This window comes from Hibiscus syriacus, unplaced genomic scaffold (assembly GCF_006381635.1).
Source record: "Hibiscus syriacus cultivar Baekdansim isolate YM2019G1 unplaced genomic scaffold, ASM638163v2 tig00112285_pilon, whole genome shotgun sequence".
NCBI classification, from domain to species: Eukaryota; Viridiplantae; Streptophyta; class Magnoliopsida; order Malvales; family Malvaceae; genus Hibiscus; species Hibiscus syriacus.
Genome location: NW_024063293.1, coordinates 3,658,235 through 3,802,413, shown reverse-complemented (window position 1 = coordinate 3,802,413; position 144,179 = coordinate 3,658,235). Strand labels below are relative to the sequence as shown.

The 144,179-nt window shown below is 35.3% G+C and overlaps 8 protein-coding genes, 1 long non-coding RNA gene and 3 pseudogenes across 12 annotated transcripts; 4 read left to right on the top strand and 8 right to left on the bottom strand.

Annotated features, from left to right (window-relative positions):
* Positions 1-19,351: 19,351 nt before the first annotated feature.
* Positions 19,352-20,540, bottom strand: LOC120177319 (transcription factor MYB56-like). The gene is made up of 3 exons (XM_039183504.1): positions 20,180-20,540; positions 19,729-20,085; positions 19,352-19,648 (listed from the first exon to the last, which is right to left on the bottom strand). Exons 1-3 carry the CDS (start codon positions 20,538-20,540, stop codon positions 19,431-19,433), a joined length of 936 nt encoding a protein of 311 aa, XP_039039435.1. The 3' UTR covers positions 19,352-19,430.
* An 8,330-nt stretch (positions 20,541-28,870) lies between these two features.
* On the bottom strand, positions 28,871-34,688 carry LOC120177380 (probable ADP-ribosylation factor GTPase-activating protein AGD14). The gene is made up of 12 exons (XM_039183556.1): positions 34,381-34,688; positions 33,978-34,039; positions 32,982-33,069; positions 32,832-32,893; positions 32,640-32,736; positions 31,702-32,154; positions 30,659-31,171; positions 30,449-30,559; positions 30,255-30,371; positions 30,089-30,175; positions 29,511-29,632; positions 28,871-29,384 (listed from the first exon to the last, which is right to left on the bottom strand). Exons 1-12 carry the CDS (start codon positions 34,474-34,476, stop codon positions 29,330-29,332), a joined length of 1,863 nt encoding a protein of 620 aa, XP_039039487.1. The 5' UTR covers positions 34,477-34,688; the 3' UTR covers positions 28,871-29,329.
* Positions 34,689-37,493: 2,805 nt separating this feature from the next.
* LOC120177133 lies at positions 37,494-40,386 on the bottom strand (annotated as a pseudogene).
* Positions 40,387-42,322: 1,936 nt separating this feature from the next.
* LOC120177318 lies at positions 42,323-49,717 on the bottom strand (annotated as a pseudogene).
* A 599-nt stretch (positions 49,718-50,316) lies between these two features.
* On the bottom strand, positions 50,317-58,651 carry LOC120177317 (annotated as a pseudogene).
* Positions 58,652-71,732: 13,081 nt separating this feature from the next.
* Positions 71,733-71,997, bottom strand: LOC120177166. Its single transcript, XR_005521385.1, has 2 exons — positions 71,965-71,997; positions 71,733-71,824 (listed from the first exon to the last, which is right to left on the bottom strand). It is a non-coding gene; the product is annotated as an uncharacterized LOC120177166 (long non-coding RNA).
* Positions 71,998-89,786: 17,789 nt separating this feature from the next.
* On the top strand, positions 89,787-93,078 carry LOC120177329. Of its 2 annotated transcripts, none has more exons than XM_039183513.1 (3): positions 89,787-90,079; positions 91,402-92,069; positions 92,219-93,078. In XM_039183513.1, exons 2-3 carry the CDS (start codon positions 91,447-91,449, stop codon positions 92,871-92,873), a joined length of 1,278 nt encoding a protein of 425 aa, XP_039039444.1. In that variant the 5' UTR covers positions 89,787-90,079; positions 91,402-91,446; the 3' UTR covers positions 92,874-93,078. The 2 variants fall into 2 exon arrangements, with proteins under 2 accessions (XP_039039444.1, XP_039039445.1); XM_039183514.1 differs by lacking the exon at positions 89,787-90,079 and adding an exon at positions 91,069-91,293 and having other exon boundaries at positions 91,357-92,069.
* A 689-nt stretch (positions 93,079-93,767) lies between these two features.
* Positions 93,768-95,660, bottom strand: LOC120177328 (tubulin-folding cofactor A-like). Its single transcript, XM_039183512.1, has 4 exons — positions 95,579-95,660; positions 95,165-95,300; positions 94,819-94,921; positions 93,768-93,897 (listed from the first exon to the last, which is right to left on the bottom strand). The coding sequence occupies exons 2-4, from the start codon at positions 95,290-95,292 to the stop codon at positions 93,796-93,798; spliced, it is 333 nt and encodes a 110-aa protein (XP_039039443.1). The 5' UTR covers positions 95,293-95,300; positions 95,579-95,660; the 3' UTR covers positions 93,768-93,795.
* A 17,636-nt stretch (positions 95,661-113,296) lies between these two features.
* Positions 113,297-114,997, bottom strand: LOC120177351 (cytochrome P450 89A2-like). The gene has a single exon (XM_039183531.1). It carries the CDS (start codon positions 114,916-114,918, stop codon positions 113,404-113,406), a length of 1,515 nt encoding a protein of 504 aa, XP_039039462.1. The 5' UTR covers positions 114,919-114,997; the 3' UTR covers positions 113,297-113,403.
* Positions 114,998-115,898: 901 nt separating this feature from the next.
* On the top strand, positions 115,899-119,457 carry LOC120177202. Of its 3 annotated transcripts, none has more exons than XM_039183421.1 (6): positions 115,899-116,228; positions 116,650-116,738; positions 117,608-118,410; positions 118,941-119,055; positions 119,145-119,238; positions 119,320-119,457. In XM_039183421.1, exons 3-6 carry the CDS (start codon positions 117,643-117,645, stop codon positions 119,330-119,332), a joined length of 990 nt encoding a protein of 329 aa, XP_039039352.1. In that variant the 5' UTR covers positions 115,899-116,228; positions 116,650-116,738; positions 117,608-117,642; the 3' UTR covers positions 119,333-119,457. The 3 variants fall into 3 exon arrangements, with proteins under 3 accessions (XP_039039352.1, XP_039039353.1, XP_039039354.1); XM_039183422.1 differs by having other exon boundaries at positions 117,600-118,410; XM_039183423.1 differs by having other exon boundaries at positions 116,633-116,738.
* LOC120177199 lies at positions 119,330-121,266 on the top strand. Its single transcript, XM_039183420.1, has 4 exons — positions 119,330-119,628; positions 119,706-120,203; positions 120,353-121,001; positions 121,144-121,266. The coding sequence occupies exons 1-3, from the start codon at positions 119,574-119,576 to the stop codon at positions 120,997-120,999; spliced, it is 1,200 nt and encodes a 399-aa protein (XP_039039351.1). The 5' UTR covers positions 119,330-119,573; the 3' UTR covers positions 121,000-121,001; positions 121,144-121,266.
* On the top strand, positions 121,144-125,503 carry LOC120177198. Its single transcript, XM_039183419.1, has 4 exons — positions 121,144-121,374; positions 121,508-121,629; positions 123,431-123,816; positions 124,149-125,503. Exons 2-4 carry the CDS (start codon positions 121,524-121,526, stop codon positions 124,983-124,985), a joined length of 1,329 nt encoding a protein of 442 aa, XP_039039350.1. The 5' UTR covers positions 121,144-121,374; positions 121,508-121,523; the 3' UTR covers positions 124,986-125,503.
* Positions 125,504-144,179: the final 18,676 nt, after the last annotated feature.

The window sequence follows — 144,179 nt, the reverse complement described above, 5'->3', positions numbered from 1 at the left end:
ATAAATAATCCTTATTTCGACAAAAATGTTTTATCTTGTAAGAGATATAAAAACAATCAAATGTACATTCAGACTAAATCCTCTAGACCCCGAACAGCTTCTAGTAGGTTGACAAGTCTTATGTTTTCATCTGTCACTGGTTGTATGCCTTGTTGGACCACTCCAGCTTCCCTTGCCAGGCCGTGTAGATGGTGAGCTGCCTTCTGTACTTGATCCAAGAAATCTCGGATTACTGCGTCTCTGGCCTTCACCCTTTGTTGTGCTTGCTCCCAACAGAAACGCCACTGCAAACCCCCGTCGAATGGCACTATCTGAAGCTCACTCGCTTGCTTTTTGAAGCTATTGTTTTACCATCTTTCTCATGTTGTTTCTCCATATCAGCCATTTGGATTCTCAGGCGTTGGATTCTCAGGAGTTATCCTTGACTTTAATCTTGGTACCCATTTCTCAAGTCTTCAAGCTCAAAATAGACTCTTTTCTGCTCCCTTTCTAGTTTGTCTGCTCTGTCTTTCTGAGAATCGACATCTAGTTTCCCTTGATAACATTCAGCTTCAAGTTCCTTAACTCTCTGTTTCAGCTCATTATTCACAGCTTCAAACTCTGCCTTGACTATCTCAAGTTCAGAAGGGACAGGCTTGAGATGTTCCTCCATGGTCCGGGTGTCTTCACAGTCTGGCATCGGGATGCTATCATTCTTTCTCAATCTTCGCCACTCCATATAATCCGGAGTAAGCATATCTTTGGCAGCCACGACATCCATCCGGGATACTTTCTTCCATGACTCAGCTGCCTCTTTGATCCTCTTCTTATAACTGTCACCGTGATACACAAACTCTGATGTAGATAATCCATATGTTGTTGAGATAAACTGACGTGCCCCATACTGTCTAAGTGCCAACAACGGAGCATACCCAACTGCACCCCAAAGTCCAAGTAAGGTCATAGTATCAAAATCCCCAAATCGGAAAAGAACGTCACTGAGGAACAACCAGGGGGCTCTCCAAGTAATATCCCGGTCCTGAAGATAAGTGAAAACCTTCATCCATTCTTCCTTCGAAGCGCCTTCATGTCATTTCATAGTGATGAACTCTCCCAATGGTGAATAGGTAGTGCTGAATCAGCGGTAGGCAACCCCGTTAGTCTTCCAGAAGTGGCTGTGAATCCAGACTTGAAGAAGCTGAACACATCCAATGAACCTTCCTCCACCAGTTCTTCTGTAATGATTAAGAGACCGAAAGGTCTCAGCTAAGATGGTCAGCGCTGGGTTGACTCGCCTTGGAAGTTGTTCAAATAGTTCTACAACGGCTGCGTCGATGCACCCCAAGGTCTTCAGAAAGATAATCAAACCGTATAGACCCAGTGCAAAAAGATCTATAGTCTTCCATTCATCAGGGTGGTTCTTCATTAGTTGCTTTATATGGATCCACTCGATTTTGATATATGCCTTCTCTAGTCTTCCTTTGTGTCGGAGTCGATCAGTCACCCACTTTTCATCAACCCCTGCAATCTTGGCCAGTCCGTTCTTAAAAGGCTGACCCTTGATTTTGATATATGCCTTCTCTAGTCTGATGCTTTCGCAGTGCAGTAGTGTGGTATACTCTTCGATAGTGGGCACCATGTCCTCCCGGTTAAAGGTGAAGTAACTATATCCCGGGTTCCAGAATTGAATCAGTGCTCGGAGCAAGGGCTCATCAGTCTTGACATGAAGTAAGAGGGCAATATCACCATATCGTTGGTTGAACTTCTGCTTTCTGTCATTCTTCCAACTGTCCCAAATGTTTCGCAACTCTTGGACATCATTTTGTTTCAGGCTGACAGAGGCATAGCTAACCAGCTTTGACACGTAGTTCCCATGAAGATTGTCTCCCTTCTCTTTCTGAGTCATCACGGACCACAGTCGTGCCTCGGCGTTCTTAATCTCTTGTATTACAACACCTTTATCCATTAATTCAGATTATTTTTTGTGTAACAAACACTTTTTAAGGATCAATAGCCTCTTGTTATGATGCAAATGCTAAAAAAAACACAAAGGCAGAAATGTTAGTAAAATAAATAAATAAATAAATAAATAAATGACGAAAGTAAAAAACAAAGACATGGTTAAGGTAAAAATATCCTAGGTTTTGGAAATGTGGTTTCGGGGTAGGCTCTAATTCTCCATGGTCTCCCAGTTTAGGTTCTAAAAACGGTACCCGAGTTCTCCTTGCCGGTGCCCCCTTGGGCTTGCTGGTGCCCCCTTGGGCTAGCCAGACCCTTAGTCCTAAACCCATCACAAGCTTGTGTGGACTAAGTTAAACTCGAGGGGACACATTCCCTTATGCCCGCACGGTGAATAAATTTACACGAAGACATAAGGTATATGAATCCCGAAGGCTACTTGCTAGGCTCACACGGTGAATAAATTTACACGAAGGCGTCGCTTTCACCCCCACTTAAAGCAGGGTTTGGAGCTCGGGTTTAGAGCCTTAGATGAAAAATCTTTAAGGGCTGAAATCATTAAAAAACGGTCAGTACAACTATTTACTCAAAAATATAATCAAAAGTAAGTAATAAGGATCGAAATGTTACCTTAAAATTTAAACTTACCCTTTTCATTAAAAAGACAACTGGAAATTACCTTAGCCTGACTCACTTACTTGTGGAGTCGCCAAGCTATCGGAACCGTCTTTCGATTGGGCCCCGAAATTGGGCTTCGACTTGAAAAATGTGGATTGGAGTCACCACCGATCATTTATTTAAAACAAATAGGTTGATCGAATACCCTATTTTTTACCTGATCTGCGTCTTTCCAAAGATGTGTCGGGTTCGGGAGTCGGTTACGGTCAAAGAAGGATTAACACCCTTGAACCGTCCTTTTGGTACTACGTAATTTCCAGTTGTCTTTGATTAAGAAAATTGCAAGTTAAATTAAAAGGTAAAATTTGATCCGAATTACTTACCCTTAATGAGTTTACGGAAATACCCTTAAAAAATAAGATTTTAAAAGAAAATAATAATAATAAAAGAAAGTAACAAAACTAAAGAGTAAACCAAGGAAATAAATGAAACCAATAATAATAAACATAAAATAATTGGATGAAAAAAAATGAAATTGAATAAAATAAAAATAAATGAAGATAAAATATATATATATAAAAAGAATAAAAAAGGTAAAGTGTTTTTTTTAAAAAGAAAAATAATAATAAGAGCAAAGAAACTAAAAATATAATGAAAATAAATAAATAGTATAAATAAAATAATAAAAAATATATATATATAAAAATATAAAAATGTATGTATAATATAAAAAAAATACTAAATAGTAATAATAATAAATAAATGAATGAAAAATAAATATACATATAATATTAACTAAAAAAATAGTAATCATAGAAATATAAAATAAAATAAAGTAAGAATATATATATATAACGTTAGGAAAATATAGTAAAAAAACATAGTAAATAAGTAAACATAGATAAAAATAATAATAATATAATATATATATATATATATATATATATAATAATAGGAAAATAAAATAATATAACGTAAAGAAAAATGAAAAAAATTATAATAAAAAATAAATAAAATATAATAAAAATATATACATATATACATATAAATAATAAGGGTTAAATTAAAATAAAAAAATGAATTAGGGGTCAAAATTAAAAGTCAATCGAAGAAAAAAACGACAAAACACGTGGATCCACACGACCCGTTTATAAAAATCTGAATAGTTTTTCAAAAACACAAGCCTCGGGGACTAGATCTACAAAAATAGATCTCGAAAACGCCTCTGTTCATCGGCCAAAAACACTTCTCTAAGTTTTCTTTCGAAATCAAAACACAATAAGGGTAAGGAAAAATAACATGTGAAGGTATGAACTTTACCTTTCAAAATATAAATGCTTCGAAAAATGGCTACGAGTTGCTTGTAATTTTTTGCTTGGTATTTCGTATATCCTCCTCCGAATGTGTTACAATAGTGAGTTACAATGACTATTTATAATGCTTGTGGATCCTATCTTTAGGAGTTTAAATAATAGTATAACCCTATCATATTTTTAGGAGTTTGAATCCTAGCAAAATTCTATCCTATTTTTAGGAGTTTGAATCCTAGTAGGACGAAAATGTGTGTTGACAACTGCCCCTCTTTGCGTAGACGAACACGCATTCAAGTAATATTTATTTCGTTCAGGTACTGACATATCATTAAATTTGATCGGCTTACTTAAGCTGTGTTCCATAACTTTTTAAAGGTAGTCCAATACCTATGCTTATTTGGATTCCTTAATTAATCCAGGGCATTTACTTATAATAGGACACAAGGGTATTTTGGTAATTTTGGTATTCATTTTTATTCCATTTATTTTAGAGCTCGAAGATATCCAATCATTCTTGAGCTTGGTGGTATTCTTGGGTTATTTCAATTACAGGGGTATTTTGGTCATTTTACAGATTCAACGTATTTCAATCATTTTCTTTGTCCGATCTTACTATTAAATTCAATCTTATCATTTATTTCAGTCCTTTCGAGCAATTATGACAACATAACACCCCGACAAATTATTCTTCAGGTGTTTACTCATAACTCGGATATTTCTCGGTCAAGTGTCTTCTCAGATTTTACAAATAGAAAATCAGGAATTTTCCTGAACTAAGTCAGGATCTTAATAATCAAATCCGTACTGAATCGAGTTAAGTACAAATCCTCAAAGTATTTTCTCATTCAGGGTTAACTAGGACTATTTTACCTCTCAAGGGCATTTCCGTAATTTCTTAACCAGATAATTTCAATATTAGCTCTTAATGAAAATAATTATAATTTAGAGATCCTATGATCAATTGCTTTACCGAACATTCTCTTATCTTGAAATGATTCCTTAATAGAATTCTAATATCTTGCACAAACCCTCTAGGGGTTAAAAACCGGTTATCCGTATTTCGTAAGCAAAATCTAGCATTTCTTAAGTACATCTGTAGTTTTATCATATCAATATATCCTTTCACAGTTATTAATCAACTTCCAGGGACAATTCTTGACATCTTACAACTTAAGGGTATTTTCGTAATTTTACCCTACCAGAGTATTATTATAATATCCCATCCAAGTACCTTTAACATTTAACCTTTGATGAAATAAACTATAAGTTACAAATCCATGTTGATTTCTTTATCACTAAGCACAGAACTTGTAATTTAATTCTAACAATCCCTCAATTTCTTATAAAAATCATCTGAGCCATAATCAATTACTGAACCCTTTACCGTATTCAGATCGAGTGTAGAAACTAATTAACTACACAAATAGACCAACATTATCTTAATCATGCATTTATCAATATTCACATGTTCCATAAAGCATAAAGAGGTAGTAAAGTATTATCTCAATTTTCGTGCAATGCTGATCGACCATAAAATTTCATTCGAACGCCTTTAATCTTCAATTCAACTTCCAATAATTCCTCAGATACATATCAACATAAATTATATAAAAAACGGAGCTTAATTGCGATAAACGGATCGAATCAGGTGATAAATCAGTGAAAAATAGCTTACCGGGTTCGAATTTGGCGAAACAGACTTCGAAATTGGATTCAAGACATCGAAAGCATAAAATATGACTTTTTGAAAATTTAGAATTTTCGATCAAAATCAAAGTCAACGGGTTTGACTGCCAATATCGAGGCCTTCAGGTTCGAATTTTGAAAAACGAACTGCGGAATCGGATTTGGAACGTCGAAAAATGTCAGGATAGGTATACTAGATCAAATTCAAAGGTCGTTTAATGCCCATTCAAAGCCTGTCAAAGTTTTGGTCAACTGTGGTCAACGCCGGTCAACGGGTCGAGTCGGGTCGGGTTGTGACCGGTCAAACCGATCAAAATAGTTCCAAAACCGGTCAAACCGGTCACTTTTTCCTTCCCCACGCGCAGTGACGGCGCGTGGGGGCGCATGAACAGTGCCCTGATATCGGAAAATTCCTAAAAATTATTTTAAGCGATTTGAGATACTTACAAAGCTCGGTTCACAATTTTGAACGGCGGAGAGCTCGATTTCAATAAATCAGAAACTTTGACCACATCACCTCCTCACGCACCGCCGTCGACAGAGACCAAGGATGACACCGGCAGACTCGGAAAGATGCAAGGAACACGATGGTGCGGGAGGTATCGTAAATGGATGCTTGGATCGTCGTGAATCGACGAAAAACCAATTGATATTGAGTTATTACCGACGATACTTCCGACTGAAATTAACGACGAACGGCGACGATTCACGACAAAAGCTTTGAGGGGTTTTGTTCCTCGCTCGACAACAAACACGATGGTGGTTTCGGCTCGTCGATCGAAGGTCGGACGGCGAGTAGATCGGAGTTGAAAGAAGGGTTGTTGGAGAGGAAAATCTGCAGAAAAACATACGGGAATGGGTGTTATAATTCATCCCAAAAGAAAAATGGTCAAATCATGAATCTAGCCACTGAATTTCCTGCATTTCTTAAAACAGTCTGCCAACTTTACGATTTTACAATTTAATCCACTGTTTCTTTCAAAATACTAAATTAAATCCACCACTTTATAATTTCTTAATTTTAGCCTCTAAATTGGGGTGTTACAATTCTCCCCTCCTTAAAAAGAATTTCGTCCTCGAAATTCATTCATGTCATATAATTGCAGAAATAAAACTTTCATCCGTTCTCTCATATCTTTAAGTAGCTTTTACAAAAGTACGGATCCTCCACTAATCCTTAACCAGCTGAGCATACATTCTTATCATAACTTTTCCTCATTTCAATAAAAGAATCCGAACGAAAATTTCCTTGAGTAATCAATTCAGTCTTTGTCACGAGAATAGGCTCATAGAGCAGTAGCATATCCCAATTTCATTTCCGGAGTCAAGTCAGAATTTTTCAGATAAATAACTCTCACATGGATCGTAAGGTACTTCACAGCGTTTAAACAAATGTTACTGGTATTTTTTTTGTACAAGTATAGCCTTAACATATAGAAACTTTGGTTTACTCGCTATAGATAGGGACTCAGCCCTGGAGTTCCGGCTCAGAGATGTACGATTGTAGTCTAGGGGCATGTACTGATCAGATATATTTTGACATTCGACCGGCCGGTCTATCTTGAAAAATTTGACTCAAACCAAAGCTCTAATACCACTAAATGTAACCCCCTTAGACCGATGCTGATAGCCTGATCTGATCTGGAGTGTCACATTAGGGCCACCGGAGCGATCCACTCTAAAAATAGCGGAAAATTTAAAACTTTTCTTAAACATGTAAAATCATAAATGATTTATTATTATTCAGAAATAAAATAGGTTTTTCAAACTCAAATATAAAACAAAATACAATCCACATGCCCCCTAATCACATGTACCATACTCTGCAAGCAACGCCAGAAGAACTCCCTTACTGATGTTGATAGCTGTACTCATACAATTCTTTTAACCTGCAATGGTGAGTAATAGAGTGAGCTTCGGAAAGCTCAGTAATACAGAACTACCAGATGATGCTACATGACATGCAGATAAATGGGAAGCCATATTGAATCAAACGTATACTAGTTGCAGAATAATCTGGGGTTCTATTAGTAGTTCATCGAGTAGAATCCATGAATCTCAATTTATAAGAAACCTTTCATAGTCACATTTTCATGAGGTCGAATAGGATATCTAGTGTGTTCCATCAGTACGATAAAATCATAATAGGTACACTAATCAAATGATAGTTCAGTAAAATCCCATAAACCATACTGTAGTAGAGCTTTTTAAACTCGTATTTTAAACCATCTTACAAAGAGTTAACCTAAGGGAATATCTTAGGGCCTGAGAGCCTACCCAAGATAGATTTCGGGGCCGTGGAGCCTACCTAAGAACACATCTTAGGGTCGTAGGGCCTACCCGAGAATGATCTCAGGGACGCAAAGCCTACCTAAGAGTCACATTAGGTCTATAAAAATTTTCCAGCTTGATCAGAGCTGTACTTTACAAATTTGTATCTCCAAGATACAGTTTATACAATAATACAAATCTATAAGCCATCACCGTTAAGTCGGTGCATCCATAAAACAGTAACCATAGATTTCAGTGTACCACATGTTAAAACAATAAAACAATTTTTCAAAATATAAGGAACACACTAGAGAATCTAAATATTTTTCAGATGTATTTTGTAGTTATCAATATGGATAACATGAACTTGTGAAAATTTGATCGGATTCCAGTAATAAGATCTTATTGAAGAGAATCGATTTCTAACCGATCTAATCAGACATTTCAGATTGATACTTTAGAATTCCACTAAGTTTCTATGTGCATCAGGAAAACATTCAATAACCTTTATACATAATAATTCTAAATTCAGATTTACTGCGAGTGATTCCATTACCCAAACAATCAAGGGTATTCAAGAATATACTTTGAATTCATAAGATTTCAGCCCAATTGAACCAAATGAGGTATTCTGAATCTTTTCCTTCTGCGTTACTTGCGTTTTCAAACATGACCGAAGTGATTTTAGATGAAAATAAAGAATCAAAGATTCAAGTCATTTACAATCTATGACTATCGACCATATTATCAAACAACTCGAGTTACACAACTCTCAAACTGATGCATGTCAACAAGTCAATTCATTATCCTTCTAGTGTATTCACTCTTTAATACCATAATGCAGATCCATAGATCATCCCCATAATCATCGCTGAATAGATCTCCCAACTGTCTTTATTTCATTTCCATGTTTCAACGATATAAGGAAATACGGACGTACTTGATTCATGGTTCGTAACCCATATAGACAATTTATCATGTAAGTTCAACAGTGTTTCCAAACTCATCCAAATCACTTATTTAATCCTCATTCATTGAGGTTATTTAGTTCATTTAACAATCATGTCTATTCTTGTTACTTTAGATTTTTTCAGAGTAATTCAGACGTTTCAGAATTCCAAATACATATTGTATTTCCATTCAGTTTAATTTGGTCTTCGTGGTTTATTTGTCGAACAAACGTCCAATTCTTAATACTGAATGCGATCTAGAGTTGAGCTGAGCTGAATACTTCCAAAATTATCATCGAACTAAACTTGAGTAGACGAACACACATTCAAGTAATATTTATGCCGTTCAGGTACTGACATATCATTAAAGTTGATCGGCTTACGTGTTCCATAACTTTTTAAAGGTAGTCCAATACCTATGCTTATTTGGATTCCTTAATTAATCCAAGGCATTTACTTATAATAGGACACAAGGGTATTTTGGTAATTTTGGTATTCATTTTTATTCCATTTATTTTAGAGCTCGAAGATATCCAATCATTCTTGAGCTTGGTGGTATTCTTGGGTTATTTCAATTACAGGGGTATTTTGGTCATTTTATAGATTCAGCGTATTTCAATCATTTCCTTCCGTCCGATCTTACTATTAAATTCAATCTTATCATTTATTTCAGTCCTTTCGAGCAATTATGACAACATAACACCCCGACAAATTATTCTTCAGGTGTTTACTCATAACTCGGATATTTCTGGGTCAAGTGTCTTCTCAGATTTTACAAACGGAAAATCAGGAATTTTCCTGAACTAAGTCAGGATCTTAATAATCAAATCCGTACTTAATCGAGTTAAGTACAAATCCTCAAAGTATTTTCTCATTCAGGGTTAACTAGGACTATTTTACCTCTCAAGGGCATTTCCGTAATTTCTTAACCAGATAATTTCAATATTAGCTCTTAACGAAAATAATTATAATTTAGAGATCCTATGATCAATTGCTTTACCGAACATTCTCTAATCTTGAAATGATTCCTTAATAGAATTCTAATATCTTGCACAAACCCTCTAGGGGTTAAAAACCGGTTATTCGTATTTCGTAAGCAAAATCTAGCATTTCTTAAGCACATCTATAGTTTTATCATATCAAATATATCCTTTCAGAGTTATTAATCAACTTCCAGGGATAATTCTTGACATCTTACAACTTAAGGGTATTTTTCGTAATTTTACCCTACCAGGGTATTATTATAATATCCCATCCAAGTACCTTTAACATTTAACCTTTGATGAAATAAACTATAAGTTACAAATCCATGTTGATTTCTTTATCACTAAGCACAGAACTTGTAATTTAATTCTAACAATCCCTCAATTTCTTATAAAAATCATCTGAATCATAATCAATTACTGAACCCTTTTATCATATTCAGATCGAGTGTAAAAACTAATTAACTACACAAATGAGACCAACATTATCTTAATCATGCATTTACCAATATTCACATGTTTCATAAAGCATAAAGAGGTAGTAAAGTATTATCTCGATTTTCATGCAATACTGATCGACCATAAAAATTCCATTCGAACGCCTTTAATCTTCAATTCAACTTCCAATAATTCCTCAGATACATATCAACATAAATTATATAAAAAAACTGAGCTTAATTGCGATAAACAGATCGAATCAGGTAATAAATCAGTGAAAAATAGCTTACAGGGTTCAAATTTGGCGAAACAGACTTCGGATTCGGATTCAGGACGTTGAAAACATAAAATATGACTTTTCGAAAATTTGGAATTTTTTGTCAAAATCAAAGTCAACGGGTTTGACTGCCAATATCGAGGCCTTTGGGTCTGAATTTTGAAAAACAGACTGCGGAATCGGATTTGGAACGTTGAAAATGTCAGGATAGGTATACTCGGTCAAAGTCAAAGGTCGTTTAATGCCCGGTCAAAGTCTGTCAAAGTTTTGGTCAACAGTGGTCAACGCCGGTCAACGGTCAACGGGTCGGGTAGGGTCGGGTTGTGACCGGTCAAAATAGTTCCAAAACCGGTCAAACCGGTCACTTTTTCCTTCTCCACGCGCAGTGGAGGCGCGTGGGGGCGCGTGAACAGTGCCCTGATATCGAAAAATTCCCGGAAAAATTCCTAAAAATTATTTTAAGCAATTTCGAGATACTTACAAAGCTCGGTTCACAGTTTTGAACAGCGGAGAGCTCGATTTCAATTTCGAGATACTTTGACCGCTTCACCTCCTCACGCGCCGCCGTCGACGGAGACCAAGGATGACACCGACAGACTCGGAACGATGCAAGGAACACGATGGTGCGGGAGGTATCGTAAACGGATGCTCGGATCGTCGTGAATCGACGAAAAACCAATTGATATTGAGTTATTACCGACGATTCTTCCGACTGAAATTAACGACGAACGACGACGATTCACGACAAAAGCTTTGAGGGGTTTTGTTCCTCGCTCGACAACGAACACGATGGTGGTTTCGGATCGTCGATCGGAGGTCGGACGGCGAGTAGATCAGAGTTGAAAGAAAGGTTGTTGGAGAGGAAAATCTGAGAAATCTGCAGAAAAACATACGGGAATGAGTGTTATAATTCATCCCAAAAGAAAAATGGTCAAATCATGAATCTAGCCACTAAATTTCCTGTATTTCTTAAAACAATCTACCAACTTTGCGATTTTACAATTTAATCCACTGTTTCTTTCAAAATACCAAATTAAATCCACCACTTTATAATGTCTTAATTTTAACCCCTAAATTGGGGTATTACATTTGGGATGTTACAGTAGCACTTAGAGATAATTTGATGGATAGAGAGTTAAGTAAATTTATATAGTAAAATATTTGATTGTCGTTAATTATACATTCAATCAATTTTGTTTCTAAAGAGAATTAAATCCGAAATTAGAGTACACATATATTATTGCTAGAGAATATTTAACATTTTATAATAAGAAAAATATTTAATAAAACTTAATCACTAAATAAAATTATTATTATTATTATTTCTATTAAAAACACATTTTACTAAAAAAACGTTTTTAAAATATGCAATTGAATAGACGTATCTTTATTGTCCAATCAATTAAATAGTACTATTGTAATTAATAATATATTTTAAATACCAATTTTATAAATAATCTTAAAAATTGTATTTGAATAATTTAGCCTTGGTTGGTAATACTAACAAAAATAAATAAAGCCAGCTGCAACATTCCAGGAAAGAACCAAAAATGTCCAGTTGTTTTCATAAGATTCTATAGCAGAGTTAATTATGGGTGAACTATATCCAAGATCATTTAATTATGAGTTTGATAATAAACACGTCATTTTCTTTTTGAAAAGTTATAAATAAGTCGCTCATTATAAATATTATTATAAATAGATCGCTTTATCGTTAAATATTAGATAAAATTGTGACATGGTTTGGTATAATAATAGTTTTAGTCCTTAGAACTTATATTGTTTATCAATTTGGTCTTAATCTAAAACAATTTCATAAATTTAATCCTTCATATTTAAAAATTCTATCATTTTAGTCTTTGTTCTTCTCTTAAATTACTTATCCTTCTCCCAAAAATGTTATACTACTTTCTTGATAGAATACAACCCAACTATTACTTTAATCCGATGGACTAGTTTGCTTTGACTTTATCGTAAAAAAGACTAAATTGATAAAAATAAATATGAAAGATTAATTTTAGGGACTAAAAATGTTATTATATCATAACACACTAGACATTTGTTTTAATTTTAACGACAAAATAACTTGTTTATAATATTGTGTTAATTGTGAGTTGTTGTTTTTTTGCAATGGTGAATACAAGGTAGTATTTGTTCAAAAACTCTCAATCATTTGACATTGAATGCTCATACGCCCCTGCAAACGTTGTGCTCGTACTCGAGATCTCAAATAATAACAATAATTTGTTAACCACTAAGGTCATATGGTTGGTGCTATTTTTAATACTAAACTTATAATTAAGTAATGTTGAGTGTAATTTACCCTATAATTGTATATTTAGAAGTTGGTGAAAAAGAAATGATATTGCATGGGCAATACGTGGATTATCCCCCATCAAATGGAAGTGATCTCAAAACCCAAAGCCCCGAAATAAAAACAAAGCAACTTGGCCTTCAACACCGACCAATATAACCAATCTGAAGCAGACGAATGTTTGATTTTTCATTTGTTTTCTCTCATTTTCTCGAGAATATACGGCACGTTCATTGAGAAATGCCCCCATGTGAAAATTCTCCAGTTAACAACACTTTTCATTGGCTGCCATGTGAATTATGAGATTTTTGCCTTTGTTGTCTAATTAGATTCTTCTATTTATTTTGCTGAGTAGGAAACAATTAGTCAACTTACTGGGGAATCCAATGGCTGTTTGTTCTTCCTCTCTCTTGGATTTTTCCTAGACATTTTTCTGCACAATTACGTGGATTCAACTTTGTTTCATAATTGATCTTGTTTTCTTATTAATATTTTCTTGGGTTTGTTTAAACCTTGTTTCATTCGACCAGCTTCAAATCCTTTTCAATATTTCCTTTTTTATACCTATGATTTTGTTTTGTCAAGAGTACGAATTTTGTTAACAAATTAGCTATTGTCATAAGATTAGTCCCATCATGCATAAATTCATCTTTCCGTGGAGTTCAAGACCACGAACGCTATCAGGATATCAGTCAAATGAGATAAAATGTAATTAATGAAATAAAATAGATAACATAATCAAAATAAATTAAAATTAGAAGGTCCGAGTAGGTATATATCTATTTTTTAAATAAAAAGGATGATTATCTTATATATTGACGGTGAAATAAAAATCCAAAAACAGAGTTTTATCGATGTTATTTGTGCTATTTAAGATTTAGGGTTATATGCTTTAGAGTTTATGATTCAATGGCTTAGATTCAAAATTAGGGTTTATAGTTTAAGAGATGGGAAATAGAATCATTGAAATATATTAGATGACAATCAAATAATTATATTTGTAGAATTCAATTTCACATAATAAAAAGGCTTAATACACAAATAAGTGCCCAAACTATACATTTTTTTCAAATAGGTGGCTACAATATTTTTTGGATCATCCATGTACCCAACTTTATAAACGTTACCACTTTAAGTGTCCAAGACGTAACAGCCGTTAGTTTTCTCCGTTAAGTGACATATGCACAATCTGATAATTTTGAAATTTATTTTTTTAAAAATGTTATTATATTTATAAAAAAACATAACTTCTTTTAATTACAAAAAAACCTCAAAATCTCTAAAATTCTCAAATCCTAACACTAACCCGCCATTGGCACCCTTTCCGGTCACGACCACCGCCTCCGACGTAGTCCCTGCCATCATTCTAGTTCTACGATGTCGTAGTTGTCACTGATTGACTGTCAGAATCGAGTGAGACCGTAATTTCATTCCTGGGTTTGAGGGGTATAAAACATCGATTCGTCATCGATCGATCACGATTTCATAGGGGTTTTGGTCGTCAGGGGAGGTGGGGTCGGGTTGAGCTTCATCGACGACAAAGGGTGGCGGTCGGTGTAGGTTTAGTAGTTGAAGTGAAGATTTTCAAAGTTTTGGGGTTATTTTGAAATTTATGTGTTTTCTTTTTAAAATATATATAATTTTATTTTTTAAATTTTATATAAAAAATTAAAATTTTCTAATTGTGACACGTGTCACTCAACGGAAGAAATTAACGTCGTTGACGGTCCGAGGACCTAAAGTGATAGCGTTTGTAACGTTTAGCACATGGAAGGTCCAAAAAGTATTGTAGACAACTATTCGGAAAAAAGATATAATTCGAGTCCTTATTTAAGTATTAAGCTTAATAAAAATATCTAAAAACTTCTTGTTAACAAGACTTAAACCCTAAATTTAAATACGTTTACACAAACAACAAGATATTTTTTAATAATAAAAGAATTATTATCCGTACACTAACAGTGAAAAAATATTTCACAAGCATAGTTGTATTGATGTTATTTGTATTATTTAGAGTTTAGGGTTATATGTTTTAGGAGTAAGGTTTAAATTTAGAATTTAGTTTAGAGCTTAAGAATTGATATTTAGAATTATTTAAATACATGAAATGACAGTCGGATAATTATATTTGTAGAATCTAAATTTCACGTAATAAAAACAATTAAAAACTTATTAACTAAATTGAAAACCTAAATTTAAATGTGTACACAAACAATAAGATACTTTTAATAATAAAAGGATTATTATCTCATACACTGATGATGAAAATATATTTTACAAGTAGAGTTGTATTGATGTTATTTGTATTATTGAAAGTTTATACTATATGATTTAGGGTTTAAAAATTAAGGTTTAGGCTTGAGGTTTAGGGTTTACACTTTAGGGGTTAAAATTTAAATTCATTTTAATATATCGAGTGATATTTTTTTGATAAATCTGGGGTGAATATAATGTAGTATATGTTCATAGACTCTCAACCTTTTGACAATGAATGCTCATATCCCCTACATATGCGGTGCTCAAGCTCAGGACCTCAAGGGACGACAACAAATTTCTTAACCACTGAAATCGCATAGTTCGTGCTATCAAGTGGCATTCAAATAAATATGTTCGTAGAATTTAAATTTTATATAAAAGAAAACATCTATAACAACATGTTAACAAGACTGAAAACCCTAAATATAAATGTGTACACAGACCACAAGATAATCAAAATACATAAAATTAAAAAGGAAAAAGTAGTGGTTTCGTTTTTCAGGGTACCATGAGGAAAGCAAGAAAAAGAAAAGGGTTCCACCTGAGTTTGTCATTCATTGGTTGTAGCATGTAAGTACACAATTATCATTTTTTTTCTCCCATGAACCATAATAATCAAGTGATGCACATGCTAGATCTCTTAGTGAATAGTGAAATATAAGTTTTAGTTAACCTATACTTAACTTAAGTTGCCATCGACAACATACATTTAAAAAAAACAAAACTATGACACAATAAACCTTAACATTCTCCTCCATAATGTATTGTTCGTGCACTTTCGAAACCTTGATGCGATTCTCCATGATTTTCTTTGATTAGAGAGCTCTTGTGGGTCATCATAATCATAAATTGTGTTCCCCATGTTGAAAGTGTAACTTTATGCTTCAAATTGTTTAATTAGGTTAACACTCCAATTCATGTGCATCATACTTTGTTTAACTCAAATCATATATAATGTTTGATTCTCTAATCTAGAGATCAATTTATCATCCACAAGATTGGGGGATGCACTTTCAAGTCTCTACGTCTCTAACTTTCTTCTTTTTCACTTCTTCTATGAGAAATCATAATTGATGAGGATTATAGGTATCGATGGATAAATTATGTTATTGAACTTGTGAAATATATTTTTGAATTGGAGGGAAAAAATAAGAAGAAAAGTTGATGGTTTGAAGAAAAAATGGTAAAGATGAAAAGCTAACGGGGAAAAGATATATTTCTAGACATGTTAGTGTAATATGTGTAAAATTGAAGAAGTATGTGTAAAATCAATTTCAATTGTTAGTTAGAGTTAAAAATCTTGTAAGCCTTCATTTGTTAGCCTTCATATGTAAAATTGAAGAAATATATGTAAAGTCAATTTCAGATGTTAGTTAGATAGGTGAAGAATCTAGTAAGCCTTCGTTTGTTTATGAAGAAGATAATTGATCATAACAAAAACAATTAAGAATATTGGTGTTTCTTATTCGTTCTCTTTTCTCTCATCTCTTCTTCTTCTTCTTCTTTGTATTTTCTTGTATCAGAGCCTTAAACTTGACACTCGACATGACTGAAAATATCAAATCATTAGACTTTTAGAAGTTTGAGGAATACATAAGAAAATTCTTAAAGAAAATTATGGCAATATCATATAAGCAAAAAATGATCCTAACAATATTGAAACAAGACCTTTCAGCCCTCAGTTTTCTACAAAATATGAAAAAGTTATTAAGTCTCAAGCAAACATGAATTTCAAGTCACTCTGATGATGAATGTGATATTCTACATTCGACTATAACATTTGGATCAGGTTTAGGATGTTACAGGAGGGATTAGCCATTTGTTGCTCAGATCACTAGGAATTTGTTATGGTCGAATGTATGTTTTATATTTTTTTCTTCCCTCTTTCCTTTTTTTCTTTTCTTTTCTGATTTTATACTTCTTTTCCTTTCACATAGCTCACTATTCCCTTCATCAAATGGTCGTGACTCACGATCAACGTGGATCGTTCTTGATTTTGAGCCAATCGATGGTAAGTGTGTCTCTCCCATATATTTCTTCTTCTATGGTTGTTGGGTCTGATGTAGAGGGTATGGTTTGACTTTCGAGTTAGGGAGAGGATGGTGAGGTTATTACATGAGGGTTGTTGGTTTAAGATGATGCGAAGCATAGGGTAATATTAGGTATGACTCATAAATATACCGGTAAAGAGGACTGATAAGCTTGATTAATGAAAATGGTGACGAGGGGCCGAGAGACTTTCGTGCCTCCCCGATACTTGATTCTTCCTCTCTTTTTTTGTTCTTCCGAATGCTACCCTCCTAATATTTCTTTAGGTTTGGCTTAAACGAGAAATGAGACGCTCAACTAGATGCCAACTATGGTTCAAAGGTGATTAGGTGAAGATGTTAGGAGTAAGGTGTGTGGATACAAATGCAAGGACGTTGGAACAATGCATTCAATGTAGTGTTGAACTTTTATCTTGTATTGTTATTAATGAATTTATCAAGCGACCTCAGTAATAAAAAATAAGTGTTGTTTTCCTTCGAAGTATTGGGTTCGAGCAGTTACGTTTGTAGAGTGTGTGAGTTTTCAATAATTTAGAAAAATTCTAGCAAATATTGTATTGTAATCACTTCAGACTAATCAGAATAATATAATTAACAAAACACACACACACACATATATATATATATATATATATATATATATATATATATATATATATATATATATATATATATATACTATTAATATATTACATAATTCAAGACAAACTCTACCCCATATATTTAATCCCAATTCAATGGATCCAAGCTCAATTTTACCAAAATGGGCCCAAATCCATATTAATCCAATCATTTAAATCATCGTGAAACAAAGCTTATTCCAAGTTGTCACCCTCGTGCTGCTTAGCAAACCAAATTCAGACTATAATATGATGCCTACAGTGCTCTAAATTTCTTTCTATTTATTGAAATATATTTTCATTCGATACATTTTCAAACACATGATAAGGATTTGACCTCTAAAAAGCCTTTAGGTATACGAATAATTGAATATTTCCATATCCAACATTCATACTCGAGTTCGAATATTATAATCTATGACATACTTACCTGATATTTCTGTTTGTGAAGTTTAGCAGGCGTTGCATGGGCAAGAAAAAGGTTATGAGCAGCAATGTGAGGTTCAATGACTTCATTACCAATGTGATTGAAACCGACGCAATTCAAAAATTTAATGATGAAATTGAATTTTTTAAAAATAAATTGAGTGACCAAAACAAAAACACAAATAAAATTGAGTAGACAAAACGAAAGTTTACCCATATAAAATGAATTGGTCATATATGATATGAAAACAACATACATAAAGTAATTAAAACACAAATTTGTAACATAAAAAAAATTATACTCAAATGTACATTCATAAAGGTAAAATATGCTTTAAGTCCTTATACTCTTCTTACATTCAAAATTTAGTCTCTTTACTTTCATTTTGGTCAAAAACTTTTCAAATATGCTTTTAGTCCTTGTACTCTTCAAACATTTGAAATTTATCTAATATGTAATTATATTAATCTTAATTGTTATTATATTTTTAAATTCAAAAATCATATATATACAAATGATATTAGATAAATTTTTTGTTCTATTTTTTATGGTCCAGTCCATAATTTTTTTTTGAGTCCGTCATTGTTTTCAGAACAACCATTTTTGTTACATATCGTTAAAACAAGCTGATGTTATACATTTTATTCTTCCGCTATTTTTTTTCCTTTCTCATTTTTTTCCATGGTCGGATTTTCTTCTTCAATGTCCGACTCTGAACCTACTATCCCTCCTAGCTTAAGCCAGACGAGTTAATAATATTAACTTTATTTTAAGGATTTAACTTGTTTCATATATTTTGTTGGGACTAATTCTATATTCGATCTCGGACAGTCTACTCCTTCAATTTGTTTATATACGAAGTAGAACTCCATGTTCTCCATTTGAATTCATCAAGCAACCTCGGTAGTTTAAGAGTGTTATTTTCTCTTGATGTCCTACTCTCTTAAGGTCTTGAGTTCAAACAATAGTGTCTACAGAGTATATATGCATTATCAATAATTAAAAAAAAAACTAGAGCACATACTAATCTTATAAATATCCTGAACTATTAGAACAAACTCTCTTTTCTCCATTTTTGTTTTGTTAGAAGCTTAGTTATATATTTCTTTAAAAAAAACTATAGCTTTATATATGGAACTAAACAGAATATACAGAACTACATGATATCAACCGCAGAAGCCCAACACTCTTGCCCATTGGACCCAATTTCCCTCTCTTTTAAGCTGGAATTATTTAGTTTTAAACCAAACAAAAAATAATATTATTAAAAAAGAACTCCATAGTTTCTCTTTCAAGAAGCTCCTACTCCAAGGAAATCAATGAAGGATATGTTGTTGATCTTCAAATCTCCATTTGCAGTTGGGGGTTGGTTGGTCCTATTTGTGCCCACTGACTCAGTTGCTGAAACATCTGAGTTAGAATCTGATGAGTTAGCATATTGGTCCACACCCATACCGACTCCCATTGGTCCTTGTTGGTAACACACATTCACTTTTTCACCTGATGAACATGCAAAATCATCATATTCCCTCACATGAACAAATCAAAAACTTGAAAAGCAAGTGATCATGGAAAAAAAATAGACATACCCATTGGACTAAAAGTGGTGAAAAATGAAGAAGGTGTTAGTGCTAGATCAGTGCTAGTAGAGGCTGATGAAATGGTTGATTGGTCACTGCTGGCATTGGCCTGAGTGGTGATGGCTAAAGAAGAAGGCTTCCTCCTATAAATGCTTGATTGCTCTCTATGTTTCCTAGCCATGATCACATGCCAATGGTTCTTGACTGCATTATCAGTTCTACCAGGGAACAGTCTAGCAATCATTGCCCATTTGTTGCCATACACCTTGTTTGCAGCTAAAAGCCTCTCTTCTTCTTCTTCACTGAATGCTCTCCTATTGATCCTTGGATCTAGCTGATTAAACCATCTTAATCTACAACTTTTCCCTGAAAAAACAAAGGAAACCCATTTAGGAGAAAGATCAAACATTTGCAAACTAATGATTATGGTTACCAAGATGGGAACTTTTTTTTAGTAAACCTGATCTCCCGTCAAGTTGTTCAGCTATCAAGTTCCAGTTTTGAGGACCATATTGAGCTACCAGCTCTTTTAGCTTAGCATCTTCTACTGGTCTCCAATGGCCTCTACAACAAAGCTTAGTGTGTCCATTTTTGGTACCACCAGCAACAACAATACCAGAGGCTTTATTATTCCTTCCATTTTCAGCATCTAAATCCAAAGAAAATCCAGCAGAAGCAGCAGCCTGAGTAGTTCCCCTGCTTTGTAATGGCTCAAAGCTCAAACATTTATTGCTTTGTTCCATTAAAGAGGTTGGAATCTGAAACCCCATTTGAGAGTTGGTAGCAGGGCGAGACAAAAAACTCATCTCTTGTAGACTCATTGTTCTCAAAATCCAAGAAATAAAACCAGATGATCAAAGAAGATGAGCTTTTTTTCTCTTTCAAGTCTCAACCATTCAAAGATGAGTATTTGGGAAGAGAGAAAATGAGAAAGGATGGGGTGGAAAAGTTGTTGAGGGAGCTGGTGTCTTTCTAAAACAAATGTGTGAAGAAATCAAAGGGAGAAAACAGATTATTGAGAAGAAGAGAAGAGCGCACACGGTTCTTGATGTTTTTGTTTGCAAACTGTGTTGGTTCTTTGGGTTTAAAAAGGCCATGGAAGATGAGGTTAGGGCAAGGGGGTGAAGGGAACATATTTATTTATTTATTGACTAAACTAAGTATTTAGTCATCCACCTATTCTAATGATTATGTTTTGGTCATTCAACTATTTTTTTAAAATCACATCTAATATTATATCTTAATCACCAACTGTTAAAAAATTAACAGTAGTGCTGATGTGTCACCATAAAGTAATATCATGTTAAATTAAGTATTAAAATGTAATGTTAAATATGATTTAAAAAATAATAAATTGGTGACCAAACCAGAACTATAAGAATAGATGATTGACTAAATATGTAGTTTATCCTTATTTATTTTATTGATAAGCAAAGCCTGGGGCTTTGCATGCAACTCGAGAACCGCTCGTGTGGGTGTTGGGACTGTGTGCCTCTCCTCATTGTTTTTGCTTTAGGTTTTGTTTTGTTTAATCAAATAAATATAATATTAAATGTTACTTATTTATTAATTATTAATAATCAATTAATCTAATAAAATCAGATATTAAATTTTTTAAATAAAGTCATAAAAATATTAAATTTTATTTTGAATTAATAGATTAATATTTTTTTAAATAAAATAGGGAAAAGGATATAAAAAAGAAACACTAATTTTGAGAAAATGGGGTAAATGATGAAAGGGTGTTCACATAGGGGATTGAAGCAGAAAAACCAGAATCTGTTTGTCCTTTTCTCGAACACTTTTGCTTTTATACATCTTTATTCAAAAGGATTTCAGAGTCCCCATTCCAGCTCCCCCCACTACCCTCAATTTATCCTTTCTTAATACCCTCCTTCTTTTCAAATTATAAATTTTTAAAAAATTATAATCTTAAATTTTATATTTAAAATATAATTTAAACTGAATTACTAGTAATTCTAGAATTAAAAAATAATTTTATTGGATAAAAGATCAAAGATTAGGGATAGTTATGGGTTGGATCGAGTCATATTAAATTTTTTGTTGACCTAAATTCGACTTGAGTATTATATCCTCACTCAATACTTAACCCGACTTAGATTTAGAAAGGTTCATCTGATTCGAGTTTTGAGGTAAATCACACTCGATAGGATACACAAATATAAAAAACATTTTTATTCAACAAAAAAGATATCTAATTAAAAAACTTAAAATAATGAGGATAGTATTTGATCAAATGTTTTGAGGTAAAAATCAAATTTTATTATAATAAAAATTGATTATAGACTTAGATTCCATGATAACAAAATTTGATTATTATTATATTTTTTACACTGATTTGGACATTGGAGATTGCTAAACCGTCAAAACTTAAAATAATGAGGATATATGCCCAATAAGGCATGAGGGGAGAGCTTCCCAACACATACATTTTTTTAGCTGACCCTATTCTCATATATAATAGGATAAGGGAGAGGTAGGGTAGTATGCTGCCCTCAATGTTAGGTTGAGAGCAACTTCCGTGAAAGACTTTCGACAATTATGAATTACCTACTGTACGACTCGATCCCACGACCACAAGATTAAGAGCCTTGTGCTCTACCAACACAGACATAGATTTGTCTATTTCAACCATGTGATTTATGAATCAACAATTCTACAATAATATTTAATTTGATTAGTATAGTTATTGATGTAACATATAAAAAAATACATAAATTTGAATATACTTAAATGTGTAATGATTTATGAGAGAATAAATATGAATAATTCAAGTATTATATCAAAAAATACAAAGTCATCTAGTGATAGATATGTATTTTTTCTAAAATTATTTTTTATTTATTAATAAAATAATTAATTACATTTCCCTCACGAAATATAAATTTATTGATCAATGATTAGGCAAATCTTCATTATTTTTATATTATTATAACAATAACAATATCAACCAAGTACAATGCCCTTTAGTTTAATGCATATATAAATGTATATGAACTTTCTTATTTGCCCTTATAAAAGTAGTATAAATCTGAACCCACTAAATAATCTCAATAATAAGAGAAAATGTTATTTTTAGAGATATTGGATTTGAGCGATTGTGTCGTCTACATAGTGTATGTACGTTAAGAAAGTTTTGAACATATATTTCCTTTATAGTAATCCCAGACTATTTACAAAAAAACATTATCATGCTTTGCATGCACATGAAAATGCAATGAACATAAATAAGTGATAATATTATGTTTTAAAAAAATAAAAAAATAGTTTAGCATAAGGAGATGTTAGATTTTTAAGTAAGTGTAAGGGTTTTAATTTTAACATTATGAATTGAAAAAATTGAGACGATGATAGTGGTGAATTCATAAATATTTTTTAGTTTAGCACACCATTATGATATTATGAATTGAAAAAATTGAGACGAGAGTAGTGGCGGATTCATACATATTTTTTAGGTTAGCACACATTCATTAATAGCATAATTTTTGTATGAGGTGGACACAAATAAAATTTTAGGATAGACATAATCAATAAAATAAGTAATTGATCCAAGAACGTTCAGATTTCAGGATGTACATGTGCTCACCCTAAATGGATCCGCCATGGAGTGAGAAATTTCCTTTACAGTATTTGATTTAAATTAATTGACCAATAAACTAAACATAGATCGTTATACTAAAAATAAAAATATTTCAATTTTCGAAACTACCAACATGCATGAAGGGTTTTTTTTTAGTGATTCTCACCACTTGGAACTTTCAACAAACTTGAAAATATATAATCTCTGTTTTGAAAATCGGATCGGACCAGCCGGTTCAACCGGTTCAACCGGGAATCGTTGTTTAGTCCAGTTCAATCTAAACCGGTTGAACTGCTATTAGTGAACCGGTCAGAACCATTGAACCGTTCGAATCGGACCGGCTGAAAACCGGAAAAAAACGGGATTTTTGTTTTTTTAAAAAAAATTAAACCAAACAACGTCGTTTGTTAAACTAGCCAAGTCGAACTCGAGTATTGCAGAGCTCGACTCGAACTTGAAAACTTTAAAAGTAAGCTCAACTCAACTCAAACTCACAAGCTAAAAATTATCAAGTTCAACTCAAACTCGAAATATAATATTGAAACTTGAACTCAAAAAGGCTTGAACTCAAAAAAAATTTAGAAGCTCGATTGAAGCCTAAAATTCGAGCATGATTGAAGTGAAAGAATAATTCACTCAATGCTCACCAAAAGGCTCTATGATTTTAAATGCCAAATTACCTCTATTATTTATAGAAGTTAGTTGTGATGCACTTCTATGTTTCTTAGCAATGTGAGATTGTTTTGTTCTCATTTTTTACTCTTTAGACTTTTGGGATGCTCTTCTATATTTCTTAGCCATGTGAGATTGTTTTTAAAAAAAATTAAACCAAACAATATCATTTTGTTATGATTTTTTAACCCAAAATTTGTTTTTTAATTATAGTTATATAATTATATTTATTATTTAATATGTTTTACCTTAAATATTATGTTGTAGTTAATTTGAATCATTTTGTTTCACTTGATTTTATGGTTTTTAACTTATATATGTTATGACTTGCTTTGAATATGACTTGTAATATAAAAATTATTTTTTATTAAATATTTTTGGTATTTTTATTTAATTTTTTAAATAATTATGACGTCGTCTGATTCTTCCGACCGGTTGGACCGGCTCGACCGGTTGAACCAGTGAATCGGTAGCATGACCGGTTCGCTAACCGATCCGGTTCTGAAAACCATGTATATAATACAAAGTATTTATACTCAGGTGCAATAGATTTGAAGATATTAATTAATTAAGTGATTGGTGGTGATAATTAATTACCAAGTGCTTGACTGGTTTTTCCACAATCAGATATAGTATTCTTTTTTTTAGTTAGGGGAATCTTCAGTTAATATCGTGGAAATTTCTAGTATGATATTGTGTATTTTCATACTTCCTAAATTTCTAGTATAACTTCCTAAATTTCACACTTAGTTAATATAATTTTTAAAATTTTAAAATTATTATTTATATTTTATTATTAGTTTAAATATTAATTAATTTTTTATAATAATTATTTAATATTTTATTTTACAAATAATTTAAAAAAAACATATATTTATATTCAAATATTGAACTCCACATTAAAAATTCAACATTTAACTCTCCTACGATAGTTTTTTAGTGTAAAGTATATAAAATATTGTTTTGTTGAGTCGCCCGACTATTAAAAGTTATAAAATGGTCACCCGACTATTTATTATATTTTAAACTAGTACCTTTTTGTTAAAAAAATTAACGGTGGTCTAAGCTAGACGTTAACCTGCTAACTTCTGATCTCAAATCTCAAACGACTATCATATCTCAATTAGCATGTTAACGTCTCAGCTAAGAAAACCATTAATTTTTAATGGAAAATGATGAGTTTGAAACACAATGAATAGTCGGGTGAACATTTTATAACTTTTAATAGTCGAGGGACTCAACAAAGTAACTCCCTATAATCAAAGGACTATTTTGTACTTTTTAATAGTCGTGTGACTCAACAAAGCAACATCCTATAGTTGAGGGACCATTTGTATATTTTATCTAATTTTTTAATATACCAAAAACTAATAAATAAATGTTTTCTACTTTCATTGTTGGTGGGGGTGAGTCATTCAACTTGCCTTTTCTATCTTTGCTTTTTGAATGATTTTTAGGTTACTTTAATTATTTTGTATACTTTACTAAGGCAAGGTTCCGTTAGCTAACCTATTAAAGATCACAAGTTATAATATATTCTTCTCCTCCTTTTTGACTAATGAAATCATTGCCCCACTTTTTATGCTTTCATAAAATACTCAATATTTTTTCATTATAAATTTATAGTATTTTATATTTACATCCTTAATTTAGTTGCCCATTTATTGGTTTCCACCCTATTATATATATATAAGCATTCAATATGCGTATGATCCTTAACTATTCGGATATATATATGTTAGGGCATCGTACCTTGAAAATTTTAAATTTATATACAATTTAAATCTTTTTTTGCTAATAATATAATTTTACATCTTTAACTTTTTAATATAACTTCTTAAATATTAGATTAAGGTACCCAAAGATCCCTTGACTATACGATATTACTTTGTTAAGTCACCGATTATTAAAAGTTACAAAATGATCCTTTGACTAAGGGAGTTGTTTTGTTAATTCCCTCAACTATTAAAAGTTACAAAATGGCCATCCGACTATTCATTATGTTTCAAACTCGTCATTTTCCGTTAAAAAATTAACGGTCGTATGAGTTGGATGTTAACATGCTGACTGAGATGTGATAGTAATTTGAGATTATGAGATTAGATTTTGTCATATCTCAGTCAACAGGCTAACGTCTAGCTCAGGCTGCTATTAATTTTTTTAACGAAAAAGAAAGAGTTTGGAACATAACGAATAGTCGGGTGATTATTTTGTAACTTTTAATAGTTGATGGACTCAACAAAACATCTCCCTATAGTCAGATCATTTTATAACTTTTAATAGTCGATGAGTCAACAAAACATTATCCTATAGTCAATCTCCCTATAGTCGGACCATTTTATTACTTTTAATAGTCAGTGACTCAACAAAATAATATCATATAGTCAAGGGACAATTTGTGTACTTTGCCCTAAATATTAATATTCCATACATAAAATTTTACGTTATATATAATATGTGTGTGTATATTGTTTGTTCTAGGTATGGATAAAGTATCACACATATCATGCATCCATGAGAAAGCTGTGTCACAATGCCTAAGCAGGTTAGTTTGTAGGGAGACTGTGTTTTGTTTGTTGCAAAAGTAATGATAACCAGCTCCTTTCGTTTAGCTTCTTTGACTGTCGAATCATTCTATTCACTGGACACTGCTACGGTATCCTTTTATTTTAATTTTAAAATACCATTGATTGAATCTCTAAAATATGGTACACATCAAAGACACCCATATATAATGTATATACGTACCTTATAAATACATTCAAGATCTTTAAAAATATATTAACACTCTTTAACCATCGAAACCGCTTAATATATTCAAATCACTGATTATTTTTCGTATTCTTGATATAGATATTTAAATGCATATATAATATTGTGCACATACCTCGAAGGAGGGTACGTTACGGTCGTGAACACATTTATGTATCATTCGAAAAACGAGGCAATGAACAGTTACAACGCACACACGTTGTACTAGTGATCATGTCAACAACCGATACCTCGTTCTTCAAAACAATAACCTAATAAGTCTGTTTTTGCAACGTGACAAGTTTTCTTTTCAAAAAACAAAGTAATACTTTTGTTATTATTATTAAATATACGAGGATCAACTTACATAAATAATGAGTAATTATATCAAAATGAATAAAATATTATAAAATGATCATTAAATTTATCGAGTTATTTTAAAATGATAATTAAAATTTATCAGTTATCAAATTATTACAAAATGATCTTTAAATTTACTGAAGTTTATCACTATTTTATAACGTGCAATGATAAAAAATCATTTCAGCGTAGTTTTAGTGACAAGTGTGTACTTTACACATATATTTTGATACTTGAATTTGACATCAATGTGTAATTTAGTATTTTTTATTGTTCATTTAGCTATCTAAATTTGACTTTAATGTTTAATATGAGATTTCAATTTATTTTCGGTCCGATTAGGTATTTAAGCCTGACTTGTCGATTCAAATTGGTATCCAAATTTTACTTTTTGATCCAGATTGACACTTAAAATAATTTATTTACTTGAATGAAGTCAAGTTCAGGTACCAATTTGAACTTAAAAGCCAAGTTCATATACGTAATTGGACCAACTTTAGATATCAAATTAAACCTTAAAATCAAGTTTAAGTATCCAATTAGGAAAAAAAAAGTAAAATATATACTATCACTGTATTCAACATTCAGTTAAGTAGCACAAACTAAGTAACCTCAATTATTAAAACGATGATTATTATTCCTTGAGACATTAGGTTTGAGCATGATGTTTGTAAGGGTATATGAGCACTCATTATTAAAAGTTTGAGAGTCTTTTAAACATATATTTACTTATAATCACCTCAAATTATTAAAAAAAAAATATCGATTTAACTTTTTTAAGTGATATAAATATAATTTTTATTTAGAATGAATAATCAAATACTATATATATATATTGGTTTAAGTAGGGGGTTTGGCACATGCATGGATTTTGTCCCTTTGTGGAGACCGTTTTAGAAATTTGGAGTATTTAAAGGGGAAGGGAACCTTTAGTGACGAGAGTCCGTTACACGTGCGGGTGGATATTGTCCGAACACGTGTGTGTGCTGAGTGCGTACTGTTTATTTTGTAACGGCAGCCGAAAAGAAAACCATAGTAACGATAACGAGATTTTGGACTCTATGGGCCCATCTCTTTTTCTTTAAAATAATCAACAATAAAATGTCAAAAAAATAATTTAAATCGATAAATATCACTGAATTTTAGTTTCATGTTTAATAAGAGCAATAGGTTGTTAAATCCTCAAGGACGTGATCATCTGATTATTTATTTCTTGTGAACATTAGTCTGTATATGAATTTTATCATTAAATTTCAAAATATTTTACTTTTAGGCACTTAATTCTAGTTTACATATCAATTTAGTCCCCTATTAAAAAAATAGCAACTCTTATAACAGTCATTGTCGATCAATTGTCACCCTTTACTGGCTAACATTCACAATAAGATAAGTACTAAAATATTTGTATTTCACTTTTAATTATATTACTTTTTTAACGGCAAGTAATCAAAATGAAACCAAAAAGTAATGTTAAGTATAATTTTGAAATATAAAATAATTAGATGACCAAAAAGGAACGTGAGTAATAATTGGGGTACTAAACATGTACTTTACCCTAAAAAGTAAGGCAAATGGATGAAAAAAATGAACATCATGACTTGTAGCTGATAGAGACTAAATTACTCCGTTTATTTTTAGAGGATCCAATTTACTCATTAACAAAATTGAGAGGACCCCAAAATTATTTTGACCAAAATTTTGCAGCCTAGTATCAAAAGGGGAAAAAACTAAAAACTACAAATAAGAGAGAAATTACCAGTATAGGGATTGAAGCAAAAACTAGTTCAAGATTTACTGAAGACACTTCTAAATTTGCAAGAAAAACAATCCAAAGAGAAAGCTGCAAACAAATTACAATACCATTCATGTCTTTGCCACCCTAAGAACCATAAAAACCAAAGCCTCTCTCATACAATTCTGTCCCGGTGCATCATTGCTTCCAAGGACTGAATCCCGACGCGACACTAAAAGGAATTTCCGGCCTCGAGAATGGTATTATTTTGTGCAATGAAAAAAAAATTAGAATGACTACACAGTAGAATTAGTTATATTGTACGTACCGAGACATTGACCACGTCATGGTGTACCAGGCAACTACTAGACTGAAAAAAGACTAAAAAGCTACTGCTGGCGGTAGTGTCTACGCGAACGGGTTTCCTCCGATGGAAGCAACAGGCCCTCTACTAGACTGAAAAAAGACTAAAAAGCTACTGCTGGCGGTAGTGTCTACGCGAATGGGTTTCCTCCGATGGAAGCAACAGGCTCTTGGGCCGGGACATTCCTGTTGATATGTATATATATAAAAAATTAACTTCCAAAAGCATGATATATGCACAGTCACTTTCATTTTCTTTTGAAAATTGAGATGACAGTGATGAAATAGACGATAACATGATAAGCAACTTACGGTAATTGTGAACTTGGTGTTGCTGGATTCTGAGGAAGCCACGGTTGAGGTACACCACCGAGAAAGGGAGAAGGCAAGTGAGCATTAGGAAGTGTGGCTTTTATCGAACTTATATCAAAGAACTGCAATAAGCCATAAACCAGTAAGAAATTTTTTAGAATCAATATTACAAGTGCCCTTACCCACAAGAGATATGTTCCAAATCAACGTAAAGCATGGAATACTAAACGGGAAGGACAAAACAAACATTATTGACATCCTCCGGGGAAAAAAGTGTTCTCCAAGCATGCTAAGATAGGTAGGTGAAAGAACTAAAGCAACATGCAGTTTGTTTATAATATGCTGGAGATACCGACAAACAATGACAGATAAAATCACAGTAAATATTCCCTTGGAAGAAATGGTAAGCAAACTGAACCACCCATCCCCATAGAACAGTGCAAAAAGGTTACATGGATAAACAGATGCATTTTATCCTCGAGTAAAGATTAATCACTTTTATAGAAACAACAAAGTATGAAGATATCGAATGATCAACATGCATGATATATTGTCAGGGGAAAAAAACCTTGATATACCATATCGTTTTGTTCCAACTCAGAATCATAAGGAACATCAAATGGGTTGGTTGATTTATGATTGGCAGCATGTGACTCTTTCTCTCCCTGCAAAATAAGTTCAAAACCAAAAACGAATTAAATAAGCGATCGAGAACAAAAGAACCAGTAAGTTAAAAGAACAAACCAAAAGTGGATTCATCGATGGAGCATATGATGGTGCTATTCCGTTCTCTGATGGAACAGTAGCAGCAGCAAAACCAGATTGGGAGTCAGCTTTTTGGATGCCATCATTATCGTGGTTCTGCAGGAACAAACATTTTAAACATAAGTTAAAGAAAAGTTGATATTTTGGCATCATTAGAAATAAAAGTAGCGAACCTCTGAAACTGCTAAGCCCAAATGTTCATCAGTGCTTGCCAAATGATTGTATGTTACTACTTGAGGTCCAACAGGAAGTAATTCAGCAAAATCATTAAAAGCATTCCATGACTGTTCAAAGACAGTGGGTCACTTGACTATATGTTTGACAGGAGATAAACGTTTATATTTCAAACCATAAGCATATGTAGGCCAAGCGAAGTGGCTGACCTGAGTGCCAGTTGCAACAGTGGATGTTTGACCATCATGCCCCTCTTGCCATTGACTAGACATTGTTGACCTATCCCTAAAAGCACTATAATTTTCAACACATAACCACTGCACGGTTGTGTTTAGGGATGATGGTTGGTCAAACTTCACTGACAAATCTTCATCACTGGGCATCAAAGCAGGTAAAAGATTTTTGGTTACTGGATCAGATGCTGCAGGCTGAGGACTATCAAATGTTGCCCATCCTTCATTTTTAGGTACAGGTAACTCGGACGATTTTCCATCGAAACTTGTAGCTGGTTGCTGCTCAACAATCCCAGCAAATAAGTCTATAGATGGAGGAGGTTGGTCTAAATTCCCAGGTGGCGTTGATGAGACTGCAGCAGGTTGTAATAAATCTTTGGAAGAAACTGATGATATTGCAGGTAACTGAAACAAATCTATTGGTAGAGAAGCAGAAGCCTCAGGTGTATTAAAGAGATCCAGGCCACCATAATTCACGGGAACAGATGACTGCGTGATGGTAGATGTTTTAGCATAACGGAACTGATCAGTTTCTTCAGGTTCAGAGACAACATTATGGTCATGCTGACTTGTATTAACATGCTTTTATTAATGACACATTAAACACCTAAGCTAGATTCATATTCCAGCAATCAAAAAGTCAGCAAAAATAACATTACCACTTTCAAGAAACGCTAATGTTATCTCCAAATGAGAATTTAATTATAGGTCTTTGTGCATGCACCATGCATGCCTAGGTAGCAACTGACAATAAAACTATGCATGTGTAATGCCTGAATTTTGAATTAAAAAAGGCAGGCTCGACTAGAATGTTTTTAGATATGTTAAGAGCTACACAATTTATCACGAAGGTTTGAGCTCTTTTCTTGAAGTTTTATAATCACCATAAGGAACTTCCCCAACAAAGTGCAGACATTGCGTTTCAATAATGCTTCAGAAACATCACATGTTTTCAGATGTAGTGAAGGAATTAAAAAGAAATTAATTCTCACTAATTATATGCAAGTGTGAGATATGACCTGGGGTGGTGGAACCCCTCCAGCATCTTTGTGGGAACTTGGGTCCAGAGACGGATTAATCATCTGATGATGTGTATCTTCACTTGAAACATCTATTTGAGATTGAAAAGTTGGGCTTGCAAATCCAACATTCTTCCGGAAATTTGGTGACCCTCTACCAGATGCGAAGGGATCACCTCCACTAGATACAGAGAAGTCTGAAACCCTAGGAGCAGAGCCCTCATTTGCAAACCTATCGTCAAACATTTGGTCACTTAAGTGACCAGGACTGTAAACAAAACTAGAAACTTTCCCCATATAGTGCCCTCGGTCTGAACCAGGCTTCCTAGAAAGTGCAGCAGCAACTTGTTTACCATAACGCCGGTCTTCATATTGATAGTCATATGGTGGACTTTGAGAATAAGAATGATAAGAGCTGGCACGTCTCATTTCATCTTCATGATTTCTATGACTCTGTCAAATTCATTTAAGACTCACACATTTAAATCACTGCTCCAATATCTAGAGAAATGTATTCAAATAAAACTGAGAGAGGAGCATGTAGAAATGCTAATATCAAGAGGTGAGCTTGTCCAGTGTTATCAAGGCCTAGGTGTTGCACCTTAGTGCCAGAAGGCAAAAGTGCCTCAGACCATTTCAAGCAAGTTCATTTTTTTTAAATGACCTTAATAATGGAGAGATCAACTCCACTTTCTATAAAAAGTTTTTTTTTCAAAAAAAAGAAAGAAAGATAAAGCTAAAGTCATTTTAGGAAATATATATATGTAAATTAGGAAGTTCAACCTCGTATGAAATCATCCACAACCGTATTTGTTTCACTTTATAATTAGAATGTATGGTTTTAGGGAAAGATCCAAGCAGCATTAAGGTTTAGCAATAAAAATTAATTTGAAGAATTGAAAGTTTGAGCTATGTATATCATGTACGAAGAAATTAACCTGCATGTCTCTTGGAGGCTTGTCATGCGTTTTTCCTCCAGCGTATTTTCTGTCCACATATACATTCTTTATGAAGTCCCGGATTTTATCAGCATTGCTGCAATGAGAAAGAGTTATTAGAAAATCCCATATCTATCGAGAACGTGCTTAGTACTTTAAGTGAAAAAAGAAAAATAAAAACCTATTCTGCACCTGCTGTCTGGCAATCTTTGCCTCTGCAGGTCCCAATCCTTAAGATAAATATCTCTTGCACGCTAAAAAGAGTAAAACAAAGAACTTTAGCATTACAATAAGCGTCACAATCTTGCCATAGATAACAACAAATGTAACACGTTTACACACCTGATTACCACCATTCTGAAGAGCTTCAACTTCCTGTGAAGTGAACTTTGACATTGATACAGACTTTACACGATGCGTAAACTCACGACTGCAATACAAATTAATATGAACACAAACGAACACCAGCATAAGAAAGAAAAAAATGGTAGAACCGAAAGGCTCAATTCTGCGATGTGGTGTCACTCCACCATAATCATGCAAAGTAAATATAAATAAACAATCATGGACCAAATTGGAAACGAACCATGCATTAAGTCCTTTCAGTTAAGTACACTTAAAACCATCACATGAGCAATAACTGAAGTCGCAAGAAGTTTATCTTTTCAAAAATCATAATGCATGAATCCTATGCTGCACCTACTCTACATTTCTTTAAGTACCCACGTCCGACACGTGGGTATGGGTAAATGGTCATCTGAGCATGACCTACAAAGATCTTCCAAATACGTGGAAAACCTTTGAAAAGCTTGACCATACTAGTGTCAGATACTGGGACGGAACCACATGGGAGGTGAGAAGGGAAATTGCTCCCCCGCCCCCAAACTTTGATGGTTTAATTGGTTTTAGGTCACTAAAATTTTTGAAATCAATGCAATTAAGACATTGCCCCTCCCAAATTTATTGGTTTAATAATATTTCAGGACCCTTTTAGTTTTAAAAATGAAATTTTAACTTCTAGTTTTTTTGGTTTAATTACTCTTTAAGATCCTTCAATTTTAAAATTAGTGAAATTAAACCATAACTCCTTTAACTGTTATGGTTTATTCGATTTTAGAGATCCTATTTATTTGAAAGTTAAATAACTTGCCCCCTCATAGTTCAATCCTGACTCCGCCCCTGGTAGGATACATACCCGTATCCAATAACCACAACCAAGTTCAAGTAACATAGCATTGATGAATTTACATAGTTCCAAAAACCGCCAAGGTTCTCAACGGTGAAATTATTTCTCTTTCAAAATAGTAGATGCTGAAATAACTAAAATAAAATACTCACTGAATCCCACTGCAAGTCATGCAAATGAAAGTCCAGAAATTTGTGCAAACATACTGAGGACCCTGCAACAATAACCTGAAATCTATTAGTTTCAGCAGAATATAGAAAGAAACAACAAAGCAAATCTCAACACTCTTTTCAAACCAGCTGATTTATCATCTTCAAAATCACTATTAATGGATTCATTGCATTCAAGAATCAAGAAAACCCAATTTGGGAAAACCATGTCTAAACCTCAAATCCATCTTCTTTTTCACTAATTACAAACCCAATTACAGAAACCATTTCTTTCCATTTCACCATATTTTTTTTTTTCTGAACACACGACTTAACTACAAAAACACATAAGCCTACAGCTTTTTTTCTCATTAAAAAAAAAGAAGAAAGTTTGAAAAAAAATTACCAAGCTGTTACAGTTAATGCAACGACGATTAGGAGGCAGTTTCATGAGACCTCTTATTATCTTCTCGTTTCGTTCTTCTTCTTTCCTGCTTCCCATTTCTCAAAACAAACAAATATGATATTTCAAAATTAACAAAAACCCTCAAACACTCCCTGAAAGCTTCAAAATTTATCAAAAACCCAGTTGGAATTTACAACTTTTTTGCTCGAAATAAACCTTATACTAAAGCATAAATGGAAGAAAATTTAGAAAATTAGAAGCTTTGGGTTTTGGCCTTTTGGGGATTTTTGGTCACTAGAAAAAGGAAGTCCTTTTTTTCCTTTTTAGTCAGCATGGTGATAGGGACAACAATACATGTGCCTTAGTTTTGAATAACAATAATAAATTAAATTAAATAATTATTTATCTATTTTCAATTATAGATTAATTGATTTTTTATTTAAAAAATCTCAACTAATTAAGTTTTTAATTTATGGTTAAATATTTTTTAGTTTGATAACGTCTAATTAGTTAACATTTAAATAAGATGAACATTTTAAAATTTTAAAAATCTTTAAAAAATGAAATATAAAAAATTTAATAGGAGAGACAAGTTTTTAATTGATTTAAACTCGATTTAAATTGATCTTAGAAATACTTTTATCTATCAAAATTTAATCCAAAAAATTAATTACAAATTCAACTATAATCTGACTTAATTTATATAATTTTTACTTTTTTACATATTTTTTAATAAAATAAAAAATAATTGAATAGAATTGATGAGAAATAAAAAGTTAAACGATTCAATTAAGAAAGTAAGCAAAAAAATTAAAAATAAAAGTAAAAAATTAAAATAATAATGAAGATAAATTGGATATAAAGACGTTTTTTGTTTAATTCTCTAAGAATATCATGCTTTAATTATCTAGACAAGTCAAATATAAGAAAAGATGAATGTTTAATCCACTATATTTGCTGAAATGGATGATTGGAAAACAAGAAATTAAAATACTCATTGCTAAATTTGTGGAGTTTAAAGTGTTTTTCGATTAAACGAACATCAGATAGGCATTACTGATATTGTTTAAAACTCAAACTGTCTGCAGTTAAACCAAGATTGATTCCATCTCTGAATCTGTAATTGTATACCCAACACTGATATTTGTAGCATCTTGGGCAAAATTAAGTCCAGGCGAGGCTGCATCCCTAGGCTGTAAATGAACTGAACGTTCAACGAACCGTTCATGAACCGTGCGGCGGGAAGTTCGTTTATGTGCGTTTATTTATTAAATGAACGAACATGAATAAGATTTTGTGTTCGTTTAATTAAATGAACGAACACGAACATATGTCTCGTTCGTTCATTTACGTTCGTGAATGTTAGGTTATGTTCGTTTATGTTTGTTCGTTTATGTTCGTTCGGTTATGTTCGTTCATTTATGTTTAACCCAATCTTCTTAAATCAATTTTGGTGATCAATTTGTAAGTATCTTAAAAATATTAATTAATCTAATATTCTGATGACCAACCTCATAATTAACCCAATTTTATTTGAAGATTAAATCAAATATGTTAACCCGTGAGGCACCTCGCACCTATATTCATTTTCCTCCTTTTTCCCAAACTCTAGTGTTCACTGGAGAGGGGAGACGATCGATGAAAGCTTCAAAACAATTTATATTATAGTGCAATTTGAAGTTTTACAGGTCTGTTTTCATCTATTTATCTGTTTTATTTGGCTTAATAGTTGATATGTAAAGTTATTGTGGAAGTAATGGGTTTTCCAGGAAGAACCCATTAATAAGTAGAAAATACACTTTGACAATGAACTTTTGTTTTCATAGTTATTGTGTGACCTTTAGTTGTGGAGTAGACTTTAGATACATTAAAATTTTGAATGGTGGTTTAGCAATAATATCAGTTAGATATGTAGCATAAGAGGGATTTCGAATCTATGTTATTGCCTTGTAGTCCAATTTGTACCCTTCAAAATTTTTATGCTGTTAAATTTTCTATTCTGCCAATGAAAATTATCATTATTAACAAATCTCACTAAAGTCTGACATTGAAGTCACCAAACTTTTAACCGGCGAATTTATTAGAATAACGTAGTGGAAAATAATTGTTCATATGTAATCATGGACCACTAAGATAAATGTTATAGCGTTAAATTAAAATCATGTGAATCATTTAACATCTTTAAAAGATCGATCGAAATATCTGATATCTTCAAACATTTCATCACTGCTAATCAGTTCTTACATTATTTATCATTGTAGATTTGGTTAATTTGCATTGTCAACTATTTTTCATAAAAGATCAATGGAAGGCAAGGTCTCCAACTTTTATGTTCGTTTATATTCGTGTTCATTTATGTTTGTGGTCGTTTATTTATTAAATGAACGAACATGAACAAATTTTTTTTTTGTTCGTTTATGTTCGTTTATGTTTGTATTCGTTTATGTTCATTTATTTATTAAATGAATAAACATAAACATACCTCTGTTCGTGTGCGTTCGTTTAAAGGCCTATGCATCCTGTTTAAGCCTCTTAACATAATTGGACTTGCTCCTCTTACCTCCTGTGCATCTGACTTGGCTCAACATACTCTTTTCATGTAGTATTTTTATTTTTATACTATATGATCATATTCTTCGCAAGATTCTCACGTTTTTCCGGTAATAAAAAACCATATCCGACACGAAATCGGATAGACATTCAACAATTTTCATCAAACAAAGATATTCATTAAAGAGAATGCCAAAAACTATTGTAGCTTAGACTAATAGGGTTCCATACAATGCAATTCTAGAAAACAATGCAATATATTGCTGCTAGGTACAAGATACCAAAGGTGGAAAAACCCTACCATTGCAAGCAAATATGCTAAGCAAATTTGAGCACAAAAGATAGATTCCTCCACCACGATACCATGCCAAGCTCCGTGTGTGGTCTACATCGACGAAAGACACAAAAAGGGATAAGTGGGCTTCATCACACTTTATAAGAGAAAAGTTCAATGGTAGTTGTAACGACGTTAAATGTCCGATTCAGACACTATTAATGCTATACATAGAATGAGAGAGAGCTACCACTGTATCAGTCGGCTGGGAACTTGAAAATGAGACAGCACTTGCTATCCAGCTCTATCTTCTGCAACTAATGTAATAGAGTTACAACAATGCATACAAACAAAATGAATGTGACAGCCTTCAGCTTCGTCGATGAGCTAAATAAATACGCCTTGGTGATCAAGATGGAGGGATATACTTAAGATGTTGCTCGTAGAAGTTGATTAACTGAAATGGAAGGAAAAAAGACAAAAAAAAGGTGCTTGAATTGTCAGCTCTTGGAGCCAGTTCTGATTAAGGAAAAGATTGGGCAAGAAGATGAACCGTTACCAGCAGTGGATTGTTAGCTTTAAGATATTGGTTGTCCACCATGACCTCTTTTCCATCAGACCTGTCAAAAACGCGCCAAAAACAAAATTTGAGTACTTTCAAACTATACGATCATATATAATATCAGTAAGGGTCTCTTCTGATTAACATCAAAATGCAAAACCTAGAAATTTGAGTATTCTAACAGTTCATGTCACAAAATTAGTTACTATGTCAGTGGCCACTGGCAATAGAAACATCAACTTAAATATTAATACAGCAGAATATGATAGCTTATGCAAACAAGAACCATACTTCAACCCAATAACACCACCCACCGAGTGCAACGCAACAAGTCACATTAACCAAAACTTCGGAACTTTCATAGGGCAATAAATTGATTATGATCTGAAAGCGCATATACGTTGAAGGATAGAAGTTTCAACATAAAAGGTACTAAACAAAACGTAGATATACAAGACACAATAAATCAGCCAATTAAGGTAACAGTGGCAAGCAATTATACACTTTAGGAAGTTATTTGCAGTCCAATTACTTCTTGATAGAGAAAAGAGAACAGATATAATAAAAGCTTTATTTCATTTATCTGGTAAAAAGATGTCTCACTTTCCACTACAATAGGTTTCAAGGTTTAGAAGACAGAAGCACAGAGAATAATTTCCATATAAAAGGTGGTAACGAACCTGAGTGCCAGAAAGGTTACAGAGACATCTTGATCATTGTCTGATATGGAAGCTGAAAATTCTACAGGCTTGATGATCTTGGTTATGACAGGTACATTTACAGAATTATCAATCAGGGGCCTATGACTCAAACCATCTGCTGTTAAACCAAGATTAACCATTTCCATATCTGCATCTGTAATTGCATAGCCAACATTGATAGCATTTTGAGTCAAATTAGGTCCAGTAGAAGCTGAATCCTGTTTAAACCTCTTAACAGAACTAGGCTTCCTCCTTTTAGCTCCTGTGCGACGATCACTCGGAACTGATTCCCCAACCCTTGGTAGCTCATTGACAGGACCATCACCTTCAGAAGCCTTGCCTTCTTGGAACCGTACTGCAAACTTATCTGCGTTGGTCCCTTTGGAAGATAGTGCACCTTTTAGCTCACTAAGCTTGGTATCATAATCATTTTCATCCTTCTTCCCATCAATTATCTTTGAACCGTTTGCAGAACTGTTTTCCTTAACTCTCTTAGATCTTTTGACAGTGTTGCCATTTCCGTTACATTCTCCCTCACGTAATGACACTGTAACTGTACTTGAAGCAGAAAGATCAGGAATGCCAGAATCATCAATGGGAACCAAGGGAGGCTTATCAATAACACTAACTTCAAGATCAGTTGAATTATATGTAGCAATAGAGGAACTCGTCTGCTTCTTCTTGGAATGTGTATGAAGACCACCATGCTTGCGTTTGCGCTTTCGTCCCTGCTTCCCTGAATGTAAGCTTCAAAGCATAAAGAAACGTAAGCAAATAATTACACGAAAGGACGAATTGATTCCGTACACCTTGTTTGCTAAACAGTTGAAGAGACGAAAAAGGAAATGAAGACCAGAATGTTACTTTCCCAATTTATACAATTTTCCTTACCCTATAAAAGGAAGACACAACTAAACTTGACCAAATAGTTATCACAAACTAAACAAATTCAACCATTTGCCATATATCAAAGGGATCGATAGCACTAATTAGTAACTTAACAATAAAGCCGAATTTGGCTACTCGATCGAAGACTCTCGGTCTAATTAATATGAAACAAAAATAATGAATAAATGCATTCGAATATAGGAAGTCAATGAAATCTTACCTTGCCTCAAATACATCTATAACATCAGAACAAGACTGTAGATTCTCCAATGGCTCCCATGTATTCGCAGCTTCCGGCCATCCACGCCTTAAAAACACAATAACAATCACCCAAAATCAATTACTTAGTTTACCATTTTCTTAAGAGAACAATTCATAATCCAGTCAAGAGAGATGGAATAAGGGTACTCACCATTTGATGAGATACTGAAGCTGGCCCTATCATACACAAACAAACTCATAATTAGATAAAAGCAAAGAAGAGAAACTGAAAACAAGTCAGATTTGAACACAAAAGAACCCTTTCAGCTGGCTGTTTGGTTCAAAAGAAAATTAACCCAAGAAAAAAGGTATTAGCGAAGAATAAAAAAACAACCTTTCGAACCCTTTTACGACGAATAGCTTCAATCTCAAAGAACCCATCATCAAGCTTAGTCTCTCTTCATCTTTCCTCTCACCATTTTCTTCTTCCTTTCCTTCTTCCTCTTCTTCGTCTTCTTCTTCTTCGTTATCATCTTCCTCCTCGTGATCCTCTTCTTCTCCATCTTCCTCCTCCCTTTTCTGCCCAAGTCCATTTTCAACTATTTCATCTCCTGTCCCTCCCCTTTCCTTCTCTTTCTCATCACCCTCTCCTCCACCTCCTCCTCCTCCTTCCTCACTCTGAGATATCCTTTTCCTTCCTTTCATTTCTAAAACCAAAACCCAAGATCACAAATGAAAAAGTTGAACCAATCCCCAAAGTGTTTGTTTTTTGTTTTCCCTCTCTATCTTTTGCAATGAATTTTGAGCTGGAAGCACAGAAACAATTTAGAAATAAAGGTGATTTTTCTTTCGGGTTAATTATTCCATTCATACATAAACTATATTTGATTCTCAATTTTATACATAATGTTTAAAATTTTTTAATTTCATACATTATATTTTTTGTCGTTAACGGATTCACCCACTTCCATCGTGACGTGAACCTTACAACCACTAATAAAATGACACGTGGTACTTAAAAAACATGTTTTTATTTTTTTAAATAAATTACATCATTCATTATTCAATTATCTTTTTACTTTTATTTTAGTCACTAAAATTTTTTTTTTTTTAAATTTTTTTATTAAACTATAGAATTACTCTTATTTTAATAACTTAATTTTATTTTAATAATATTTTTATAACATGGCATCAGTTGGTATTATTTTATTAATATTTTTTATGACATGACATCTATTAGTAATATTTTCTTAATATTGTTATTACATAAAATTAAAATTAAAATTAATCAATTAAAGTCTCTAAATCTTGTACTCAAACCCAAATCACAAACTACCAAATTTCTTTAAAATTCCCTAAATGGATTTAGCAAGTTAAGTTTTTTCGCATCATTTTCCTCCAACCCTAAATCTAATAATCATAAAGAATTGGAAATCTAATAATCATAAAAAATTGGTACATTTCAAAGTTAAATATTCCTACAGATAGAGGTGGGTATACGGGCTACCCGCCCGTTTAGCCTGCGGGTTTTGACGATGCGGGCTTAAACGGAGCGGGCTAAAAAGCCCGCATTCATAAATAGTTTTGAATTTTAAGGCCCGCGGCCCGTCCATTTAACCCGCGGGCTAAACGGGCTTACCCGCGGCCCGTTTAATAAAAATAATTTTAAATTGTTTAAATGCAATAAAAAATAATGTTTTAACTTACTACACATTTAAAAATGATCGAGCAACTTGAAAAGGAATGTAACACCGTCAAAATAATAAATAATATTTAAATTTTATTTTAAATAGCCGGAAATGATTATAAAATAATATATTTTTTAATTTTTTAATCATTAATATATATATATAATGATATAATTACTTAAACTTAAATTAAAAAAACAATATTCACTTATATCACCAAATTGAAAAACAAATAAAACAATAACCACATTATACTTTTATAAAACATGATTATTCAAGGCTATAATATGAAGACACAGAAGTGTCTGAAAGCAGAAATTCAAACATAAAAATTCAACAAAGTCAAACATTATACAAATCTAACAAGAAAGTTGTCAAGTGTTCCTAATAATTGTATTTTATGGATACTTTAGAGAAATACTAAAACATAATATGAAAATATAAATAAAATACTTACAGTATAAGAGTAAATTTGAAAGATATAGTTATACTAAAATTGATAAAATATAAGTAATTAATTTGTTAAAATATATTTATTTTGTAAAAGTCTTTAAAAGTTGAAAAGTATGTTTTCAATTTTTTCTTTTACTTTTATTTCTTATTTTTAATCCAAATATTACGTGTCATGTGATATATTATTAGAATATCACGTGATTTTTTATAATTAAAGAACAAAATGGATAACATACTTCATGAAAAAAATAAAGGTCAAAATTAAATTAAAAAATCTTTAAATACCAAAATGATAATGATGTATATTTAAATGAAAAAAATATCAAGCAACGGTAAAATTATGACAAACGCCCTAATAAATTTAAGAACTACAATAGTTATAAGTAATATCATATTTATAGGTAATTTATTTTCTTTTTCTATAAAATTCTTTAAGTTTATTTTCTCTAAAATTTTATAAATTTTAAATTAAGCAGGCTTTAGCGGGTTTAACGGGTAGCCCGCGGTTATACCCATTAAACCCGCGGTAACGGCCGGGGCTAAAAAGCCCGCAATTTAAACGATCTTCAATTTTTGAGTCCCGAAGCCCGCACGGGTCGTGGGTTAAACGGGTAGCCCGCGGGCCTTAGCCTATATACCCAGCTCTACTTACAAAGCCCACAAACACTCCATCACACCCCAATTGCATCATCAACGCCGCATCAGTCGGCATCGCCACGTTTGTGACAAACTGCACAATCGGCAACCTCCCAAGTTGTTTCATCTGCATAACCAAATCATAGGGAGATTGGATTTTCTTAGCAAATGTAAAAACCTCGTCTTCATCCATGTTCCTAAGAACTTTGATATTACCCATCATGTATCTGACGTGCCTAACGGCTTCGATGATATTCTCGGTCCCGGCTTCACCTTTGGTCCGAATCATAGTAGCTCATTCTCTAATTCTCCGAAGCGCTTCCCCCAAATTTTGACACCCACAAACGAAAGTAATCCAAACATTATGTTTATTAATGTGGTTTTCTTCGTCAACAAGAGTGAGAACCTCGCTCTCTTCCACATAATCGATGCCAATGGCTTTAGGGATTTGGGCCTCGACAAAATAACCGATACGAGCTTTATGTTGAAAAGTCAAAGCATTAAATGGGGCGGCTGAATTTGATTCAAAGTTTGCTGCCAAATTGTTGAAAAATTATGGTACAATTGTCAAACAAAATTATTACGGCAGTTTTTGTTAAAAACAAAAATGATAAAATCATAAACTTTAGTCCCTAGACTTTAGGGTATTTATAAGATTAGTTATTAAGTTTCAACTATAAATACCATAGCTCATTTAGCTTCAAAATCATCCCAAAGCATTCTAGCTTTCTTCCAATACTAGAGAGAATTTAGAGAGTTTCTTAAGAGTTGTTTTCTCTTTTTTATCAAGAAAGAATTATCATTATTTTCTCCTTGGTCGATTGAGAGAAGTTGTAATTCCTATTTTCTCATAGTGAAATTCTTCTACCGTTGCCCGTGGTTTTTACCCTATATTATTTAGGGGTTTTCCACGTAAATTTTGTGTCTTCTTTATCTTCATTTTTATTTTCTCAAATTATCAGTTACGATTTTTCTCTATCCGATAGCCGTCTTCCGCAATAATTGGTATCAGAGCTAGATTAGAGTGTGTAATATCTGCTTATTGTCTTTGTGGTTGCCACCAAAAGGTGGATCCTCCAACATAAGAAAATAAGAAGTTATTACCCATTCTTTGAAGGTTCCAGAGAACTATTCACGATAGTGAAATAGTGGGAGCTATCCGTAAAAGAAGCTATGACAACAAAATTTGATATTGAAAAATTCAATGGGAGAAATTTCTCATTGTGGAAATTGAAGATGAAGGTCATCCTAAGGAAAGACGGTTGTCTAGCAGCTATCAGTGAAAGGTCGGTGGATTTCACAGATGACAACAAATGGATCGAAATGGACGGGAATCCTATGGTAAACTTTCATCTAGCATTAACAGATGAAGTATTGTCAAACATCGAGGAGAAGAAGACAGCTAAGGAGATATGAGATCATCTCACCAAATTGTATGAGGCCACATCGCTGCACAATAAAATTTTCCTTAAGAGGAAATTATACACTCTCCGGATGCCAGAATCTACTTCAGTGACGGAGCACTTAAACACGCTGAACACTTTATTTTCTCAACTTACATCCTTAAACTGTAAAATAGGAGAACAAGAACGTGCTGAACTTCTACTTCAAAGTCTACCGGAATCGTATGATCAACTCATCATCAACTTGACAAATAGTAATGTCACCAGTCTAGTCTTCGATGACGTTGCAGCTGCTGTTCTACAAGAAGAAAATCGGTGCAAGAACAAGGAAGACAGACAAGTAAATCTACAACAAGCAGAAGCATTGACAACGATGAGAGGGAGATCAACAGAACGTGGCCAAAGCAGCAGTCACAAACATAGTAGATCGAAGTCGAGGAGTAAGAAGAATTTAAAGTGTTACAACTGTGGAAAGAATGGTCACTTGAAGAAGGATTGTTGGAGTCTAAATAAAAACTCCAATCCACAAGGCAATACCGCAAACACTTCAGATGATGGAAATGCTCTATGCTGTGAAGCGTCAACCACCGTGGAAGGAAGAAAACGATTTGCAGATATATGGCTCATTGATTCGGGAGCAACATATCACATGACCTCAAGAAGAGAATGGTTCCATCATTATGAACCTGTCTCAGGAGGATCTGTTTATAGTTGCAATGATCATGCCTTAGAGATCGTTGGTGTGGGAACCATCAAATTGAAGATGTATGACGGAACAATTAAAGTTGTTCGAGATGTGCGACACGTGAAAGGCCTGAAGAAAAATTTATTATCCTACGGATTGTTGGATAATAATCCAAGCAAGATTGAAACACAGAAAGGAATCATGAAGGTGTTCCGTGGAGCGCTTGTGGTGCTGAAAGGCGAAAAAATAGCTGCAAACTTGTACATGCTGAAGGGAGAGACTTTGGTAGAAGCAGAAGCCTCTGTTACCTCATGTAGTTTAGATTCGGCAATGCTATGGTATCAGAAACTTGGACACATGTCAGAACAAGGAATGAAAGTCCTTGTGGAGCAAAATCTACTTCCAGGCTTAACAAAGGTATCACTTCCTTTGTGTGAGCATTGCATAACAAGTAAGCAGCACCGGTTGAAATTCAACACATCAAATTCTAGAGGCAAAAGTGTTCTAGAATTGGTTCACTCTGAAGTATGGCAAGCACCAGTTACATCCCTAGGCGGAGCAAAATACTTTGTCTTATTTATTGATGACTACTCCAAGAGATGTTGGGTGTACCCTATTAAGAAGAAGTCAGATATGTTTTCCACTATCAAAAACTTCAAAGCGCGGGTGGAACTTGATTCTGGAAATAAGATCAAGTGTTTCAGAACAGATAATGGAGGAGAATACACAAGCGAAGAATTTGATGACTTTTGTAGAAAAGAAGACATCAAAAGACAGTTCACAGTGGCGAACACTCCTCAACAAAATGGAGTGACAGAGCAGATGAACAGAACCTTGTTAAAAAGAACAAGAGCAATGTTGAAGGATGCAGGCCTAGAAAAATCATTCTGGGCAGAAGCAGTCAATACCGCCTGTTATTTGGTGAATCGAGCTCCATCAACTACAATAGAGCTGAAGACACCAATGGAGACGTGGACTGGTAAACCAGCTGATTATTCAAACCTCCATGTATTTGGAAGTATTGTGTACGTGATGTACAACTCCCAAGAAATCTCAAAGCTGGATCCAAAATCCAGGAAATGCAAATTCTTGGGATATGTTGATAGAGTCAAGGGGTATCGCTTGTGGGATCCCACTGCCCGCAAAGTGATCATCAGCAGGGATGTTATCTTTGTAGAAGATAAACTACAAAGAAAAGAAGACAATGATAGCACTGAAAAGTCAGAGACTACACAGATACATGTGGAAAATGAGGTTGAACAAGGAGATTCTTCTGAAGCATAACCATCACATGATGAACAAGAACCAGAGAGTTCTGAAGCTCCAACAACTTGTCAATCAGATCGTGTGAGAAGGCGTCCCAATTGGCACTCAGATTATGTTATAGAAGGTAATATTGCATACTGCCTTTTAACAGAGGACGGTGAGCCATCAACATATCAGGAGGCAATAAACAGCTCAGATGCTTCACTGTGGATGATGGCGATGCAAGAAGAAATCGAATCCCTTCATAAAAATAATACATGGGACCTTGTGCCACTACCACAAGGAAGGAAGCCAATTGGTAACAAATGGGTCTTCAAAATCAAGCGAAATGGTGATGATCAAGTTGAGAGGTATCGTGCAAGACTGGTGATCAAAGGATATGCTCAAAAAGAAGGTATTGATTTCAATGAAATTTTTTCTCCTGTGGTTCGACTAACAACAGTTCGAGTAGTTTTGGCAATGTGTGCTACATTGAACTTACATCTAGAGCAACTAGATGTTAAAACAGCTTTTCTTCATGGAAATCTTGAAGAAGAGATTTATATGCTCCAGCCTGAAGGTTTTGAAGAAAAAGAAAAGAAGAACTTGGTTTGCAGGTTGAACAAATCTCTGTACGGTCTAAAGCAGGCACCGAGGTGTTGTATAAGAGATTTGATTCCTTCATTATGTGACTTGGATACAACAGACTTAATGCAGACCCTTGTGCTTATTTCAAGAGGTCTGGTGATAACGATTTTGTTATATTGCTGTTGTATGTGGATGACATGTTGGTTGCAGGACCCAACAAAGATCATATTGAAGAATTGAAGGCACAACTGGCTAGGGAATTTGAAATGAAGGACTTGGGATCAGCAAACAAGATTCTAGGGATGCAAATTCACCGAGACAGAAGTAATAGGAAGATTTGGCTTTCACAAAAGAATTACTTGAAGAAGATCTTGTCACGATTCAACATGCAAGATTGTAAGCCAATTTCTACCCCTCTTCCTATTAACTTCAAATTATCCTCCAGTATGAGTCCTAGCAGTGAAGAAGAGATGATGGAGATGTCTCGAGTACCGCATGCATCAGCAGTGGGAAGTTTAATGTTCGCTATGATATGCACAAGACCAGACATTGCACAAGCAGTGGGAGTGGTTAGTTGGTACATGGCGAATCTAGGAAAAGAGCATTGGAATACAGTAAAGAGGATCCTGAGATACATCAAAGGGACCTCAAATATTGCATTATGTTACGGAGGATCAAACTTACTTATCAATGGGTATGTTGATTCTGACTATGCAGGGGATTTGGATAAAAGCAAATCTACTACAGGATATGTGTTCAAAGTTGCTGGTGGAGCTGTTAGCTGGGTTTCAAAATTGCAGTCAGTTGTGGCTACATCCACAACAGAAGCAGAATATGTAGCAGCTACACAAGCCAGTAAAGAAGCAATTTGGTTGAAGATGCTATTGGAGGAGGTTGGGCACAATCAAGAGTATGTCTCTCTGTTTTGTGACAGTCAAAGCACCTTGCATCTAGCAAGGAATCCAACATTTCATTCAAGGACAAAGCACATACGAGTTCAGTACCACTTCATTCGTGAAAAGGTGGAAGAAGGGACAGTAGATATGCAGAAGATGCATACCAAAGACAACGTAGCAGATTTCATGACGAAAGCGATCAACGATGATAAATTTATGTGGTGTCGATCCTCCTGTGTCCTGTCAGAAACGTAAGCAACATGAAGGTACAAGGTAGAAAGAATGGTGTGAAGATATGATTGTTCAAATCAAATCTTCAAGTGGGAGATTGTTGAAAAGTCAAAGCATTAAATGGGGCGGCATAGGGCGGCTGAATTTGATTCAAAGTTTGCTGCCAAATTGTTGAAAAATTATGGTGCAATTGTCAAACAAAATTATTACGGCAGTTTTTGTTGAAAACAAAAATGATAAAATCACAAACTTTAGTCCCTAGACTTTAGTGTATTTATAAGATTAGTTCTTAAGTTTCAACTATAAATACCCTAGCTCATTAGCTTCAAAATCATCCCAAAGCATTCTAGCTTTCTTCCAATACTAGAGAGAATTTAGAGAGTTTCTTGAGAGTTGTTTTCTCCTTTTTATCAAGAGAGAATTATCATTATTTTCTCCTTGGTCGATTGAGAGAAGTTGTAATTCCTATTTTCTCATAGTGAAATTCTTCTACCGTTGCCCGTGGTTTTTACCCTATATTATTTAGGGATTTTCCACGTAAATTTTGTGTCTTCTTTATCTTCATTTTTATTTTCTCAAATTATTAGTTGCGATTTTGATCTATCCGATAGCCGTCTTCCGCAACACTTTAGCCATGATGGGTAGAGGTGGGTATACGGGCTACCCGCCCGTTTAGCCCGCGGGTTTTGACGGTGCAGGCTTAAACGGAGCGGGCTAAAAAGCCCGCATTCATAAACGGTTTTGAATTTTAGGGCCCGCGGCCCGTCCATTTAACCCGCGGGTTAAACGGGCTTACCCGCGGCCCGTTTAATAAAAATAATTTTAAATGCAATAAAAAATAATGTTTTAACTTACTACACCTTTAAAAATGATCGAACAACTTGAAAAGGAATGTAACACCGTCAAAATAATAAATAATATTTAAATTTTATTTTAAATAGCTGAAATGATTATAAAATAATATTTTTTTAATTTTTTAATCATTAATACATATATATATATAATGATATAATTACTTAAACTCAAATTAAAAAATAATATTCACTTATATCACCAAATTGAAAAACAAATAAAACAATAACCACATTATACTTTTATAAAACACGATTATTCAAGGCTATAATATGAAGACACAGAAGTGTCTGAAAGCAGAAATTCAAACATAAAAATTCAACAAAGTCAAACATTATACAAATCTAACAAGAAAGTTGTCAAGTGTTCCTAATAATTGTATTTTATGGATACTTTAGAGAAATACTAAAACATAATATGAAAATATAAATAAAATACTTACAGTATAAGAGTAAATTTGAAAGATACAATAATACAAAAATTGATAAAATATAAGTCATTAATTTGTTAAAATATATTTATTTTGTAAAAGTCTTTAAAAGTTGAAAAGTATGTTTTCAATTTTTTCTTTTACTTTTCTTTCTTATTTTTAATCCAAATATTACGTGTCATGTGATATATTATTAGAATATCACGTGACTTTTTATAAGTAAAGAACAAAATGGATAACATACTTCATGAAAAAAATAAAAGTCAAAATTAAATAAAAAAATCTTTAAATACCAAAATGATAATGATATATATTTAAATGAAAAAAATATCAAGCAACGGTAAAATTATGACAAACGTCTAATAAATTTAAGAACTACAATAGTTATAAGTAACATCATATTTATAGGTAATTTATTTTCTTTTTCTATAAAATTCTTTAAGTTTATTTTCTCTAAAATTTTATAAATTTTAAATTAAGCGGGCTTTAGCGGGTTTAACGGGTAGCCAGCGGTTATACCCATTAAACTCGCGGGTTTAACGGTCCGGGCTAAAAAGCCCGCAATTTAAACGATCTTCAATTTTTGAGGCCCGAAGCCCGCACGGGTCGCGGGTTAAACGGGTAGCCCGCGGGCCTTAGCCCATATACCCAGCTCTATTGATGGGGATAGTCACAGCCTACTTGATTTCCTTGATGAGTTGTGGGTCACTCATCCACACCACATTGCCTTGAGCTTAGATATCGGCGGGGACTCGTTCAAGAGCCATGATGGCGCAAGTTTTGGCTTCTTCGGCAATTCGAGCCTGTTTAACGTTGACGACGTCCATAATCACCCTGCTACAAAGAAGATAGTTGAGCCATGATAGTTTGCTGAAATCTTATATATATTTAATTAAATTAAAAAATTAAACTTTAGTGACTAAATAAGAGTGAGAAGATAGCTGAGCAATGAATGGTGTAATTTACCTAAAAAATAAATAACATATTTTTAATGTGCCACTTGTCGTTCTCGTAGAGTTCCACGTCACTTTCCGTGACGGAAGTGGGTGAACATGTTAACAGAAAAAATATCATATATGAAATCAAGATTTTTTAAATATTATGTATGAAACTGAGAATCGGATATAATTCATGTATCAATGGGGTAATTAACCCTTTTCGTTTTGGGCGAATATGGACCCGAATTGGATAATGAAACCCGGATTCTTTAATCTCTCTCTCTGTAGAATATGGTCTTGAAAAGTACGTTTTCTTATTTGGATATCTGGCCTCTGCCGCCTTCTCTAATTGTTTCCGCTAAAACTTCATTCTTTACTATAAAATTTATCAGAGTAAGAAAAACATGTTTTTTATTTAAATAATATCTTTAAAGATTATAAATTTAAGGATTATTACATTATAATTATATTTTTATTACATCTCAATTATGATCTTTTGTGACATATCTCCTCCCTACTTCTCTTTCGATCCCGATCACCTTATATGACTCTCAACCCTTCGATTGAGCAGTCTTCACTCTCCAACCATCTTAAAGGTTTCGTATTTTCATATCATATTCAAAATTATCCAATTTAATTATGATTAGTGACTACTTAATTTTCTGTTATAATCTCAGCAATGAAAAAAACATGTACGTGGTGCCCGAATTGTATGTTTGATGCATGAAAAAAAAATGTAGAATGTTTCATTGAAAAAAATTTCTTGTTTTCTCAGAACAGCCATTTGTAGGTAAACCTAAGAGGAAAGACTGTGTAACCTTTGGCTAATGGAAAGAAAATGGAGTATCTTATAAACAAAACCATTTGATTCTAAAACTCCAACTATGATGCATATGATAACAAATATTGCTGCAGATGTTTTGTTCTCCTTTTGTTCTTCAACTTCCGGAAGGTGCACAACTCGATTTGCCGGATTCTTTCCCTGCTTACACCCATCGACTCCCCGATTTCTTGCAACGTTTTCATCCTGCCGTCTTCCATTCCAAACCTCCATCAGATCACCTGCCTCTCTCTTGGACTCAAACTGTCCAACACCTTCTCCAGATCCTTCTTCATGAACTCCTTCAGCAAGATATCTTCTGTCGAATCTGCTTCGGGGTCTGCAATTACTTCTTGGACAAGATTTAGCATAGTTCCATCAGATATTGGCAATAAATTGGAATGCAGTAACGATGACAGGTTAATAACGGGAAAAAGAAATGGTAATTGCTGCATATGACATAGACGAACCGATGGTTTAAGATTTTGGTTAATCCCAAACTTCTGGTTGAGCGATCTCGGAGCCTTCGGTGTGAGTAGAACAGCAGTGAGCCTCTTCATGGAGAGCCCTGTTGCCTGTGCAACTTCTTCATTGTTAGGCTGTCTTCCATTTTCACTGTACAGCTGCTTTCGTGCTTCCTTCACTCTATATGTTGCCTCAACCATGTGAAACTGTAAATCATATTAAGGTAATCAGTAGTACGTTATTTATCGTAGACACTAGAAAAGGGCGAGAATTTAGGACCGGAACAGTCTAGAACTTACCGGCAAGCGAATTGTTCTCGACTGATCTGAGAGTTACTTCCGTACAGCTTGCTTAATCCACCAATGGGCATAAGTTGAGAACTTGAATCCTTTCGAAGTAAGGCCTCGACATCCTTCCTGCGAGTGAACCGTACAAAATTTAGACACTAAAATCATGAGCCCAACTTGTTCAGATGCACGAAAGAAATCACAAGCACATACCTGGACAAGATCTTGGAGATTCATTCCGGCTCCTTGATAATTTTTTGCAATCGAAATAACGAGCCGTATATTGCTTTTAACCATTTTGTCCTTGCAAAGTGTGCCGTAATTTAAGCGTTGCCTCAGGGTCCTCCGGTCAACTCCAGCAGCAGCAGCCCACTGTGTAAAGTTGGTGGTCGTCCACATCGCTCTGCAAGTTCCTCCTGGAGGCTTTCCAGTTTCAGGAAGTCCTGAAATCATCGATAAGAGGGCAAATTTACGTACAAAACAAATAAGACTAGCTTTACCTGAAGTTCTCCCTAAGAGTCCTAGTTTACCTATATGCCAGTCGATTCATCATACCTGTATTCCTTCCGACAATTTTATTTCTTCGTTGGCAGTGAGAAGCCTGGAAGTACTAGTAGTCCCTCTCAGGTAGCGCAATGGATCAGAGTGTTGAAAGTATTAAAATAGTTTTTATGTTTGGTAACCAATTTTGAAAAAATGGTTTTCAAAGTTTGGTAAATGTTTCTTTGAAAATGGTTTTCAAAGTTTGGTAAATGTTTCTTTGAAAAATAGTTTTTCAAAGTTTGGTAGATGTTTGTTGAAAAATGATAATGGGATAATCACAATTAATACCTAGGCTTTAGGGTATTTACAAGATTAAGTCCTTAAGTTTCAACTATAAATACCCTAGCTCATTTAGCTTCAAAACCATCCTAAAAATCATTTCATTCTCCCAATACTAGAGAGTTTTCTTGTGAGTAGTGAGTATTTTGTAAACACTTGTAAATTTTCTCTCTTAGTAAAAGATCTGCAGCAGTCCGGAGATGTAAGCACAATTGGCTGAACTCCGTTATCAATTTCGGGTATTATTTTTCCGCTTTTATTTTGCATTCTAACTAATCTGGTTATAGGGAAATTACTTGTACTTGGTTTATTTCTCAACAACTGGTATCAGAGCTTTTGGTTGTGAATTCTGTCAATTTTTGCGGGGTTACTATTCGGTTTACTATTCACATGAATAGTGAATTTCGTGAATAGTGAATTCGGTCGGCGATACGAGTTTGTCGACGGAGGTGTTCTAATACACGGCGTTTCGCGGAAATTGTCAGAAACGATCCAAATGAAGCCAGATTCGAGTGGGAGCGATGGCTGCAGACGAAGGGAAGGTGAAAATTGAAAAGTTCGATGGTGCGGACTTTGGATTTTGGAAGATGCAAATTGAAGATTTTCTATACCAGAAAAATCTATATCAACCCCTCTCAGGAAAACAACCAGAGGGCATGAAGAATGAAGACTGGGCTCTTCTCGACAGACAAGCCCTCGGAGTTATCCGACTGACGTTATCCCGCAATGTTGCTTTCAACATAGCAAATGAAAAGACCACGGCGGGTTTTATGACGGCTCTCTCCAGTATGTATGAGAAGCCATCAACCTTAAACAAAGTTCATTTGATGAGGCGATAATTTAATTTGCGGATGACGGAAGGGGCATCGGTGGCACAACACCTAAATGAACTCAACACAATCACAACCCAGTTGAGTTCAGTGGAAATTGAATTTGATGATGAAGTTCGAGCTTTAATTCTCTTATCATCTTTACCAGATAGTTGGAATGCTACTGTTACAGCAGTCAACAGTTTGTCGGGAAACAACAAATTAAAATTCGACGATGTTCGGGATCTGGTACTGAGCGAAGAAATTCGACGGAGAGAATCGGGTGAAGCATCAACCTCCTCAACCTTGCACGCGGAGTCCAGAGGGAGAACTTCAGAAAGAAATTCAAATCGTGGCAGATCGAAATCCAGAAGGGGAAAATCAAGAGCAGGAAATAAAGATTTTACCTGTTATAATTGTGGCAAGAAGGGCCACTTCAAAAGAGATTGCCGAGCACCGAAGAAAAATACCGGCGCACAGGAATCTGCTAACATGACGGAGGAGACAGGTGATGCTATGATTTTAAGCGTCAACAGTTCGATTGAATCATGGATTTTGGATTCAGGGGCATCTTTCCACTCCACGCCATGCCAAGAAATCATGGAGAACTATGTCAGTGGTGATTTTGGGAAGGTTCATCTTGCTGATGATGAAACCTTGAAGATCGTTGGAAAAGGAGACATCCGACTAAAGCTGCCAAACCAGACCACCTGGAAGCTGACAGGAGTGAGACATATTTCTGGTCTCAAAAGAAATTTGATTTCTGTAGGACAGCTTGATGGAGAAGGATACAATACAACCTTTTCAGGCTGTGAATGGAAGATTACCAAATGAGCACTCGTCATTGCTCGTGGTAAGAAGACTGGTAGTCTCTATGTAACCTCAAATTTAGAGATTATCATTGCAGTAGCAGATGTTGATGGAAAATCAAATCTATGGCACCAAAGGCTTGGCCATATGAGCGAGAAAGAAATGAAGATACTTCTGTCAAAAGGGAAGCTGCCATATCTAAAGAATGTAGATGTCGGACTATGCGAGGATTGCATCTTTGGAAAACAAAAGAAAGTCAGTTTTGCAAAGATTGGCAAGACACCCAAGGCAGAAAGGTTAGAATTGGTTCATACTGATGTATGGGGACCATCCCCAGTTCCATCTCTTGCAGGCTCACTATATTATGTCACCTTCATCGATGATTCAACAAGGAATGTGTGGGTTTATTTTCTGAAGAATAAATCAGAAGTCTTCGATACCTTCAGAAAATGGAAGGCCATGGTGGAAAATGAGTCTGGTTTAAAAGTCAAGCGGTTGAGGTCTGAAAATGGAGGAGAGTACAGAGATAGTAGATTCAGAGATTTCTGCGCAAACAATGGGATCAAGATGGAGACAACAGTTCCCATAACACCGCAGCAGAATGGCGTAGCAGAGCGCATGAACAGAACTCTGAATGAACGTGCCAGAAGCATGAGGATACATGCCGGATTGCCCAAATTTCTATGGGCTGAAGCTATCAACACTGCAGCTTACCTGATCAACCGTGGGCCCTCAGTTCCTTTGGGTGGTGGAATACCAGAGGAAGCTTGGAGCAAGAAAGAAATAAACCTTTCACACTTAAGAGTGTTTGGTTGTATTTTTTATGTACACATAAACTCTGCTGAAAGAAGTAAACTTGATGCCAAGTCCAACAAATGAGTATTTGTTGGTTACGGTGGTGATGAGTTTGGTTACTGGTTTTGGGACTACGAAAATCGGAAGATCATTAGAAGCAGAGACGTCATTTTCAATGAAAATGTGATGTACAAAGACAGGACAACCGCAGAATCAAGTAATACCGAAGCCGAAACAAAGGAATTTGCTGAGCTCGAGGAGATTTCTGGAAATGATGTTCAGATCAGTCCTGAAGCAGTTCAAGAGGAAGAACCAGGCACACCAGAACTAAGACGCTCCTCCAGAATTCCTAAACCAACCCAACGATATTCTCATTCTTTGCATTACTTGTTGCTGTCTGACAATGGTGAACCAGAGTGCTATGATGAAGCAATGCAAGTGGAGGATTCAGTCAAGTGGGAGTCTTCCATGAAAGATGAGATGGACTCGCTTTTATCAAATCAGACGTGGGAATTAGCTGAATTACCACCAGGAAAGAAAGCGCTTCACAACAAGTGGATTTACAGGATCAAAGAAGAGCACGATGGGAGAAAACGCTACAAAGCGAGATTGGTTGTCAAGGTTTTAAGCAAAAAGAAGGTATTGACTACAATGAAATTTTCTCTCCAGTCGTGAAACTGTCTACAATCAGACTGGTGTTAAAAATTGTAGCTGCAGAGAATTTACATCTTGAGCAGTTAGATGTAAAGACAGCTTTCCTTCATGGTGATTTATAGGAAGAAATCTATATGAGGAAGCCAGAAGGCTTCATAGAGGCAGACAAGAAAAACCTGGTATGCATATTGAAGAAGAGCTTGTATGGTTTAAAACAAGCTCCTAGACAGTGGTACAAGAAGTTCGATAGTTTCATGAGTAGCAGTGGTTTTACCATATGCCAAGCAGATCATTGTTGCTACATCAAGAGGTTCAACAATAGCTTCATTATTTTATTGTTGTACGTTGATGACATGCTCGTTGCAGGCTCAGACATGCAAGAGATTATAAACTTGAAGCAAAATTTGTCAAAGCAGTTTGCTATGAAGGATCTGGGCACTGCAAAGCAGATTCTTGGGATGAGGATCAAGAGAGACACAATGTCAGGGACTTTGATATTATCACAGGCTGAGTACATCAACAAAGTACTCTCCAAGTTCAACATGCAAGATGCTAAACCAGTAAGTACACCTTTAGGTGTTCATTTTAGACTCTCCAAAGAACAGTCACCAAAGACGAAGGAAGAACGTGCACACATGGTGAAGGTGCCGTACGCCTCAACAATTGGAAGTCTGATGTATGCCATGGTTTATACCAAACCAGATATTGCTCAAGCAGTGGGACCTGTTAGCAGGTACATGAATAATCCGGGCAAGGTACACTGGGAAGCAGTCAAATGGATCCTCAGATATCTACGGGGTACCACAAACAAAGCACTTTGTTTCAAAGGTGGAGATACGATACTGACAGGCTATGTAGATGCTGACTTAGCTGGAAATGTTGACATCAAAAGAAGCACTACAGGGTATGTCTATACTCTAGGAGGAACCGCAGTGAGTTGGGTTTCTCAACTACAGAAGATAGTTGCTCTCTCCACAACTGAAGCAGAATATGTCGTTGTTACAGAAGCTAGCAAGGAGATGGTTTGGCTCCAAAGTTTCTTGGAAGAGTTAGGCAAGAAACAAGATAACAATGTCTTGTATTGCGACAGTCAAAGTGCTATACATCTAGCAAAGAATCTGTCTTTTCATTCCAGGACAAAGCACATACAATTGCGATATCATTTTATCCGGTCTCTTCTGAAGATGAGATTTTGAAACTTGAAAAGATCAGTGGAGCTCAAAATCCGGCAGACATGTTGACAAAGACGGTGACTACAGACAAACTGAAGTTGTGTTCAACTTCAGTTGGCATGCTAGAGTAACAAGACTAGAAAAGCTGTTGCATTGATCAAGGTGTGAAGACAAATTAAAATCAGTCTTCAAGTGGGAGATTGTTGAAAGTATTAAAATGGTTTTCAAGTTTGGTAACCAACTTTGAAAAAATGGTTTTCAAAGTTTGGTAAATGTTTCTTTGAAAATGGTTTTCAAAGTTTGGTAAATGTTTCTTTGAAAAATAGTTTTTCAAAGTTTGGTAGATGTTTGTTGAAAAATGATAATGGGATAATCACAATTAATACCTAGGCTTTAGGGTATTTACAAGATTAAGTCCTTAAGTTTCAACTATAAATACCCTAGCTCATTTAGCTTCAAAACCATCCCAAAAATCATTTCTTTCTCCCAATACTAGAGAGTTTTCTTGTGAGTAGTGAGTGTTTTGTAAACACCTATAAATTTTCTCTCTTAGTAAAAGATCTGCAGTAGTCCGGAGATGTAAGCACAATTGGCTGAACTCCATTATCAATTTCGGGTATTATTTTTCCGCTTTTATTTTGCATTCTCACTAATCTGGTTATAGGGAAATTACTTGTACTTGGTTTATTTCCTAACACAGAGTAGTCTATATCTTGTAATGCACCACACAATTTTCTATTGGTAGAACCAGACTTCACAGAAACCATGTTGTCGACAGAACCCTTTTATGCTGCTCTTGTTCTTTAGCTTTTCGTTCGGTTTGGTGCATTGACCTCACTGCTATACTACCGGATAATTGTTCCTTAAGAAGTTTAAGTTCATCACTCGTGAACTCTAGCTCATCAGATTCCTTTGTGGAGTTCTGCTCCAATTCTTCTTCTTCCAGTTCAAGTTCTTCTGAGGGAGAATCTCCAACAATACCGGCCATCTCTGCTTCGGTAAACAGAGCCCACTTGGATATCAAACTGTCAGTTGCAGATGACCCTGAAGATTTCATTTCTATTTTTTAACCATAACGGCAACATCCTTAGCAACCTTAGCAGCTGCTCGTGCAAGAGCCACTGCTTTGGCAGCTGCAGCAGCAATTACAGCCTCGTCACTCGTAAGAAGATTTTCAGTTGCTAAAGTTGCCCCAAAGCTTGCCTACAGATAACGAATTGTCTAACTCGTAACTAAAATGCACGATATTCATATATAATATGAAGTTTACTCGAACTTTACAGGCTCGTAGTCTAGCATGATATTCGTATAAAATGGATGATGAATAAAGTTCACCTAGCATAACGAACTAGAGGAACGAAGAAAATATGTCTATTTTAGAAATGCAACGGTAAACACCCCACGATTTTCCGATCCGATTATCAACATCATAACCTCGAAACTAACAAGACTGACCTCAGAGGGTGAACCAGTTGCCCCTATATATGTCCATGGTCTATCTGTCACAACCGAATTGGAATGAGCTTTAAAAGGCAGTAATCTTAGCTTCTGTACATCAAGAACCGCGGTTGTTGTTGTCGATGAAGTGGTCGATACAACACAGTGATCCCGTAAACAAATAGATTCTTTATGTTTTGATGCAGGTTCAGCCAAGAAATCATGAAAAAACAAATAATGCCAGGCGGTACCATAACCAATTAGGACAAAGAGAATACAAGAAACATTCAAAGCCAATGAAGTTCTAACGTTTTATGTTTAATAATTATATGAGTGACTATGCAAAACATTACGAACCACAAAGCTTTATCCAAGGAGCAGTCATGAAGTGAGGCTGATAAAGTTACAAACATATGAATGACAAGCACCAAAGGTAACAAATATCAATCCACTAAACTTCAGAGCACCAGCAAACGCTTCGGTTGGCATAACTTGCGTCCTTACAGAAGTGACAACGCCGCAGTAAACTCTCGCTTGGCTCGGATAAAGAAGGGCGACTACCGTATACGGAAATACACAAAATCTGGTAAATCTGATCTGAATTACAGTAGAAACGAAAGGGCATTTGCCACCAGACCATGTAAACTCATCAGATTAACTACAACACACCCTTCATAGTTGTATGTGACATGAATTCATTGACTTAGTGGCATTGAAATCACAAGAAAAATAAAGAAAACAAATGAACTTGAAACAAATACTACTAAGTGGCATTGAGAAGCCACTAAAAACTATCACAAATAAAACCCATTTTAGTTCTAAATTTGGATAATCTAAAGCTTATAGCTTTCAATCCAGAAGAATACTATTGTTGTACCACCTCCAGATCTTCTCCGGAGATCACAACCCCGCTGTCATATCCTCCACCTAATGAGCCCTGAGGTCTCCAAAGTTCTTCGAAGCCTTTGGAGCTCCACATTCTCCGGACCCGGAATGGCTACAGCCCCTTGACATGACCACTGACTGACCTACATGACATGTCATAATTAAATCTGCCAACTAACAACAGTATCTACAGGCGATTTGACCAAACTGACACCCTTTAACCGAATATCTCCCTTTTTAGCACTGTTTGTTCTATATTTCCCGAAGTGGCACCATTTCGGCTGAGGTGGCGAAAGGCGCATCCCCGGGGACGCGCTTTACCTGGTTTTACGCTGAGTTGGATGCCACGTGTGAAAGGCTCATCCCCGGGGATGCGTTTTTCATTAAATGTCTTAAATGCCCATCCGATTTTTCCCAACTACCCCTCCTCCTCCCCCTATATAAACCCCCTCAACCCCCCTCATTCTTCACACCAAAATCATCTTCTCATTTTTTATATAACTCAAATTCTCCAAATCTTTGAGTTTTAAATTTCTTATTAGTGGTAATAAATTTATTTTTCAGTTATTATTTTTTAAATAGTTATTATATTTTATATTAATATAATTATAAAAATATTATTTTTTTATTAAATAATATTTATATTTATATAATTTATTTAAATTTATTAATTAATTATTTTTTGTGCTAATTATTTTTTTTGTCTACAGTTATAATGGAAAGTGAAATGTTGCTGCGATTGGATGCTGACCATATCTCCAGACATTTTAGCGATATGGTAATATTTTTTTATAATTAATGTTAATATTTATTGTTATGTTTAATTTAAATTTATTATGAATTTATATTAATTTTAATTTTTTATAATGCATATTATTTAAGATATTGATCGTATTTTAGAGACATTTATTAAAAATCCACGTATACTGACACCGGAACGTATTTTGTCATTTTTGGCTTCTGCCTGGTTCGGATATATTGCAATAATTATTGGCGGTTGCAAACTCAAACCTGTCCTAATTTCTGCATTGATTGAGAGGTGGAGGCCCGAGACACACACTTTTCACCTTCCATGTGGAGAGGCTACAATTATATTAGAGGATGTCTCTATGCATTTGGGGCTTCCCGTCGACAAAAATATGATGTGTGGTATGGCGGATGGTGATTGGCAGTCAATGTGCATTGATTATCTTGGAGCTGCTCCGCCAGAGTTTAATGGAGGTAGAATAGCTTTATCTTGGTTGAAAGCTGATTTTGAGGTTTTAAATGAAAATGCTTCAGAGGATCAAGCAAAGGCATGTGCTCGGGCATATATTCTACGAATAATTGGAGGAATATTGATGCCCGACAAATCTCGCAACCAGGTGCATTGTATGTGGTTGTGGCATCTGATCGATTTTGATGAAGCTGGAAGATATAGTTGGGGCGCTGCAGTTTTGGCATTTCTCTTTAGAGAAATGTGTCGGGCGACGAATTATAAGAAAACTGCTATCGGTGGATGTCTCTTGCTTCTGCAATCATGGGCGTGGTTCCGCATGCCTTTCTTATGCCCGATCGTGAATGAACCATACGTATTCCCCTTATTGTTGAGGTAATTATCGAACTAAATTTTGATTTAAATATTTTTAATTAAATAGGGTGATATTTAGTTTATATTATATTTCATAGGTGGTCGATGAAAAGAAAGAACCATAGAAGTATACCTACTGGGTTAGAGGAAATTCGTCTACTTATTGATACAAAAGCTGGGTATGAGGTATGTTTTTACACCTGTTTAAATATTAATATTTTAATTTAAAATGCTAGATATAATTAGAATATTTTATTTATTTGAATTGTATATTTATATTTCAGTTTCAATGAATACCTTATGCGAGCGATGAAGTGAAGGCTTGCATCCCACCCCACCTTGGTGGGTCATTAGAGGTTTGGATATCGGTTATACCTCTTATATGTTATGCTATTATTGAGTGGCATCCAGTTGACCGTGTGCTCCGTCAGTATGGTTGTACGCAATATATTCCTGGAGCACCTAGGAATTTAGACGACGTGCATAACATAGATAGACGAGGAAAGAAATATGTTAACTGGGTGGTGAGACACAAAGATTGGATTACGCTTTGGGAGAACCAGTATGCACAGTTGGCCCCTAAACAATATTACGCTGAAACTGGTCATATGGTTACGGATAACTATATGGAATGGTTTAATGAAAATGGGAAGCCGTTTCTACTTTCGGCGGAAGCACGAGGGGTTAGCATTCCTAGGTGCCGAGAAAGACGTCAACCGTCTCAATATCATCGTCCCCCGACGCATGGACGGAGAGAAGGTGATACCGGTTCTACATCAGTCCCACCACAACATCCTTATCCACCGATGCCACAATGGTACATGCCCATCCCTCCACTTCAGATGCCATCTCCTCAGGGGTATATGTCAAGCCCACTAGTTCATATGTCATCTCCGCAGGGTTATATTCCTAGCCCGCTAGGTTACATGCCTAGCCCGTAGGGTTTTATACCATATGGAGGTGCATATACGGCTATGTTTAATGATCCAGCATATGGTTCATATGCATCTTATTTGGCTGGTGGTGCTTCTCCTCAGACACCTCAATATCCATCTGGATCACAGACATCGATGCCAATGTTTCCACAGTTTTCACAGTTCTTGGGGAGCGGTGGGATGGTTACTAGCACTCCTCCAGGGTTGTTATTTTATACAGGCCCTTCAGCCTCTTCAGCGTCATCTACGCCAAATGAAGAAAATGCCGATGATGATGATAGTGAAGATGAGGAGACTGAAGAACAAGTTCCACGAAGAAATCCTCCGCGAAATAGACAACCACCGCCATGTGGAACTCATTCGAGAAGACGACATCGGTGATCCAGTTGTATTTTAATGTTATTTAAATAGTTATATTTCAGAAATTTATGTAATTTGGTTATGTTATTTAAATGTTTCATGGTTGTTATTGCCAATATTTTTAATGTTATTTTTATTCAAATTTAACATTAAATGTTTAATAAATGTTTTTAAAATACAAATTATAGTATTTGAAATTTAAAATTAAAATACAAATAATATTATTCGAAATTTAAATTTAAAATATAAATTATAGTATTCAAAATTTAACATTAAATTCAAGTTAATATTCCAATTGTATTCGAAATTAAAAGTTATATTTCAATTATAGTTCACATTACTTAAATTGAAATTAAATTTATCCATACATATGATTTTATCATTAACATATATATTAAAACGTATACATTAAAATCAACTTATCACTTCACATTTATTCGTAAAAACATGTTGATGCTCATTCCATACAATTTCAATGTCACAATAAACTTATCACTTCACATTTATTCAATTTATCCATAACATTTTATCTAATTTATTCAAATTTCACATAACGTTTTAATTTAAGTTATGAACTTAAATTTATCTATATGTATAATTTTATCCTTAACTTGCTGAACTTCCAAAAGAAATTAAATTTTGGTTATAATTTACCTGATTTCACCATCCATCTATAGTTCCCCAGGAACGCACTTTAAAGTCCCCTAAGGAATAATAGGTATTGACATGAATAGTTCCCGGGGACATAAGTGACATAATAGGGCAATGATAACATATTCTCTGACAAAATAATGAAAGGCGCGCCCCCGGGAACGCGCCTTCACGGTCCCCTAAGGAATAATATGTATTGACATGAATAGTTCATGGGGGACATAACTGACATAATAGGGTAATGATAACATATTCTCTGACAAAATAATGGAAGGCGCCTTCACGGTCCCCTAAGGAATAATAGGTATTACACGAATAGTTCCCGGGGGACATAAGTGACATAATAGGAAAATGATAACATATTCTCTGACAAAATAATGGAAGGCGCCCCCCTGGGAACGTGCCTTCACGGTCCCCTAAGGAATAATATGTATTGACATGAATAGTTCCTGGGGGACATAAGTGACATAATAGGGCAATGATAATATATTCTCTGACAAAATAATGGAAGGCGCGCCCCCGGGAACACGCCTTCACGGTCCCCTAAGGAATAATAGGTATTGACACGAATAGTTCCCGGGGGACATAAGTGACATAATAGGGCAATGATAACATATTATCTGACAAAATAATAGAAGGCGCGCCCCCGGGAACGCGCCTTCACGGTCCCCTAAGGAATAATATGTATTGACATGAATAGTTCCCGGGGGACATAAGTGACATAATAGGGCAATGATAACATATTCTCTGATAAAATAATGGAAGGCGCGCCCCCGGTAACGCACCTTCACGTGAATAGTACCCCGGATATAGACACTATTATATGCAACGTATTATAAACTTTCAAAACAAACTTCAGTTCACAAGCTTTGAAATTCTCAAACTCTAAATTTCTTAAAAATCTCAATCCTCTATTCTCTGAAAATGAGTCGTCTTTCTGTTGTTGTTTTGTATGATGGAGAAATTAAACAAGCTAAAGAGGGGGTTATTTTTGAGTCAGATCATTATATCCCCTTAACCTTGAAGAGAAACATCACTCTTGAGGAGTTAATCACAAAAAATTCGTTAAAGATTCGTGTAGCAGGCCGAAGAAGACTATCTTCACTTCAGTACAGATTTCCTACTGAACTTTTTTCGCTCACGTATACATCATTTTAGCTTTCAAACGATGATGATGTTTCTATGATGGTTGATGCTCATATGGGAAGTTCACAATCTCTTATTGAAATGTATGCCACTTTTATTGAGGTTCGTGCTTCTTGCGGTCTCCCATATTCCTCTCACTTTGGCATTGTATATCAAGCTGATCAAGTTGATAGCCCGACACAACTAATCTGTAATGATTTCACATCATTAATGGCCGATCCAACACCAGATGCCATACCATCAAGTTCAGTAGGAAGGCATTCATCTGCAGCTGCTTATGATCTCAACCCACGTGGTTTCACCAATAATCCATATGGCAACATCTCTTATACTTCAAGGGGTAAACATTCATCTGCCAATGTTTTCGACTTACATATGGAAATGCCGATGAGACGACAGTCTATTCACATCCCACATGATACAATGGCCTCATGTTCAAGGGGAGGACACACAAGCAGGAACTTATTTGACCTCAACATTGGATTATCGGAGGAACCATCATCTCCACCAGAAGAACCTCTTCGAGAGCCAGGTGCAGATGGTACTGAAATGGGATTATTCGTTGAACCTAACTCATCACAGTTTAACGTACATTCTGATGATGACGAGGATGACGTTCCGATAAATACAACACCAACCGAACTTCCTACACATATGTATGGGCCAGATTATGATGCAATGTATGAGCCTGAATTTTCGGATCTTCCTGATGTTGGCAACTATGGACTTCAATTAATAGTTAATGACGGTGATTTACATATTGGAATGGAGTTCGCATCGAAGGAGGAAGCAATGATGGCAATAAAGAGTTACAATATTCGTAACTCAGTTCAGTCCCGAGTTGATCGATCTAACACAGAGAAATATGTCTGCTACTGCGTCCAACGTGACAACGGATGTCAATGGATGGTTCGTGTATCAAAGAGGAAGAGGAAGAATAACTTATGGGAACTAACCAGATACAACGGTCCTCATACGTGTTGTGCAAGAGGTATAAACCAGGATCATCTCAACTTGGACTCCAATATTATTTGCCAAGCAATCATGCCCATTGTGAAGTAAAGCTCTCATATAGTTGTTGCAGTGTTGATTTCTGCTATACAGTCACAATATGGGTACACCGTCTCATATAAAAAGCTTGGTTGGAAAAATAGAATGCCATTTGCAAACTTCATGGAGAATGGGATTCATCTTACAACGAGCTGCCCAGTTGGTTTCATGTTGTGCAAAGACTCAATCCAGGGATAATTGTTGAGTTTCAAACTCAACATCATTACGTGAATGATCGAGTGGTTTGTGATCGCTGCCAATTCTACCTTGTCTTTTGGACTTACCCTCAGTGTATTAATGCAGTCAAGTACTGTAAACCAGTTGTCCAAATTGATGGTACTTTCTTGTATGGGAAATACAAGCAAGTTTTATTATTGGTTGTGGTCCAAGATGGAAATCGCAATATTCTTCCCGCTACGTTTGCCCTCGTTCAAGGAGAAGACACTGAGTCTTGGGCTTTTTTCCTTAAAAATTTACGTTTACATATTGTCACCAGGGAACGAGTATGCATTATTTCAGACCGAGGAGCCGGGATAAAAGCAACAATGGACTATTTGGGTACAATGTATAGACCTCCACATGTTCAACATCGTTATTGTGTCCTTCATATTGCTGCAAACTATTACGGAAAATACAAGAAGAACGATGAACGTTAATTAGTCGTGCGGATGAGTATGTTACTTTTCCTCATTTTTTCTATCATTTTCGTATTACTTATTTATACTTCATATTAACTATTACATATTCCTAATGGCTTAGGTTACGAACTATTACCTCAAAGGTTTGAGTCAATTCTACAAGAGTTGTTTGACAAAAATAAGAAGGGGTGCGAGTACATTATGGACATCAGCAAAGAAATGTGGACAAATGCGTATGACGGGGGGTATCGCTATGGTCATATGACAACAAACTTGGCTGAAGCAATAAATTCAACCTTAAAGGGGGCGCGTCATTTACCAGTCACGGCATTGGTCAAAACGACTTATTTTTGTTTAGGTCAACTCTTTGCAAAGCTCGGTGGACAAGTTCTTACTTGGATTCAAAACGGTCATATTTACCACCCAAGACTAGTAGCTGATTTACAGAAAAAAGTGGCTGCATCAAATGGGATGTTGGTTTCAAATTTTTCTTGCACCCGTGAATTGTTTCGTGTAACCGAAATGCCACGTCCGTTGCAAGGGATTGAAGCTAACTATTTCAGAGTTAATCTACATGAGAGGTGGTGCGATTGTGGTTTCTTTCAAGCACTCAAATATCCATGCTCTCATGTCATTGCAGCTTGCTCACATTCTCATTTGGATTACAAAAATTGTTTGATCCCGTATACCAACTTTCACAAGTATTCAAGGTATATAATTTGAGTTTCCGCCCATACGAAACAAAAGAGACCCAGATGAGATTCAAACTTGGCTTACAATTGTACCAGATCCATTGCCATTGAGGGACTCAGGTTGTCCAAAACTACTAGAATACATTGTGATATGGATATTCGGGAGAATTCAACAGAACAAAAACGATGTGGGCATTGTAGAAACATCGGACACAATAGAAAAAAAATGTCCAACTCTATTATTATCACATAACCGTTAACCCTTATGTAACATAATATTCTATTTAAATGAATGTTTTTGTTTCTAATATTTAAATGTAATTGCATTTTCTATAATTTCTCAATGTATAATAATAATAACAGATTAAATGTGTAATTATACTAATTTTATAAACTTATGCATCAATATTTTGGTTAAATAATAATAACAGATGACTAGACTGATATTATTTAAATAATTAAGTGATAAAATTAATAGATCGATAATCAAAATAAAAAATAATAATATAACCATACGTGTAATATAATAATTTATACATTTTTCATATAACTACAATAAAATAAAAACCAGTTTTCATCTGTTGTTCTATCCGATTAATGTGGATAATACACTCCACCTTTAACACACATTAAAAAAATACATTCGATAATTATTAAATTATAACTGAAACAATTTACATAATATATTACTAATTTATAATAACAATAAAAATAAAATTTTTATTATTTAAAAAATACCACGTGGCAACTGAATCAGCAAAACCAGGTAAAGCGCATCCCCGGGGATGCACCTTTCATACGTAGCATCCAACTCAGCGTAAAACCATGTAAAGCGCGTCCCCGGGGATGTGCCTTTCACCACTCAGTCGAAAGGGTGCCACTTCGGGAAATATAAACCAAACGGTGCTAAAAAGATAGATATTCGGTTAAAGGGTGTCAGTTTGGTCAAATCGCCATATCTACAAGCTTTGCCGATCTACAAATAAACCTCATAACCCTGGTCCTAACACCAGGGCTAAAGGTCAGTATATAAGTTACTTTGTAAGTTTGTATGGCTGACGATGGTTCTCTCTCGAAATGTCTCTCTTTGAGCTTACTTCACTATTTATCGTTTTATTCATCTCAACAACCATCAACTGGTAATCTGCATTTCCCATTACCAACTACTTTTCGAAATTTTAATTAGAAACTGTTGAGTTTGTAATCAGTTTTTTCTGTTAATAGTTTGTTACAAGTAGTTTTTAGTTAGTTAGACAGTTAGATTGAAAGGTTATATATATGTGTAAACAGATTGTGAATATTGAATGAAAATGAAAGTTATTTTTTCCTACTGTTCTCATATTACACTTTAACATGGTATCAGGCTAACCCAATTTCACTAGGCCTTTCTTCCTTCTCGGGCCTGCTCTTGCTTAATTTCTTTCCTCCTTACTAAAGCATATTACATTTCTTCACCGCCGCATCTGTCACGATGCCACCCACAACAACCCCGATGACCGAATCAACGCTTCTCGATTTTAATCACCCACTGTATCTCCATCCCTCGGATACTCCGGGAACGATTTTGATCTTGCATCAGTTGTGTGGACCAGATAACTACACCGTCTGGAGCCGCTCAATGCGAATCGCACTTCTCGCCAAAAATAAATTAGGGTTCATCGATGGAGGTTGTTACCGCGATGATTTCCAGTCCTCTCTTCAAGCACAATGGGACAGATGCAATGCCCTTGTGTTGTCATGGCTCATCAATTCCGTGAGGAAGGATTTGTCTGCTGGAATTGTTTTTACCTCCAGCACAGCGTTCGTTTGGGCCGATCTTAAGGAGCGATTTGACAATATCGATGGTTCTCGGATATTGTTTCTTCATCATGAGATTACCACGATGGTCCAAGGCGAGCTCTCCATTTTTGCGTATTTCTCGCGGTTGAAGCTTCTGTGGGACGAGTATGATACACTGGTACATTACTCAAGTTGACTTGTGAAAATGCTCAGTCCAGTTCACAATATGTTTCTCAACAGAGGTTGTTCCAGTTTCTCATGGGGCTGAATGACTCGTACACTGCCATTCGAAGTCAATTGCTGTTGATGCAGCCTTTACCTTCAGTCAACAACGCCTATTCCATGATAAGTCAGGAGGAATCTCATCGCCTTCAATTGTCCGGTGTCGTCCCTCTCGTGGACTCTACCTCACTGTACTCCAATGCTTCTGGCAACCGTCGACGGTTTACTGGCATCTGTGATCACTGTAAAGTGAAGGGCCATAAAAAGGAGAATTGTTATCGCCTTATTGGCTTTCATCCTGACTTTAAATTCAACAAGAAGAAGGGTTCTCAAGCTGCTATGGTGACTCCCTCTAATCGTGAGATATTCAATCTAGCTCCACCAGTTTTCACAAATACACAGTATCAGCAGCTTCTGGAACTTCTAAATCGATCTTCAGCTCAAAGTTCCAGTCCAGATTCCTCTTTGAATCTGGAAAGTACCTTATGTTCTCTTACTTACAATTCAATTGAATGGATTTTGGATTCTGGAGCAACTGACCATATTTTATCAGACTTAAAATGCATGCTCGATCCTATGCCCTGTACATCCACGCCTAAATTTGTTCAGTTGCCTACTGGAAAATCTTTTGTTGTCACACATATAGGCTCTGTTAGACTCCCAAATGGTCTTCGATTATCAAATGTTCTTCATGTGCCTCACTTTACTCATAATCTCGTTTCTGTTTCAAAACTGGCTCATGAGTTAAACTGTGCTGTTTTGTTCTATCATGACCTTTGCATATTGCAGGATCTTTGCAATGGCATGATGAGGGTGATTGGTAAAGAATATAGAGGTCTATACATGCTCAGGTTTCCATCAAATTCTGTTTTTTCTGTTTATGCCTTAGAACATTCATTTGATGCATGTACACCTTTTATTAGTTCTGAAACTTTTCTCAATACTTGTAAATCAGTTGATGTAAATAAAACAAGCCTTTGGCATGCTCGTTTAGGACATGTTCCAGCTTCTCAACTAAAAAAATTGCCTATGTTTCATAATGAGAATTTGCATCATGAATTTGTTCAAAATTGTTCTATCTGTCATTTAGCTAGACAATCTAGGCTTCCATTTCCAGTTAGCAATTCCTGAACCACTACTCCCTTTACATTGATTCATATTGATCTGTGGGGCCTTATCAAATCTCTACTCATGCTGGTCAACGTTTTTTTCTTAACCATTGTAGATGACTACACTAGGATGTCTTGGGTGTACTTATTGAGGCTTAAGAATGATGTTGTTTCCTGTCTTCGAACCTTTATCTTAATGGTTCAGAATCAGTTTTCTGTCTCAGTTAAAATTATTCGTAGTGATAATGGCCGTGAATTTTTTAACTTTGTGTGTTCTCCCTTGTTTGCATCATTGGGAATTATCCATCAAAGTACTTGTGTACGCACTCCTCAAAAGAATGGGGTTGCAGAACGTAAACATAGGCATCTTTTAGAAGTTGCTCGGGCTCTTCGTTTTTAGTCACGAGTCCCTTTTAAATTCTGGGGAGAATATGTGTTAGTTGTTTGCTATATTATCAATAGGTTGCCTTCTTCAGTCCTATCTTGGAAAACCCCTTTTGAATTACTGTACCATAAACCTCATTCTTATGAACATTTTAAAGTGTTTGGGTGTCTCTATTTTGCAATAAATCTTACACCTCATGATAAGTTTGATGCTCGAGCCTTTGCTTATGTCTTTTTGGGATATTCTCCAACCCAAAAAGGTTATTTACTGTTTAATCTCGACTCTAAAAAACTATTCATTAGTAGGGATGTTAAGTTTCATGAAAATCAGTTTCCTTTTCATCAATCTTCTTCTTTTTATAATTCTGATCCAACATTCTTCCCATCTACTACCCTTATTCATGATGATGATTTCTTGGTTTTAAATACTCTATGTCCTCAACATTCTAGCTCCCTTCATAATAATCTAACTGAGTTGAATACTACTAATGATGAACACACTTCTCAAAATTCAGTTCAGTCTTCTACTTCAATAAGTGCACATGTTCCTTCTAGGAAGTCCTCTAGAGTATCAAAGCCTCCTACTTGGTTAAATAATTTTGTCTGCTCTTGTCAATCCTCTTCTTCAAATTTCAGTTCTCTTTCTTATTGTCACTTACCACTTCATACTCAAGTGTTCTTGTCTTCCATCTCTCAAATTTCTGAGCCTCAATCTTATTCTGAGGCTGTTCAAGATCCACTTTGGGTTCAAGCTATGAAAGAAGAAATACATGCATTGGAGTCTAATAGAACTTGGTCCCTTGTTCCATTACCACCAGTAAAAGTTCCTATTGGATGTAAGTGGTTTATAGAGTTAAGTATAAAGCATCAGGTGAGGTTGAGAGATATAAAGCTCGCTTGGTTGCTAAAGGCTATAATCAACATGAGGGAATTGATTTTTTTGACACATTTTCTCCTGTGGTAAAAATGGTTACTATTCGAACCATTCTTGCACTTGCTTCTATTTTTCATTGGCCATTATTGCAAATGGATGTATTCAATGCTTTTCTACAAGGAGATCTTTATGAGGAAGTCTATATGTAACTACCTGAGGGTTTTTGCAGTCAGGGGGAGATGATTGTATGTAGACTGCAAAAATCATTGTATGGTCTCAAGCAAGCTTCCAGGCAGTGGAATCTGAAATTAACAGAGGCATTGGTCTCAACTGGTTATGTTCAAAGCAAGTGTGACTACTCATTGTTCATCAAGAGATATCAAAGTAAAATGGCCTTGCTATTAGTATATGTTGATGATTTGGTAATCACATGTGATAGTAGTGAATTGATTGTTGAATTGAAGCAAATGTTGAATATCCATTTTAAGATGAAGGATTTAGGGGAGTTAAAATATTTCTTAGGAATTGAGGTATTGAGGTCAAAAGAAGGCATACTTTTGAATCAAATGAAGTATGCACTCCAGTTAATCAAAGATACAGGTTTGAAGGAAGCAAAGCCTGCTATTACTCCTCTGGAGGAGAATCTGAAGTTGACTACTTTAAATTATGATAAGATTGTGCAGTAGGATAATGAAGATGAACATAGTCTAGTTGAAAAGTCAGTTTATCAAATACTTATTGGGAGGCTAATTTACTTGACATATACAAGACCTGTTATTACATATGCAGTGAATCTTCTTAGTCAATTCATGCAGCAACCTAAGAGGTCTCATATGGAGGCAGCTTTAAGAGTAGTTAAATATGTCAAGAAGGAACCAGGACAGGGAATTTTGTTGAAATCTTCTTCGATTTGTCAACTTTCAGCCTATTGTGATTCAGATTGGGGATCATGTCCAATGACAAGAAAATATATGATAGGTTTTTGCATTAAGATTGGTGATTCATTGGTTTCGTGGAAATCAAAGAAACAAAATGTTGTAGCAAGGTTTTCGGCAGAAGCAAAATATAGAGCTATGGCAGTGGTCACTTCTGAGCTGGTGTGGTTGCAAGGTTTGCTTGCAAAACTTAGTATAAAGGGTCTGGAGCCTGTAAAACTTCACTGTGACAACAGAGTTGCACTTCAAATAGAAGCTAATCCAGCGTATCATGAAAGGACAAAGCACATTGAAATTGATTGCCATTTTGTGAGAGAAAAAATACATGAAGGGATGATTCAAACAGAACATGTGTCAACACATGAACAGCTTGCAGATATCATGACCAAGGCTTTGGGAAGTCAGCAGCATAGTTATTTGTTATCCAAATTAGGGGTTGAAAATGTTTTTCAACATCCAACTTGAGGGGGAGTGTTGAGTTTGTAATCAGTTTTTTCTGTTAATAGTTTGTTACAAGTAGTTTTTAGTTAGTTAGACAGTTAGATTGAAAGGTTATATATATGTGTAAACAGATTGTGAATATTGAATGAAAATGAAAGTTATTTTTTCCTACTGTTCTCATATTACACTTTAACAGAAACAAATGCATCTATAAGTAGGAACACTTCACCAAATTCAAAACCATCACAAAAAGCAAATCAAAGCCAGATTAGTTCAGGTTCAATGAAATTTCCAACTTTCAATCAAGATAAGAACTATATATATGTACATAGCAACTATCCATTTGGATTCCAATTGAAACAAACCCAAATTTGAGTGTGAAAACTTACAATGGTAGGAATGGTGAGTTCTGAATTGGATAGAGAAAGTGTCAGGTTGGCACTTGAATTGTGGCAATAAACAAGACATCCACTCATTCCTGCTAGCAAAAAGAGAAAAAAGAAATATCAAATTTTGTGTTTCTTCTTCAACAGTCCTTTATATGGTTCTTTTGGAGAAAATAGGGTCATCGTTTAATTATCTCCAGGCAGTGCCAAATAATGAAAAAATATGAAGACTTACTGGCTCTCCTTTCGTTCTATAAGGTTAAGTGCTTGACATTCTAAACTTTGAAGAACAATAATTCCAGAGCTGGTAGAGCAAAAGAAAGAAGAAGAATAATATTTTTTTAAGATAAAAGGAATAAAAGAAAGAGACTTTGAAGAAACGGTAATGGCTGTAATGTGATAAAGAAGAGGACAAGGGGAAGCAGAGTTACCTGCCTGAGGTTGAGAGAGAGAAACAGACAGAGACCTTTTTCTTTTTTTTATTACTAGGAGTCATAGTTAAAAATTAGGTCAAATTTTTGAATAAGTAATTACAATATTCATACATTATGAATTTAGTCCCTAAACTAAAATATATTAAGTCAGATTCGATTATTAGTCGTCTTCTAAAAAAATACTATTATGCATAAATTGTATATTTAATTCATATTTTCTAATTTAATCATTTTGATCAATTTATCTATAATTTTGATATCTATTGTTTTCATTATAAAGTTTATATTTTGTTTAAAAGATCATTGTCTTCCCTTTAAGTATCATTAAAATGAGAGGTTAGTGATTGTTTGCATGTATATATGTCTGATCATATGTACATGTTATAGATATAATTTGATATTCATTGAAGCGTATATGCATACATGGATTTCTTACAGGTATGGATAAGGAGTGTTAATAAAGCAGTTATACTCTTTGAAAATTTTAAATTTTCATATATTTTCATTGTATTTTTATTGATAATTAATTTTCAACTTTTAAAATTTTATAATTTTACCTTCTAAAATAGTATAAGATTGCCTCTAACATAATTCTTTTTGAGTATGTCTCTATTTGTGTATAAATCTTTCTTGAAAAAAGAAAGCATCCATTTAAGCATACATTCATATGCATATGTATTATGGGCATGGTCATAGAAAATTAAAACGTGGGAAATTTAAGCTTGTTAAGCACACGGTATGTATGGCATGTAACCCCCACAGACCGATAAGGGTAACCAGATCCGATCCGGGGTATCACATTTGGGTCACCGGAGTGACCCACTGTAAAAATTGCGGAAAATTTAAAATTTTATTGAAACGTGTAACTTATAAAATGATTTATCAGTATACAAAAAATAAAACAGATTTTTAGAATCAAATATTAAAACAAAATACAATTACATACCCCCTAATCACATGTACCATACTCTGCAACAGTGCCGGAAGAACTCCCTTACTGAAGTCGATAGATGCACTGGTACAATTCTTTTAACATGAAAAAGTGAGTAATAGAGTGAGCTTTGGAAAGCTCAGTAATACAAAACTACCAGATGATGTGAACAACGTGCATATACAGATAAACATATTTTCCTTATTGGTTCAGATATTTACAGATCTTTATGTTAAGTTGAGGTTCAATGATATCGCATGTAGTAACAAATAATATTCATTTCAGATGGAAATATTTCGAATGTCTAGGTTCATGAGATCATAACAGGTTTTCTAGTGTGTTCCCGTAAAATCATGTACCTTTTTCAGATTTTTTAAAACATATATATATATACCTCCATCCGTCAAGTCCAAAATGTGTAGGTTCCCCAAAACCATACACCCACCGACAAGTCCAGTATGGCCCTGAGCACACAGCCGAGGAGCCGGTAAGTAAGGTCCTAAGCACACAGCCGAGGAACCTCTAGGTATACTTCCTCCAACATTACCCCCCAAAAAAAACATGTTCCGTCCGTAAACGAACATATCAAAAATCAAAACATAATCCAGGTTAAGTATCATATCAAAATCCAGGTCAAGTATTCGATCAGAATCCAAGTCAAGTATCAGATTAGAATCCATGTCAGATATCATATCAGAATCCATGTCAAGTATCAGATCAGAAATCAAATTGAAAAACAGGTAAAATATTCATGTGAGTAGGGAACACACCAGAATTTACAGATAGTATTCAAAGATATTGGATAATCTTAATAAGTAGAGGAACACAGATCTTTAGTATACCGATAGAATATCGAAATTCAGAATAACTATTGAAAGAGTTCAATAACTGACAGAATAATCAGTTATTCAGAATGTGACTTGAGTTGATAAGAAAGAAATGAAGGTTCAGGACATTTACATTCTATGTCGATTGATCGGATTATCGGACAACTCTTAGATGAATAGTTCCCAGAACTAATGCTTGTCGATTGGTCAATTCATTGTCATTACAGGGTATTTACATTTTCATACCACAAATTCTAGTCCATATATAATCCTCGGAATCATCGCTGAATAAATCTTCCAATGTCTTTATTTCATGTTCACGCTTTCACTATATCATGAAATGCTGACGTGCTTGATTTGTAGTTCAAGATCCATAAGAACATTACATCATGTATGTTCATTAACGTTTCCAGACTCATCCAAATCACTACTTAATCCTTAGTCCTTGAGGTTACATATTTCATTTAGCATTCAAGTCCATTTTAGATACTTCGGGGCTTTTCAAGGTAATTCAGACGTTTCTGAATTTCGGATACATATTGTACTTCCGTTTAATTCAATTGGTCTTCGTGGTTGATTTTTCTAACAAATATCAAATTCTTACTGTTGGATGCGATCTAGAGTTGAGCTTAGTTGAATACTTCCAAAATTATCATCGAGCCAAACTTAAGAATACAAACACGCATTCAAGTGACATCTATGTTTTTCAGGTATTGATATAACACTAGCATTGGTTTCTCAGCTTAATATGTGATCTGTAACTTTTAAGAGCAGTACCACATCCATGTTTATTTGGATTCCTTAATTAACCCAAGATATTTCCTTAGTATAGGCCATAAGGGTATTTTGGTCATTTTGGTGTTCAGTTTATTCCAATCATTACAGAGCTCAAGGATATCCAATCATTTTTGAGCTTGGTGATATTCTTGGGTTATTTCCATTACAGGGGTATTTTTGGTCATTTTACAGATTCAGTGCACTTTAATCCTTTCCTTCCGTATGATCTTACTATTAATTCCAATCTTATCATTTATTTTAGTCATTTCGAACAATTCAGACAACAAAACACCCCCGACAAATTGTTCTTCAGGTATTTACTCATAACTCGGATATTTTCGGGTCAAGTGCCTTCTCAGATTTTACAAACGGAATATCGGGAATTTTCCTGCACTAAGTCAGGATCTTACAATTAAATCCGTACTTAATCGAGTTAAGTACGAATCTTCTAAGTATTTTCTCATTCAGAGTCAACTCAGACTATTCTACCTCTTAAGGGCATTTCCGTAATTTCTTAACCAAATAATTTCGATATTAGCTCTTAACGAAACTAATATAATTTAGAGATCCTATGATTAATTGCTTTCTTGAACACTCTCTGATCTTGAAACGGTTCTCTTAACAAACTTCTAATATCCTTCACAAACTCTCCTAGGATTAAAACCGGTTATCCATAATTTCCAAATAAAACTAACATTTCTTATGCATATCAATATTTTTATCAAATCAATATGTCTGTAAAATCCTCTTATCTAACTTCCATATTCAAATCTTATCTTTTTATAACATAAGGGTATTTTCGTAATTTTACCCTACCGGAGTATTCTCATAATTTCTCATCCAAGTACCTTTAATATTTAACCTTTGATGAAATAAATTATAAGATGCAGATACAGGGCTGATTTCTTTATCACTAATCTTAAACTTGTAATTTAATCTAACAATTCCTCAATCTCTTATATTAGTCATTCGATCCGTAATTAGTTACAGAATTTCTACCACATCATATTGAGTGTATAAATTATTCAACTCCACCAAAGTGACCAACATTATCTTGTTCATGCATTTATCAATATAAACATGTTTCATAAAGCATAAAGAGGTAGTAAAGTATTACCTCGATTTCGGTGCAATACTGATCGACCATAAAAGTTCCATTCGAACGCCTTTGATCTTCAATTCAATTTCCAATAATTCCTCAGATACATATCAACATAAATTATATTAGAAACGAAGCTTAATTGCGATAAACGGATCGAATCGGTGATAAATCAGTGAAAAACAACTTATTGGGTTTGAATTTGGCAAAACGGACTTCGGAATCGGATTCAGGACGTCGAAAGCATAAAATATGACTTTCTGAAAATTTGGAATTTTTGGTTAAAATCAATGTCAACGGGTTTGACTACCAATATCGAGGCATTCAGGTCTGAATTTCGAAAAATGGACAGCGAAATCAGATTTGGAACGTCGAAAAATGTCAGGATAGGTATACTCGGTCAAAGTCAAAGGTTGTTTAATGCCCGGTCAAAGCCGGTCAAAGTTTTGGTCAACATCGGTCAACGCCGGTCAATGGTCAACGGGTCGGGTTGGGTCAACAGGTTGGGTCGGGTTATGACTGGTCAAATCGGTCAAAACAGGAGCAAAACCGGTCAAATCGGTCATTTTTTTTCTTCCCCATGTGCAGTGGCACCGCGTGGGGGCGCGTGAACAGTGCCCTGATATCGAAAAATTCCTAAAGATTATTTTAAGCGATTTCGAGATACTTACAAAGCTCGGTTCAAATTTTTGAATGGCGGAGAGCTCGATTTGAACGAATCAGAAACTTTGACTGTTTTACCTCCTCACGCGCCACCGTTGACGGAGACCAAGGATGACATCGACGGACTCAGAACGATGCAAGGAACACGATGGTGCGGGAGGTGTCGTAAACGGATGCTCGGATCGTCGTGAATCGACGAAAAACCGATTGAAATTGAGTTATTACCGACGATACTTCCGACTGAAATTAACGACGAACGGCGATGATTCACGACGAAAGGTTTGAGGGGTTTTGTTCCTCGCTCGACAATGAACACGATGGTGGTTTTGGCTTGTCGATCGGAGGTCGGACGGCGTGTAGATCGGAGTTGAAAGGAGGGTTGTTGGAGAATGGAAAACTGAAAAAATGATAACCTGCGCACGGGGAGGGTGTTTATAATTCAAGTCATAATAAAAATGGGTAAACCATGAGTTTAGTCACTGAACTTCATGCACTTCTTAAAACGGTCTGCCAATTTTGAAATTTTATAATTTAATCCACCGATTCTTTCAAAATACCAATTAAATCCACCACTTTATAATTTCTTAAAATTTAGCCCCTAAATTGGGGTGTTACAATTCTTCCCTCCTTAAAAGAATTTCGTCCTCGAAATTCACTCATGTCACATAATTGCATAAATAAAACTTTCATCAGTTCTCTCATATCTTTAAGTAGCTTTTACAAAAGTACGGATCCTCCACTAATCCTTAACCAGCTGAGCATACATTCTTATCATAACTTTTTCTCATTTCAATAAGAGAATCCGAACAAAAATTTCCTTGAGTAATCAATTCAGTCTTTGTCTATAAGAATAGGCTCATAAAGCAGCAGCATATCCCAATTTCATTTATAGAGTCAAGTCAGAATTTTTCAGATGAATAACTCTCATATGGCTAGTGAGGTACTTTATAATGTTTAGACAGATGTTACTGGTATTCCTTTTTGTACAAGTATAGCCTTAACGGATAGAAACTTCGATTTACTCGTTACAGATAGGGACTCAGCCCTGAAGTTCCGGCTCAGAGAGGTACGATTGCAGCCTAGGGACATGTACTGATCAGACATATTGTAACATTCGACCAACCGGTCTAACTTAAAAATTTTGACTCAAACCATAGCTCTGATACCACTAAATATAACCCCCACAGACCAATAAGAGTAACCAGATCTGATCTGGGGTGTCACATTTGGGCCACCAGAGTGACCCACTGTAAAAATAGCAGAAAATTTAAAATTTTATTGAAACGTGTAACTTATAAAATGATTTATCAGTATACAAAAAATAAAATAGATTTTCAGAATCAAATATTAAAACAAAATACAATTACATGCCCCCTAATCACATGTACCATACTCTGCAACAACGCCGGAAGAACTCCCTTACTGAAGTCGATAGATGCACTGGTACAATTCTTTTAACCTGAAAAGGTGAGTAATAGAGTGAGCTTTGGAAAACTCAGTAATACAGAACTACCAAATGATGCTGAAGAACGTGCAGATACAGATAAACATATTTTCCTTATTGGTTCAGATATTAACAGATCTTTATGCTGAGTTGAGGTCCATTGATATCGCATGTAGTAACAAATAGTATTCATTTCAGATGGAAATATTTCGAATGTCTAGGTTCAGGAGATCAGAACAGGTTTTCTAGTGTGTTCCCGTAAAATCATGTAACTTTTTTAGATCTTTTTAAAACATATATATATATACCCCCATCCGTCAAGTCCAAAATGTGTAGGTTCCCCAAAACCATACACCCACCGACAAGTCCAGTATGGCCCTGAGCACACAGCCGAGGAGCCGGTAAGTAAGGTTCTGAGCACACAGCCGAGGAACCTCCAGGTATACTTCCTCCAACATTACCCCCCAAATAAAACATGTTCCGTCCGTAAACGAACATATCAAAAATCAAAACATAATCCAAGTCAAGTATCATATCAAAATCCAGGTCAAGTATTCGATCAGAATCCAAGTCAAGTATCATATCAGAATCCATGTCAGATACCATATCAGAATCCATGTCAAGTATCAGATCAGAAATCAAATTGAAAATCAGGTAAAATATTCATGTGAGTAGGGAGCACACCAGAATCAGGTAAAATATTCATGTGAGTAGGGAGCACACCAGAATTTACAGATAGTATTCAAAGATATTGGATAATCTTAATAAGTAGAGGAACACGGATCTTCAATATACCGATATAATATTGAAATTCAGAATCAATATTGAAAGAGTTCAATAACTGACAGAATCATCAGTTATTCAGAATGTGACTTGAGCTGATAAGAAAGAAATAAAGGTTCAGGAAATTTATATTCTATGTCGATTGATCGGATTATCGGACAGCTCTTAGATGAATAGTTCCCAGAACTAATGCTTGTCGATTGGTCAATTCATTATCATTATAGGGTATTTACATTTTCATACCACAAATTCTAGTCCATATATAATCCTCAGAATCATCGCTGAATAAATCTTTCAATGTCTTTATTTCATGTTCACGCTTAAACTATATCATGAAATGCTGACGTGCTTGATTTGTAGTTCAAGATCCATAAGAACATTACATCATATATGTTCATTAACGTTTCCAGACTCATCCAAATCACTACTTAATCGTCCTTGAGGTTACTTAGTTCATTTAGCATTCAAGTCTATTTTAGATACTTCGGGGTTTTCCAAGGTAATTCAAACGTTTCTGAATTTCGGATACATACAAATATCAAATTCTTACTGTTGAATGCGATTTAGAGTTGAGCTTAGCTGAATACTTCCAAAATTATCATCGAGCCAAACTTAAGAATATAAACACGCATTCAAGTGACATCTATGTCGTTCAGGTATTGATATAACACTAGCATTGGTTTCTCGGCTTAATATGTGATTTGTAACTTTTAAGAGCAGTACCACATCCATGTTTATTTGGATTCCTTAATTAACCCAAGACATTTCCTTAGTATAGGCCATAAGGGTATTTTGGTCATTTTGGTGTTCAGTTTATTCTAATCATTACAGAGCTCAAGGATATCCAATCATTTCTGAGCTTGGTGATATTCTTGGGTTATTTCCATTACATGGGTATTTTTGGTCATTTTACTAATTCAGAGCACTTTAATCCTTTCATTCAGTCTGATCTTACTATTATTTCGAATCTGACAATAAAACACCCCCGACAAATTGTTATTCAGGTATTTACTCATAACTCAGATATTTCCGGGTCAAGTTCCTTCTCAGATTTTACAAACGGAATATCAGGAATTTTCCTGCACTAAGTCAGGATCTTAATAATTAAATCCGTACTTAATCGAGTTAAGTATGAATCCTCTAAGTATTTTCTCATTCAGAGTCAACTCAGACTATTCTACCTCTTAAGGGCATTTCCGTAATTTCTTAACCAAATAATTTCGATATTAGCTCTTAACGAAAATAATATAATTTAGAGATCCTATGATTAATTGCTTTCTTGAACACTCTCTGATCTTGAAACGGTTCTCTTAACAAACTTCTAATATCCTTCACAAACTCTCCTAGGATTAAAACTGATTATCCATAATTTCCAAATAAAACTAACATTTCTTATGCACATCAATATTTTTATCAAATCAATATGTCTGTAAAATCCTCTTATCTAACTTCCATATTCAAATCTTGTCTTTTTATAACATAAGGGTATTTTTGTAATTTTACCCTACCGGAGTATTCTCATAATTTCTCATCCAAGTACCTTTAACATTTAACATTTGATGAAATAAATTATAAGTTACAGATACAGGGCTGATTTCTTTATCACTAATCACAAACAAGTAATTTAATCTAACAGTTCCTCAATCTCTTATATTAGTCATTCGATCCGTAATTAGTTATAGAATTTCTACCACTTCATATCGAGTGTATAAATTATTCAACTCCACCAAAGTGACCAATATTATCTTGTTCATGTATTTATCAATATAAACATGTTCCATAAAGCATAAAGAGGTAGTAAAGTATTATCTCAATTTTCATGCAATTCTGATCGACCATAAAAACTCCATTCAAACGCCTTTGATCTTCAATTCAACTTCCAATAATTCCTCAGATACATATCAACATAAATTATATCAGAAACATAGCTTAATTGCGATAAACAGATCGAATTAGTGATAAATCAGTGAAAAACAGCTTACCGGGTTCGAATTTGGCGAAACGGACATCGGATTCAGGACGTCGAAAGCATAAAATATGACTTTCCAAAAATTTGGAATTTTGGTTAAAATCAATGTCAACGGGTTTGACTACCAATATCGAGGCCTTCGGGTCTGAATTTCGAAAAAACAGACTACGGAATCTGATTTAGAACGTCGAAAAATGCCAGGATAGGTATACTCGGTCAAAGTCAAAGGTTGTTTAATGCCCGGTCAAAGGCGATCAAAGTTTTGGTCAACAGTGGTCAACGCCGGTCAATGGTCAAAGGGTCAGGTCGGGTCGGGTTATAACCGATCAAAACAGGAGCAAAATCGGTCAAAGCGGTCATTTTTTTCTTCCCAATGCGCAGTGGCGACGCGTGGGGGCGCGTGAATAGTGCCCTGATATCGGAAAATTCTCGGAAAAATTCCTAAAAATTATTTTAAGCGATTTCGAGATACTTACAAAGGTCGGTTCAAAATTTTGAACGGCAGAGAGCTCGATTTTAACGAATCGAAAACTTTGACCGCTTCACCTCCTCACTCGCTGCCGTCGACGAAGACCAAGGATGACATCGACGGACTCGAAACGATGCAAGGAACACGATGGTGCGGGAGGTGTCGTAAACGGATGCTCAGATCGTCGTGAATCGACAAAAAACTGATTGAAATTGTGTTATTACCGACGATACTTCCGACTGAAATTAACGACGAACGACGACGATTCACGACGAAAGGTTTGAGGGGTTTTGTTCCTCGCTCAACAACGAACACGATGGTGGTTTCGGCTCGTCGATCAGAGGTGTGACGGCGGGTAGATCGGAGTTGAAATGAGGGTTGTTGGAGAAGGGAAAACTGAAAAAATGAGAACCTGCGCACGGGGAGGGGGTTTATAATTCAACTCATAATAAAATGGGTAAACTATGAGTTTAGTCACTGAACAAAATGATTTATCAGTATACAAAAAATAAAACAGATTTTCAGAATCAAATATTAAAACAAAATACAATTACATGCCCCCTAATCACATGTACCATACTCTGCAACAACGCCGGAAGAACTCCCTTACTGAAGTCGATAGATGCACTGGTACAATTCTTTTAACCTGAAAAGGTGAGTAATAGAGTGAGCTTTGGAAAACTCAGTAATACAGAACTACCAAATGATGCTGAAGAACGTGCAGATACAGATAAACATATTTTCCTTATTGGTTCAGATATTAACAGATCTTTATGCTGAGTTGAGGTCCATTGATATCGCATGTAGTAACAAATAGTATTCATTTCAGATGGAAATATTTCGAATGTCTAGGTTCAGGAGATCAGAACAGGTTTTCTAGTGTGTTCCCGTAAAATCATGTAACTTTTTTAGATCTTTTTAAAACATATATATATATACCCCCATCCGTCAAGTCCAAAATGTGTAGGTTCCCCAAAACCATACACCCACCGACAAGTCCAGTATGGCCCTGAGCACACAGCCGAGGAGCCGGTAAGTAAGGTTCTGAGCACACAGCCGAGGAACCTCCAGGTATACTTCCTCCAACATTACCCCCCAAATAAAACATGTTCCGTCCGTAAACGAACATATCAAAAATCAAAACATAATCCAAGTCAAGTATCATATCAAAATCCAGGTCAAGTATTCGATCAGAATCCAAGTCAAGTATCATATCAGAATCCATGTCAGATATCATATCAGAATCCATGTCAAGTATCAGATCAGAAATCAAATTGAAAATCAGGTAAAATATTCATGTGAGTAGGGAGCACACCAGAATCAGGTAAAATATTCATGTGAGTAGGGAGCACACCAGAATTTACAGATAGTATTCAAAGATATTGGATAATCTTAATAAGTAGAGGAACACGGATCTTCAATATACCGATATAATATTGAAATTCAGAATCAATATTGAAAGAGTTCAATAACTGACAGAATCATCAGTTATTCAGAATGTGACTTGAGCTGATAAGAAAGAAATAAAGGTTCAGGAAATTTATATTCTATGTCGATTGATCGGATTATCGGACAGCTCTTAGATGAATAGTTCCCAGAACTAATGCTTGTCGATTGGTCAATTCATTATCATTATAGGGTATTTACATTTTCATACCACAAATTCTAGTCCATATATAATCCTCAGAATCATCGCTGAATAAATCTTTCAATGTCTTTATTTCATGTTCACGCTTAAACTATATCATGAAATGCTGACGTGCTTGATTTGTAGTTCAAGATCCATAAGAACATTACATCATATATGTTCATTAACGTTTCCAGACTCATCCAAATCACTACTTAATCGTCCTTGAGGTTACTTAGTTCATTTAGCATTCAAGTCTATTTTAGATACTTCGGGGTTTTCCAAGGTAATTCAAACGTTTCTGAATTTCGGATACATACAAATATCAAATTCTTACTGTTGAATGCGATTTAGAGTTGAGCTTAGCTGAATACTTCCAAAATTATCATCGAGCCAAACTTAAGAATATAAACACGCATTCAAGTGACATCTATGTCGTTCAGGTATTGATATAACACTAGCATTGGTTTCTCGGCTTAATATGTGATTTGTAACTTTTAAGAGCAGTACCACATCCATGTTTATTTGGATTCCTTAATTAACCCAAGACATTTCCTTAGTATAGGCCATAAGGGTATTTTGGTCATTTTGGTGTTCAGTTTATTCTAATCATTACAGAGCTCAAGGATATCCAATCATTTCTGAGCTTGGTGATATTCTTGGGTTATTTCCATTACATGGGTATTTTTGGTCATTTTACTAATTCAGAGCACTTTAATCCTTTCATTCAGTCTGATCTTACTATTATTTCGAATCTGACAATAAAACACCCCCGACAAATTGTTATTCAGGTATTTACTCATAACTCAGATATTTCCGGGTCAAGTTCCTTCTCAGATTTTACAAACGGAATATCAGGAATTTTCCTGCACTAAGTCAGGATCTTAATAATTAAATCCGTACTTAATCGAGTTAAGTATGAATCCTCTAAGTATTTTCTCATTCAGAGTCAACTCAGACTATTCTACCTCTTAAGGGCATTTCCGTAATTTCTTAACCAAATAATTTCGATATTAGCTCTTAACGAAAATAATATAATTTAGAGATCCTATGATTAATTGCTTTCTTGAACACTCTCTGATCTTGAAACGGTTCTCTTAACAAACTTCTAATATCCTTCACAAACTCTCCTAGGATTAAAACTGATTATCCATAATTTCCAAATAAAACTAACATTTCTTATGCACATCAATATTTTTATCAAATCAATATGTCTGTAAAATCCTCTTATCTAACTTCCATATTCAAATCTTGTCTTTTTATAACATAAGGGTATTTTTGTAATTTTACCCTACCGGAGTATTCTCATAATTTCTCATCCAAGTACCTTTAACATTTAACATTTGATGAAATAAATTATAAGTTACAGATACAGGGCTGATTTCTTTATCACTAATCACAAACAAGTAATTTAATCTAACAGTTCCTCAATCTCTTATATTAGTCATTCGATCCGTAATTAGTTATAGAATTTCTACCACTCATATCGAGTGTATAAATTATTCAACTCCACCAAAGTGACCAATATTATCTTGTTCATGTATTTATCAATATAAACATGTTCCATAAAGCATAAAGAGGTAGTAAAGTATTATCTCAATTTTCATGCAATTCTGATCGACCATAAAAACTCCATTCAAACGCCTTTGATCTTCAATTCAACTTCCAATAATTCCTCAGATACATATCAACATAAATTATATCAGAAACATAGCTTAATTGCGATAAACAGATCGAATTAGTGATAAATCAGTGAAAAACAGCTTACCGGGTTCGAATTTGGCGAAACGGACATCGGATTCAGGACGTCGAAAGCATAAAATATGACTTTCCAAAAATTTGGAATTTTGGTTAAAATCAATGTCAACGGGTTTGACTACCAATATCGAGGCCTTCGGGTCTGAATTTCGAAAAAACAGACTACGGAATCTGATTTAGAACGTCGAAAAATGCCAGGATAGGTATACTCGGTCAAAGTCAAAGGTTGTTTAATGCCCGGTCAAAGGCGATCAAAGTTTTGGTCAACAGTGGTCAACGCCGGTCAATGGTCAAAGGGTCAGGTCGGGTCGGGTTATAACCGATCAAAACAGGAGCAAAATCGGTCAAAGCGGTCATTTTTTTCTTCCCAATGCGCAGTGGCGACGCGTGGGGGCGTGAATAGTGCCCTGATATCGGAAAATTCTCGGAAAAATTCTTAAAAATTATTTTAAGCGATTTCGAGATACTTACAAAGGTCGGTTCAAAATTTTGAACGGCAGAGAGCTTGATTTTAACGAATCGAAAACTTTGACCGCTTCACCTCCTCACTCGCTGCCGTCGACGAAGACCAAGGATGACATCGACGGACTCGAAACGATGCAAGGAACACGATGGTGCGGGAGGTGTCGTAAACGGATGCTCAGATCGTCGTGAATCGACAAAAAACTGATTGAAATTGTGTTATTACCGACGATACTTCCGACTGAAATTAACGACGAACGACGACGATTCACGACGAAAGGTTTGAGGGGTTTTGTTCCTCGCTCAACAACGAACACGATGGTGGTTTCGGCTCGTCGATCAGAGGTGTGACGGCGGGTAGATCGGAGTTGAAATGAGGGTTGTTGGAGAAGGGAAAACTGAAAAAATGAGAACCTGCGCACGGGGAGGGGGTTTATAATTCAACTCATAATAAAATGGGTAAACTATGAGTTTAGTCACTGAACAAAATGATTTATCAGTATACAAAAAATAAAACAGATTTTCAGAATCAAATATTAAAACAAAATACAATTACATGCCCCCTAATCACATGTACCATACTCTGTAACAACGCCGGAAGAACTCCCTTACTGAAGTCGATAGATGCACTGGTACAATTCATTTAACCTGAAAAGGTGAGTAATAGAGTGAGCTTTGGAAAGCTCAGTAATACAGAACTACCAGATGATGCTGAAGAACGTGCAAATACAGATAAACATATTTTCCTTATTGGTTCAGATATTTACAGATCTTTATATTGAGTTGAGGTCCATTGATATCGCATGTAGCAACAAATAGTATTCATTTCAGATGGAAATATTTCGAATGTCTAGGTTCAGGAGATCAGAACAGGTTTTCTAGTGTGTTCCCGTAAAATCATGTAACTTTTTCAGATCTTTTTAAACATATATATATATATACCCCCATCCGTCAAGTCCAAAATGTGTAGGTTCCCCAAAACCATACACCCACCGACAAGTCCAGTATGGCCCTGAGCACACAGCCGAGGAGCCGATAAGTAAGGTCTAAGCACATAGCCGAGGAACCTCCAGGTATACTTCCTCCAACATTACCCCCCAAATAAAACATGTTCCGTCCGTAAACGAACATATCAAAAATCAAAACATAATCCAGGTCAAGTATCATATCAAAATCCAGGTCAAGTATTTGATCAGAATCCAAGTCAAGTATCAGATCAGAATCCATGTCAGATATCCGATCAGAATCCATGTCAAGTATCAGATCAGAAATCAAATTGAAAATCAGGTAAAATATTCATGTGAGTAGGGAACACACCAGAATTTACAGATAGTATTCAAAGATATTGGATAATCTTAATAAGTAGAGGAACACAGATCTTCAGTATACCTATAAAATATCGAAATTCAGAATCACTATTGAAAGAGTTCAATAACTGACAGAATCATCAGTTATTCAGAATGTGACTTGAGCTGATAAGAAAGAAATGAAGGTTCAGGACATTTACATTCTATGTCGATTGATCGGATTATCGGGCAACTCTTAGATGAATAGTTCCCAGAACTAATGCTTGTCAATTGGTCAATTCATTGTCATTACAGGGTATTTACATTTTCATACCACAAATTCTAGTCCATATATAATCCTCAGAATCATCGCTGAATAAATCTTCCAATGTCTTTATTTCATGTTCACGCTTCAACTATATCATGAAATGCTGACGTGCTTGATTTGTAGTTCAAGATCCATAAGAACATTACATCATATATGTTCATTAATGTTTCCAGACTCATCCAAATCACTACTTAATCGTCCTTGAGGTTACTTAGTTCATTTAGCATTCAAGTCTATTTCAGATACTTCGGGGTTTTCCAAGGTAATTCAAACGTTTCTGAATTTCGGATACATACAAATATCAAATTCTTACTGTTGAATGCGATTTAGAGTTGAGCTTAGCTGAATACTTCCAAAATTATCATCGAGCCAAACTTAAGAATACAAACACGCATTCAAGTGACATCTATGTCGTTCAGGTATTGATATAACACTAGCATTGGTTTCTCGGCTTAATATGTGATTTGTAACTTTTAAGAGCAGTACCACATCCATGTTTATTTGGATTCCTTAATTAACCCAAGACATTTCCTTAGTATAGGCCATAAGGGTATTTTGGTCATTTTGGTGTTCAGTTTATTCCAATCATTACAGAGCTCAAGGATATCCAATTATTTCTAAGCTTGGTGATATTCTTGGGTTATTTCCATTATATGGGTATTTTTGGTCATTTTACTGATTAAGTGCAATTTAATCCTTTCCTTCCGTCTGATCTTACTATTATTTCCAATCTTATCATTTATTTAAGTAATTTCGAATAATTCTGACAACAAAACACCCCCGACAAATTGTTCTTCAGGTATTTACTCATAACTCGGATATTTCCGGGTCAAGTGCCTTATCAGATTTTATAAACGGAATATCAGGAATTTTCCTGCACTAAATCAGGATCTTAATAATTAAATACGTACTTAATCGAGTTAAGTACGAATCCTCTAAGTATTTTCTCATTCAGAGTCAACTCAGACTATTTTACCTCTTAAGGGCATTTCCGTAATTTCTTAACCAAATAATTTCGATATTAGCTCTTAACGAAAATAATATAATTTAGAGATCCTATGATTAATTGCTTTCTTGAACACTCTCTGATCTTGAAACGGTTCTCTTAACAAACTTTTAATATCCTTCTCAAACTCTCCTAGGATTAAAACCGATTATTCATAATTTCCAAATAAAACTAACATTTCTTATGCACATCAATATTTTTATCAAATCAATATGTCTGTAAAATCCTCTTATCTAACTTCCATATTCAAATCTTGTCTTTTTATAACATAAGGGTATTTTCGTAATTTTACCCTACCGGAGTATTCTTATAATTTCTCATCCAAGTACCTTTAACATTTAACATTTGATGAAATAAATTATAAGTTGCAGATACAGGGTTGATTTCTTTATCACTAATCACAAACTTGTAATTTAATCTAACAATTCCTCAATCTTTTATATTAGTCATTCGATCCGTAATTAGTTACAGAATTTCTACCACATCATATCGAGTGTATAAATTATTCAACTCCACCAAAGTGACCAATATTATCTTGTTCATGCATTTATCAATATAAACATGTTCCATAAAGCATAAAGAGGTAGTAAAGTATTATCTCGATTTTCGTGTAATATTGATCGACCATAAAAATTCCATTCGAACGCATTTGATCTTCAATTCAACTTCCAGTAATTCCTCAGATACATATCAACATAAATTATATCAGAAACATAGCTTAATTGCGATAAACGGATCTAATCGGGTGATAAATCAGTGAAAAACAACTTACCGGGTTCGAATTTGGCGAAACGGACTTCGGATTCAGGACGTCGAAAGCATAAAATATGACTTTTCGAAAATTTGGAATTTTCGGTTAAAATCAAAGTCAACGGGTTTGACTGCCAATATCGAGGCCTCGGGTCTGAATTTCGAAAAAACGGACTGCGGAATCGGATTTGGAACGTCGAAAAATGTCAGGATAGTTATACTCGGTCAAAGTCAAAGGTTGTTTAATGCCCGGTCAAAGTTTTGGTTAACAGTGGTCAACGTCGGTCAATGGTCAACGGGTCTGGTAAACGGGTCGGGTCGGGTCAGCGGGTCGGGTCGGGTTATGACCGGTCAAACCGGTCAAAACAGGAGCAAAACCGGTTAAACCGATCATTTTTTCTTCCCTACGCGCAGTGGCGAGCGCGTGAACAGTGCACTGATATCGGAAAATTCTCGGAAAAATTCCTAAAAATTATTTTAAGCGATTTCGAGATACTTACAAAGCTCGGTTCAAATTTTTGAACGGCGGAAAGCTTGATTTCAACGAATCGAAAACTTTGACCGCTTTACCTCCTCACGTGCTGCCGTCGACGGAGACCAAGGATGACATCGACGGACTCGGAACGATACAAAGAACACGATGGTGCGGGAGGTGTCGTAAACGGATGCTCGGATCATCGTGAATCGACGAAAAACCGATTGAAATTGAGTTATTACCGACGATACTTCTGACTGAAATTAACGACGAACGGCGACGATTCACGACGAAAGGTTTGAGGGGTTTTGTTCCTCGCTCGACAACGAACACGATGATGGTTTCGGCTCGTCGATCGGAGGTCGGACGACGAGTAGATCAGAGTTGAAATGAAGGTTGTTGGAAAAGGAAAAACTAGAAAAATGAGAACCTACGCAAGGGGAGGGGTTTATAATTCAACTCATAATAAAAATGAGTAAACCATGAGTTTAGTCACTAAACTTCCTGTACTTCTTAAAACGGTCTTTCAACTTTGAAATTTTATAATTTAATCCATCGATTCTTTCAAAATACCAATTAAATCTACCACTTTATAATTTCTTAAAATTTAACCCCTAAATTGGGGTGTTACATGGCAAACATACATACATATGTACATACATTTATACATACATGTGTGTTGTTTTTATATATGAATGAATTGGTTCTATGTAAAATGGGATACTTTTCTATCAAAAAATTAATTATTAATGTAATTTTCCCACAAATTTATTTATTTATTATTAGTTTAGGCTAAATTTATTTAAATAAAAAAGATTAAAAAAAAGATTTACAAAGAAAAGAAACGTCCTCCATTAATTTCGGAAAACTTACTGAAAAACAAATCTTTTTGGATATAATTACGATATTTAGTTACTATACATAGAAATAAAGAGGAACAAATGAAAATGTAAGAGAAAGACAAAGATTTTTATAAAATGGAATGAATAATTTAGAGACAATGGAAAAAGATAAAGTTTCATCCTCGTGATCTGTGGAAAAAAAGAAGTCTCACGTGAAAACCCAGATTGCCTTGAAGCCTATTGATTCTTCATTATTCGTCCTTCAGCACCCAATCATTGTTGACATTCTTAGAATAGCTTGGCTTTTTGGACGGTAATAAGCTGCAAAATCTAAGGATTTTGGGACTCTGGGTTGATGTTTTTCTTTCTGATAAATTTGTTTCCTTCAACTTCTGTATGAAGAAAAGACTTCATTCAAAGGTGGGGTTTTCCCCTTCCCTTCCCTTTTATTTTTTGTTTTAATTTAAAGAATTTCCTTTTTGTTCATGTTTCTACTTAACAATTGGATATAAATTTTGGGGTTTCCCCCTCTTTTGTGTGTGGATTATTTTAGGTGATTTTTACTTTTGTTAGTCGGTGCATTCAGGTTTTTTAGTTGGGTTTCAATGTCTTTGTTTGCTTTGCAAGTAACCAACAAATATTTGATGAAATTCTTTGTGGGATTTCCTTTGTAAGTGTGAAATTATTGGTGGCTTTTTTTCCTTTAGAGTTCAACTTAGAAGGCATTTCTTTGGATTTGTCAATGGTAAAGTGTATTAAAAGAGAAGAATTTGGGATTCTAAGCAAAAAAAATCTTGTTTTTCTAGATGGGATTTTAATGAACTATTGTCTTTTTTTGTGGAAGCTTAATTATGGAAACTTTTGGTTCAGATGAGGTCAATTTGTTCTTTTAGGAGAAACTTGAAGGAGCTAAAAGGGATAACTAGAGCCAGATTGTATTGTTAGGTGGATAATAATATACCTCTTAAGATACTGAAGGGTATACGTGTGTGTGCGCGCTCGCGTGTAGAATTCCGTTGATGTTTACAATAGGTTCAACTTTTGCCTCAACTTTCTGTGTCATATATGACTGAACTATAGTTTATATTGTTGGAGTTTTTAGATCTATTTCAACTTTATAATTCACCCTATTTCCGGTTTCTTAATCTTGCATGAATTGGTTGAAATTTTGTTATTTTTCAGTTGTTTCAGTGTTCTATTTGAAGAATCTTTAAATCAAATGCGAAGTTTGAACTTTAGAGAATAAGCAGAAGCAGAAACTCAATAGAAGCATATCGATGCATGAATTCTCTTTAAGATGATACGTATGGAAATAAACTGTTGATTAGAATATATCATTAGAAAAAGAAAAAAAAAACTAGGAGATTGATTTAGCTTTCGAGGAAATATCAAGCTTTTTGTTTTTCTCTTTCGAAATATCAGGTAAAGATTGATAACAAGGATATCATGTTCTACATAACGGAACAATGTATGTGATAATACATCGATTGTGTATGTTTCCCTGAAAACAACCACTGAACTAATCTGTTATTATTATTTTACCGACTCCGTCTGAGAATTTTTTTCTTAGGCAACTCTATTGTGCTGCCTTTATGCCTCGTCACCTTTTATGTTTGATTAAAATGATCTTAATTCTAGTCATAAACATATATCGATCATCACCTAGCAAGCAATAATCTTGCTAGAGCATGCATCTGGTTTGTTTTTGTGATCTTATCTTCATTTGCTTGCTGAAATGACAGGATTGTCGAGTCATTGTAGCTTAAAACTTTTTACCCGATGGGGAAATGTTTGTGACGATAATGGATCCTCAGGCTTTCATTAGATTGTCGATAGGCTCACTGGGTCTAAGGATTCCTGGAACGGCCTTGAATTCTTCAAGAGCTGGAATCCGTGCATCCTCTGCCCCATGTTCATGTGAGATACGACTCCGAGGTTTCCCTGTCCAAACAACAGCAATTCCTTTAGTATCCTCACCCGAAGCTACACCTGATATTCACAGTATTGCCTCTAGCTTTTATCTAGAAGAGTCTGATTTGAAGGCTTTGCTGACACCTGGCTGTTTCTATAACCACCATGCTTATCTTGAAATCACTGTCTACACGGGGAAAAAAGGAACACATTTCGGTGTCGGAGTCAAGAGACATCAGATTGGGACATTCAAGTTGGCCGTGGGTCCTGAATGGGGTGAAGGGAAGCCGTTGATTCTTTTCAATGGATGGATTGGGATCGGAAAAAGCAAGCATGAGAATGGAAAACCAGGAGCTGAACTTCATTTGAGGGTAAAACTAGATCCTGATCCAAGATACGTGTTCCAGTTCGAAGATGTGACCCTGCAAAGTCCTCAGATAGTACAGCTTCAAGGTTCCGTAAAACAACCAATTTTCAGTTGCAAATTCAGTCGGGACAGGTTTTGTAAAGCTATGAATTGCTTTATCTGTTTTCCATTTCTTTAAGTTAAACTTTGAAATGCTGCAATTAGTTCAGAAATGATTCTTGGAAACGAGACAAATAGATATGTTTGTTAATGAAAGTATTCGTGGTTGTTTTGAACTGCAGGGTAGCGCAGGCAGGTTCGGCTGACAATATAGACATAGAGACGGGAAGAAGAGAGAGGAAAGGATGGAAGGTGAAGATACATGATCTGTCTGGCTCGGCTGTTGCGGCGGCCTTCATAACCACACCCTTTGTACCATCAACTGGTTGCGATTGGGTTGCCAAGTCCAACCCGGGAGCTTGGTTGATTCTTCGCCCTGGCACTTTAAGGCCACAAAGCTGGTTGCCTTGGGGAAAGCTCGAGGCATGGCGTGAGCGCGGTATCAGAGACTCCTTGTGCTGCCGATTCAACCTGTTGTCTGAAGCTCAAGACAGTGAGGTTCTCATGTCCGAGATACATATGAATGCTGAAAAGGGTGGGGAATTTTTTATTGACACCGACAAACAAATGTGGCATGCACCGACTCCTCTACCAAGTCCGCAAAGTAGCGGAGACTTTTCAGCATTAAACCCGAACCTTGGTGGCTTTGTGATGAGCTGCAGAGTCCATGGGGAAAGTAAAAGCAGCAAGCCATCAGTGCAACTAGCCATGCGACATGTGACATGCATAGAGGATGCTGCCATCTTCATGGCACTTGCGGCAGCTGTTGACCTTAGCATAGAGGCATGCAAGCCTTTCCGAAGAAAGACATGGAGAGGCTCCCGCCATTCTTTATAAAGAATCAAGGTGATTTATTTCCATGAACAAAGCATAACTTTATATTTGTGTCGACTGTGTTATCCGGCATTATTCGGCGTTGTGTACAGTATCTTCTGGTTTAGGTATGTACATATATTGTTCAACTCATTTATGGTGTCGGTACAGCCTATAAATGGCACCTATATAATCTATCCGGTCTTCAAGCTGGAGTCTTTGTACAGCTGCTTAGAGCATTCAGTTTTTTCCATTTTTGGTCCAAGACCTTCCGGTAGCCATATTGAATTTCGACTACAACATCGAAGTCAAGTCAGGTTGGACCCTGAACTAAGCAAAAGTTCCATAGGCACCTATTTCCTCCATTAACAGGACTTAAAATCAAGATTCTTGCATATGGGCCACTGAGCTCTTTATCACTTGGTTTGCAGACCCTAGGGATGATAGCTAAAGTTTTAGATTTAGTCCTAACCAAACTCTATTCTGCACCTTTGGCTATCATTGATGTCATGATATATTTCCACTTCAACTATGTGTGTATGTGTATGTATGTATGTATATGTAAATACAAAAATAAATTCACCTGCATTACTTAATGGTGCAAGGGCTAGATGATGCTCATCACATTAATCTCTGCAAGTAGCCAAAGTTTTGCATATTCCATTAAAACAACGTGATATTTTGATGTCAACACCTCATATATAACGGCATTAAAACATGCATCATTTTCCACTTCTCCATAAAAATGTGAAGAACACAGTCAATACGTAGTCACAAAACCAAATTAATTGGCCTTGTATTCCCAGAATCCATTTCAGAAGATCACTTGCAAGACTCCAAATTCAAAAGACAACTCACCTGGATGTTGCTAGAAATAGAAACAGTACAAACTTATAACCATCTATGTCAATTCTTTTTGAGTAATTACAGCCACTAAAAGCTGTCACTAAGCCTCTGTTGTTTCAAACAACTTTTCAAGTTCAGTTATGGTGCTGCGAGCTTCGTCGAATTCCAGGCCTTCTTTTTCATTTGCTTCCTCCAATTCAGCCTGAAATTAAATATGGAAAATTGATCTTTAATCAAGCGTGCATAGAAGTATATATATATATATATATGGAAAATTAAAAATATGGAGAATTAAGAAATCCAAAAGCAACCAAATACAACAGCAAGAATTGTAATCCAAACACCAAAACAAAGGGCACTAAGAGATGTGACAGTAGAGATTTTGCATTTCTTCTCCAAGCTAGTGCTTAGTACTTGGTAGACTTGATAATTTCAGACAGGACATGAACATGACACGAAAAAAGTAACTAAATCAAGACCCAAAACCAAAAATTAACATGAACATGGCACGGAATGAATATAAGAATCGCCAAATCTAGAGCAAAGTATTTTGAAGTTGTCATCCCTAAAAGATGTCAGCAAATTCGGTTATAGGCAGCATATGTATATGCCTACTTTTCTCGAGTAAATCCAGGATCAATATATGTTATCACTAAGGAATGTAGCTTTCAAAGCGAGCGGAGTGTTTGGGACAACTCCTATATGACAAATGCTATTGAAAAAATAACTAAAACAAGACACCAAACGAAAGTTTAACATGATCATGGAACAACATGAATATACGAATTGCCAGATCCGATGCAAAATATTTGGAAGTCACTCATCCCTGAAAGGTATCAGGAAATTCAGTTATAGGGAGTGTATATATAGGCCTACTTTTCTCAAGTAAATTCATGATCTATATCTGTTTGGTACTACTCTTAAGGAGCTCCAATTTTGAAAGATGAACTAACGAAATAATATTGAATACACTTCTCCATCCCTAACTTTTATAATTATCAGATTGGGGTTACCTAAGAAGCTCTAGTAGAACAAACAAAGAAAAATAATCAAATCACGGTTCATTAATGGTGATGAATTCAGTAAGACATAAACTTCATCGAATACTATTATTGTACTATACCAAAGTCGCTTTAAGGTCGGCCAATGAAGCCTCTAGCCGCTTGTGACAATCAGGGATCATCATCCTTGATTCAGCCAGCACATTTTCCTGTCCAAGAAGATCAAAATTATATGTAATAGAACAATTTAAAAGCAGTCGCTCTAAAGTCCAAATTACTCGTCATTATCCAGAAGTGAGTGTTTGAATATGGTTATGTATCCGACACAAACATGATTGATTTTTCTAAGTTTTTCGCATACGAAAAAAACATGGAATTCAAATAATGGGTCTTTCTCAACAGCTTAAACCTCTGCATCAGGAAATTTTGTGCCATTAAAAGCGAAAAAAACATGGAATTCAAATAATGGGTCCTTTCTCTTTCATGTCAGCTGTTTTAGCAGTTTCTCTCTCAACTTCTTTCTCGTACGAGTGAAGCTCTTTAACAATTCGTCTGCAAGTCGATGTCTTGATTTTCAGATTTCTAACAGTTGCCATTGGTTAGCCTGTAAAAAATCGAAATGCTTTTCTATTACTGATTTCCACACTAGTAATCACCAAAAAACCCCAATTTTTTTAATATCAACAAGCAGTACAATACTATTCATCCTCTCAGCACATATCTCTATTATACTTTTCAGTTTCACTATAGTTTTCCTTGCACTTTCTAGGAAACCAAACAGATGGTCTGTTTTGAAATTTGAAGAGTTGGGCTCGACCGGTCTTATTTGAAAGGAAAGAGGAACCCAAAATAATAATGGAAATAAAGCATAAAAGTACATACCTTGGTGAAGTAGACGAGATCTCACGACGAGAACAAGACCACGGAATTGAAATGAAGCTTCACAGAGTAAAAAGCAGGCGAAGAAGTATTAACAATGTTTTTAAAATCGGGCAGGACATTAAATCGGTGAAGGTATTAGTTTAATCAAGTTCAATCGCGGTTGAATTAGATTTTATATAAAATAATATTTTTTTTAAATTTTACATAATATTCAAAGCAATATTAATATATATGTAACACTTTTTTTAAGTTTACACTATTAAAAGGTATAAAAATATCACAAGTCATAACATATATAAATTAAAAACCATAAAATCAAGTGAAACAAAATGATTCAAATCAACTACAACATAATATTTAAGGTAAAACATATTAAATAATAAATATAATTATATAACTATAATCAAAAAAATAAAATTGGGCTTGAAAATCATAACAAATGATGTCATTTAGTTTATTTTATTTTTTTTAAAACAATCGCACATGACTAAGAAATATAGAAGAGCATACCAAAAGTTTAAAGAGTAAAAATATGAAAACAAAACAATCTCACATGGTTAAGAAACATAGAAGAGCATCTCAACTTACTTCCATAAATAATAGAGGTAATTTGACATTCAAAATCATAGAGCCTTTTGGTGAGCACAGAGCGAACTATTCTTTCGCTTTAATTGAGCTCAAATTTTAGGCTTCAATCGAACTTCTAATTTTTTTTTGAGTTCGAGCCTTTTTGAGTTTAAGTTTTAATATTATATTTCGAGTTCGAGTTGAACTTGATAATTTTTAGCTCGTGAGTTTTTTAGTCGAGTTAAGCTTACTTTTAAAGTTTTCGAGTTCAAGTCGAGCTCAGCAATACTCGAATTTGACTCGGCTCATTGAACAAACGACGTCGTTTGGTTTAATTTTTTTTAAAAAGAAAAAAAATGAACCAACGGTTCAAACCGGTTTTGTCGGTTTTCAGCCGATTCACCCCGATTTTACCAGTTTTCAGTCGATTCTACCGGTTTTCAGCCGGTTCATTACCAGTCCGATTTTGTGAGGTAACCGGACTGGATAGGCCACCGATTCATGGTTCAACTGGTTGAAATAATCGATCCGGTCTGGTTTTGATAACCATGGAAATTAGAGATATTCCGTTTGGTTAGGGTTTTGATAATATGAAATATATAAGTTTTGATATTTAATTTTAGTATTTATGTGTAATGTGGTATATAATTTTGTAGTATAATTGAGAATCTAAATCTTTATTATTAATTTATTTTACTTGACTATATTGATTTAAATTATTAATATTATATATTAGGTAAATTATTTATTTGATTATTCATCTATTCTCATATTTTTATTTTGGTTATCTAATTATTTTTAAAAAAATCATGTCTAATTGTTTTAGTTATTCATCATTAGGATTTGACTGTTAACTTAACAGAAATAATAATATCATATAACCTATAAATATTTTAATAAATTCTTAATATTTAAATTTAACAATTCATTAATAATTTAAAATTAGCCACACATCTTATCACATTGGTCACATAATCTATCATATTATTATTTTTGGTTAATTTAATAATCGAATTTCAACGACGAATTATCAAAATAAAAGCAAAACATAACATTACATAGGATTTTTAAAAATAATAATTGAATAATCAAAATAAAAACATGAAATAGATAAACAATTCTATAGAATGAAGGATTCATCTTAGTATGTGTGACACACTTTGTAACACTCCCAGCCCGTATCTGACCCGGATACGAATTCGAAGTATCACATTAACTATTCAAAACATGTACTTTTATAAAAACCCATAGAAAATTTAAAACTTCCATCCTATAAAGTTATTCTTTTACATAAACATGTTCAAAACATTACCAAACTCCATCAGAGTGTACATACTTAATGACTTTGTTTACATGCCAACATACTAAATTACATAATAAGATATATTTTACAAAATATTTCTAATCTGATATTCGAGTGGAGATATGATGTTCTGCTGGTCCTAAGCTTGATCCTCTTGCTTATCAACACCTACATATAAGACATTTACACGTTAAGTCATAGACTTAGTGAGACATGTAAATACATATGTAAACTAACAAATGTATATACATATCATGTAATACAACATCATACTTATATACATACTTAAACCATCATTAACTTGCTTATCATTACTTATTTTATTATCACTAATTCCTTTCTATCATATGAGCATATACTTGACATAAACATATTATATAACCTCTAAATCACCACAATGCATGAACAATTACTATGATCATAGCATACACAAACACATAGCATCTCATATCACAATTACACATATGCACTTATTATTATTATTATCCTTATTCCTATTATCATATGATCCTAAACTTATCATTTATACATGTCATATAACACAGATACATTTCACAAGGAACACACATATTATCATAGCAAGTTATTTATTATCTCTAAAGCCCATGTATACTTTTGAGAACTCAAGGTATGTGAGTACATAGAGGTTGTGCACATATGTTGTCACCACAGCTCATATAATTCCCACTAGGGGCGAGTAGGATTTGTCCCGAATGACCACTATGTCCCAAATGACCACATAGAACCCTCGACTCTTGGCATGCCAACTATACCTATAGCTCTAATAACACATAACATGTGCATTATCTGTTATATCGTTTCACATATTCACATAGGCATATAGTTTACTTTCATGTAGCATATTTCTATATGCTTCACATTCACATATCACATGGCTTCTCACATTTACTTGTATTCTTTTTCACATAGCTCATGGTCATGGTTCTTATCTCATAAACATATATTCACATATATACGTTCTCATATAATTCATATTGTCCACTCTTTGTGAGTACTAAATATGGGTGTGGATATGTGTGCAAGTATACACAATCGAACAAGTAATAAAGTGATAAGTAGAGTATCGTCTCCACAGGGAATTGGATAAGTCAAATAGGTTTGTCACGACACTTTACTTTGTCACCTAAGTAAAGTTAGTGGTGGTATATACAAATAAGAATGATGTGGTAAAATGGAATAACTGATGTGGAAATAGAATGGTGGTAGTGTGATAGCAAATGGTTATGCCGTGACAAATTAAATTACGATACGTGCAAACAAATGAAAATGTCAAGGCAAAATAAAATGTAAACACTGATTTAATATATAGGACTTTAGTTTTCTCACACAACAAGTTGCTATGGGAATGAGTGGTAGGAGACATTAGGAAAATCTAAGTCTATTTCTCTGAATGGTATTTCCTCTATAATTAACCTGCCCGACAGAGTCTACAGAGGTGCCCTATGCTATCTCTAGTAAGGGACTCGACAAATTAAAGATTCCCTGGCAAATCTGATTGGCGTAAACCCCTGCAGTGATTCTATTGGTTTAGATAATAGGATATATCTCGGTAATACCTTTTTGCGGCAGCATTAACATCTAACCTATCATCTTTGTACAGCTCTTTTTAGTCGAATGAAATCTTAGTCTTATCTCTAAGGTGGATTAGGCCTAGTTACTACCTAGAACCCCTTGTTTATGTAGTTCATTCCTAGCTTCTCTCGAAGACTAAAGATATTTTTCCAAGCGAACTCCCACCAAATAGGATTAGTTCATGGTGGGGTTCAAAATAAACAATCACAAAACAAGTTTCATTCGTTCCTTACAACCCAATAACAAAATATGAAAGCAAAGAACTAAGGAGAGAAGAGAAAGCCTTCGACGTGCACTGCCCAATGCTTCCAGCAAGTAAGATTGACGGAGAAAGAAAATACCTTCTCTCTCTAACTTTTTAAGCTCAAATCTGGGTGGAACCAAAGTCTTCTTCCATGTGGCTTCATCCTCTATTTATAGGGGAAAACAAATCCTATTATTTGGTGTTAACTATCCTAGAAAACCCCAAAACCATAGTTGAGTTACTTAGAAGTTGAGCAAGACAGTCTATGATGTAGCCTAGGTAGATGGCTGAGTGACCGACATAATCCCGTCGCAGGCGCCCAAGGACAGACAAGATCTGCAGGGTCAGACGGTGTCATCAACAGAACCGGCAGTTGCAGCGCCGATTCCTCTAGGCATATCTTCGAGGTGGATTTCTTGGGCAGAGGGTATGGAGAGCCAGGAACAGCTGGTTAGAAAATATCTTCTTTCACCTTGTACACTCTCGAAATGTCATTCGAACTTGGCATTTTTATTTAACTCAACAATCTCCTTATGTCGCGGTATTTTCTTTCCTCTTTTCCTTGCTTTCAATACCTGCACATCATCAGACAAGTACCTTTCCCATAAACAGGATCGTAGTAAAAATAAAATGGCACGGTAAATCGAAATCCACCACATGCAGCTAAATGCATCTACATGGTCCTAAATGAGCCTTTATACATTCAATAACTTAAGTTAAAAGGTCCCAAAATGTTACTTTTTTATATAGTTATCACAACCCCAAACTTAAGTTATTGCTTGCCCTCAAGCAATGAATAGTAATAAGCAAAACAAAAATACCATGATAAGTTCAGAAGCCAAATAGTTTCATGGAATAAAATTTAAGCCCTCAGTACATATGACTTCAACATGCTAGACTAGGTTTGAGAGTTTAAGTATTGTCCCCTAGAACAACATTCTTTGTGTGGGTGTGTGCGTTTTTGTATCCAGTCCATGCTTAGTAAACTTAAAAATTTTCTAAGCAAGCTTTCTTAATTTTCCATGACATTTTCAAAATCTACTCCCACTTTTCTTTTCTTTTCTTTTATTAGTTTTGCTACGAGGGGAGTTAGCCCATCACTCTACTATCCCACACTCTACGTGAAAGAGAGCATACCTTCCACCCCCGAGCTAGTCAAGTAGAGTCATCCCGTGATATCTTTCATTCACTAATATGGCATGGCATAGCGGAGTGCCCCTCTACATATATGCCTAGGCATTTATTCTCAACTTCATTCCAAACATTTTTTTTAGCAGTTTTCATCATTAAAAATTTTATGCCATGGCATTTAAAAATTCTTTTATAAAAAATTTCCAAGTTTCTCAAGCATGGAAAACATACAATCATGTTCTCAAAGATTTCAAAGAAACAAGTCCTAGAGTTGGTTCTATCATCCTCAACCAGTCATGTACATTATATCCTAGCCATCAAAATCATCATCATCACTACTACTATCATGCAGTGATGCGAGAACCCTACTTCCCCCAAACTTGAGAGAAACATTATCCCCAATGCTTACTAAACTAAGGAAAATGAAACTACATGCTATGAATACAATGAAATGCAAGGTACCTTGGCTTAAGCGGGTGGTGGTGCAGCGGTTGTGCGACGAGTGCGCTTTCTTAGCTTGGCGATGCTAGAATGTTCAGAGTCAGACGTAGGTTCGGCTGGAGGAGTGCTAAGTTTTTCTGGAACGGCTGGGAGCAGGGGCTTTTGATGCTGAGATGCCTTACTAAGGCGACGTCGCTCCTACGTAAAAGAGCTTGTCGTGGCATCTCGGATTGTGACTCCTCAGTTGACTTGGTGGGTTGTGAGTACTTCAGGATGTGCTTCTTTCATAGGCGAGGCAAGTTGTGACATATGAGGATGTTCGACCGTCAGGGTTTAACGAATTGTGGTGGTTCCAGGAGATTGGCGAGTTGGAGGTTGGCTTCTCGATCAACATTGGGTGACATAACATGGATTGGATCAGAGTCAACGGGATTGTTCGCTTCAGCGGGCTGGTGACTGTCTTTACTGGATGAGTGTTGAGCAGCAGCTGGAGCAGGGTGAGGTGCTTCTGCAGATGCCTCGGCATCCTCATCCGTTGGCATGAGTATGTTAGGGAAGACAGGAATGGTAAAGTTTGTGTGCGGGAGAAACTCCATCAAGGCGCTGGTAAGAAATTCATCTCGACGTTTGGCATAGGCAAAATATGTCATCAGTTTGTCGGACAGCTGCCCGACATGCTCTTGAGTGCGCTGGACTGTCTGTACCAGGGAGTTTGAAGTTTCCCTGGCATGTGGAAATGGTGTAGCGCGAGATGTGGTTGCCTCTTTTTCCTTCCCTTTGGCTTCCTTGTAACCCATCAACATAGGGATTTTTGCTTTGGTGACTCCAGCAATACCCGATAAAATCTCATCAAATATTTTTTTAGGGACTTTCTTTTTACAACATAAGGCGGTGATGAGATTTAGAGATACCAGGGCACTTGTAGGTCGCTTCAGGCACAAATGAGCCTATTCCACGATAATTTTCCCTATATCGATGGCTCACCCAAATATGATTGAATGTAGAAAGAGCATCCTCTGGCAGGACATGGTGGTGTTATGTGAAGTGGGTAAGAGTTTGTGCTTCATGAAATGATTCCACAACTTCACTTGTGGAAGTAGCCTCTCCCGGTCCATAGTCTTGCGGCTTATTTGCTGACCATTCCATTGCGTTTCGGGAAAATAGAGGTCTTCCAAGATGCCTTGGTAATTTTCATTGTCAGCTTCTTGAGCGAAACTAGCATGGTGGTCTTCAGTAACCTGCAGTTTAAAATAGCGATTAATGGCAGTAGGAGTAAAACAAATAGAAATGCCACGAACCACCACGACATGCTGATTTGGCTCGGTGACGTTTGAATAAAACTCATTCACTATGGTTGCGTTAACGGCGGTATGATGCTTGGCAAATTTTTGTCACTTATGTGTGGTGACCACATCGAGCACCTCCTTCCCTAAGTCAGCATCCTCCTCCTCGGAGAAGACAAACCCCAACTCAAAAAAGACTCACTGGTTCTTAATAGTTTGGAACTGTTCGCGGGCGACATCACCTACAAATCGTGGTGGCGAGGATGGTGGAGGGGGTCGTGATCGGACCATCGTGAGAAGACAAAACAAAAGAAATGGAGGAAGGTTGGTGTGGTCGGCTATGGAGGTTCGATTAAACGGGGGGAAGGAAGAGATGAAAGAGAGTAAAAGTAAAAAGTAAAAGTGAAAAGAATATATGACAAAAGAAAGATTTTTGTGGGGGAATATTAAATAAGAAGGTGAGGTATAGGCGGGAAGAAAACAAAAAGGAATAATGAAAAATTTTAATCCTAAGTAAAAGTGAAAAGTGAAAAGTGACAAAGTTCCCTCCTTTTACTATTAAAGTTTGCCGCCCAAATTTTTCCCAAGCTTTCTCCATACAACTCACGTGTTTTCTATGTGCGGTGACCCTTGTAAAAAAAATAAAAACAAAAACAATTAATTGAAAAGAGAAAAATGAAAATAATGGCAAGACAAAAATAAGTTATGTACAAAAGTAAAATTAAAATGTCACGCCATCCTTAAGATGCCGGACCAGTGTCGACGTCGTGCAAGAGCAGCGCCGACTTGTCACGCGCATGTGGGATTCCCTGGTAGGCCTTTAGGCGCTAGCCATTGACTTTAAAGATGGATCCATTGTCCATGTTCTTGATATCAACAGCGCTGTATGGGTAAACATTATGGATTTCGAATGGTCCCGACCATCGTAATTTCAGTTTGCCAGGGAAGAGTTTGAGCCTTGAGTTGAAAAGCAGTACTTTCTGGCCCACATGAAAATACCGTGGCAAAAGCATTTTGTCATGCCACTTTTTGGTTTTTTCCTTGTAAAGCTTGGCATTTTCATATGCTTGCGCTCGAAACTCCTCCATTTTATTTAGATCAAGCAATCGTTTCTCCCCAGCAAGTTGCTCGTCAAAGTTTAGCTTCTTGATTGCCCAATATGCCTTGTGTTGTAGTTCAACTGGTAGGTGGCAGGCTTTTCTATATACTATCTTGAAAGGCGACATTCCTAGGGGTATTTTGAATGCCGTCCTATAGGCCCATAATGCTTCATCGAGCTTGGGGAACCAGATTTCCTTTGAGGGTTCACCACCTTCTCAAGGATTTACTTGACTTCTCGATTGGGCACTTCAGCTTTCCCATTTGTCTGCGGGTGATATGTCGTGGCAATCTTATGTCGCACTCCATATTTCTGTAATGCCCTGACAATCAGCTTGTTGTCAAAGTGAGTGCCCTTATCGCTGATGATGGCTCTTGGGACTCCAAATCGAGTGAATATGTTCTTGTAAAGGAACTTGAACATCTTCTTAGAATCATTCCTTGGCGTAGCAATTGCTTTAACCCACTTTGAAACATAGTCAACCGCAAGCAAAATGTATAAGTCTCCAAAGGAAGATGGGAATGGTCCCATGAAATCAATGCCCCAAACATCAAAAAGTATTATCTCTAGAATATTTTACAGCGGCATTTCGTGTCATCTGGGAATGTTTCCAATGCGCTGGCATATGTCGCATGCTTTGCAAAATTTGTGGGTATCTTTAAATAGCGATGACCAATAGAAGCCCGATTGGAAGACCTTTGCAGCAGTCCTCGAACCTCCAAAATACCCTCCACAGGTTGATGTGTGGCAATGGTGTAAGATATTACTTTGCTCTTCTTCGGGGACGCACCGTCGAATCATTTGATTGGCACATTGCTTGAACAAGTAAGGCTCGTCCCAAAAATAGAACTTGGCATCATGGAAAACCCTCTTTTTTCCCTGGCTGTTTAGTTTATAAGGAAAAGCACCACTAACAAGAAAATTAACAAGGTCAGCGTACCACAGAATTGTCGTGGCATATAAAATTTTCTCGTCAGGGAATTCTTCTTTAATATCAAAAATGTCATGGCATTCTGAAATGTTCTCTAGCCTAGATAAGTGGTCCGCAACCTAATTTCCAGTACCTTTCCTATCGATTACCTCTAAGTTGAATTCTTGCTAGAGTAATATCCACATAATCAGTCTAGGTTTGGCATCTTTCTTGTTCACTAAATATTTTATAGCGGAGTGATCGGTGTGAACTATGACCTTTGTACCTATCAAGTATGGCCTAAACTTGTCAAATGCAAATACCACGGCAAGTAATTCTTTCTTAATGGTCGTGTAATTCAGTTGTGCATCATTTAAAGTGCGGCTGGCATAATAAATCACATGAAAAATTTTACCTCTACGTTGTCCAAGCACAACTCCCACTGTAAAATCACTTGCATCGCACATTAATTCGAACGGGGCCGTCCAATCTGGGGGAACTACGATCGGTGCAGAGATAAGTCTTTGCTTCAGCTCTTTGAATGCGCCATGTCATTTCTGATCGAACACGAACGGTTGGTTCTATTGCAGCAGGGTGCACAAGGGCTTGAATAGTGTGGAGAAGTCCCTGATGAATCATCTATAAAACCCAGCATGCCCAAGGAAACTTCGAATGCCCTTGCCATAATTTAGTAGGGAGAGCTTCTCGATTACCTCGATCTTGGCCTTATCTACCTCAATGCCCTTTGCAGAAATCTTGTGGCCTAGAATAATGCCTTCTGTTATCATGAAGTGGCATTTTTCCTAATTCAGCACGAGATCAGCCTCTTCACATCGCTTCAGTACCTTTGCTAAATTTATGAGTCATTTTTGAAAGTCGTCCCCAGAAACAGAAAAATCATCCATTAAAATTTCAAGAAAATCCTCAACCATATCAGAAAATATGGCTTGCATGCAGCGCTGAAAAGTTAACAGGGCATTACAGAGTCCAAAAGGCATTCTTCGAAAAGCATATGTGCCATAGGGGCACGTGAATCGTCCAAGAAACAATAAAATGCATTGCCAGCAAGTCGATCCAACATTTGATCGATGAACGAAAAGGGAAGTAATCCTTTTTGGTGGCCTTGTTAAGCTTACGGTAGTCCATACAAATTCTCCACCCGATAACCGTGCGAGTAGGTATCAATTCATTGTCCTCGCTTGTCACCACGGTCGTACCTCCTTTCTTTGGCACGCATTGAACGAGACTCACCCACGAACTATCCGAAATGAGGTAAATTACTCCAGCATCGGGCCATTTGAGAATCTATTTCATCATAACTTGTTTTATGATTGGGTTCAATCTTCGCTGTGGCTCTATGGATTTGCCGTGACATTCTTCCAGCAGGATTTTGTGCATGCAGATTGTTGGACTTATTCCCTTGAGATCTGCCATCGTCCAGCCTAACACTTTCTTATGCTGTGACAAAACACTTAACAAACTTGATTCTTGGTTAGGAGTGAGGGCAGAGGAAATAATCATAGGTAAAGTTTATTCACTACCCAGATAAGCATATTTAAGATGTTGTGGCAATTTCTTAAATTCTAGGGTAGGAGCATGCTGTACTGAGGGCTTGGGAGGAACAAATTATTCGAAATTCAAAGGTTCAAAACACGTGCCTGGGCTAGTCTTGAGAAAACTAGCTTGTTGTTCCTTGGAGGAAAAATCGTTAGGCTCTTCGGCCTTTAAGTCTTCCAGTAGCCTCTCATTATCATCCAGCTGAATGAAATTGTCATGGAAAAATTGATATGTTTCTTTTGCAATTACTGTATCTACTTCAAAAATGCTCTGGCATTCTTTAGAATCACCATGTACTTGAGTGATCGGAAAACATTTACAGTGATATGTTGATCGGCCACTCGCATGGTGAGCTTGCCCTTCTCACAGTCGATGAGAATACGATCGGTAGGAAGTGTCTCTCCAATATGATGGGCATTGTGGCGTCGACCTCACAATCCAGAATCAAAAAATCGACAGGAAAAACGAACTTGTCAACCCGCACGATGACATCTTCAATTCGCCCCCCTCTGGTCGAACATGTGAACGATCGGCTAATTGCAGGATGACTGAGGTGGGTCTCGCATTTCCTATCCCCAGCTTTACGAATATTGACTTAGGCATCAAGTTCACACTTGAGCCAAGGTCATATACTGCATTCCCAACAAATTTGTCTCCGATCGAACATGGGATGATAAAACTACTCGGATCATGTCTCTTTGGTGGCAGCTTACTTAAGGAAGAGCAAAATTATTTTACCATGGCAATTGTTCCATACTGCTCAACCTTTCTCTTCTTAGTAACACTTTCCTTGAGAAATTTGTCATATGTTGGCATTTGTTCCATTGCCTCTAAAAAAGGAACATTGATTTGAAGTTGACTCAGAATGTCAACAAATTTCCTGAATTGGATATCTTCGTTATGCTTCTTTAATCTTTGTGAAAACGGAGGTGGGGGTTTGGCTTCCTGTACTGACGGGGTGCGAACAGAAGTTGCCTTGGCATTTTTTTTGCCCCCTCAGGTTCTTTACTTGATGACTCCTCATCCTTTTCCTCATCAACTGGTGCTTCTACTTGCACTTCTTGATCAGCTTGCTTGGTTATAGAGGGTGAATCATCCTTCGGTCTTCCCCTAAACTTGTCTTCCACATTAATTTGTGTACCACTTCGGAGAGTTAGCACACTACAGTTCTCCTTGCCATGAGGTTTGGCGACTTCAGTGTCACTCGGCAAATGTCCTGGTTTGCGTTCTTGTAATGCCGCAGCAATTTGACCAACTTGACTCTCCAGCGCCCTTAGCGACAAACTATGACTTTAAAGCAGGGCTCCTTGATTTTTGATGGAGGTTGCATGGCCTTGCAGCATTGTTTTTGTTGTTGAAATAAACTCTTGCATTGTGGCTTCCAAAGAACTTGTGTTTGATGAAGATGACCCTCCCTGATTAGAATTATGCCATGGCATATTCGATTGAAATCCCTGGGAGTCATTGAAATTTTGTTGTCGAGCTGGTTGATGAGCATTGTTGGATCCTTGATTTCCCAATGAAAAGTTTGGATGTTGATGCCATCCAGGATTATATGTGTTGGAATAAGGGTTGTTGTTGCCTCAATTGAAGTTGCCTACAAAGTTGATGGATTCTTGATTGGTTGGGTAGTCACTCTCATTGTGATTGTCGTGGCATAATAAACATGCTGAATGAGCTGCCTTCACTTCTCTCACCTCACTTGGCCTTTGCAAATTCTTTAACATGTTGGTGATGACAGCAAGTTGGGCGGACACATTATCTTTAGAATCTAGCTCGAAAGCTCCGTGTGACTTGCACTCAGCTCCAAGCCGCGTGGATAGAAACTGATAATCATTAGTGGTAATCTTATCTAGAATGTCAAATGCTTCTACTGGTGATATGTCAAGCAGCATCCCATTTGCTCAGACATCTAGCATCATCATCGTGAGTGCGTTAACTCCATTATAGAACATCACCACTTGTGTCCAATCTTGAAAACCATGGTTTGAGCACTTGCGAAGCAAAGCCTTGTATCGATCCCAGCATTCATACATTGACTCATCATCAGCTTGATGAAAGGAAGCTATGTCGCTCCTCAATTGGGTGTTCATATTCGGAGGATTATACCGTAGCAAATTTTTTTTGCACAGATCTGTCCATGACTCCATTGAACCCGCTGGAACACCACTCAACCATGCTCTTGCTCGGTCACGCAGGGAGTACGGAAACAACTTTAATTTCAGAACATCTTCGTACACCCCTTGTTGGTGAAAAGAGTCGCACACCTCCAAGAAGTTACGAATATACTGCCTGGCATCTTCATTTGGCATGCCACCAAACTGTCCTATTGAATTTAACATATTGAACATGACAGGTTTGAGCTCGAAGTGGGCTGCCTGAATTTTTGGGGGCCACTATTCCATGATTTAAATCATCTAAGATCGGGTTTAAGTGATCACGAATGGCACGAGATCTGGATGCATTCCCAACATTTAAATTTGCCCCGACATTCTGATCCTCCTCATAACCAATGCCTTGATTTCCAAGTTGATACATGTTTATACGTTGAGCACGTCTTCGTTATCTAAAAGGCCTCTCGATTTCAGGATCAATCGGTTCTAATGGTTCTTCAGGGTTGCTTTTGGTTATGTACCTAGAGAAACAAATGAACAAAAATTAAGGAAAGTAAAAAGAAAAGCTAAGAAAATATGAATAAGTAAAATACAAATGCTATGACAATTCAATTTAATTTCCAGTAGCCAAAATTCCCCGGCAACGGCGCCAAAAACATGTCTGCTCTTTGTTAGTACTAAATATAGGTGCGGATATGTGTGCAAGTATACACAATCGAATAAGTAATAAAGTGATAAGTAGAGTATCGTCCCCACAGGGAATTAGAGAAGTCAAATAGGTTTGTCACGACACTTTACTTTGTCACCTAAGTCAAGTTAGTGATAGTATATACAAATGAGAATGTTGTGGTAAAATGGAATGACTGATGTGGAAATAGAATGATGGTAGTGTGATAGCAAATGGTTATATCGTGACAAATTAAATTACGATACGTGCAAACAAATATAAATGTCTAGGCAAAATAAAATGTAAACACTGATTTAATATACAGGACTTTAGTTTTCTCACACGACAAGCTGCTATGGGAATGAGTGGTAGGAGACACTAGGAAAATCTAAGTCTATTTCTCTGAATGATATTTCCTCTATGCTTAACCAGCCCGACAGAGTCTACAGAGGTGCCCTATGCTATCTCTAGTAAGGGACTCGACAAATTAAAGATGCCCTGATAAATCCGATTGGCGTAAACCCCTACAGTGACCCTATTGGTTCAGATAACAGGATATGTCTCGGCAATACTTTTTGCGGTAGCATTAACATCTAACCTATCGTTTTTGTAAAGCTCCTTTTAGTCGAATAAAATCCTAGCATTATCTCTAAGGTGGATTAGGCCTAGTTACTACCTAGAACCCCTTGTTTATTTAGTTCTTCCCTAGCTTCTCTCGAAGTCTAAAGATATTTTGCCAAGACATTCTCTTGAACCCTAAGAACCACTTAAGGAAAGGCTACTCTCGTAGCTCCTACAACATTAAGGCATTAAGTTTCATAAACAAAACAGATTAAAGCATATAAAAATAACCATTCATTGAAATAAAACTTAAACATCCAGGCGAACTCCCGCCAAATAGGATTAGTTCATGGTGGGGATCGAAATAAACAAGCACAAAGCAAGTTTCATTCGTTCCTTACAACCCAATAACCAAATATGAAAGCAAAGAACTAAGGGGAGGAGAGAAAGCCTTCGACGAGCACTGCCCAATACTTTCCTCGACCACCAAGAACTGTTCCCAGCGGACTGGCTCTTTTCGGACGCTCAGAACGCCACTCCCTCAGTCTTGTCAATGAGAAATGCCACGGCAAGTAGGATTGACGGAGAAAGAAAAGACCTTCTCTCTCTAACCTTTTAAGCTCAAATCTGAGTGGAACCAAAGTCTTCTTCAATATGGCTTCATCCTCTATTTATAGGGGAAAACAAATCCTAGTATTTGGTGTTAACTATCATAGGAAACCCCAAAACCATGGTTGAGTTACTTGGGAGTCGAGCAAGACAGTCTATGATGTAACATGGGTAGTTGGCTGAGTGACCGGCATAATCCCGTCGCAGACGCCCAAGGACAGACAAGATCTACAGGGTCAGACGGTGTCATCAACAGAACCGGCGGTTGAAGCACCGATTCTTCCAAGCATATCTTCGAGGTGGATTTCTCGGGCAGAGGGCACGGAGAGTCGGGGACAGTTGGCTGGAAAATATCTTCTTTCACCTTGTGCACTCTCGAAATGCCAGTCGAACTTGGCATTTTTATTTAACTCAGTAATCTCCTATGTCGCGGCATTTTTTCCTCTTTTCCTTGCTTTCAATACCTGCACATCATCAAACAAGTACATTTCCCATAAGCAGCACCGTAGTAAAAATAAAATGACACGGCAAACCGAAATCCACCACATGCAACTAAATACTTCTAAATGCATCTACATAGTCCTAAATGAGCCTTTAGAGATTCAATAACTTAAGTTAAAAGGTCCCAAAATGTGGTTTTTTTATAGAGTTATCACATATCACTTCTTATACAATCACATAATGCAATTATATCATTTAACATAAATAGCATATCATATAACATTTTAGCAGAGTCACATCATTTATCACACCTACATACATTTACATAGACCACATGTACATATGCACTTAACATCTAGACATATGCTTTTATTTTTATACATCTAACATCATAACACTACATGCTTATGTTCCAGTATCCATATAGCCTAACATCGGAATTAGAAGTATCACAAGTCTTAATTCCCTTACGTAATCAAATATTAAAATCATGTACTCACCTGGATCACAATAGACACTACCAAACTCTTGCTCTTTCTTGCGAATCTTAATCTGACAGCCTATCCGAACTTTGCTTTCGATAGATATCTACACGAATGCAAAATTAATGAATGTCGAGACTCGAATTACTAGATACGATTCATATCAATACAACTAAATAAAACTCCAATTCAACTTTCCAACTTAAAGGGTATCAGATTCGAATTACTAGATACGATTCATATCAATACAACTAAATAAAACTCCAATTCAACTTTCCAACTTAAAGGGTATCGGTACTACAAGCATAGTACCGATACCTCTACTCTAGGGTATCGATACCCTTCCTAGGCATCGATACCAAAATTAGCTTCGATGTTCCCTGGGTATCGATACCCTCCACATATGTATCGATACCTTTTCCATATGGTATCGATATTGTTCATACAAGTATCGATACCCCATACAACAATTCCTCATAAATGGCCTTGTAGTATCGGTACCCATTCAACATGTACCGATACCCCTTGCCCAAATTTTCATTTTATGCCCGAAAATTTAACACTTTGCCCCCAAATTCTACTTGTTAACCTCTCCTTATTCCTTAAAACTTATCTATACATATATAAACCCTATTTAAACACAATAACACTTCATTATCCTCAATATCTCACTATAACTCTTGAATCAAAAAAATTCATCAAACTTTCAATATGTTCTAAATTAAATTCTAATGCTTTAAACTTCTTAATCCTTCTTATGACAAGTAAAAAATCTCATCAAAACTATAAAAACCAAACCATATCAACAATTCATCTTAAAACTCATTTTACAAATCTCTTCCTAATTCACTCATCTTATTGTTTAAATCCCATATAAGCTTTCCTTAAGCTTATTTAACACCCAAAGAATCAAAACCCACTTGAAAATTTAAGAAATCATCAATAAAAATCCAACTTACCTTGTAGCTAGAGCCAACGTGAAGAAGAGGAAAGCAAGAAGAAAAGAACTTCCAAATAACTCTCCCCCCACGTGTTTCACTCTTATTTAAGGGGGAAATATATTTTAAAAGAAAAAGACCATAATACCCTTTTAATCCTTTCATAATTACAATTTAATTCCATAATAAAATATTCCTATTTAAGTCCTTGAATTTTTAAATTTTCCTAATTGATCCCCAAAATTTCAAAAATTTCCATTTTAGTCACTGACCCGAATTTCGGGATGTTACACACTTTCTAAGCAATTTTTCTTTTGTTGGTGTCATTTAAAATTAAAATTGGATAAAGTATATAAATAATTCTCGAGCATTTAGGGCACTTGCATTTTTGTTACTCAACTTTTAAAATTTGTAATACAGTTAATAAACTTTTAGTTTATTTTTAGTAAGGTCCCCGACGTTACCTCACATTAGTTTTAGTTGACGTGACACTTACCTCTGTTAACCCTTCTTTTTCTTCTCCCTCACACAAAATCTCACCTACAAAACCCCATATCTCCCTTACTTTTCTTTTTCACACTGTAGTTCTTGAATCACTTGAATTCCACCATCTATGTCTATATTTTCACCTTCTTGTTTCTAGGTTTTTTCTTTTTATTTTTTTCTAGGTATTTATTTTAATGTTTTAACAATGGCAGTTTTAGGGTTTGAGAAACGTTTAGAGCTTCATTTATTAGATGACGATCCATTGGAGACTATAGGTTTTAGACTAATTGATTTTGAATCACTTGAATAAGTCTTCCACGCCGTCCACTGCATCGTTATCTCCGCTGTTGACAACCATTTCTTCACGCTTATGTGTTATTGGAATCGAGCTTGTTCATTTATTCGACCAAGATCATCATCAAAACTTGTGAGATCACTTAACTTCTCAAATCGGTTCGTCCATGTGATTACTCTATGAACGTAGTCAACGATGATCGTTACTCGACGATTCATGTTACGCCTGAACACGATTACAGCTACACTAGCTTCGAATGTGTTAGCTCCGTTTACTACGAAGACATCGGCATTGTCAAGACCTTGAAGAAAGTCATTTAGGTTTTCAAGTTGGCGACGGTTTCTATTTTCACGACGAGTAACAGCTGTGAAGTCTAGACGAAGGTGGCACATACTATGGGACCGTTGGAACTCAAATGTCATACTTTCGTAGTGGATGAGTTCTCTGTCAGTGGTACATCGTTTTTCAAACATTTACAGTAATGACTCGTCAAAAAAAAAATCGAAAAAACAACACCAATGAGAAAGGTAGATACAAAAAATGTGGTGAAGGGGTTTTGAGAAAAGAAGAAGAATGAGAAGAAAGGTTAACGAGAGGTAAGTGTCACGCCAGATAAAACTAACAAGAGATAATGTCAGAGACATTACTGCAAACAAACTAAAACTTTAATGATTTTATTGCAAGTTTTAAAAATTGAGTGGCCAAAAATGCTAGCAACCTTAAATTCCAATGACTATTTACATACTTTACCCATTAAAATAAAATGAAATAGAGAAAATGAATTAAAAAATTGTATAAATTTTATTCAAAAATTAAATTTGATTATCGTATTAATTCAAATCTGATTAAATTTAAAGAATTATCATTCATATCTCAAAATCAATAAAAAATCAATAAATTTTAAATATTCTCAAATTCTACCGTATTTATATATATGAGTTTTATTAAAAGTGTTTAAATATAGTATTATTCTAATAAATTGAACTAAATACTTGTATAATAACTTCACAAAAGGAAGGATTCATTCAACACCACATGGAAACATTAAGGCTAGATTCACTATATACTTAATATATTAAGTAGAAAAAAAAACCAAGTAAAAGCTCATGTCTTCTTCCTGTGTGTGACATGGGCCATCAATGGAGTCTTCATCACAATCGTAAACTCCATCTTCTCCTCCAAGCTAATCTCATCACCATCCATGGCATTCCATTCAAATCTCCAAATCAAATTAGCCACAAAATACTCAAGATGAAGCAAGGCCAACCCAAGTCCAGGGCAAATCCTCCTCCCAACTCCAAAAGGCATCATCTTTATCTCCCTGCTCCCTGTTATGTCAAACACCTCCTCCTCACCACCACCACCCATGAATCTCTCCGGCTTAAATGCCATCGGATCCTCCCACACCGTCGGATCCCACCCCATATCCGCTACCATGAAATTCACCGCCCCATTCTTGGGGATCAAGTAACCTCCCAAGACGGTGTCTTCCGTCACACAATGAGGCACCACGAAGTGTGTCGGCGGGTGCCTTCTTAGCCCTTCTAAAACCACCGCTTTCAGATAAGGCATCTTTTGCAGATCGTCTTGTTTGATCTCTTCAACACCGATATCTGTCGCAACACTCTTGATTTCCATGAATAATCGCTCTTGAATGTGAGGGTATTTCACCAAATTCGCCATGATCCATTGTAGAGCCGTGGAGGTTGTATCGGTGCCGGCGTTGATGAACTCGGAGGCCAAAGTAACAATCTCTTTCTCGTCGAGTTTCCTTTTTTCATCAGGTAATTCCAAATCCAACAAAGTATCGACATATGCCAACACGGAATCGGAATCGGAGCTTTTAGCTTCCTTTCTAGCTCTTATCAATGGAATCATCACGTCTTCAAGATCATTCCGTAGCTGAAACAACTGGTCCCATTGCTTCCGGAGCAAAACTCCGGTTACTCGAGGCCAGAAGTTAATCAAACTGAATCTTCCGAAACCAGCAAACACCCGTCTTTGAATAGCTCCGATATCTTTAATCTGTTCTTCACTGAGTTTATCACCAAAACACATCAAACCCAGCAAACACAGAATCGCATATCGAAGATGAACCAGAACCTCAACCGATTCACCATTTCCAGCCTTGTGTTGTAAACTATTTAAAAGAATATCCAAAACCCATTTCCGTGCATTAGCATACGACTTCACCCGCGACAGATGGAGTATCTCCGAAGTCAAGTTCCGTCGTAAAAGCCGCCATAAAGGGCCGTAAGAGCCGGAGCTGATGTTATGCTGGTTGCTGTTCATGATCTTGTTAGCGGGTAAAGATTTGGGTCGGTCGGAAAACAACGAACCGTTTTGGATTAAAGCTTGGTGAGCTAAAGAACGATCGAATATAAAGATGGAAGGTCGTGGACCGAGGTGGAGAGTGATGATGGGGCCGAGAGTACGGCGGAGGCGGCGGACGCCTTGTTCGATTTGGAAAACGGGTTTTCGGATCCATAAGAAGTTGCCGATGAGAGGGAAAGTGGGAGGGGAAGGAGGGAGGCTTTTGGGAGAGGAAAAGGGGTTGAAGAAAGCTTTGAGGAGAAGAGAAATGGAGATTATGAGCAGGATGATCAACCAAGTTGCCATCTTTCTCGCCGGGTAAAGTTTCAAGTTTTGTAGAGACGATGATAAAAATGTAAACTTGTAGGTTTTGGTTTTCACATTTGCAGTAGCATTGGATTTATTAATGTTTTTCTCTCTCTCATTAATATCCAAACTTTCAATTTACTTGGCATACAAGATTTTAATTTAATGACAATGACTGATTAAATTTAAAAAATCCACATTCAAAGGATCGGTCTGACTGTATCGAATATAAATTAAAATATTTATTATTTATATTTAATTATATAAAACAAAACACCAGTTAAGTAATTTCAGGAATTATTATTATCTTTTAAATTCTGGAGTTAGACTATTCAAACATGATATCTGTAAAGATGCATAAGGTCATTTCTCAATACTTGAAAGTCAAAATATTTTTAGAATACTTAATTGCTGATGATATTTAATCATCAAGAAATCCTATTTAATATCAATTACATTATATAAATTCATATATAATTCTATTATTAATTTATTATTTATATTTTGTAATTATTGATTTTGATTACATTAATACAAATGTGTAACGGTTATTATTAAAAAATATATGATGATAAATATTTATTTAGATCTTCGAGTTTTGATTTAATTTTATTTTCTTTCTATTTTTTATTGTTAATTATGTTTTACTTCCTTTGAATTAGAATCCTGGTTTTGTCCTTTGTGATACAGTATTGCATCATCAAAAAAAAGATTAGAAATGGGTTAAAAGTTCAAGTTTAAGGATCAATGTAGACAAAAAATGCAAGGACTAAGTTAAAAAGTTACAAGTTTAAGGACTAAAAACTGCTTTATTCCAAAAATAATAATGAAGGAGGGACTAAGAAGATAAAATCATTTATTTATTTTTTAAAGAATTTTTAAAATTGTAATTTATGAGTGAGAGGATTATGTATTTTAAGATTTTTTTCCTCGTATCATCGATAGATTAAGAATAAAGAGTTAAAAACACCATTTTTTTTTAATTTGAATTTTGTTGCTTTGTATTGGTTTATATTTTCATGTTTGTTTTGTGGATATTTTTTTGGGGCAGAAAAACGGTGAGGATTTTTGAAGTAGAAATTAAGGGAAACGAGATTGAAATTGGAATCGGAAACCTCCCAGCGTTTAAGTAGGGAGGGAGGGAGGATTCAGAGAGATAAAGATAGAAATAGTTTAATGTTAAATTTGCATTTCGATCGTTTGCTTGGCGATGGCAGCGGCGGGAGCAGCAGCTATTGGGTTGAGGCGGAAGGAGCGGCATGTTGAGTAGCTTTACAACGTGGCCGAGTTAATCTATGAACCAGGGGCATGTACTATTATATTAAATTTTATTTTTCTTATTAGGGTTTTGTGTATTTTTTTATTATCAAATTATACATTTGAATATTGAATTAAGTTTTTCTTTTTGGAATTTAATTAATTGGGTATTGGGTTCAAGCGTTTGATTCGTTTAAATTAGCTGTAGAATATGTGAAAATATTGGTGATATGTATCCTGAAATATGCTGTATCAGACTATCAGTCCATTATGACATTGAATAGCCTATGTATGGAATTAGGGTTTTGAGTTCTATTTAGAAATTGAGTATATTGCTTAACTTGCTTGTTGTGCCTAGTTGCCTCAAAAAATTACGACACTATGTTAGGCCTCTATGGAGTTTAGATGCTAGTTTATATCCAATGAATTCTGTTTAATGATGCTTTATTTGATACAGTTTGATTTGCTTTTTAGATCACACCTGTTTTAAGAGGGATTTTCTGCATGCAAGGGCCTTTGGATGAGATGGATCAGAGTAGTGTGAAGAACACGGTGAAAACAGGGTAATCTGCAATTTGTGTTCTTAACTTTCCGTTTATATTTTGTTAATATATTTCTTGAGTATAATGTTTCAAGTTGAAAGTAGGAAGAACATATATTACTTTGAACATTATGTGGTTGTGATTAACTTTAAAATTTTCCCCATTAAGTGTTTGAGAACTAGGAGGCTGAAAAAATTGGTGGGAAGAATGATAGAAGATTAGTGTATGTTTCCATTCGTTTGCTTTCTTGGAATGATTTAGAAATGGAGTGCGAGAAAATGATGTACCTATTACTTAGTTTTTATCCTCCCTATCCTTTTTGTTTCGCTGGATTCATATTTGTTCACTAAGGTAGCAAGCGCACTTCATCTTTGACATTTTCTTAATGTTGCTTTTGTATATATAATTAACAGCTATGTATGTTTGTAACCACTTTCTATGTGGTGCTATGATTTTTTGTGGTTGACACTTTTTGGTGTGAATTTAAAAAGGCTTCTTAGTCATAATTGCCAGTGTCATATGTTTCTAAAGTACAAAAATGCAGTGGAGTATACCTGAATCTTTCTTTCGTGATGGTTGAATAAAAATTTATTCCCATTTGCTATTAGTTTAGTTGCATGTGATAACTTAAATGTATTTTAAGTTTGAACATTTGATTCCTTCAAATTAGCTGTGGAATCCATGGAAATATTGGTGATATTTATTATAAAATTTGCTGTACCAGTCCATTGTGGTGTTGGTGGCCTATGTTGGGAGCTAGGCTTTGCATCCTCTTTAGAAATTGGATTTATTTCTTTCCTTACTTTTGTTTGTTAAAAGGCATGAATATTTGGTTTTTTATCCATTATTTGCTGTGGTTATTTATTTATTTATGTATCTTAGGTACCAAAGTACCAAAAACAGTGAAAATATTATTTAGGAGTACATGAGTCAAAAGGTTTGTGCAAAAGCAGAATCTGGAACCTGCAACTTGTTTTCTGCTTCCTGTTTATCTTGTATGCATCTTAGCATATCTCAGATGGGATCAAAGAATGATGAGTTTTCTGATGAAACTGATCATGCTGCTGTTGCAAGTCAATGTTCTATGAATGCGGATAAAACGGGTGACAGCTTAAACCATAGCCACAGTGAGGCAAGTAATTTATTCAATGTCAATTCAAGTCACGATTCCTACTCTGAAAATATTGAAAGTAAAGCAACTGCAAGACCGTCTTCTAAAGTTGTTGAAAGCCATGTTGATAGTATTTCATGTGCTGGTAGAGGCAGTGATGCAAATATAGCTTTTAGTAACTGTAACAAGGATTTAGACTGTAATAATTCATCTCAGAGTTCAGCATCAGTTTGTAGTTTAGGATCTGGAAAGGTGCCCCCTTCCCAGAAGCTAGACTTGTCAGAACTGCCTTCTATGAAGGAGGTAGGTTCTGGCGGTAGTTCACTTATGATCCAAATTCCATATTCACATTCTGGAAGCAGCAAGAGTGCTGTTGGAAGCAGATCTGAAATTTCTTCCAAAATCCATCCCAAGTTAGAAGCAGATATTGAGGGCAATAGTGAGGACCCACTGGATAAAACTGGTAAAAGTTTGAAGGAAGACGAGCTAGATGAATCTGTGATGTTACCTGACAAGCAGGAGTCTCCTTTACAAACCGCTTCTGTGGATGAGGGTTATGAATCTGATGCCTCGGAACATGATGCAAGTAATTTTATGTTTATTCTTTATGAGACGTTTTATGAAGAAAGTATGCATACATGACTGATACGAGAGTTTCTTAGGCCTCACACTGTGGAAGTTGGCTATTTAGCTTAATGTAGTTGATTTGAGAGTAAAGATATTGAAAACATCATATTTTAATTGGTTTTCCATTTGCACTTGTAGTGCAGGTGCCATCCTAGGAGACTGTAAGTAGTGGTTATGAAATTCTTGAACTTATTAAAGTTCTGGTGCTAGGCAGGTCCCATACTCTTTTAGATGTTGTTAAATGAATTTTTAATGGGTAACGACGAGTGCTTTAAAAATGAATAGGAGGTCCTTAAACTTGTCAAATGGTTTAAGATTATTGACTGGGTTCCATCATAATTATATACTTAAAATAGAAGAGTTCCTTTTCTTTTTTACCTTGTAGGATCGGTACATTTGTTTTCTTTTTCTTTGTTTTTAAATTTATTATGACAATACGTTTTTCTGATTTATCTTTTCTTTGTTTCCCAACTTTTCTGGAATAGGTTAAGGTATGTTATATTTGTGGGGATGCAGGACGAGAAGATTTGCTTTCTATATGCAGCAAGTGCACAGATGGTGCAGAACACATATATGTGTACAAATCCCTTAAGCCACATGGTTGTTAGCAGGTTTTATTGCATTTCTATTTAATTTTGTATGTATCAATATTCAGTGGTGAGTTTTATGCTTTTAATGCTGTTGATCAGTTACTGTATGCGAGAAATGCTTTGGAAAGTTCCTGATGGTGATTGGTTCTGTGAAGAATGCAAACTGGCCGAGGAAACTGAAAGCCAAAGCAAGGTTAGTTTTCGAACAGATGGAATAAAAATGACACCCAGACAAGAGCATGCGCTGACATCCTTTTGCAATTGAATTTTCAAGGTTTGGATTATGAGGGAAAAAAGGCAAATAAACTTAGCTCAAGTACACATATCTTAGGTAAGAGACATGCTGAAAATCTAGAGGGTGCTTCAGCTCCCAAAAGGCAGGCTGATGAAACAAATAAGGGATCACCAAAATCATTGAGCCCCAACAGAGTATGTTCTTTGTCTAGAGAGAGTTCATTTAAGAACTTAGACAAGGGGAAAGTGAGGCCATCTCCTCAATTTTCTCTTGGAAACCATTCTGGTAATCATATGCTAGAAGCTGTACGCTCTCTGACTTCTTATCCACGGCTGCAAACACCAAAGGGTAAGTAAAATAATTTTGTTATCTAATTTTTTCCCTATGTTAATTTTAACATTGGCATACTGTTCTCAATGTTACAGGGAGCTTATTGAAATGCAGTTCATTCAATACCTTAAATTCCAAACCTATAGTGAAGCTTGTAGATGAGGTTGTTGTTCAGAAACGGAAAAGTGCTAGAGAACATGCATCACTTGATAGCAAGGAGGAACCTGCTAGAATGGTGGGCAAATCAATGTCATTTAAATCCAGTAACTCTGGACGGTTAAATGCTGGGGAATCAAAATTTAAATTGCTATCATCTAAAAATCCTCATGTTCAAGATCCGAAAGAATTAAAGCAAGTTAAAGAGAGGATATCATTAGAAAGGAAAAAAATATCAAAATTGGACCTCTATAGTTCTATTGTTTCGACACCTAAGGTGGATCAGAAACTGACAGCTCGTGCTGATGTAATTTCTCATTCATCTGCAATCAACCACCGAGAAACTAAAGTTGTTCAGTCAGATGGAAGACCAAATAACTTATCAAGATCAACCAACAGTCTAGCTCGTAAAGGTGTTGAAAATGCAGTTTGTTTTGGTATGTTGTGACATTCTGATGATTTTTTTTTTCTGAAGTGTTCACTATAATTAGAATGTTTCATCATTTACTGTGTTTTTACCTCATCTTCTTTGTTGTTTTCTTTCGGCTGATTCCAGCAACCTAAGAGCATTCTTCTTATTTTGCAGCTGTTTCATCCACCAATGGAGACTTTTCTTCTGAACAGAAGTTAAACCAAGTGAACCTGAAGGAGGAACCCTCATCAAGTTCTTCACTGTCGTTTGAGAGGCAACCTTGTAACATTAATGGAGTTGTTTCAGATGGCCTATCTCTGTTAATAGATTCAACAAACCAGAGTGAGAAATCAAGGGAGAGTGCTTTTAGTCGATCCTCCAAAAGTGATCCATGTTTAAAATGCAAAGGAATGGGTCATGCAGCTGAGTATTGCTCAGTCTTTCTGGCTTATGGTGCTGATCAGTCTGCTCCTAGAACTTCTACAGAGGAGATAAATAAAGGCAATAAGATGAAAGCTGCAATTGAGGATGCTAAACGTTTGAAGCCTGAAATATGTGAAAGAACTTCTCAAGATCCATCATCAGTTTGCAATAAGGCAAAGAATGTGGTTTCTGTTGAATTTACAGATGAGCGACAAGCAAATCTTTGCAATCAGGCTTCCACTGGTAATATGAAGCTGCTTAATTCACAGTCCACTGATGCTGTCTCTGTAGTTTCTTCTGTTGGCAAACTTTCAATGAGAGATATCCATGCCCCTCCTTTAGCCACAACATCTGCTGTCTCAAAGATGTCAGCCATCCCAGACCATGATTACATCTGACAGTAGGATTCTTGTCCTTCTATTTAACTGTTCACTTTTTTGGTTAAAAAGATGCTCCATTTAGGTTCTTTTTCATATATTGCTTCAGCATAACCTTCCTTGAGATGTTCCTTAAATGTGATAGATTCTGTTACTTTTATGCAGGGGGACTTTTGATGTGAATAAGCATGGAAAACCTCCTGAGTTTTGTGGTGGTGTTCAGGCCCATATCTCAACCCTTGCATCACTTAAAGTGCTGGAGGTTGTCAACACTTTTCCCCACAAGGTGTCCTTGACCGAAGTACCTCGCTTGAGCACTTGGCCTGCACAATTTTATAACGGTGGTCCTAAGGAAGATAATATTGCTTTATACTTCTTTACCAAGGACCTTGAAAGGTAGATTTTGAATATACCTTTTCCCCCAGTTCACCCCCTCCCCTCCCATTTTTCTTTATCCAGTTTAGGTTGATCGTGATGCAATTTCCTTGGTTCAGCTTTTTAAAATTTATTTCTGCTGCTTATTTTGCAGTTATGAGAACTACACGATGCTTTTGGATACCATGGACAAGAATGATCTTGCCCTCAAAGGAAAATTTGAAGGTGTTGAGCTTCTGATATTCCCATCCAACCAGCTTCATGAACATTGCCAGCGTAAGGATTGTTACAATTGAGATATTCAAGTTTAGTAGTTTTAATTTGGTTGGATTATATGCTTTGACCCAAGATTCACGACAAGGATATGTCTGCTTGACTGCACCACTCTGTGGCTTTTTATGTACTGATCAAGTGCGGTCATGGGGGCTAATTTTGATATTTGCATCTCCAAATATAAATTGCAATGACTCAAAGATCTCAATCCTTAACCTCATTGCTTGGATATCAAAATTCCATAATAATAACACTCTGATGTGCTCTCAAACTTGACTTAGTTTTTTAGCACTGAACTCTGAAATATTTTGAGAAAAACTGGAGGGAACTAACACTATGAGGCTTGAAAGGACATTGAACCCTGAAATATTTGCAGTTTCCCCTCCATACAGAGATTATTTGTGGTTTAATTGCCAAAAGTGCATGCTATATGGATCTAACGAAAATGTTGTCTGGTGAAATCTTAAGTTGTGGGGCTGTTTAGATTTAAGTGATGGATTTGATCGAGTCTTTTTAGCATTCTATTCAGTGGGCAAGGCTACTAGATTTATGGGTGATGATATGATGCATTAGTGATCAAACTGTAGGTAGCATTTTGAATTATGCCAACTCTCAGTGTTTCGAACAAAGGGTCTTAATGATGGCAAAGAAAAAGGTCTTTTTGGTTATAGCCTTTGCATAAGGTGACCCAGAAAGTATGCTGTCCCTTAGTGATTCCTTTTTCTCGTGTCAACCACTGTGGGCAACAGTATGGTAGGTTTGATTAAAGAGTAGAATTTGTTTGTAAACTATAGATTTGCTGTTGCAAGTAGTCGCTCTTCCTTTAGCACATTTTCCATTGTTTTGATGTGAGTTTGGCATTTTACTATTTGGTTTTGGTTTGATATCATTGGTTGCAATGCTACCAGTTACATAATGTATTTAAAGAAACATCAGGAGTATGACTTCATTTTTGTCTTGTGTAGATAATTTATTTGGAGTTTTTACATCTTATTGAGCTGTTTTCACCCTTGCTGGCTTCCTGATTCTGCATTAGCACTAGTAGTCAGAATCAACTGCATTTTAATCCCAAATTAGAAAGGACAGATTATATGAATTCTTTTTCTTCCATTCCACCCATTTAATGTGATTATATAGGTAGTTATTAGGTATGAAATCGATGGCTCCTCTGCCTCCGTCCATCTGTTATCTTATGCACAGAACGTTGTTCATTCTCTTAAGGTGTATTTGACAGGACTATTTTGTTTTATATATCCTTTGAGAACTGTGAACTCTTTTTAGATTGATTATGGTTCGTCTCTTAGGTTGTGCTTAGTTTAGTATAACAAAGATGGATAGAGGAGGGTTGAAAAGTGGAAAGATAGGAACACTTATTACTTCCCCTAACTATTAACAAAAACCTCTCCAACTTGAAAAATCAAAGTAGTCAAGTGTGTGTGGTTACAAGATCATCCATCATTTTTCAATTTTTATATTTTAATCTTAACTTGCAAAGGATCTAATGGTAATTTTATTTTATATCCTCTCATTTTTCAACCATGCTAACTAATATATGTAAAGAAAACTTTTTTTCTTCTTACCAAGCAAAGCCATACTAATGGAAAGAAAAAAATATGTTCTCTATATTTCATTTTTCATATTTCCGATTATCTTTCCATCCTACCAAGCAAAGCCTTACTTTTCAGATTGGTTTTTGTTTCTTTTTGAATTTGTATGATTCCCCCTTCTTATTTTTAATGTGTTCTATTCTCTTTTCGAGATAGGAAAAAAGTCATGCTGAAAATTTCTGATTTTCGGTTTGCAGGGTGGAATAACTTATTATTCCTCTGGGGTGTTTTCAAGGAAAGAAAGGCAAACTGTTCAAATTTCTCAAAGAGTGTGTGCAATCCTGATGCAAGTATGGTACCTTTGGAGAGGCAAATATCTACTGATATTCCTCAGCCGGTAGATAACGAATCAGCCACTTGTGACAGTTCATTCAATGTAGTTCCAGTAACCACTGGTGTTGAAAAGACATATATCTCTACAGATAGTGTGGTTAATATTAAAGTTTCTTCTCTTGAGCAGACATATGGTGGAACCAAAGCAAAATTGGAGGAGCAATACAGCAAAGTTGACCCCAAACTCTTGTCTAGAATTTCAACAAGCAGCAGAGATGTGCATTCTAAAATGAAATGCACCAGTACTCGGGTAATGTGTTCTTCTTTCAATATATATTACATAAAACAAATGTCAAAGTTGATGTTTTGCTATATACTTGGTTGTTTTTCCAATTCTTGCCATTGTTTGCTAACCTTAGCTCATAAATACGGGTCACGAGAGTGGCAGTTGGTTGAAAGAAGTGTTATTATTATTTCGAAGATTTGGTTGAAATAAGTGTTATTATTCAAAAAAAATTTTCAGTTTATTTGCAGATTTGAGTTGAGTTATTGTTGTATTATTCTGAGCAGCTATTTTTTTAGGTAGACAGCTAGACACTTCATTTTAAAATAAAATTGTGGACTTTTGCCATTATTTTACAGGAGGAGAGCATAATTCCAGATTGTAGATCCGACCCCGAGCTTAATGATTGCCTTCAAGCTACTGAAACCCGTACTGGTTCTCTCAAAGTTGAGGAGGAAATGCATATAGAAGAAGATTACACATCTCTAAAAGATAGCCCTACTGGAAAACAAGAGGCAGTTGTTGAGGAGAAAGTTGACAGGGATTCTGTTAAAATTAGGGATTCAAAAGACGATGCTCGTGCTGATGGGAAGACTTCTTCAAATAGAGATCTCGATTGTTGGCAATATTACCCGTCTTTAAAAGATAGTCTCACTAGAAAACAAGAGGCAATCGTGGAGGATAAGGTTGATGGAGATTCTGTCAAAATTAGGGATTCAAAGGATGATGGGTGTGCTGATGGGAAGGCTTCTTCAAATAGAGAGGCCGACTGTTGGCAATTGAATCATTTGAAACGCCCATACATCGATCTTACAGAACCAGTTTGCGAAATTTCTACCGTTACAAGTCAACAAATTCCTTGGAGCGGGGTGACGAGAGTTTCTGTAGACACAGGAAATGGCAATAAAAAGCTGAAGACGGGTTTTAGCGGAACATACCTATATAGTAGTGCTAGAGATCAAGTTCCTTTTAGTTATAGTTTAGCATCAAATAGATACAATCAAGGTTCCGGCTCTTCAGTCGAAGAGAAGAGATGTGACATTACGTGTGAAGAAAAGTTTATACCCGAGGATCTGAGCAGTAGCAAAAGGTTCTTCTTTTCCATGGATTCACATTGTGCAGGGGAACTTCAGTTAGGGAACTCCAAACCATGGCAGGAGCCGTCCGTAAAAGATGGCTACCGACTTCTCTTCTAATCTTGAGCTTGCCTTGGGAGCTGAAACGAGACCACCAACCAAGGGAATCCTGCCTTTCCTTGTTGGAACAATAGACAAAAATGACAACCGGAACAAACCGCATGATAAGGTAACCGATGGTGACGTATCTGCCTCCCTTTCCCTCTTTCCCTTTCCCTTTCCCAGAGGAAGAGCGAGAGGTAAAACTCGTTCCTAAAACGGAACAGCAGTTGCCCGAAAGGCATCCTGTGAATACTTCGCTGCTACTATTTCGGGGCTTCCCCGGAAAATAGGCTCATCATGTGGTAGAAATGTATACTATGGCCTTGCATTGGGGTTTATAGAAGAATCCACATCACCATCTGTTCATAACCCATACAGAACATAACAATTAACTTCTCATTTATTTTCTTTTTCGGTATCGTTTTTTCCAGTGAATAGACACAGTCACGGCTATCGATATTTAAAGAGAACAAAAGTCGATTTTGGAATATCAACCAGAAATTTGCAGACAAATGCTTTGATCGGTTGATTTTTTTTCCAGAACTTTCCTAGACGTTCTCTGTTCCTCTTTGCTCACTGAGTTTCCTTAGTGTTGCTATGGTTAATGTGTAGTATTCTGATATTTTGAAACCTAAATTGAATCTAAATGATTTTTCTAAATGATCACATTAATTTAACTATTGATTTTAAATAATTCCAATCCAGTTTTGTATCATATTATGTAGATTTTAAGCGTATTTTATTCTGATTTAGGTCTCATTATAGGTGTATTTATGTTTAGGGTAAACTACACAAATGGTCATTAAAGTTTAAGTAAGTTTTTGATTTCCTCATTGAACTTGTAAAAGTTACAGATTAATCATTAACATTATCAATTTGTAATAAAATGATAAGTCCACCTTAATAAACATTACTAAATAAAATGCCAGTAACAACGAAATGTTGATTTGACTGTTAACTCAGCTAATTTGACTGTCCAACGGTTGGAATAATCGGTCAAAACTCATCAATGGTCTTCTTCTTCAAGGCTCTATTCTCGCCATTGTCATTTCTGCCAAGCTTCTCTCCTTCCTTTCTGTTTTGTCTAACTGAGATAATTGGATATCCCATCTGTTTTGTCCGACTGTTCATTACTTGAATGTCAGATACCTCTAAAATGACACTCCATAATTCTTCCGTCTTTGCATTACTCTGAGCATTCCTTTCCACATGAACAAACCTATAGAATAACTCCCATGGCACCCCACACATCAGAAACCGAATCATAAGTACCCTTGGTGAATACCATCAACAAAGCACATGAGGCGAATTTTGTGACACTTGGGATGAGACCCAGAACTCAACAGCCTTATTCAATAAACGAGAGAGAACATTCATGGAAAGGACAAAGAAATTAATGGATTTGCATTTTCACTGTTGGTTGGTTTTGATTTTTTTCAGATACCACAAAGACGGATGGGAAAGGGATTAGAACTGCAGGCTCCGTTGATCGAGAAAGAGAAGGCACAAGCAATTGATGAACTGAAAGAAGCACAGAAAGAAGCTGAAGAAACAAATGAAAAGCTTACAGAGGCTTTGGCTGCACAAAAGCTAGCTAGACAGGACTCTGAGATCGAAAAGTTCTGAGTATTAGAGTTGGAACAGGTGATGGATGCTGCTCATAAGAAAGATGAAGAATGGCAGAAAGAAGTCGAATCTGTGAGGAGACAGCATGCTCTTAACAGCAGGCAGCTTAACTTGTATTTTTCATTCGTTTTCCTTATCTATGTAGGTTTAGTCTCTTAACGTTATCCATATGATCGAACTTGTCGCGCATGTAAAGTTTCAAATTAATCCGATATCACATATTATTCGAGAATACGATTTTTATCGACATATTTATATGATCTACATGAATAAAACATAACAACACACCCGCGAAAAACAACAAGATCACAACTAATGATTAGAGGAATCCCATTTTTGTTTGAAATATTTGCAAACACTTTCATTCAATATTTCCAATGGCCTGGTAGTGGCCAGAGAAGCAAGTTCTTGAAGCTTGTCATCTATCTCATAGTCTATCGACAACTTGACAATGGATGATTCAGCATCTTTCTCAACGATCTGCAACCGATTACGGTAAAGCTCGAATCCAACATCTTTGAATCCTCCTTCAATGATTTCTGTTTCCTTCAACCGTTGTTCGTTGATGATTTTCGTAAATATTTCTTTCATATAATTAGGCCCCGGAGTTCCTATCATGTACAAACTCTTTAGTTTTGAGACGAGGGCGACCCTCTTAACCCAATTTGTTCCATTCTTAAATGTCAAGATTCGAACCCCTAACCTTGCTTAAGGAACCTAGTGTCTCATCCCACTAGACCAACCGATTGTTGATACTAAATTCAATTAAAGTTTAGATTGTTAAACCATTAACAACGAAATGACGTAGTAGTTTTATGCTGATATGATATTGGTGTGGAAATTAAAAAATTAATTTTTATTGTGTCTCATCATTTGCTTCATCAAAGTTGTGATTTTTAATCAATTTTAAATTGTCGTAAAAATTTAACATTTTTTTGTGTTTTTTTCTGTTAGTGTCGATAATGATAAACTTGTCTTGTCGTTCTTTATTGTTTATCAGCTTAATTGTTTTTTCAAAATCTATTTAAAGCTCACGAAATTAAACTCAAAGAATCTATCACCTTTGTAGCTTTGGAGACATTCCGGATTTGAGGAGCTTTGTGTGTTTGTTCAAAAATTTAAACAGTAAGAATTATTTGTTGAGAAGTCAATATTAGCCTAATAAGTTCACACCTAAATTAATTTGATATCATTGCTTACATCAAATTAGTTTTGATGTCATTGCTTACATCAATTTATTTAGGTGAAAATTAGGTATTTTTCTTATTTTTAATTTCAATGGTTTAAATTATTTTGTGGTTATTTTAATGAGTGATTTAGATTAGTTCTTGTAACCTATAAATACCCTATTTGTATTTGAGTTTTATCATCCAACAATAAAAGCTTAATTATAAGCATTTGAAAGCTTTCTTAAGAGTTTTTTCTCTTTCACAATTTTGTGAGATTATTCTAAAGAGATTTTTTCTTTTTCTCGATCAATTAGAGTTTTTACTCTATTTTGATTCAACAATTGGTATCAGAGCCACATTTTTAAGGTCTCTTGAAATTTCGAGTATGCTCTGTGGCTGCAGTTTTTAACTGATATTCCACATCAGAAAATATTTCTTGGGATTATTGTCAGGGTAATTACAAACCTTGTGGAGCTTCTTTGTTTTTAGAGTAATTTAGTACTCTGCACGTTTGTTACTCAAGCTTGTTCGGTGTAGTCAAAGTCTTGTCGTTATGATAGGTGACCTTCAAGTAGTAAGAGGAATCAAGAAGCTTAACAACCAAAACTATAACACGTGGGCAACGTGTATAGAGTCTTACCTTTAAGGTCAAGACTTGTGGGAGGTTGTCGGTGGTAGTGAAGTTACACAACCGACAGTAGAAAATACTAACGGCGTCTTGCGGAAGTGGAAAATTAAAGCAGGCAAAACAATGTTTGCTTTAAAGACCACAATAGAAGAAGAAATGTTAGAGCACATTCGGGATGCTAAATCACCGAAGGAAGCGTGGGACACATTTGCTACACTCTTTTCGAAGAGGAACAATACAAAATTGCAATTTCTCGAGAATAAACTTCTATCAATGGTGCAACGCGACATGGCGGTTACCCAATACTTTCACAAGATGAAGTTAATATGCCGTAAAATTTTAGAATTAGATCCGACAGCTGTTATTGGGGAAGCCAAGATAAAAAGAATAATTGTACATGGTTTGAGACCCGAATATCAAGGGTTTGTAGCCGTTGTACAAGGATGGCCGACACAACCATCACTTGTTGATTTTAAAAATTTGCTTGCAAGTCAAGAAGCCATGGCCAAGCAAATGGGAGGAGTCTCGCTGAAGAGTGAAGAGGAAACGCTCTACACCAGCAAAAACAGAGGCACTTTTCAGCAGTATACTGGCAATAGATCTAAAAATGATGGTGACAAGGTGAAAAATTACCAAGGAAAGGGAGGCCCTCATTCAGGGGGAGCTTCTAAGAATCGCGGTAATAGTAGAAAGTTCGATGGCAAGTGTTACAACTGCAAGAAGATGGGTTATATGTCAAAAGACTGTTGGACCAAGAAAAAGCATGTTGAAAGTAATACTGCTACTTCCAGCTCGAAGAAGAATAGTGAAGATGGTTGGGATGCTGAAGCGTTATTTGCTACGGAGGAAGAAGAATTGGCTCTCACGGTAACAACACTAGAACGAATTGACTAGAAGAATGATTGGATCGTAGATTTGGGCTGCTCAAATCATATGACGGGTGACAAACAGAAGTTACAAAATCTGTCTGAGTACAATGGAGGTCGTGTGGTGGTGACAGCTGACAACTCAAGGTTATCGATAACTCACATCGGTAAGACGATAGTTACGCCTTGATATAATTCTAACCAGGTGCAACTTCAAGATGTTTACCATGTCCCAAGAATGAAGAAAAATTTGTTATCTGTGGCTCAATTGACATCATCAAGACATTATGTCTTATTTGGTCCCCAAGATGTGAAGGTTTATCGTGACCTAAAAATCTTAGAAACACCAACAATGGAGGGACGACGTTTGGAGTCAATCTACGTGATGTCAGCAGAGTCTGCATATGTAGACAGAACAAGAAAAAAATGAGACATCAGATCTATGGCAGATGCGGTTAGGTCACGTTAGCTATTCCAAGCTAAGTGTGATGGTGAAGAAGTCGATGCTTAAGGGGCTTCCTCAACTAGACGTAAGAACAGACACGGTCTGTGCGGGATGCCAGTATGGTAAAGTACACCAATTACCATATTACAAGTCGAAGTTTAAAGCAAAAGAACCGTTGAAGTTGGTTCACTTTGATGTGTTCGGACCGGTTAAGCAACAATCAATTAGCGGCATGCGGTACATGGTAACATTTATTGATGACTTCTCCAGGTATGTGTGGGTTTTCTTTATGAAAGAAAAATCTGACACATTCTCAAAGTTTAAAGAGTTCAGAGAGTCAGCTGAAGGAGAAGTGAGAATGAAGATATGTTGCTTGCGCACAGACAACGGAGGAGAATATAGATCAAACGAGTTCTCTCAACACCTAAGGGCATGTCGAATACGTCATCAGTACACTTTTGCCAACACGCCACAACAGAATGGTGTAGGGAAAAGAAAAAATTGACATCTTGCAAAAGTTTATCGAAGTATGCTGCATGCAAAGAATGTACTATGAAGGTTTTGGGCTAAAGCAATGAGGACTGCAGTCTTTATGATCAACATACTTCCTCAACCAAGGTTAGGATTTGTTTCACCCTTTGAGAAACTATGGAACATGAAACCTACAGTTAGCTACTTTTGAGTATTTGGTTGTGTATGTTATGTGTTTGTTCCTGATTATTTACGGAGCAAGTTTGACAACAAAGATGTTAGATGTATCTTTGTGGGATACGATAGCCAGAGAAAGGGGTGGAAATATTTTGATTCAATGAGTGCAAGATGCTACACGTCACGAAATGTTGTATTTGATGAAGCATCTTCTTGGTGGTCCTCAGAGAAGGAGGTGTTGCCAAACTCGAGAGAATTTGGAGACAAGCTACAACAAAATATGGGGAAACATATTGTTCAACTCCAAACAAGCTTAGATGAATAAGGAGATCCAAATGGTGATGATATCGAACAAAGAGTAGCTCAGAATCCTTGGCAAACTGTCATGTATCAACAACCAAACAAAGAAAGTGGGCCTAGTGAAACAGAAGAATCAATTCCACAATCTCAACTCCGAAGGTTAACAAGAATACGAAGGTCAAATCCCAAATATGCCAATGCAACCATAATTGAAGAAGTGACAGAGCCTGAGACGTTTGAAGAAGCATCACAGAGTTCTGAGTGAATGGCAGCTATGAAAGAAGAGATCGATTCATTTCAGCAAAATCAAACTTGGGATCTTGTGCCAAAGACAAAAGATGTGAAACCCATATCTTGCAAATAAGTTTACAAGATAAAGTAACATCCAAATAGGTCAATAGAGATGTACAAGGCACGGTTGGTAGCTCGTGGTTTCTCTCAATAGTGTGGACTAGACTATGATGAAACATTTAGTCAAGTGGCAAAACTTACAACCGTACGAGTCCTACTTGCACTTGCAGCCAACAAAGACTGGAATTTATGATAGATGAATGTGAAGAATGTTTTTCTTCATGGAGAGCTAGATCGAGAGATCTATATGACCCAACCAATGGGTTTTCAGAGCCAAGATCATCCTGAATATGTATGTAAGCTGTGAAAAGCACTCTAAAGATTGAAACAAGCACCTAGGGCATAGTATGGTAATATTGCTGAATTTTTAACGAAAAGTGGTTATTCAGTAACACCTGTAGATTCTAGTTTGTTTGTCAAAGTCAATTAAGGTAAGCTAGCTATCGTGCTAGTGTACGTGGATGACTTAATCATAACTGGTGATGATGAGGCAGAAATTCTTCAGACGAAGAAGAATTTATCAATCTGTTTCCAGATGAAGGAACTTGGACAACTTAAGCACTTCCTTGGTCTAGAGGTTGATCACACATACAAAGAAATATTTCTGTGTCAACAGAAATATGCTAAAGATTTGTTGAATAGGTTTGGAATGCTCGAATGCAAGTCAACTTCGACGCCAATAGAACCAAATGCCAAAATGTGTGCACATGAAGGAAAATATTTGGAAGATGCAACAATGTATCGACAATTGGTAGGTAGTCTGATCTACTTAACCTTGACTCGACCTAACATTTCTAATGCAGTTGGTTTGATGAGTCGGTATATGCAAAATCCAAAGAAACCTCATTTGGAAGAAGTTCAACGAATACTAAGATATGTGAAATTGACTATGGTCTTTTGTACAAGAAAGGTGAAGACTTCAAGTTAGTTGGTTATTTTGATGTTGATTATATAGGAGATCATGACACCAGAAGATCAACAACTAGGTATGTGTTTAAGCTTGGCTCCGGAATAATTTCTTGGTGTACCAAGAGACAACCGGCTGTGTCCTTGTCAACTACGGAAGCAGAGTACCGAACAGCAGCAATGGCAGCTCAAGAAAGCACGTGGCTGATACAACAAATGAATGGTCTATATCAACCAGTAGATTATGCAGTTCTGTTGTACTGTGACAACTAATCGGCAATTCGGCTGGCGGAGAATCCTATTTTTCATGCAAGAAATAAACATGTGGAAGTACATTACCACTTTGTTAGGGAAAAAGTTTTGCAATAAGGGATTAAGATAAGGAAAATCAAGACAGATGAGCAAATTGCTGACTTGTTTACGAAAAGCTTGAGTGTTGGAAAGTTTAAATATTTCCGTCGTCAGTTTGGCGTGATTCAAAGAATGGGGGCTAACATTGAGGGGGAGTGTTGAGAAGTCAATATTAGCCTAAATAAGTCCACACCTAAATTAATTTGATGGCATTGCTTACATCAATTTAGTTAGGTGAAAATTAGTTATTTTTCTTATTTTTAATTTCAATGGTTTAAATTATTTTATAGTTATTTTAATGAGTGGTTTAGATTGGTTATTGTAACCTATAAATACCCCATTTGTATTTGAGTTTTATCATCCAACAATAAAAGCTTAATTATAAGCATTTGAAAGATTTCTTAAGAGTTCTTTCTCTTTTGTAATTTTGTGAGATTATTCTAAAGAGAGTTTTTCTTCTTCTCGATCAATTAGAGTTTTTACTCTATTTTGATTCAATAGTATTCTTTCGAGAAGATATACAACATACCTTAAAATGAATATTATTAAACGATCGTCGAATGAGATCAGAGCATTAGAGCATTGAATTTTTAGATGATTTTGAATGAGTTTCATGAAAATCAATCCGATGAAAAGAAAGATGAAGCAAATGCAAACATTTTGGTGCCAATATTAGGGCAAATGATAATCGGTGACGAACGATGATTGACTAACGACAAAAATAAATCATTTAATTACGAAAGTCATTTCAATCGTGCTTATCTCGTTGAGTTAAATACACCAACAACAACAAAAATAAAGTAATAGCGCCAAGAAGTCGCAAAAAAAACATAACAATCATCATCATCATTTTTTATACACAAACATTATTATTGAAAATTTATTATTCTATTGACGAATATTTTTTTAATTTAACATATGACATTATGATATATTATCATATTTCAATTCCTTAATCATAAATTTTTATAAAAATAATTATATATTAAATATATATGCTTGTTATATCTCAATAAAAATATGTTAGTAAAATTCATCCAAATTTTCTATTAGCAAAGAGCTACCCTAAATCTGCGATTATAATTTAAGAAAGAAGAGGTAATTTTTCATTCCTTCCTTTCTATCATAGAAAAAAAACTTTCTTCCATTCTGTGATTCTATTCAGCCTCAACGGTGGTAAAAGATAATGTTGTTTTCACTTGATATTCCGGATTCGAGTAATTACATATGTAGAATGTATACGTTATCGATGACTAAATATTTTTAATATATATTATTTTATAATCATCCAAACTATCAATTAAAATTTTAATTAATTAAATTAAATTAATATTCTTTAAAATAAAAAATTGAATGACAAAAACAGAACTTAACTTTGAATTTAGGCCCAAAGAGGATCAAATTAGAAGGAAAGCCCAAAAGTCTTATTGACCCAAGGCCTAAACCTTTTGGGTTTACCTTAAAAAACCACTTTTGGGTTGAATTTGATTTATCAACTAATATGTTATATTTATTTATTATCATGTTTCTTAGAATTAAAAAAGTTGTATTTAGAATTTGGCCACCTTAGTATTGTTAATAATATTTCATAACTTTGAGGGTTCGGATGTAATTTTTTTAATATCACACATAAATATTATGTGTGAATTTTTAATTTAAATTTATGTTTTATTAGTCGTCCATGTTTAAAATTATTCTAGTCTAAATCCAGAAATATTATAGTTATTTAATTGTAAATTTAAATATAAAATTTAAAATTTAAAAACTTAAAGACTATAACATAGTTGATTCATTTGAATGAACATTCTAAGATGTTAATTACAATAGTAATTCCACATGTAAATTTTCCTATATAAGATGTTCTTACCTTATCGTTTTCTAAAAAAACTACTTGTACTTTTACTTGGTGAAGCAAAACAAAAAAAAATAATAATATAGAGTAAGTGGCGGAATTTGGTGATAGAGTTTGGGGGCCTAACTTAAAGCCTTAAAAAATTAGAGGTTCAAATTAAAATGTTCAAAAAATTCAAAGGGTTCAGTTTATATATTTTTTTAAATATTTATATAGGGTCTAACTAAATTTTTGAAATTTTGAGACTTAAAGAGAAATTCTAAAAAGTATGGGAGGGATTTAATTAAGAACATTAAAAAATTTTAAAGATTAATAATTTATAAAAAAAATTGTGAGGATAAATTATTATTTTTTAAATGTTAAGGGTCTAAATTATAATTTTTTAAATTTTGGGGTGAGTGCCCCCTACTAGATCTCATTGTGTTCTGTCACAGTATGGAGTGATTATACGAAAATATCTATTCAAAATAACAACATAAGCAGACTCTACATACATAACTGTTCGAATCCGTAATCTCTAAAAAGAATAATCTTCTCTATTACTATTAATATCAATTGATGAGTTCGAAGCAAATAAAATAAATTTTAGTTGGTAAAAGCAAACTATATTAACTTTGAAGGATAACAACAAAATTAACCATGTGGTAAATTTTGTTTTTACCCCCATGTAAACATTGGCAGCAAGGTTTTCAAAACTTGTGTCCAGGGGCTGGTAAAGAAAGTAAAAAAAAAACACCAATCCTTTTGTTTTTAACCTAAATTTGTTAACTAACTTCCTTTAAAAGGTTAAAATACTGATTAGATTTCGACCCATCATATCATTTTTTAACCACTACTTGTCGGAAGAATTACTTCTTGCAATGAACAAGACTTGACGATTTAGTTTAGAAAACAAAATGAATTTACATTTGATGCATTGATAGTTAGGGGAAATTATAGTACGGTCCCTTTAAAAAATTTCAAGCTACATTTTGGCCCCTAAATCGATAAACATAGAGTTTAGTCCCTAAAAAAGTATAAATGTACAAATTAATATAATGATAAATTTGAATTCTGAATATCTAAAAATATAATTCAATCCCCATCAAAATCATTAATTCATAAATTATATTCAAATAATCGAATATTTATTAAAGCAATGACAAATAATGAGACTGTAGTCTCATCAATAATTATATTTTTAAAACTTTCTAGGCCTTGGAAACCTTATCCTAACCCAAATTAGGTAACTTCCTTTCACCTAAACTAATTTTATGTATATAAGAAAAAAACATTGAAGAAAATTTAACTGAGGTTAATTTCTAATAATTCTTATTTAATTAATCCAATCAATGGGAAAAGAATTTTGAAGGGTGGGAGTAAAGTTAGTTTACAATATATTCTAAAGGTAATTAACATCAAAATTCCAAGGAGGTTAAGTGGAAAGTGGATTGTTTAAACAATGTTGACATATTTAACTATGCAAGGTAATTATTTATTTTAAAAAGATATACCTCGTTGGTTGAAAAATATGTGAAAAATCAATGTAACTTGTAATTAAAGATAATGAGGTAAGGATTAGGAGGAAAATACTCTTAGAAAGTTGGGAGCCCTAACTACTCTTTTTAACACCCCCATTGACTTAGCCAAGTAGAGTGACGTCACTTTTTTTTATTGCACCCCTTTATTCAGGTAATTCATATAATCCAAATATGATTAATATTAACTTGTTTATCTTTATTATCTTATATTTCGTTAGGTCATGAGTTTTAGGTTCATTAGTGACACTTTCTTTTCTTCCCTTAGAGTCCATTCTTCCATTCTTCTCTAAGTAGGATTAGGTTTGGATTTAGAATTTGTCAAAAAAATTAAGAAAATTTATTTCAAAGTTTTTATTCAATTTAGTACATAACTTTGTGTTTTATTCAATTTAGCCATATGATTGTAACTCTTTACAAATTCTTTTTTCCCATCAATTCATTAACTCTTATGTACTCCCACCAATATTATATCCTCAAATCTCTTTTTCTTTTAAAAAATAATTATAAATATATTATATAATTTTAGATGTATTCAATTTATTAAATAACATTATAAATTTTACTTCACGTGTGAAAAAGGAATATAATATGTGTGTGTTATACAATATATGATTTGAGAGAGTAATTTAAATTAGAATCAATCAGTATCATAATATTAAGAATAATTACAATTAAAACTAAACAGAAACTCGAAAAAATTTCAAATAAAATTTGAATGATAAAATGGTAATCGTTAACTAGACTAACTCAAATTTTACTCAATCAATTTAATTTGATTCAATCGAATATTCAGCTATAATCAAGATGTTACATGAAAGTTAATGCTTTGCGAAACATTTGATATTTTAAGAAACTCTTTTTCCCGTATGATATTTTAAGCTTTTTCCCTGTCAATTGAGGGACCAAATTAAAACATGTTACTGAATTCAGGGACTAGTTATTGTTTTACCCAAAGTTATAATGAAAATGTTTAGCCATAATTATTACGATGACGACCATGGAATTAGATAGATTCTGGTTGACTGTCATTTTCATGTCCCCATTTTCAAACAAATGTAAGCTTTGACTGGCTGTCAATTAATTATTCTTTATTTTCTTCCTCATTTAATTCTCTCTTTTCCTTTCAACATTTTCATTTTCATCTTCATCTATAATCCCCTCATCATTAGATTTTGATGGTGTTAATGATCATTTCTAATGATGACAATCCTCAATAAATTATTAAAAATAATATTTTTAAATTAATAATTCTCTCTCTGGTTTTTAATTGTATTAATTCTTTCATTTTATTTATTAAAAATATATTAAATATTTGATAAAAAGAACATTACATCATCATGATTCTATAGAACTCAATAAAATTAATAAATTTAAATATTTATTAAATATGGATATATAAAACAAAAACAAAAACGAGAAGTACATAAGATCGATAAATGGAACAATTAATGTTGCAGCTCACCAAATTGAGGCATAATTTAATTTGGATTTTAATACCTCGGACTTTTCCACACACACTCACCGATTTCTTCCTCTTCAATACTTTCTAGAATATTTTTCTTTGAATTTTTTATAACTTTTTATTAAAATATCAAACAATTTTTAAAATTAAACAAGTCATTGTCCATGAATTTGTATTTAAATTATTTTTCATATTATTAGAGTAAGAGAGTCTAAAATACAGCAGGTTAATGTAAGGTTAAAAACGATATAAATTGGTTACAGTAAAAAAATATTATCAAGAGCGTAATTTTTTAAGTTAGTGTAATATTTTATGTTGAGCCGAAAATGTTAACTTTCTCCATAATATTTTTGGTTACAACCGAAAATATTATAAATTTAAATATATTTTTCAGTTATAAACTCTAAAACTATCGTAATGTAATATTTTCGGTTGCAATAAAAATGTAATAATTTTAAAATTAAATTAATTACCGCACAGTAAAATCACCCTATATATATATTTCAAATAGTATGAGATGATGATTACAATATAATATATGTTTATAATTGTTCGTAGTCATTGACAGTACACACATACCATGGAGATATAACTACTCAAATTCAAGAACTCTAGAATGAAAAATATTCTCTTTAATCATTAAAGTAATAGATTCAATGTTTATGATTTATTAATAAATAATATAATGAACTTGACTATATATATATATATATGTATTATAGATTACATTGAATAAATGATCGTGTGATAATAAAAAATAAATACAAGAATATATGAATTAATATAAAAATTTTAAAAAGAAAAAAAAATCTTAAACATGGAAGAAAAGGTTCACTATAGTTGATGATAAATTATAACATGATTACACAAATATACATTATCTCTAAAACCCTAAACATATGTATATAGTTGTATGTACACAACAATTTTAGTTAAACATTTTCTCTCACAAATTTATTTGTTAGTAAAATGGCTCACATCGAGAATTTTTTAGATCGAACCAAACAAATTTTAGATCACAAACTCTGACAATATAAATAGGATTAATATGTTATACTATTTTTAAAATACCAGTTATGAATTTGTAAGTGAAAAAGTAAATAACGGAAATCATCATAAATAAAATAAAGAGAAAATAATCTCAGTGACAAAAATCTTATAATATACGATTTTAACCAATTTTTTTTGATGACCAACTAAATCGCAATGCGATCGATAATTCACAACATGAACTTCGACTATCGCATTGCGATAGTCCAAGTTCGCGTTGCAATAGTCGAAGTTCGCGTTGTAATTTATTCCAAATTAAGTTCGCAATAGTCCAAGTTCGCGTTGCGATTTATTACAAATTCGCTGCGATAGTCGAAGTTCGCATTGCGATTTATTCCAAATTTGTTGCGATAGTCCAAGTTCGCGTTGCGATTTTCCAAATTCATTGCGATAGTCCAAGTTCGCGTTGCGATTTATTACAAATTCGTTGCGATAGTCTAAGTTCGTGTTGCGATTTATTACAAATTCGTTGTAATAGTCGAAGTTCGCGTTGCGATTTATTCCAAATTCGTTGCGACTGGTGGTATTGCATTTGTTTCTTAAGAATTTTCTCTAAAAAGATAGTATTCGCGCGGACGTGTCGAAGACACGTATAACCACGACCACGACCCGACCCGAGACGAGACGGACGGCGGCGGCGGCGCGCGAGAGTCCCCCTTGTTCTCTATCACTCAACAAAGAAGTGGGAAAGCCAAGCCTTAAATACCATTCCCAATAGTATTTCCAATACTATGTGGGATTGAGCATTACCAACACTTGTTTCCAATACTATGTGATTATTCAGGAAACAATTAACAATCATGCACCTTAAAACAACTGAATCAACAACCAATTGCATTAGTATTATACGATTAAATATGTCATAATTAAAAGTCAATCTACAATCAATTGCGATTATTGCAATTTTAAGCAAAACATTCAAAAAAAAATTGCATCACTCGCGAGAATAAAAAAAATTGTTATCGTGCAATTACAATCAATTGAAAATAAATTAGAATTGCATGAAAACTAAACGAACCACAAATACTTTTCATACAAATACTAAAGTCATTAACTATAATTCACAAATAATATCACTATTTAAGGCTCAATCCCACATAGTATTGGGAACAAGTGTTGGTAATGCTCAATCCCACATAGTATTGGAAACACTATTGGGAATGGTATTTAAGGCTTGGCTTTCTCACTTCCTTGTTGAGTGATAGAGAACAAGGGGGATTCTCGCGCGCCGCCGCCGTCTCGTCTCGTCTCGTCTCTTCTCGGGTCGTGGTCGTGGTAATACGTGTCTTCGACACGTCCGCGCGAATACTATCTTTTTAGAGAAAATTCTTAAGAAACAAATGCAATACCACCAATCGTTGCGATTTTGGACTATCGCAACGCGAACTTCGACCATCGCAACGAACTTGGAATAAATCGCAACGCGAACTTCGACTATAGCAACGAACTTGGAATAAATCGCAACGCGAACTTCGACTATCGCAACGAACTTGGAATAAATCGCAACGCAAACTTCGACTATCGCAACAAACTTGGACTATCACAACGCGAACTTCGACTATCGCAACGAATTTGGAAAATCGCATTGCGATAGTCGAAGTTCGCGTTGTGATAGTCGAAGTTCGCGTTGCGAATATGGAAACTGATTTGCGATACCGGAGATCGCGTTGCGAATTATCGATCGCATTGCGATTTAGTTGGTCATTTTGGCAAATCCAAAAAAAGTTGGTTAAAATCGTATATTATAAGGCATTTTTGGTCACTGAGGTTATTTTCTCTAAAATAAAATATACACATGAGATATTTGATGTGATTTAATTTTGTTTATTTCCATAGATGTAAAAAATATATATTATAAACTTAGAGATCATAAAATTATAAATAACTTGATATCTATATTATATATATCCCAAGATACTCTTTCAATATCACTCGATTATTCTAAAGTACTCTACAAATATCTCAATAAAACCAATCTTTACGTTATAAACTCTAAAATAATTATATTTTTTAAATAATATTTCCACTCATGATTCTAGAAATTAATACATACCATCTATTTATAAAATCAAATAATGTGAAATAAAATACTAAAAATAATGTAATAATATAAAAGTTAAAATGGGCGATTTTCCCGATATATCATCGGTGACCGGTAATATTACCGATCTAACACCGGTCAGACTATATTTCTCGATCTAACACCCTTAGCAGTAAAGTGCACCCCCTACACCGCGCTATACGATGATTTGGCGCCACGTGGGATATAGCGCGCCCCCTGCACCGCGCTATACGGTGAGCTGGCGCCACGTGGGTATAGCGCGCCCCCTGCGTGTGCTATACATGTATATCTGACATGTGGGGTATAGCGCGGTGCAGGGGCGCGCTATACCCCTAATTACCGACCCCTCCCATCCCCATCTCTCTATAAATACCCCCATCCTCAATCACTTTTATCACACCAAATTCTCTCAAATTCTCTAAATTTCTCTCAAATACTCTCTTTTTAAGGTATATTTTATAATATTTTTACTATTATGTTTTTACTTTATTTAATATTTTACTAATATAATTCTTTTGCAGATATATAATGGAAGGCAGTCTACTTCGCTCGGATGGAAATCATATATCTCTACACTTGCTGATACGGTAACATTTTAACGTTTTAATTTAATTTAAATTATTAGTAATATTTAGTTATTTATTTAATGCATGATTATTATATTAATAATTAAATATCTCGACACTTTGCTGATACAATAACATTTTAACGTTTTAATTTAATTTAAATTATTATTAATAATTAGTTGATTCATTTAATGCATGATTATTAGATTAAGAATTAATTTTTGTAATTATTTATTTTTAGGAGAAGGACCGTGTATTAGATCCTTTTATTAGGAATCTTAAGTTAGTGATACCCAGCCGTGTCTTGCCGTATTTAGTAGAGGATGGATTCGATTATATAGGTAGATATCAGGATCACTGTAAGATAGAGCCAGACCTGATTTCTGCCTTAGTAGAGCGGTGGAGGCCGGAGACCCACACATTCCATCTTCCGTGCGGAGAGTGCACGATCACGCTTGAGGATGTTTCTATACATCTGGGGCTTCCAGTGGATGGAGATGTGATATCGGGGATAGCTTCCGGTTCTTGGACTGCTTTGTGTCGGGATAGTCTAGGACGTGTCCCGAAAATTTTATCGGAGGTAGGATACCGTTAAATTGGTTAGATGCCAATTTTCGGGAGTTGAGCGCAGACGCCTCTGAGGATGAGGTTAAGATGTATGCACGGGCATGCATACTGCAGCTGATAGGAGGGTTGCTGATGTTGGACAAATCGCGCAACCTAGTTCACTGCATGTGGTTGCGACATCTTAGCGACTTTCATCTCGCCAAATCATTTAGTTGGGGCTCGGCAGTTTTGGCTTTGCTGTACATGGAGATGTGTGGAGCCACTGACTACAGGCGTAATGCTATCGACGGATGTCTCCTGCTGCTGCAGTCTTGGGCATGGTATCGATTGCCCTTTTTATGTCCCGTTGTGAAGAACCAATTCGTATTTCCACTACTTCTGAGGTAATTATAAAACTGATTTTGTATATTAATAATTTTATACAGCGTATAACAATTTTTTTTCCTTGAATAGGTGGTCTACTGATAGGAAAAATCATCAGGAGCTTCCTGATGATTTAGAAAAGATTAGGGTGCTAATCGATCAGAAGACTGACACACAGGTATGAATTTTAATGTTTAAAAATCGATTTTAGATTATAGTTATATAATTAGATTATTATTTTGATAAAAATTATATATTATTTGTTTTAGTTTGAATGGGTGCCATATTCTACTGATGATGTGAGGGCGGTGATCCCACCTGAGTTGAGGGGTCCATTAGATGTTTGGATGGCGATGGTCCCTCTGATATGTTATGCGACCATCGAGTGGCACTCCACTGATCGCGTGCTCCGGCAGTTTGGTTGTTTTCAACCAATTCCGGAAGCACCTCGCAATATAGACGAGTTGCATAGCTTAGATAGACACGGGAAGACAGATACAGATTGGCTGGTGAGGCATCATGGGTGGGTCGTGTTGTGGGAGGATCGACATCGGCGCTTTCCACGTAGAGAGCCCATTTTTACTGACTTCTTGATGTATGCTGAGGATTATTATGAGTGGCTCAACAGTAACGGGAAACCGTTTCTACTTCCCGAGGATGCACGAGGGCAGACATTTCCACGACGTCGACAGAGACGTTCACCGACACAGCACCATCGTCCCCCGACTCGTGGACGGAGAGCAGGTACTTCCGATTCATCCTCAGCTGCACAAGCAGGACCTTCCCAGCAGCCACCGCAGCCATATATGATGCCGCAGCCATATATGATGCCGTCATCACCTTTCCATTACCAGATGCCGCCGCCGCCGCCTTCACCTGGTTTTATGACCCCGCCACCGTCACAGATGACCCCTCCTGGAGGCTATTATGGGTCTATGTTTGCAGATCCGACATGGGGTTCATATACTGGATATTTGGCGGGTTCAGCCTCATCACCCATGGCCGCAGCACAGACACCGCCTCCTGTACAGTTTTCACACTCAGCGATGTCTGGGTTTTATGAGTTTTCCCAGTTTTCGCAGGCCGGTGGGATAGTCAGTCATACACCTCCAGGGTCCTTATTCTACGGAGGTGCTTCATCGTCATCAGCTCCTCATGTACCTGCGCAAGACGACAACGACGATGACAACAATGACGTTGGTGATGATGATGACAACGAGGAGTCAGAACCAGTGATACGAAGAAATCCTCCTCGAGACCGACAGCCACCGCCCTGCGGAACACATTCGTGTCGCATGCATCGATAGTTTTGTTTTGTATTATATTTGTATTTACTTTATTTTGTTAAATTGTAATTTTTTTTATTTCTCATTTAATACTTACTTTATTTTGTTAAATTTGTTGGACTTTTTTAATGTATTTCAGTTCATTTTTTTATTACCATTTAATATCAGTTATTGTAATTTGGTTATCATTTACCATTTAATACTTATTGTTATTAGTTTGTTAAAATTTAATGATTGTGTTTGTTTTTTTAATCTTCATCGGTGATTATCAAATGATATTAACTTGAAGTAAATGCAAATTAAAGTAGAAGAATTATTATTTGATAATAAAATACATCATTTCCTCATCAATTGTTACTTGATGACAACAGAAGTTGACATGTTTTTCTAGTGTGTCATGGGTTTCTACAATGCCCACATCTTTTGTCTTGTCTAGATCTTTCTCTAATATCTATATCGCAATGAATTCGATTGGATTTTGGACGACCACGCTCCCTCAATAAACTCGGATTTGGTACAATCGGAAGCCAATCTTGAACCTCATCAGGGTCTTCTTCATTACCTATGGGGGGAAACTCAAATTCGTATACCTTAAAAACTTCAGATAGTAGGTATACGGGATCCACAAAATGGTTATAGTCTTGACGTGTATGCGAGCAAGCTGCTATCACATGAGAGCATGGATACTTCAGAGCTTGAAAAAACCCGCAGTTGCACGTTCTGTCCCTTAGATTTACTCTTAATGACAACAATGATGTTGGAAATCTATACTGCAACGACGACAGTCTTCTACTACTTCCAACATGGATCTTCCTCGAAATCTTCGTTATCAGCTCCTCAAGAGTTATGTTTCTCTTGAATGATATTTTAACACGCTCATTTGATACGAAAACAACGCCGGTTTCATCTTCTCGAATTTCACCATCATAATAAACAATAGCTGAAAGTCGCGCCATTATTTGAGTTTAAAAGTGCGGCACTATTATATCTGCAAAAAAAAAATAAATGAAACAAACCTGATTTAATAAATTATATATGAACGAATAAATTAAATAATATAATTTAATATTATTACCTGCACCGCAAAACTATTTCGACGTATGCTCCCGCTTTCCAATTTTACAAACACAAAAATTAATTGAAAATAATTAGTATAATATTTTTTTCAAATAATCATAATAAACAATAAATATA

What these genes read in the sequence shown, in the direction of transcription:
- LOC120177319 (XM_039183504.1), bottom strand. Translation starts at nt 20,540, where the DNA reads ATGAGTCTACAAGAGATGAGTTTTTTGTCTCGCCCTGCTACCAACTCT. An exon ending in ACAACTTGACGGGAGATCAG is followed by an intron (nt 20,086 to 20,179) that starts GTTTACTAAAAA and finishes TTGTTTTTTCAG; the next exon opens with GGAAAAGTTGTAGATTAAGA. An exon ending in CACCACTTTTAGTCCAATGG is followed by an intron (nt 19,649 to 19,728) that starts GTATGTCTATTT and finishes ATGATTTTGCAT; the next exon opens with GTTCATCAGGTGAAAAAGTG.
- LOC120177380 (XM_039183556.1), bottom strand. Translation starts at nt 34,476, where the DNA reads ATGGGAAGCAGGAAAGAAGAAGAACGAAACGAGAAGATAATAAGAGGT. An exon ending in ATGACTTGCAGTGGGATTCA is followed by an intron (nt 33,070 to 33,977) that starts GTGAGTATTTTA and finishes TTTGTATTGCAG; the next exon opens with TCGTGAGTTTACGCATCGTG. An exon ending in AGCCTCCAAGAGACATGCAG is followed by an intron (nt 32,155 to 32,639) that starts GTTAATTTCTTC and finishes TGAATTTGACAG; the next exon opens with AGTCATAGAAATCATGAAGA.
- LOC120177329 (XM_039183513.1), top strand. Translation starts at nt 91,447, where the DNA reads ATGTTTGTGACGATAATGGATCCTCAGGCTTTCATTAGATTGTCGATA. An exon ending in TGCAAATTCAGTCGGGACAG is followed by an intron (nt 92,070 to 92,218) that starts GTTTTGTAAAGC and finishes TTTGAACTGCAG; the next exon opens with GGTAGCGCAGGCAGGTTCGG.
- LOC120177328 (XM_039183512.1), bottom strand. Translation starts at nt 95,292, where the DNA reads ATGGCAACTGTTAGAAATCTGAAAATCAAGACATCGACTTGCAGACGA. An exon ending in GACATGAAAGAGAAAGGACC is followed by an intron (nt 94,922 to 95,164) that starts CATTATTTGAAT and finishes TACATATAATTT; the next exon opens with TGATCTTCTTGGACAGGAAA. An exon ending in CCGACCTTAAAGCGACTTTG is followed by an intron (nt 93,898 to 94,818) that starts GTATAGTACAAT and finishes ATTTAATTTCAG; the next exon opens with GCTGAATTGGAGGAAGCAAA.
- LOC120177351 (XM_039183531.1), bottom strand. Translation starts at nt 114,918, where the DNA reads ATGGCAACTTGGTTGATCATCCTGCTCATAATCTCCATTTCTCTTCTC.
- LOC120177202 (XM_039183421.1), top strand. Translation starts at nt 117,643, where the DNA reads ATGAGTCAAAAGGTTTGTGCAAAAGCAGAATCTGGAACCTGCAACTTG. An exon ending in CTGATGCCTCGGAACATGAT is followed by an intron (nt 118,411 to 118,940) that starts GCAAGTAATTTT and finishes TTTCTGGAATAG; the next exon opens with GTTAAGGTATGTTATATTTG. An exon ending in CAAATCCCTTAAGCCACATG is followed by an intron (nt 119,056 to 119,144) that starts GTTGTTAGCAGG and finishes GCTGTTGATCAG; the next exon opens with TTACTGTATGCGAGAAATGC.
- LOC120177199 (XM_039183420.1), top strand. Translation starts at nt 119,574, where the DNA reads ATGCTAGAAGCTGTACGCTCTCTGACTTCTTATCCACGGCTGCAAACA. An exon ending in ACGGCTGCAAACACCAAAGG is followed by an intron (nt 119,629 to 119,705) that starts GTAAGTAAAATA and finishes TCAATGTTACAG; the next exon opens with GGAGCTTATTGAAATGCAGT. An exon ending in TGAAAATGCAGTTTGTTTTG is followed by an intron (nt 120,204 to 120,352) that starts GTATGTTGTGAC and finishes CTTATTTTGCAG; the next exon opens with CTGTTTCATCCACCAATGGA.
- LOC120177198 (XM_039183419.1), top strand. Translation starts at nt 121,524, where the DNA reads ATGCTTTTGGATACCATGGACAAGAATGATCTTGCCCTCAAAGGAAAA. An exon ending in GCTTCATGAACATTGCCAGC is followed by an intron (nt 121,630 to 123,430) that starts GTAAGGATTGTT and finishes TTCGGTTTGCAG; the next exon opens with GGTGGAATAACTTATTATTC. An exon ending in TGAAATGCACCAGTACTCGG is followed by an intron (nt 123,817 to 124,148) that starts GTAATGTGTTCT and finishes ATTATTTTACAG; the next exon opens with GAGGAGAGCATAATTCCAGA.